The sequence below is a fragment of the Oncorhynchus nerka genome, linkage group LG27 (assembly GCF_034236695.1).
Source record: "Oncorhynchus nerka isolate Pitt River linkage group LG27, Oner_Uvic_2.0, whole genome shotgun sequence".
In the NCBI taxonomy this organism is placed as follows: domain Eukaryota; kingdom Metazoa; phylum Chordata; class Actinopteri; order Salmoniformes; family Salmonidae; genus Oncorhynchus; species Oncorhynchus nerka.
The window spans coordinates 13,930,930-14,058,978 of record NC_088422.1 but is presented as its reverse complement, the minus strand read 5'-3'; the positions used below and the strand labels follow the sequence as shown (position 1 = coordinate 14,058,978).

The 128,049-nt window shown below is 43.9% G+C and overlaps 1 protein-coding gene across 3 annotated transcripts; it reads left to right on the top strand.

Annotated features, from left to right (window-relative positions):
* The first annotated feature begins 6,996 nt into the window (after positions 1-6,996).
* On the top strand, positions 6,997-108,809 carry LOC115111272 (semaphorin-6A). 3 transcript variants are annotated; one of them, XM_029637151.2, is made up of 20 exons: positions 6,997-7,402; positions 52,191-52,334; positions 52,783-52,900; positions 63,812-63,872; positions 64,425-64,487; positions 64,957-65,058; positions 71,648-71,738; positions 72,889-73,008; positions 73,379-73,467; positions 74,436-74,653; positions 75,367-75,498; positions 76,605-76,760; positions 78,155-78,328; positions 79,491-79,631; positions 79,785-79,862; positions 81,372-81,430; positions 83,478-83,498; positions 83,693-83,734; positions 86,114-86,269; positions 105,284-108,809. In XM_029637151.2, exons 2-20 carry the CDS (start codon positions 52,235-52,237, stop codon positions 106,399-106,401), a joined length of 3,039 nt encoding a protein of 1,012 aa, XP_029493011.1. In that variant the 5' UTR covers positions 6,997-7,402; positions 52,191-52,234; the 3' UTR covers positions 106,402-108,809. The 3 variants fall into 3 exon arrangements, with proteins under 3 accessions (XP_029493011.1, XP_029493012.1, XP_029493013.1); XM_029637152.2 differs by lacking the exon at positions 83,693-83,734; XM_029637153.2 differs by lacking the exons at positions 83,693-83,734; positions 86,114-86,269.
* The last annotated feature ends 19,240 nt before the right edge of the window (positions 108,810-128,049 follow it).

Below are 128,049 nucleotides of genomic sequence, written 5' to 3'. Positions count from 1 at the left end.
GTCATTAAAGGAACATGTATTCATATCACGCTGCGCCTTGGTCTCCTCCATTCAACGAACGTGACAGTTACGGAGAGTATGGTGGCCTATGTGTTGATGAGAAAACCGTTTCACTGCAATTTTCTCTGAGACCAATTAAGTAGTGTGAAGCTGTTCCCTGACAGAGAGAGGGTGTTAAAGACTGCATGCCCTCTCCAATGCCACAGAATAAATAAAAATGTTCCTGCCGGAAAGAGGTGACAGCTCTGGTCATCATCATGTGCCATTCTTACGCATCTGTCTGTCTGTCTGACTTTTCAAAGGATCCTCCACTTGAAATGCTTAACAAGCCCATTTCAACTTGTCATGCACGCTCCAATGTTTTTTATTGTACATGTCAACTGGAAGCTGACACATCCCCTTATGAAATAAAACAAGAGTATTATAAACTGTTCAACAGTAGTGGATACTAAAATATATAAAAGTTGTAATTGATGATCAAACATTATTGTGCCGTCTTTAACTTAGACAATAGTATGAATTAATAACTGTCTCTTGGGATGGGTGACCGTTTCTCTTCTCTCTCAAGACTGCATGTGGCAGGGCCCCATACCTTTCCTATAGAACATACAGTAGCTGAGACTGCATGTGGCAGGGCCCCATACCTTTCCTATAGAACATACAGTAGCTGAGATTGCATGTGGCAGGGCCCCATACCTTTCCTATAGAACATACAGTAGCTGAGATTGCATGTGGCAGGGCCCCATACCTTTCCTATAGAACATACAGTAGCTGAGATTGCATGTGGCAGGGCCCCAATCCTTCCATACTAGCTGTCTCATTGCCACAGCAGGTGAACAACAGCAAAGGGTTCCTGTTAACAAAAAGGAATTAACCACCAGACTTAAATCCCAAGCAACCAGTTACCAGTCACCACTTAGAGAAACAATGGACAAATCCAGTATCCTGGGATCTTTCCCCTGACACGTTTTTTATTTGACCTTTATTTTTACCAGGCAAGTTCTTATTTACAATGACAGCCTAGGAACAGTGGTTTAACTGCCTTGTTCAGGGCAGAACGACAGATTTTTACATTGTCAGCTCAGGGAATCAATCTAGCAACCTTTCGGTTACTGGCCCAATGCTCTAACCACTAGGCTACCTGCCGCCCCAGGTCAATGCATCAGTGGCTGTGTCCTCCCAAAATAGGCCATTGAACACACAAGATTAGTGTGTATCTAATCTTATGTGTTCTGTATCTTCACAGCGAGATCAGCTTTGATACATAGCTAATCAAGCTAGCCCAAGTCTATAACCCAGGTGTATTCATACCCACGCAAAACACTTATAGGATATCAAATGTTGTCAAGCTAGTAGGAGCATACATTCAGTGCCTTCAGAAAGTATTCACACCCCTTGAATTTTTTCACATTTTGTTGTGTTACAGCCTGAATTTAAAATGGATTAAATTTACATTTTGTGTCACTGGCCGACACACAATACCCCATAATGTGGAATTAGGCTTTTACAAATGTTTACAAATTAATAAAAAATGAAAAGCTGAAATGTCTTGAGTCAATAAGTATTTAACCCCTTTGTTATGGTGGGCCTAAATAAATTCAGGAGTATAAATGTGCTTAACAAGACACATAATAAGTTGCATGGACTCTGTGTGTAATAACAGGATTTTTGAATGACTACCTCATCTCTGTACCCCACACATACAATTATCTGTAAGGTCCCTCAGTCAAGCGGGGAATTTCAAACACAGATTCAACCACAAAGACCAGGGAGGTTTTCCAATGCCTCGCAAAGAAGGGGACCCTTTGTAGGCTAAAAATAAAGGTGAAGTTATTAATTACACTTTGGATGGTGTATGAATACACCCTGTCACTACAAAGATACAGGCGTCCTTCCTAACTCAGTTGTCGGAGAGTAAGAAAACCGCTCAGGGATTTCACCAGGAGGCCAAAGGTGACTTGGATCAACAGCATTGTACTTACTCCACAATATTAACCTAATTGACAGAGTGAAAAGAAGGAAGCCTGTACAGAATACAAATATTACAAAACATGAATCCTGTTAGCAACAAGGCATTAAAGTAATACTGCAAATAATGTGGCAAAGCAATAGATTTTGGTCCTGAATACAAAGTGTTATGTTTGGGGCAAATCCAATACAACACATTACTGAGTACTACTCTCCATATTTTCAAGCATAATGATGGCTGCATCATGTTTTTTGGCTATGTGTGTAATCATTAACGACTGGGGAGTTTTCAGGATCAGAAATAAACAGAAAGCAAAGCACAGGCAATATCCTAGAGGAGAACCTGGTTCAGTCTACTTTCCACCAGACACTGGGAGATGAATTCACCTTTCCGCAGGACAATAACCTAAATCACAAGTCCTAATCTACAATGGAGTACACCAAGAAGACAGTGAATGTTCTTGAGTGGCCGAGTTACCATTTGGACTTAAATCTACTTGAGAATCTATGGCAAGACCTGAAAATGGTTGTTCAGCAATGATTAACAACCAATTTGACAGAGCTTGAAGAATTCAAATAAAAAAATAACAGGCAAATGTTGCACAATCCAGGTGTGGAAGGCTCTTAGAGACTTACCCAAAAATACTCGCAACTGTAATCGCTGCCAAAGGTGCTTATACAAAGTATTGATATTTCTGTATTTAATTTATAAAACATTTGCAAAAATGTCTAAAAACATGTTTTCACTTTGTCATTATAGAGTATTCATCATTTGTCATTATGGGTGAGACTTTTATTTATTTAATCAATTTAGAATTCAGACTGTAACACAACAAAATGTGGAATAAGTCAAGGGGTGTTAAGACTTTCTGAAGGCACCCGAATGTTTTGTTTTGGTTGGAGGATTATTTGGCATGTTATTTATATTGGATTAATGCCACCGGTATGGCTATGTCACATGGTATGGCTATGTCACATGGTATGGCTATGTCACATGGTTGTCACACGTTATGGCTATGTCACATGGTATGGCTATGTCACATGGTTGTCACACGTTATGGCTATGTCACATGGTATGGCTATGTCACATGGTATGGCTATGTCACATGGTATGGCTATGTCACATGGTATGGCTATGTCACATGGTTGTCACACGTTATGGCTATGTCACACGGTATGGCTATGTCACACGGTATGGCTATGTCACACGGTATGGCTATGTCACATGGAATGAATAATATTACCATACATAATAACAGATTTATCAACTTGCATAATGTAGATTTGTTCCAAATGAATTTGACCATTAGAGCACTTTGTAACATCTGCTGATGTAAAAAGGGTTTTATAAATGCGATTGATTGATTGAATCAGCGTTCTATGATTTTAAGTAACATAGTTGGTTTAACACTGCAAAATGTACTGTATACAGATGAAATATGTTATGATGAACATCACAGGGTGGTGAAAGTGCACGGTAATGAGATTGATGCGCCTTTCCATTGAATATTGAGGGTCTTACTCTGGTGACATGAAGATCGATTCCTGGCAACCATTTGACAAATAAAAATAATCTAGTTTTTATCCATAATAATCTCATCATGTAGGCTTGCCTATCCGAACACTGTACCTGCGAGCGTTTGGCTAGAGCCAAAGATTGAAGGGGTTTGATTAATCTTGCCTGAGCACCAGTGTGGGTGTGGTTTCATACGACGCAACATGGAGTGCTTGCATACAGCCGTGGTATATCGAATCAAATCAAATGTTATTAGTCATATGCGCCGAACACAACAGGTGTAGACCTTACAGCGAAATGCTTACTTTCAAGCCCCTAACCAACAATGCAGTTTAAAAAATATGAATAAAGAATAAGAAATAAAAGTAACAAGCAGTTATAGAGCAGCAGTAAAAAAAACTATAGCGAGACTATATACAGGGGGTACCGGTACAGAGTCAATGTGCGGGGGCAACGGATAGTCGAGGTAATTGAGGCAATATGTACATGTAGGTTATTAAAGCGACTATGCATAGATAATAACAGAGAACAGCAGCGGCGTAAAAAGGGGGGGCAATACAAATAGTCTGGGTAGCCATTTGAGTAGATGTACAGGAGTCTTATGGCTTGGGGGTAGAAGCTGTTTAGAAGCCTCTTGGACCTAGACTTGACGCTCCAGTACTGCTTGCCGTGCGGTAGCAGAGAGAACAGTCTATGAGTAGGGTGGCTGGAGTCTTTGACAATTTTTAGGGCCTTCCTCTGACACCGCCTGGTATAGAGGTCCTGGATGACAGAAAGCTTGGCCCCAGTGATGTACTGGGCCGTATGGACTACCCTCTGTAGTGCCTTGCGATCAGAGGCCGAGCAGTTGCCATACCAGGCAATGATGCAACCAGTCAGGACGCTCTCGATGGTGCAGCTGTAGAACCTTTTGAGGATCTGAGGACCCATGCCAAATCTTTTCTGTCTTCATGACTGTCTTGGTGTGCTTGGACCATGTTAGTTTGTTCGTGATGTGGACACCAAGGAATTTGAAGCTCTCAACCTGCTCCACTACAGCCCCGTCAATGAAAATGGGGGTGTGCTCGATCCTCCTTTTCCTGCAATCAACAATCAACTCCTTTGTCTTGATCACGTTGAGGGAGAGGTTGTTGTCCTGGCACCACACGGCCAGGTCTCTGACCTCCTGCCTATAGGCTGTCTCATCGATCAGGCCTACCACTGTTGTGTAATCGGACAAGCGTCGGAGCCCGTGTAGTACGATCTGACCTTAGTCCTATATTTACACTTTGCCCGTTTGATGGTTCGTCAGAGGGCATAGCGGGATTTCTTATAAGCTTCAAGGGTTAGAGTCCTGCTCCTTGAAAGCGGCAACTCTAGCCTTTAGCTCAGTGCGGATGTTGCCTGTAATCCATGGCTTCTGGTTGGGGTATGTACGTACAGTCACTGTGGGGACGACATCATCGATGCACTTGTTGATGAAGCCAATGACTGACATGGTGTACTCCTCACTGCCATAGGATGAATCCCAGAACATATTCCAGTCTGTGCTTGCAAAACAGCCCTGTAGCTTAGTATCTGCTTCATCTAACCACTTTTTTATTGACCGAGTCACTGGTGCTTCCTGCTTACATTTTTGCTTGTAAGCAGGAATCAGGAGGATAGAATTATGGTCAGATTTGCCAAATGGAGGGTTAGTGAGAGCTTTGTATGCGTCTCTGTGTTTGGAGTAAAGGTGGTCTAGAGTTTTTTTCCCTCTGATTGTACATTTAATAAGCTGATAGAATTTTGGTAAAACATTAAAGTCCCTGGCCACTAGGAGCGCCACCTCTGGATAAGCGTTTTGCTGTTTGCTTATGGCAGTGCACAGCTCATTGAGTGCGGCCTTAGTGCCAGCATCGGTCTGTGGTGGTATGTAGACAGCTACGAAAAATACAGATAAAAACTCTCTAGGTAGATAGTGTGGTCTACAGCTTATCATGAGCTACTCTACCTCAGGTGAGCAAAACCTTGAGACTTCCTTAGATATCATGCACCAGCTGTTGTTTACATATATACATAGTCCGCCACCCCTTGTCTTACCAGACTCTGCTGTTCTATCCTGCCGAGACGGTGTATAACCAGCCAGCTGTATGTTGATAATGTCATAGTTCAGCCACGACTTCATGAAGCATAAGATATTACAGTTTTTAATGTCCTGTTGGTAGTTTAATCTTCCTCATAGGTTGTCGATTTTATTTTCCAATGATTGCACGTTAGCTAGTAGAACTGTGGGGACGAGGGCAGGGGGGGTTTATTTGATCGCCTACGAATTCTCAGAAGGCAGCCCAACCTCCGTCCTCTTTTTCTCCGTTGTCTCTTCGCGCAAATGACAGGGATTTGGCCTGTTCCCGGGAAAGCAGTATGTCATTCACGTCAGGCTCATCGGACTCGTTAAAGGAAGAAAAAAAAAACTTCTGCCAGTTTGTGGTGAGTAATCGCTGTTTTGATGTCAAACAGTTATTTTCCATCATAAGAGACAGTAGCAGCAACATTATGTACAAAATATTGGCCATACCACAAACCCCTCATGTGACTTATTGCTATTATAAACTGGTTACCGACGTAATTAAAACAGTAAAAACTGATGTTTTGTCATACGATATATCACGGTTGTCAGCATTCAGGCTTCAAATTACCCCGTTTATGAATTATAATAGCACGCCTATAATACAATTTGTTACAGTAAGCATCTGGACTAGTGGCTATCTGGGACACAATTAACATTGTCATCACAGGTGGTCTGTTATTAGCCTACATAAAGCAAACAACCAAACAACTCCCATGCTGAGCATGAGCCATTATGAATCCCTGGCCTTCTTAGAGTGTAAGCCTCTGGTTGCAGATGGTCAGCCTGATTTCAATGTGCCTTGCTTCCATCCAGAGTATAACATGTTTTTTTTTAGGTGTAGAAGACTCCAAACAAAAGTAGCTGCAACTTCAGCAGGATTTGCTGTTATTCTGATAAGGGGCCCAAAATTGATCGGCTTCTGTGTTATGTGGAACCGACTGAAGGGCGATTATAAACACTGTGCAGTGGCTGGAGAGGATGGGACCACCGGAGTGGGGTCTCCCATTGATGAAGACAAGAGAGGCTTTGAACCTGGTTGCATTCATTCCCTTTCGCATTGGCTGGGCTCAAAGCAATAGGGGTACCAATGCGTAACTGTGGGCATCATCATTGTCACCCCAATATTGTTTCTGACACTTTGTGTGCGAGCCAGAAAGGGTTCACTTTTCCATATGGAATAAATACAGTTTGTTGTAATGTTGTTGTTTCTCTTTTAAACTAATAATACAGCCTACACAATCATTATATTTGCCATTTAGCCTATAGTGGTTTATTTTTTGAATTGTGTATTTTCGAATTGTGTATTTACATACCAATGTAAATTCTAAAAATACAGTCGTCCATAAAGTGGCACCCATGAAACAAAAGATCCTGTTTCACTAGCACACTCCAGTCTAGGGCGTATAGCTCCTCCCTGTGTGTAGCGGGTGACAGCTGGGATCGCTGTGCACTAGTAAGAAGGCTTCATCTCGAAATAGGATGACCTGCAGCTTTTGTAGCGGGACTGAGTTGGCTTTCCACGAATGGTTCGGAACCCTCAATTGTTAGTTATTGGATTCCAGGTTGTCTTGCTCAGTTTTCTCAAAGGAGTTTTTAAAACCGCTGGGTTTCAAGTGGATTTCCGATGGATATTCCGATTTGAAGAGTTGTGTAGGCTACAAGCGCGGCATGTAACAAAAAAAATCTCAAGAGGTTTAGAAAAGTAGCGTTTCGCATTGTTTTTTCGAAATGATCATTGTCTGAGCTGCTTTAGGAACATTATTTTGAATGGATTAATAAAAGGACGAACGATACATTTACCCCAAGGCATTTCCATTCATGAGCTGAAGGTATTGTATTTTTATTCTCTAACTTTGTATGTGCATAATAGTAATCTATTTATTTGGAACCTATGGCTATAATGTTTTCCCAATCACTACTAGGACAAGTGCACACCTAGGCGCCTGCAACAAGGTAACTAACTATACGTCACTTCAGTAACTTTATAATTATTTATTTCTGTTGCAGTTAATGAATAACAATTCATTGGGGAAATGTACAATTATTTCGTAAAGATAATAGTTATTTTGGCAATTTAAACATGAGATGTTTGTGCGTAAATGCGTATTTACGCGTATTTATCCAAGCTGGATCAGGTCCATTCCATTGCATTTAGAATTACTGCGTGCTTACAAAGCTTCAGAAATTAGCCTATGTGTTATTATAGACAACTCTGCGACAATTTCCCCAGGTGATGAAAGCGTTTATAATTTCAACGTCTGAAATTTATGGAGACAAACTCTCCGTTGCTTTTAGTGTGCTGTGAACTGATAGGCTACAGGACTCAGCATTATAAACTACTTGGATAATTTGCACTGCCCTTCGTTGTTGGCCCCTCCATGGTAGCGTAATGTAGAGATGCAATTCTCATGTGTGAGAAGACAGACAGGCATTTCAATGTTCAGTGTTGGCAAAACGAATATTTCACCTGTGTCTTTCCAGGTGGAAAATACGCTATTTCAATCTATAGGCCTTTATCTGTCTTCAACACGAATCATACATTATTTATGGCTGTGGAGTTAATTGTAGCTATTTCATTAATTTCGTTTAATTTTTATCTACCCACAATTCAGAGACTGAAATGTCTTAACTGGTGTAATATGGTTGTAGTTATATCACTTCTCTCTCACACACTCACTCGCACACACACACACACACATTAGAGAGAGAGAGAGAGAGACAGAGAGAGAGAGAGAGACACACACAGAGAGAGAGAGAGAGACAGAGAGAGAGAGAGAGACACAGAGAGAGAGAGAGAGAGAGAGACACACAGAGAGAGAGAGACACACAGAGAGAGAGAGACACACAGAGAGAGAGAGACACAGAGAGAGAGAGAGACACAGCGAGAGAGAGAGAGAGAGAGAGAGAGAGGAGTGAAGCATTGTCCACACAGGGTTTGTTGAGTGACTCCAGGCTTTAAAGGCCATTTCAGGGCGGGTCACTGCTGTAATTGCTCCATTGGGCACACGTGTTATCAAATATGTTTTACATGTAATGTATTTCCTTTAGAAAGGGATATGGCTGGTGCAACATAATGACTTTTCCCCCTTTGTTCAACCTATTATATAACATAAATTTTACAGAATATTTCATGTTAATATAACACATTTCTTTTCATTTTGCTCCATGTTGAAATTTCTCTTTGACGTTTCCTCAATTCTTAAATTCTGTTACAAGCAAATAAATAAATTCCCTGTAAATCATAAAAGTTTGTTCATTAACATTAAATAATATCTCCAAACACAATCTTTACAAAAAACATTCATATTTGTGACGCATTTCAGGAAACTAGGCATATGTCACAGGTCACTACTTCACATAAATTACAAGCTTAGTCATTTCAAATTTTGCTATATAAGACCAATTTGAGCCAGTCAGTCACATTTATTGACCACAATATTGTAACCAAATGACGATCATTGTATCAATGGAAACCTTGTGTTTAATCTTGTATGATGAATACAACAGAACACATTAACTGGAATGACATTCACTCTCAGGGATGGCCAAAAAGAACAAACTGAAAGCCACACCCCCAATACGCCATGCCTCTAACTCTTCTGATTGCCCCCAATGCTATATTGCCCCAACCGCTATACAATGGGCATGCGCATGAGGTGTCGAAAGCAATTTAGAAGCATTCATTAAATTTAAAAAAATTACCAAAACATAACATTAGATCACACCATTCAATAAAAGCACCTCAGATGAACAACAGTGCCATCTCACTTTTTACAGTGATATACTGAAAGCTGTGTTTAGGTGCAGTACAGAGGCCCCATGCAACACCCAGGGCTGCTAACACCTCGGCTCTCTCAGCCATTTCTCCCTCTCTTCAACCAGTTTGAAGACGTCTGGCTTGCTGTACTTGCAAAAGGACTCTAGTCAAGGGATGTTTCTCAATGTGTATAGATGCTCCATGGCCTGTGTTGATAACATCAAAACCATAAGGAATAGGGCTAAATGCCTGTGAACAAAAATATATATATATTTTTTTTACAGTAATATATGATATTTGAGGGAATTACTTTTAAGATGAGAGTGTCTTGTAAAAACACATTGATAGGAAAAAAGTATACAATACATTATTTAATGAAATCACTCTAAAAAATATTTGATGCGTTTCCATCCTCTTCACTAGCCCATGGAGATAAGGTCTAACAGTTAAGATGAGATGAGATACTGTAGGTGGGCTATCCGTGTGTGGAATACAATCCAGTATTGCTACAGTGGTGCGCAATAATCCTGGAGCCATTTTGAAACACTTGCCATAAATGCTAGACTGTATACAAGATATACACGAAAAGCAGATCATACTGCTATTGATGTATGTGTACATGTGTGCCTGTCACTGTGTGACTAACTACCTTTGGAGAAAGCATAGTTTTTTTTGTCACACAGAAAAAAGGGTGAAACACAAAACATCAACATGCATTGTGGGTAACCACTGTTTGGAGCAATGCTCTGTGGAGCATTTGATCTGCAGCTTCCTAACAATAGCAATGAGGTTGGCATTGTGTGTGACTGATGTGGATTTGTCACACTGGTGTGCTTGTATACACTGTGCAGGGGTGTAAGTTGGTATTTACATTTGTCAGTCAAGGACAGATAGACGTGCTTGGTATTGAATAATTGATAAATGGCGTGCCTATGTGAAATGAATTGCACTCAATTACGCAAAGCGAGGCCATGTTAATCATTGATTGAAATTCAGTGTCAATGCGGTAGGTCGAGTAGAATTGTGTATTTATGCATATTTTATGATTGCATGTTTAATTCATGTTTATCCAGTGTGATTTAGAATTTATTGTAATCAATTAGTGTATGAGAGCATTACAATCCTCACACTCACCAAAATGTGATTTATTTATGATATATATATATATATATATATGTACACACAGTATATTAGAGCATTGGAAATTGTAGTTGTAAATTATGGTTCAATCATTTAAAAAACAGCTTTCATTGCATTTTATTCGTGCTCCATTAGTAGTCCACTGATAGCAGAATCATATACATTTTAATACCATAATCCTGTGGGGAAATTACATCTCATATGTAGGATATAGGCTATGTTTCGATGTGAACATTAACCGGTTTTCGCTCTAGCGCCTTTCACCTTTTTGCCAAATGGAAAATTCTAATTTTGTGCGTCTGTGGGGATATTTTCTTCAAAAACAAATTTTCCATGAGCATCTCTCTGTGTGCCTCCTGCTGATAGAAAATGATAAACACCTAGCATCCTCCAACCACCCCCATAATAGAATGGTGTCATACTCAGATGAAACCAAGAGCGTGCTGGTGTTCAGAAGCTGCATGACATTTAGAGAAGGTTTTCTTCCGCTCATCAGTCCCCTTATTGCAAATATCATGACATCATGTTTTGTGGGAAAGCTCCACTCTTAAGGTGAAATCACATCCCATTATATTAAAAACCTGACCATTGATCTGACAATAATGAATTAAATGAAATGTATTTGGTTGTGGGACATATGGTTCATTCTGTTCTGTACATTACGCCTCATTTCAAGTGTACTGATTTGTTAACATCGTTGCTGTTGTAGCTTAGCCTCTGTTTCTCACCTTGCATTAACTCCCCAGGCTCTCAATACACTATATATTTTTTTTAATTAGTAGGCCTTGTGTAAAATTCCCTTTCCTTAGACTCATTAAATTAACATAATTGAGGGCATTTTTAGCGCCAGAAAAGCCAAAGGCTTACAGTATGAAGCTTTTGGACAGAACCTCTTAAGTCAATGGCTGAATTGGCAGACTGTCTGTTGGCATGTTCACTGCTGCTCTTTGGCAAGACTTTGTTTATGGAAATGTATTAAATGAAATTGTGACGAGAGGAGAGTTGACGTAGCCAAACTGCTTGCATCATAGATGTTATCAGAGATGATCCACCTGTCTCTGCAATGGGGTTTTATTGTCTGCAAACAAACTAGAAACTGTCTTAGATAGACAAGTGTTGATAAGGGTCTAATGTGATGCCAGACATCACATAGCATTTGGTATGTAAATAGTTAAATGTCTTGAATGTGTACTGTACTTATACAGGTAAGTGGCCATGAGTCACAAATGCTGCTCGCTGTGAACACTCATTATGAACAACTGTGGCTTCCAGTTATGGTTAGCTCATTGGCTGCTTCCGGTTGTGGTCAGCTCTCATTGGCTGCCCATGAAGTATGCATTGATGCTCATTTAGGACTACGTGGTTCTACAGCAACATGTTCTGCGGGTGTTCAATGACTCTTTGTTGAGGGGGTGATCCATGATCCTGTGTTAAGGGGGTGTTCCATGATCCTGTGTTGAGGGGGTGTTCCATGACCCTGTGTTGAGGGGGTGTTCCATGACCCTGTGTTGAGGGGGTGTTCCATGACCCTGTGTTGAGAGGGTGTTCCATGACTCTTTGTTGAGGAGGTGTTCCATGACTCTTTGTTGAGGGGGTGTTCCATGACCCTGTGTTGAGGGGGTGTTCCATGACTCTTTGTTGAGGGGGTGTTCCATGACTCTTTGTTGAGGGGGTGTTCCATGACTCTTTGTTGAGGGGGTGTTCCATGATTGTTTGTTGAGGGAGTGTTCCATGACTCTTCTTTGAGGAGGTGTTCCATGATTCTTTGTTGAAGGGGTGTTCCATGACCCTGTGTGGAGGGGATGTTCCATGACCCTGTGTTGAGGGGGTGTTCCATGATTCTTTGTTGAGGGGGTGTTCCATGACCCTGTGTGGAGTGGATGTTCCATGACCCTGTGTTGAGAGGGTGTTCCATGACCCTGTGTGGAGTGGATGTTCCATGACCCTGTGTTGAGGGGGTGTTCCATGATTCTTTGTTGAGGGGGTGTTCCATGACCCTGTGTGGAGTGGATGTTCCATGACCCTGTGTTGAGGGGGTGTTCCATGACCCTGTGTGGAGTGGATGTTCCATGACCCTGTGTTGAAGGGGTGTTCCATGATTCTTTGTTGAGGGGGTGTTCCATGACCCTGTGTGGAGTGGATGTTCCATGACCCTGTGTTGAGGGGGTGTTCCATGACCCTGTGTGGAGTGGATGTTCCATGACCCTGTGTTGAGGGGGTGTTCCATGACCATGTGTTGCAGGGGTGCATGTTGCCTGCGTCGCAAGGGTGTGTGACGGTGAATCACAGAGAGGGGTGTACATCTGTCCCCCTCCCCAGGCCCACCGTGATTGGCACAGCATTTCTCATCTATTAATCATGAAGGCTGCTCTCTTGTTCGGTTGCCATAGTTTCAGGGTCTGAGATGGTGTTGGGGTGCCTGGAGAAGGCCAGGAGAGATTGCAGGGCAGCACTCGGAGCAGCCTCTCTACCTGGGTGTGTGCTTGAAGAGGCAAAATGGTTTGCAATTTCATCTCAAAGCAGTATGCTCCCTCTGTAGAAGGACGAATCAAATGTAAGGAGGGTTTTCCAGTAGAGTTCATACCTGGAATCATGTGTCCTTCACTTAAGAGGCTGAAGCTATGTCTACTGTAAACCAAACAAGCCTTATTGTCCTTTGTTTACAATGGGTGACTCAGAGATAGAATTGGCTTCCACTATTACATAGAATGTGTTTGGAGAGACTGATGTTGTAACCTTTTTTTTTTGTTGGGGATGTTGGGGAATTTTGAGACCACTTTCCATTATAAAATGTATTTTTACTATCAGTATGTTGAGATGATCAGTGTTGAACATTTATTTTTGAATTCCTCTAAGATGGTCTTTCTTGGTCATGTTGTACCTCCCAAAGGAGTCTGTAATCTCTGCTGTCTTGTAATGATTTAATGTGGCCATATTGTTGCTGTGCTTCATCACATTACACCTTGCCAGTGGGTATTTTCAGTGAAACTAGTGTCTAGTGGGAAAATCAGTCTCTAATCATGGGACTTTCTTCACGGCCTTTCATGTGGGCCACATTAAGAAGAAAGAACCTTGTCATTGTCAGTGCCATTGGGCTGAAATCCAAGCTGAGGGTGATTTAGATGCTGCAATTCTCTCATCTGGGTGACCTTTCTGGAGGGAATCATACCATGAGAAATGGGCTGTTTGCTCAACTTACCTATGTAGATGTTTTATGGCTTTGAAGTGATATGTTTGTAGACTCAGTGACATCATCTTGTTATCATTCTCCAGTGCAGGTGACTGGTGTGGGTGCAGGGCTGCTGGACTCTAGAAGGGTTAGCTGACAACATAATGAAAAGGATATTCGTAGAAGTGTGTTATCATTCTGGACGATCACATAGGTACCAACAATGACAAGAAGCTGCCATGTTGGGAATCGCAGGTGGCTCATTTCAGCCCGTTGGATCTTGTTATTGGTATCATGTCTTGTTTTGAGGGGTTTTGACTGATGTCATGTCAATGCTAATATTGCAAAACATTTGATAGCTAGCTAACCAACAACTGCAACGATGTATTTAAGAGTCAACAAGTGCTCATTGTTCAAATGTATTTATGTTTTCAATACAATTTGGAACAGAAATATAGTTTATATGTTGTCATTAATCCTTTGATTCTAAGCCAAACCGCAAGTTCTGCTCCACGGTTCAATAACCCACCCGTCTGTTGTAGGTATTGATATTTGTGTGGAGAAATGCACCTTGTGCAAAGTGATATGTGATTGATGTTACTCCCAAAGGCCAGGTCTATCTCAAAAGCTTAATCAAGCACACCGGTGGTTAGTAAGTGTTATTTAATACATCAGATGTCATTTGTAATGCCCTCCCAAGTCATGTCAACTTTCAGACGATGACAGAGTATTTGCAATAGTGCTCTATGAGGTATTTCCATATTTCTAAGTTTACCCATATGAAAGCAATCTCAGCAATTTACCAGTTGTACAATTGGACTACATGCTTCTACAGCAGCCTGTCCTTATGTGAAGATACATTTGTAAAAGTAATTGACAAATAGATTTTTCAATGCTAATATTGCAAAACATAATTTAGTCTACCAACAATGTTACTAAAGACATACAAGACAAAATATACACCACAAAGAAATGTATTCACCATCACTCGAATCTGGGGGAAAAACAAGTCTTACTATTAGGGCACAGTTGTTGGTAGACTACATTAAGAGAACTGCCTGAACCCCCCTCCAATCAGGACTAAAAAGTGAACAGTAATACCTCTGTGTGTACATTTATGACATATCTAGTGAACAAATTGCAGCCATGTGGCGTGGTCATGTGACTGATAGTAGAAGCGCATGACCACAAGGCCCCCAGTGTTTCAGCACTAGTTCCTGCCTGTCCGTCATCTCATGTGGAGCGGTGGGCTGGGAACACTTATCATCACTCTCACAGAGGCCACACAATGCCCCCTCGCTCACGTTTCACTCATCCAAGAGAGGAACAGCTAGGTTCCTTGGCCAGCCCTGATTAAATGTATGGCAGCGGATGCTGTATTGCTTCATGCATAGTGATGTGTTCATTGTCTCAATTCTAATTTTATTAGTCGCGCTGCATGTTTCATTCATGTCTTTACATCCTGTGTACAACCGACAAATCTGCTCTTTATTGATAATGCTGCTAAGACAATTCAACGCTAGTTGATTTAATTGGGTTTGGAGACAGTATTAAGATGCATGGCCCTGTGGGTAGTCTACTGATGTAGCAGTCAGAGGGAATATGGTTTGACTTCAGAAACAGTCAGATAATCTGGTAGACTGAGCATTCTGTCATTTGTTTTCTTCCCCATGCTGTTTATATAACAGTTGAAACAGGTTCCTCAACGACAGTCCATTTTAAGTAGCTTGTGAATTAGGAAAAATTACCATCAGCAATTCATTAGTCACCCTCTCTTAGGTTACGGTGGGCTCCCCTGTCAGCTGATTATAGCATGTTGAGCTAATTCAAGGTAACCCGAGAGGAAGGGAGGAGATGATCTCCAGGCAGTGCAGCACAGCTCCTGTTCATCATCTGACCTACATAAGAGAAGAATCCTCTTGTATTGTTGCTTCTGGAGAACAGTACCTCTCTCTACCATTCCCTTCAGGGTGCTGTGAGGGTTTATGTCCCTCTGAGGTGCAGCCTGCCTGCGTCCATACTGGGTTTGTGTCCCAGTGCCAGCTAGCTAGCTAGCTAAATTCCCCTGCATGGTTCATATAGGGAGATGTTATCTAAAGCAAACACCATTTCATGCAGCCTCCGCAGATAAGATGGGTCGTTGCTGTTAAATAGTGGCGCCATTGTGCAGTCACTAATTTCTCACACTAACAGGTGAATGGCTTAATGTGGCCTTTTGTTCCACAGGCTGGCTGCTCATGACTGTGGCTGAGACATTGGTAAATGAATGGTCAAAGATAACGGACACTGTATTTAAGGTGACGTGATGTTGAATCAAGGTTTTCACTTCCAAAATATTGTTTTGATCATTGAAGGAATTAGCCAATGATTGGTGTAAGAGTTGGCCATGTTGTCACTCCATGTCATTCCACGAAAGCAGATGAATTGAGTTCCTGATTTCCAATAGTTTGATGCTCCTTCTCATTCTTTTCTGGAAGTCATCTGCTTTACAACTGATATCATCCTAGAAGTCTCACCTAGATGTAGCTACTCTATCTCAGGAAAATCAGCTACAGTATCTCTTAGGAATGGTTGTGTTTGTTGGAGAGTAACAGCCAACCACCAGTCTAATTACAGGACCCCATATGTCTCACCTCCACCATGAGTATAATAAGACGTGACTTTCTATTCAAGTGCTCATTGCTTTCCCCTAAGGCAGTGCAGACAGTTATTACTGCATCACGGTAATTTCCATGGCTGTAATGCTGGACTAATTGCTAGAGTAAATACTACCTCTGCATCGGTCTACAATATTTCCTGAATGGACGTGTGAACGGCGCGTGCCTCTAGTCTTTCCCCACAGTTTTAGTCTCTAATTCTCCTTGCCACCATATTGAATTTGAAGAGAGCTTGTTTAAGTTTCATTTAGTTTTTGTTTAATTACATTTATTTTCACCAAAGAAAGCAAGTGATAAGCAACAATACAGATTGAAAAAAGGTTTGTTAAAACAGAAAACAAAACCTACTAATCATAAATGTATAAATTAATTTAATCAGTAATCACAAACTATTTGTTTTGTTTAAATGTGTGTGTGTGTGTGTGTGTGCAAATGTGTGTGGGAGAGTTAGTCTTCATGGAGGAGATTACTTACAGTCTGATCCTCAGTCTTCGCTTGAAGTTATTTAGGGATGATGATGTTTTGGCAATGTGAAGATATGAATTCCAGAGTATGGTACCTCTTTATCTGATAGAGAATTGACTGTGTGAGGTGTGGCAGTGGGGAGTGGGGGGGGTGAAGGTTATCACAGTGTCTTGTGTTATGTACACTACCGGTCAAAAGTTTTAGAACACCAACTCATTCAAGGGATTTTCTTTATTTTTACTATTTTCTACATTGTAGAATAATAGTGAAGACATTGAAACGATAAAATAACACATATGGAATCATGTAGTAACCAAAAAAAGTGTTAAACAAATCAAAATATATTTTATATTTGAGATTCTTCAAAGTAGACACCCTTTGCCTTGAGGACAGCTTTGCACACTCTTGGCATTCTCTCAACCAGCTTCATGAGGTAGTCACCTGAATTGCATTTCAATTAACAGGTGTGCCTTCTTAAAAGTTAATTTGTGGAATTCCTTTTCTTAATGTGTTTGAGCCAATCAGTTGTGTTGTGACAAGGTAGGGGTGGTATACAGAAGATAGTCATATTTGGTAAAAGACCAAGTCCATATTATGGCAAGAACAGCTCAAATAAGCAAAGAGAAACTATAGTCCATCATTACTTTAAGACATGAAGGTCAGTCAATCGGGGAAATTTCAAGAACTTTTTAAGTTTCTTCAAGTGCAGTCGCAAAACCCATCAAGCACTATGATGAAACTGGCTCTCATGAGGACCGCCACAGGAATGGATGACCCAGAGTTACCTCTGCTGCAGAGGATAAGTTCATTAGAATTACCAGCCTCAAGAATTGCCGCCTAAATAAATGCTTCACAGAGTTCAAGTAACAGACACATCTCAACATCAACTGTTCAGAGGAGACTGCGTGAATCAGGCCTTCATGGTCGAATTGCTGTAAAGAAACCACTAATAAAGGACACCAATAAGAAGAAGAGATCTGCTTGGGCCAAGAAACACGAGCAATTGACATTAGACTGGTGGAAATTTGTTCTTTAGTCTGGAGTCCAAATTTGATTTTTTTTGGTTCCAACCGCCATATCTTTGTGAGACGCCGTGTGGGTGAACAGGTGTCCCCATGTGTATTTCCCACTATAAAGCATGGAGGAGGAGGTGTTATGGTGTGGGGGTGCTTTACTGGTGATACTGTCTGTGAAACCCTTGAATGAGTAGGTGTTCTAAAACTTTTGACCAGTAGTGTAGATGGATTTCAGAATTAAGCTGGAAGAATCCATTGAAGGGTTTAGGTAAACTATCTGGGAGGTAGGGGTATTTGTAGATGAAAGTTCATAATTGCCGTACATTAACATCGTAAATAGACAAGATATTGAGTTTCTTAAACAAAGGTGCAGATGGAGCCAGGTAATTAGAGGAGGTGGCTAGTCTTGTACATTTATTTTGTATGATGTGTAATTTGTGTAGGTAGGAGGCATATGTACTTCGGTTGGAGGAATATTGATTGTTCCCAATAGAATGTTAGTCAAATCCAGGGTGCTTTTTATAGCCATTAGTAATGATTATTTATTCACTTGGATGCATTGTATTACATCTGGGAGGTTATTGAGCTGACACTGAGATACTAATCAATGAAAGCATTAATAGCCCTGTTTGTCCTGTGCCTTCTCACTCCCCCAGAGCCAAAAGCTTTGACCTAGGAACTCATGAGTTGTTCAGATAGACAATTATGTTTTTTCATCGTCATGTGGGTTGTCATGAGAACGGCCTTTCCCTAGAAGACAATAACATTGAAATAGGCCCAAGAGCAGATCATTATACAGAAGACTTGAGTTAGGAAAAGAAAGCCTAACACACAATGGAAAAAGCAACTTCAAGTTTTACTTCAAAATACTCACCAAAAAATAAATATACCTTTGTATTGGATTACATGGATATAGAACTCCATCCTTTAGTTTCTAGAGTTGGGCTCTCAAGTTCAACTAGATGCCAAATAAAGCCAGTGACAACACAAGGCTTTTATGGCATTGTGATGGTTGAAACTTAAGATGACGAACCCAGTTATAAAACAGTTGTTGTTGCTGTTGTGTTTACGTGCCCTCTGGGTGGTAGGGCATGGGCTAGGTTTGTGAGCCAGGGCTCTGGTATCTAATGGGTAGGGCATGGGCTGGGTTTGTGAGCCAGGGCTCTGGTATCTAAGGGGTAGGGCATGGGCTAGGTTTGTGAGCCAGGGCTCTGGTATCTAATGGGTAGGGCATGGGCTGGGTTTGTGAGCCAGGGCTCTGGTATCTAATGGGTAGGGCATGGGCTGGGTTTGTGAGCCAGGGCTCTGGTATCTAATGGGTAGGTCATGGGCTAGGTTTGTGAGCCAGGGCTCTGGTATCTAATGGGTAGGTCATGGGCTAGGTTTGTGAGCCAGGGCTCTGGTATCTAATGGGTAGGGCATGGGCTAGGTTTGTGAGCCAGGGCTCTGGTATCTAACGGGTAGGGCATGGGCTGGGTTTGTGAGCCAGGGCTCTGGTATCTAATGGGTAGGGCATGGGCTGGGTTTGTGAGCCAGGGCTCTGGTATCTAAGGGGTAGGGCATGGGCTGGGTTTGTGAGCCAGGGCTCTGGTATCTAAGGGGTAGGGCATGGGCTGGGTTTGTGAGCCAGGGCTCTGGTATCTAAGGGGGTAGGGCATGGGCTGGGTTTGTGAGCCAGGGCTCTGGTATCTAAGGGGTAGGGCATGGGCTGGGTTTGTGAGCCAGGGCTCTGGTATCTAAGGGGTAGGGCATGGGCTGGGTTTGTGAGCCAGGGCTCTGGTATCTAAGGGGTAGGGCATGGGCTGGGTTTGTGAGCCAGGGCTCTGGTATCTAAGGGGTAGGGCATGGGCTGGGTTTGTGAGCCAGGGCTCTGGTATCTAAGGGGTAGGGCATGGGCTGGGTTTGTGAGCCAGGTCTCTGGTATCTAAGGGGTAGGGCATGGGCTGGGTTTGTGAGCCAGGGCTCTGGTATCTAAGGGGTAGGGCATGGGGTATAAATTATCTGCTGTGACATGTGCTGGGGGCCAGATATCCTAGTGGTCAGAAAAGTGTCTGATCCTGTGGAAGACAGAGCGGTCATGTTTCCTTTGTGTTGTTGGAGTCATATGTCTGCTAGACCTCAGGCCTCATGACGTCCCACTGTATCGGAAATGGTGTATCCATATATGGGACATGATGAACATGTTTTTGTCAATGGGACTAGAACTGATTACAGTTGTCAACAGATTGTGTTTCCACCTGCCCCATAGGGCTAGGATTAGAGTTAGGGTTAGAGTTAGGGTTAGAGTTAGGATTAGAGTTAGGGTTAGAGTTAAGGTTAGGGTTTGGGTTAGAGTTAGGATTAGAGTTAGAGTTAGGGTTAGAGTTAGGATTAGAGTTAGGGTTAGAGTTAGAGTTAGGATTAGAGTTAGGGTTAGAGTTAGGATTAGAGTTAGAGTTAGGATTAGAGTTAGAGTTAGGATTAGAGTTAGAGTTAGGGTTAGAGTTAGGATTAGGGTTAGAGTTAGAGTTAGAGTTAGAGTTAGGATTAGAGTTAGGGTTTGGGTTAGAATTAGAGTTAGAGATAGAGTTAGGGTTAGGGTTTCATAGGCCGGGATGTAAACTAGAAGCTGATCACAATAACCTTCAGCAATCTTCTGCCCAAAACAGATCAAATGAATAGATAAGACAAATAGACATGTGTTATGTATAGGGCCAACCACATGATATTTCCTGTGTTCAGTTTCAGTCAATATGGATGCTGTTTGATGTAATGTGGTGGATCATTGTGTCAGAGAACTGATATGATAGAGAATCTGAACTAGGTCGTGGTATTGCATTCACCCCTATGTCTTCTAGTGAGGAAAAGGAATGGCATTGTTACATAAAGAGACATTTCTCTTTTGCTGTTGCCTGGCCTCTCAGTGTGCTGTATGGTAGGTAGTTCATTCTGTGTGTGTATGAGGCTCCTGGGTGTACGTATGTGCGTGTGCATATCTCGGTGTGTGTGTCTGTGTGTGTGCCCCCTGTGAAGTAATTGTGCTTGAATCCTGCTCATACAGAGGCAGGGCACTCATTGTACACTTCAAATAACAGGGCTTGAGTACTGACAGTTTTGGCCCAGTGGAGATTTGTCAAGGTTATACATTATTCTGCAGTTTTCATATGGTAATCGTTTCCGAACTTGTTTTTCAAACAGAGTTGTTTTAATGAATAAAGTAGTCATTCATTGTCTGCTTCTGGATGGAATGTGACAGCCTGTACTGTTTACAGATGTAGGATCTTAATTTGAGCCAGTTTGCTTCAGCAGGAAAATAATAATTAATGGACATTTTGTAGGGGTTGATACATTTTTCATAAAGGAAAATCAAGTCTGAAAATTTCAAATTGTAAATTACAAACTTCAGAAGCATTTTTTTTTTACCTCAAATACACTACACGTTTGAAATGTTGTCCTGCAACAGGGTGATCAAATTAAGATCCTACATCTGTAGGTGGCTTAATTGACCATAGAGGTGGTACTTCCGGCGCCGACAGAGATGGCCGCCTCGCTTCGCGTTCCTAGGAAACTATGCAGTTTTTTGTTTTTTTACGTGTTATTTCTTACATTAGTACCCCAGGTCATCTTAGGTTTCATTACATACAGTCGAGAAGAACTACTGAATATAAGATCAGCGTCAACTCACCATCAGTACGACCAAGAATATGTTTTCCGCGACGCGGATCCTGTGTTCTGCCTTACAAACAGGACAACGGAATGGATCGCATGCAGCGACCCAAGAAAACGACTCCGAAAAAGAGGGAAACGTAGCGGTCTTCTGGTCAGACTCCGGACAAGGGCACATCGCGCACCACTCCCCAGCATTCTTCTTGCCAATGTCCAGTCTCTCGACAACAAGGTAGATGAAATCCGAGCAAGGGTAGCATTCCAGAGGGACATCAGAGACTGCAATGTTCTCTGCTTCACGGAAACATGGCTTACTGGGAAGACGCTATCCGATGCGGTGCAGCCAACGGGTTTCTCCACACATCGCGCCGACAGAAACAAACATCTTTCTGGTAAGAAGAGCGGCGGGGGCGTATGCCTCATGACTAACGAGACATGGTGTGATGAAGGAAACATACAGGAACTCAAATCCTTCTGTTCACCTGATTTAGAATTCCTCACAATCAAATGTAGACCGCATTATCTTCCAAGAGAATTCTCCTTGATTATAATCACAGCCGTATATATCCCCCCCCAAGTAGACACATCGATGGCTCTGAACGAACTTTATTTAACTCTTTGCAAACTGGAAACCATTTATCCGGAGGCTGCATTCATTGTAGCTGGGGATTTTAACAAAGCTAATCTGAAAACAAGACTCCCTAAATTTTATCAGCATATCGATTGCGCAACCAGGGGTGGTAAAACCTTGGATCATTGTTACTCTAACTTCCGCGACGCATATAAGGCCCTGCCCCGCCCCCCCTTTCGGAAAAGCTGACCACGACTCCATTTTGTTGATCCCTGCCTACAGGCAGAAACTTAAACAAGAGGCTCCCACGCTGAGGTCTGTCCAACGCTGGTCAGACCAAGCTGACTCCACACTCCAAGACTGCTTCCATCACGTGGACTGGGACATGTTTCGTATTGCGTCAGATGAAAATATTGACGAATACGCTGATTCGGTGTGCGAGTTCATTAGAACGTGCGTCGAAGATGTCGTTCCCATAGCAACGATAAAAACATTCCCAAACCAGAAACCGTGGATTGATGGCAGCATTCGCGTGAAACTGAAAGCTCGAACCACTGCTTTTAATCAGGGCAAGGTGTCTGGTAACATGTCCGAATATAAACAATGCAGCTATTCCCTCCGCAAGGCTATTAAACAAGCTAAGCGTCAGTACAGAGACAAAGTGGAATCTCAATTCAATGGCTCAGACACCAGAGGCATGTGGCAGGGTCTACAGTCAATCACGGACTACAAGAAGAAACCCAGCCCAGTCACGGACCAGGATGTCTTGCTCCCAGGCAGACTAAATAACTTTTTTGCCCGCTTTGAGGACAATACAGTGCCACTGACACGGCCTGCAACGAAAACATGCGGTCTCTCCTTCACTGCAGCCGAGGTGAGTAAGACATTTAAACGTGTTAACCCTCGCAAGGCTGCAGGCCCAGACGGCATCCCCAGCCGCGCCCTCAGAGCATGCGCAGACCAGCTGGCCGGTGTGTTTACGGACATATTCAATCAATCCCTATACCAGTCTGCTGTTCCCACATGCTTCAAGAGGGCCACCATTGTTCCTGTTCCCAAGAAAGCTAAGGTAACTGAGCTAAACGACTACCGCCCGTAGCACTCACTTCCGTCATCATGAAGTGCTTTGAGAGACTAGTCAAGGACCATATCACCTCCACCCTACCTGACACCCTAGACCCACTCCAATTTGCTTACCGCCCAAATAGGTCCACAGACGATGCAATCTCAACCACACTGCACACTGCCCTAACCCACCTGGACAAGAGGAATACCTATGTGAGAATGCTGTTCATCGACTACAGCTCGGCATTCAACACCATAGTACCCTCCAAGCTCGTCATCAAGCTCGAGACCCTGGGTCTCGACCCCGCCCTGTGCAACTGGGTACTGGACTTCCTGACGGGCCGCCCCCAGGTGGTGAGGGTAGGCAACAACATCTCCTCCCCGCTGATCCTCAACACGGGGGCCCCACAAGGGTGCGTTCTGAGCCCTCTCCTGTACTCCCTGTTCACCCACGACTGCGTGGCCACGCACGCCTCCAACTCAATCATCAAGTTTGCGGACGACACAACAGTGGTAGGCTTGATTACCAACAACGACGAGACGGCCTACAGGGAGGAGGTGAGGGCCCTCGGAGTGTGGTGTCAGGAAAATAACCTCACACTCAACGTCAACAAAACTAAGGAGATGATTGTGGACTTCAGGAAACAGCAGAGGGAACACCCCCTATCCACATCGATGGAACAGTAGTGGAGAGGGTAGCAAGTTTTAAGTTCCTCGGCATACACATCACAGACAAACTGAATTGGTCCACTCACACTGACAGCGTCGTGAAGAAGGCGCAGCAGCGCCTCTTCAACCTCAGGAGGCTGAAGAAATTCGGCTTGTCACCAAAAGCACTCACAAACTTCTACAGATGCACAATCGAGAGCATCCTGGCGGGCTGTATCACCGCCTGGTACGGCAACTGCTCCGCCCTCAACCGTAAGGCTCTCCAGAGGGTAGTGAGGTCTGCACAACGCATCACCGGGGCAAACTACCTGCCCTCCAGGACACCTACACCACCCGATGTTACAGGAAGGCCATAAAGATCATCAAGGACATCAACCACCCGAGCCACTGCCTGTTCACCCCGCTATCATCCAGAAGGCGAGGTCAGTACAGGTGCATCAAAGCTGGGACTGAGAGACTGAAAAACAGCTTCTATCTCAAGGCTATCAGACTGTTAAACAGCCACCATTGAGTGGCTGCTGCCAACACACTGTCATTGACACTGACCCAACTCCAGCCACTTTAATAATGGGAATTGATGGGAAAATGATGTAAATATATCACTAGCCACTTTAAACAATGCTACCTTATATAATGTTACTTACCCTACATTATTCATCTCATATGCATACGTATATACTGTACTCTACATCATCGACTGCATCCTTATGTAATACATGTATCACTAGCCACTTTAACTATGCCACTTTGTTTACTTTGTCTACATACTCATCTCATATGTATATACTGTACTCGATACCATCTACTGTATGCTGCTCTGTACCATCACTCACTCATATATCCTTATGTACATATTCTTTATCCCCTTACACTGTGTATAAGACAGTAGTTTTAGAATTGTTAGTTAGATTACTTGTTGGTTATCACTGCATTGTCGGAACTAGAAGCACAAGCATTTCGCTACACTCGCATTAACATCTGCTAACCATGTGTATGTGACAAATAAAATTTGATTTGATTTGAGGTTGAAGGGTAGAGAGGAGAAAGGACGAGGATACTTCATTATAGCCCACGCTTCACTGACATTTCTAGTTCATATAAAACCCATTATTTTATTGGTAAACACAGAACAAGAGATGGCTTCCACTGAACTTCCCTCTTTTAATGAGGAACGTGTCAAGAATTATCATCATTATAAGTACATTTCTGTTGAGTTCCTATTTACTGTACACAGTAGCCATTGCAATGACGGGGTTGAGGAACATTTGACAATACGTTTTTTTGTGCCGTTTATAAAAGCCTTGTAAATGAGTGTGTGTTCTTCATCAAGCCAGACATCAGCTGTTTACGTGAGATTTCCTAATCAATGTTATTAAGTCATTTTCCTGAAACCGAGAACACTGAGTGACCCCATTAGGTTTTGTTTATAACACTGAGTCCAAAGTGGATGGTTGTCGTAGTTGTATATGTCTATGGGAGATGTCTATGTCAGATTAAAGCTATTCTGTAATGGCTGCAGAGACCAACTAAAATGCAAGGTGCAAGGCCACAGGAAGACTGGCAGTCCTCCTCCTTCCATCTGTCTCAACCAGGAGGTGGCCTGTAATCAAAGATGGTGACCGGTGATACTAGGTTTTCCATTATTTGGGTTAGCGGCACCCAATCTCTGTAGCTATTTTAAGGCACCCATGAACTTCCTATGCTGTGGGAACATTGAGTCATTGATGTATGGCAGCCAGCTCTGACTGTGGGGACCCACAAAGTAGCGGTTTCACCTTCATATTACATGTGAATCATGGCCAAAACGTTTAAATTACACCCTCAACTTCATGTGGCCTTCTCAACTTTTTTACTCAAGAACTCTTGTTGAGTTTGATCATTTGATAATGTTGAATTGTATGCACTCAATCTACATAACTCTCTCTCTCTTTATATTCAGGATGGTATTTCTCTGGCGTGTTGACTAAAACTAGGATAAAATGCTCACTGACTGACCAATGGTGCATTAAATAGCCTGCCTGAGCACGGTTGATTATGAATAACTAAACCGTATGTGCATCACTTACCGTGAAGAAAACTCTTTCTCACCGACTGTTTTTACTTGTCAGTGATTTGGAAGAGAGAGGAGAATGTTTCTGTAATGACTTTTACAGAGGTTTGTTTCCCTCAGAGTGGTACACAAAGGCCTGGAGTGTGGCATCGTTTTGGGTGATTCCACTGGCAGGAGAGTTAGCCTAGCGACAGTACCAGCGACATTTCCACAGTGGGAAGCCAGCTCTGGTGGAAGAGACCTCATGTCCAGATTTGGCCTGCATTCCAGACACTCCAGTTTAAGCCAATGGTCAGTCTGAACTATCTGGCCAGAGGTTAAAGAAGCGAGGGAATGAATCAAGGTTAGTCCTTGGGTCAGTTAGCATGTGGGTGTGGGTGGCTGTGCATAATGCCTGTATAAAAGTCATCTATATGAGAAAGAAGAATCATATTTCAAGGTCAACCCTGTGGTGTAGATATTGCTATAGTGGATATGCATATTGAGGAAATATGTTTTATGGGGAACAGACTGATGATAAACTGCTCATGAGGCTATTTTGGATATTGTAGTAGGACTGTTCGTGGGAGTATCTGGAGAATCTACAGAGATAGATGAGGCTGCTGCATTGTAGCAAAATGATGTCTGAAATGTACAATACCAATAAGAAGGATGCAACACAACAACAAATATGGTCAAGCTTGAATGTAGAGTAATGTAGAGTAATGTAGAGTAATGTCTAGTAATGTAGAGTAATGTAGAGTAATATAGAGTAATGTAGAGTAATGTAGAGTAATGTCTAGTAATGTAGAGTAATGTAGAGTAATGTAGAGTAATGTCTAGTAATGTAGAGTAATGTAGAGTAATGTAGAGCAATGTAGAGCAATGTAGAGCAATGTAGAGTAATGTCTAGTAATGTCTAGTAATGTAGAGTAATGTAGAGTAATGTAGAGCAATGTAGAGCAATGTAGAGCAATGTAGAGTAATGTAGAGTAATGTAGAGTAATGTCTAGTAATGTCTAGTAATGTAGAGTAATGTCGAGTAATGTAGAGTAATGTCTAGTAATGTCTAGTAATGTCTAGTAATGTCTAGTAATGTAGAGTAATGTAGAGTAATGTCTAGTAATGTAGAGTAATGTAGAGTAATGTCGAGTAATGTAGAGTAATGTAGAGTAATGTAGAGTAATGTAGGGTAATGTAGGGTAATGTAGAGTAATGTCTAGTAATGTCTAGTAATGTAGAGTAATGTAGAGAAATGTAGAGTAATGTAGAGTAATGTAGAGCAAGACATTCAGTGAATCCCAAACCATCCCCTTGCCCCGAACCAACTCGCTCGGAGGGCCCTCCGTTGTCACGTGTTGCTGATGGAAAATCTGAGGGTGACTTCCAGTGTCGAGGGGATCAATAAACCGTCTGGAAACACTCGTGACTTGAATGAGGCAATTCATGTTCCACATTTAAATAATAAAATAAGCATGACACTGAAAATAACAAATTCCCCCCGTCCTTTTACAAGATAGAAGCCTCAGTAACAGTTAAACATTTAATTTGGGAGGTATTCCATCTGTTACGTGTGTCAAACTTCAAAATCAGTGCACGTGTCATATAATTAGGCACACCTCCCCATTCTTTTTCTATTAAATTGCGCAAACTCTAAACATATCACAGTGCGTGTTGTGATACCACTTCTCTCTGGAGCCTGCAGCCTTGATGGCTTGGTCGAAGTGGCTATCAGAGGGTCTAGGTTTGACGTCAAATGGCCATAAAAGCTGTAGATGAAAGACCACATCAGTTTTACTCACTCTACACATCACATTATTTGTCTCGTCCATGTTGTCCATCTGCAGGTTACGTCCACCAACACGTGTGGCTTTGCTTATTCAGATCATGATTTTAAGACAGTGTTGTTGTTGTTAGTGTGACTTGGTGATTGGTGGGGAAATCCTCTTTAACGGACCTGGAAAGCCAACGTGCTGTGAGACATGGCAACACAAACAAGGTATAGCATTTCATAACCAAGTGTAACTATGGTAACCAGACATATGCTGACCATGTCGTAGACTAGAAGACCTCAGGATGCACTGTTTGATATCACTAGCGGATGACAGTTAGGCTCCATAGGCATAACGGAGGTTATATGCGTGGACTGTTTGGGGGTCCCTCTATTCATTGGCCATGTCACCCCATGGGGGTTGGCTAATTGGTCGCCCCGGCTAGCTCCTTTTTGTTCACAAAGGCGTCGGACCCCATCCGTGGCGGTGGAGGGATTTAGAGAAGGGCCACATGGGGGAAGAGGGAAGCAGGTTTCCCATACAAAGCTCTGCTGGGAATAGCCCGAGCCGAAGGGGGTCTTGCCGGTTTGGGGGAACAGATCCTGACAGTTGTTGGCCTCCACAAGTTATCCCTGACCCACATAGCCACCCATGTGTGAGCCGTTTCTTTACAGAGCTCCTCTCTCTTGAAACATTGAATTATGGGTGTTCCTGAATCTCCCTCCTTGTTTCTCCACTGGGAGCCAGAGGAGGCCCCATGTAGGCTGACATTGTTCCCCCCGACCCATGGACAATGAACTAGTTGGCTCCGCCAAGCAGAAGAGTGCTTCACTCAGGGAGAGAGTATTGATTATTCCTTACACTGAATGTCTTCAGCTGCGCTAGGATACAGGGAGAAGTCGTTATTGCTCCTGAATCATGGAATCATTGACGTTAGTGGGTCTTTAACATACTCTATATTGATTACGCTGGGAGAAGAATAGCATGTTTTCTGAGGATAATGTGTTAATTAGCACCTGGTGTCTGAAAGCACAGTTAGAGACATTGCACTGCTGGGTATTGCAACTCTAGCAGCTCCAAGAAGGGAAACATTGAATGAGAAAAAGGTTGATGTTACTACTGCTGATTTTATGCCTTATGCTTTTTCATCCGTTTAGGAGCCATTGCTTTGTGTGTGAAGAAGCTGAAGACGTAGAGTCTTGATACTTCATCTTAAAGGCATAAAGACTATGAATGAATGAAATGTGAGCAATGAGTAGGTCATGGATCATTTAGAATTTCCCTCTTCTCCATTTGGCCATGATTAGTGTTCAATCTGAACGGTCTGAAAACATATAATTTGTGAACGACTCTAGTAAATCAAGTGTCAACACATACCCCCTAAACCGCCTCACCACACACACACACACACACAAACACACACACGCACACGCACACACAAACACAAACACGCACACACAAACACAAACACGCACACGCACACACAAACACGCACACGCACTGGACAACACTGCAAGAAAATGTGCGGGTTCCACTCTGGCTGTACATCTGTGGGCTGACTCCTTGAAGAAGTCAGTCACTCTTTTGATGTTGCAAAACATTGACAGACAGATAAAAGTGTAAATTGAATGATAAAGGCTGTTTGATTTCTATAATAGTCAAAATGTTTTTTTGGGGGTTATGTTTTTTAAGTGTTATGTTTTTGGGGGTTATGTTTTTTAAGGGTTATGTTTTTAAGGGTTATGTTTTTAAGGGTTATGTTTTTGGGGGTTATGTTTTTAAGGGTTATGTTTTTGGGGGTTATATTTTTTAAGGGTTATGTTTTTGGGGGTTATGTTTTTGGGGGTTATGTTTTTTAAGTGTTGTGTTTTTTGGGGTTATGTTTTTTAAGGGTTATGTTTTTAAGGGTTATGTTTTTAAGGGTTATGTTTTTGGGGGTTATGTTTTTTAAGTGTTATGTTTTGGGGGTTATGTTTTTGGGGGTTATGTTTTTAAGGGTTATGTTTTTGGGGGTTATGGGAAGATCAAATCATTTATATAGTAAATAGATGCTATCATTCTTATCGCAAAGAAGCATAGCAGGGCCTTTTTGCTTTTTAAAAGACATTTGTTTTCAGTGAAAATAGGAGGTATAAAAAAAAACTGTCTATCATCACAAACACTTTTTCACCTAGGAGGATCTTGCCCTACTGTTCCTTTCCCAGAACACACTCACATAGAGCGCACACATATTCAAACATTCGCCTGTGCATGCACGCACGCAAATGTGCACGCACGCACGCAAACACACACACACACACACACACACACACACACACACACACACACACACACACACATACACACACACATACACACACACACACACACACACACACACATACACACACAGTAGCATGTCATCAAAGGCTTAGAATTAAGCTGTGTGTATGCTGCTTCCCCTTCACTGGAGCCCATTTTTGGGGAGGAACCCACATGAAACAGCCTGAGCCGTCCCACTCCTACTCGGCAGCCATTATAAGATTAGAGAACTTTACTGGATCTTATAATCAGGGATGTCAGGCCCAGATGAAATGCCCAACAAAATGCTTTTTGATATCGCACAAGAAGCCAGAGCCATATGCAGGTCATTACAGACCCTCAAAACCAGCTGCCGATTCCAGACCTGACTGAAACTCAAGCATAAATTACCATATCATTACCATATCAGAGATCAAGACTGGTCTGACATCACTTTTTCAAATTACTCAGAAAGGTTGTTAAAATGCTAATTCAACAAAAATGGCTAAACCCTCCGAGAGGGATCCGGTTTCAAACATTTGCTAACAATTCCTTACCTCGTCTTCAGGGCGAGCGATGTAAACTAGAGGAATTGACTGTGCTATTCCTCTTTACCCTGTACAAAAAGCTGGCTAAGCTTCATAATCGTGTAATTACAAGGTTGCTAGTGGAAATAAGCCATTGAAGGTTCATGTCCTTCCTAACACAATTAAGTGAATATTCTGAAGTCTGTCCTTTTTGTGGAGAAGGAGCTTATAGATGAATGTTGTGTTTTTATCATCAATGACCTTTTTCATGGCGAGCTAACTGAGCTGTTTGTTGACGCAAAAGTTTGTTTCCGTGTTCTAATGTTTGATTTATTCTGATGACGTTTTGTAATGTTGATGAATTATGCAACATTCTCTATATCTCTTGGCAAATTCATATTATGTCATTTTGTTTTTGCCTTGAGCACTTGCTATACAAGTTAGTCAGTTCTATACTGAACAGTGTAAGGGAAAAAAACATAGTATTTCTCAAGCTCTGACACTCAGACGTTGCCGCCAAAGTGGCACCACAGCGGAAAGCGTTAGAATGACATCATCAGTAGTGGACAGATCCTGGGAAGGTTCACTGGCAGGGCTGTTCAGAGCTACTGTATATCGTGGCAGGATAAAGGCAAATGGGAATCCAGCAGGGAGGCCGGGGAGGGAGTTGGCGCTAACTGGAGCAGGGAGTGCTCTGAGGTCATGCCATAGGGGCCATCCCGTGGGGCCCACCCTGAATGCACTGGCAGCCATCCTCACCACTGTGGGGGGAATGCCAGATAGCTGGGTCCTGGAGACGCCGCAAGCCTTGTCCAATGAATGGCTGCATGTTAACTATTTCCTCTCTCCCTCTCCTCGGCCTGATTATGAACAGGGTGACGGGGTAGTGGAGCTCTCAGGGAGTTCCTGTGTAGTGTGGTAGAGGGTAGCAGGATGTAAGGAATGTGTCCTCTCAATCAGGTGTTTAGAAAGGTTGTTTTTACAGGTTAGGGAATCACTTTCTATGAGCCTCCTGTGTGAGATGCATTGTGAATGCGTTTATAATGTATTCTATTACAGACATTAAACCAAGATATTGAACCAAATCTGGATTGGAATATGATTCTCCTTTCCTCTGAGTAAATGACAGTAACATGCACAACATGCACAACGGTACTTGTGTTAATTCAACTCAGACTTTTCTGGTATTTATTTTATTTGCACTTCCACGCTTCCATGTTTCAGTGTGTCTCATTGTTTGGCGTTAAGTAAACATGAGTGTATAGACAGTATGTCCCATGTGTCCCGTCCCCCTCCTCCTCCCAGTGATAGAAGCACATTCCCAGTGATCTCGTTCGTTCATGCCATCGGAGCAGTGTAATGAGTTGTAAACAGCAGCAGCCCCACTGGCTGTATTTCATTACACTTTTGGCATGGTTGTGCGGGCGTTTTGATTGGAGCTGCTCTCAATGAGCTTATGTCAGACCTTGATTAGATGGAGAGCTTGCCGGGCAGCTAAAATAGTTAATCTGTTTCCCGCCCACCCTTTCCGCAGTAGTTTACTGCTGAGGCCCGCCCGCTAGATTCTTTTCTGTTGTCCACTCCTTGCTGCCTCTCATCACAGTGGCTACTGTTTCCATTTCCTTTGATATAGCCATCTAATAGGGCCATAAGACATAACCATATGTTGCAAATCCACTCCTAGACTGGAGGACTTCTCCACCGTAGTTATTTTCTCTCAGTCGCTACAACATGCCAATAGAATGCATCACGTCAATGTGCCACGACAGACTTTACATTATTTCGAAAGCCTGTCTTCATGAAAGTATGAAATGTTTGAGAATGCCGCTCTGAATGAGTTTTTATAAAACTGACAATTATCACCTAGAGAGTGGCAGAGGGTTAGTTCTAAATATGAAATGTTAATTAATTCTGACTTTTACGGAGGTGACCTAATCTTGTACAGTTGAATGAAGAGCAGCTGCTTTGATTTTCAGTGCTGGCTAGAGGGCGATTCTGTTCCCACCAGATAGAGACACATCTAGAGTAAAGCTTTCACTAATCCCCTCAATGAGCCACTCCAAGGAGGATTCACCTGAAATGCTCAATACTGAACTGTGGTCCTGCATTGCTTAACATTTTCATGCAGTGACTACTCCCCCCCCCCCCCCCCCCAAAAAAAAACATTGGAAATAGTTTTCACTGTCTCCCAAATTGTTGTCTGCCTCTCTTTCTTTCAACATCACCCTCTTTAATAGGAAAGTAATTCACGTCAATCAAAGTGGAGTAGGATATCTCCTACATTAAATCAAATTAAGTGTATTTAGTTTGGCCTTAAAGCAGTCATAATATAAGAATAATGTGTTTCTAAAGCTGACAAGTAAAATATGTAATGTTAACAAAAGATATGCATTGCTATGCAAATACCCCTTCACTATTGCTCAGTATGTTCAAAGCCCCAGAAAGAAAATAACTGATAACCCCAGAGAGAGTACTCAAAGCCAGCGTGAGTAAAAGACTTGGGCAGGGTATTAGGCCGTAGTATTGTCTGCCATGGGGGCTGATGGTCTCCAGTATTAAATGCAGAAACAGTTAAATGGTTTAAGGCAGAGGATGAGCAGGCTTATGGTCTTAAGTCTTAGTGCCTGACACCGCCAGTAAAGCAGACAGATTTCATTGTTACTGCAAGTAATTGCTATCTGAACTCCTGGATACGAGACTTGTCCTTGGGTTAAGCATGATGATGGTATGATGGGGGTGGTGGTTGTATAGGTAGCGGTTGTGTAAGTACTGGTTGTATACTGTAGGTAGTGGTTATATAGGTGGTGGTTGTATACTGTAGTGGTTGTATAGGTAGATGATGTATACTGTAGTGGTTGTATAGTGTAGATGGTGGTTGTGTTGGTAGTGATTGTATGGGTGGTGTAAACTGTAGGTGGTGGTTGTATAGGTGGTTGTGTAGGTGGTAGTTGTTGTATAGATGATGGTTGTATAGGTGGTTATGTACTGTAGGTTGTGGTTGTATATGTTGTGGTTGTATACTGTAGGTGATGGTTGTATAGGTGGTGCCTGTATAAGTGGTGGTTGTATAGGTTGTGGTTGTATACTGTAGGTGATGGTTGTATAAGGAGTGGTTGTAAAGTTGGTGTCTGTATAGGTGGTGTATGTATAGGTGGTGTATGTATAGGTGGTGTCTGTATAGGTGGTTGTATAGGTGTGGTTGTATAGGTGGTGTCTGTATAGGTGCTTGTATAGGTGCTTGTATAGGTGGTGGTTATATAGGTGGTTGTATAGGTGGTGTCTGTATAGGTGGTTGTATAGGTGGTTGTATAGGTGGTGTCTGTATAGGTGCTTGTATAGGTGCTTGTATAGGTGGTGGTTGTATAGGTGGTTGTATAGGTGGTTGTATAGGTGGTGTCTGTATAGGTGGTTGTTGTATACTGTAGGTTGTGGTTGTGTAGGTGGTGGTTGTATACTGTAGGTTGTGGTTGTATATGTGGTGGTTATATTGGTGGTTGTTGTATACTGTAGGTTGTGGTTGTGTAGGTGGTAGTTGTTGTATAGATGATGGTTGTGTAGGTTGTGGTTGTATAGGTAGTGATTGTATATGTGGTGGTTATATTGGTGGTTGTATACTGTAGGTTGTGGTTGTGTAGGTGGTGGTTGTATACTGTAGGTTGTGGTTGTGTAGGTAGTGATTGTATATGTGGTGGTTATATTGGTGGTTGTAAACTGTAGGTTGTGGTTGTGTAAGTGGTGGTTGTATACTGTAGGTTGTGGTTGTGTAGGTTGTGGTTGTATACTGTAGGTTGTGGTTGTGTAGGTTGTGGTTGTATACTGTAGGTTGTGGTTGTGTGGTGGTGGTTGTATACTGTAGGTTGTGGTTGTGTGGTGGTGGTTGTATACTGTAGGTTGTGGTTGTATACTGTAGGTTGTGGTTGTGTGGTGGTGGTTGTATACTGTAGGTGGTGGTTGTGTAGGTGGTGGCCATGTTCTGTTATAATCTCCACCCGGCACAGCCAGAAGAGGACTGGCCACCCCTCATAGCCTGGTTCCTCTCTAGGTTTCTTCCTCGGTTCCTGCCTTTCTAGGAAGTTTTTCCTTGCCACCGTGCTTCTACACCTGCAATTTCTTGCTGTTTGTGGTTTTAGGCTCGGTTTCTGTACAGCACTTTGTGACATCGGCTGATGTAAGAAGGTCTTTATAAATACATTTGATTGATTGACTGATTGATTGATTGGTTATATAGGTGGTGGATGGATACTGTAGGTGGTTGTTGTATAGGTGATGGTTGTATATGTGGTGGTTGTGTAGGTGGTGGCTGTTTTACCCACAGACTCATTGTGGGAAAGAAAGGATGTCATCTTTCCGAAGCCAGCATTGCAGCAGATAGCAGCAGATAGCAATGACAGCAATGATAGCAGCAGATATCAATGATAGCAGCAGATATCAATGATAGCAGCAGATATCAATGATAGCAGGGGCATGGTTGGTGTTGCCATTAGTTGAGTGGATATTTGAACCTAATCAGTCTCAAAGGGATATGCACTGTGTCTTCAATTCCATTAAGTTGATTTACATTATTCAGCTAACTCATTAATCAACATTTTCTCTGCATTTAAGCTGCCCGTCAACCTGAAACATGCAAAAAGAAAGGGAGAGAGAGAGAGACAAATGGAAACTCTTCTGTCAGAGAGCCTTAGACAAAAAAGCCGGGGCCAGGTGCAGTTCACTCAGATTGTGCTCATCTTTGTGGATATTTTATCTGCATGAACAAACCCAGGGCCCAAGCCAGTGTGTTTATCTCAAGGCCCAGATAGGTTAGCCAGCAGTCAGACAGTGATGATGAATCACATTGACAGAGGGAATCAGGATTAAATGTTAATGGAAGTCTGCTAGTGGATTTAGCTCCCTATGGAAAAAGATGATGCATTCCACAGGGAAAACAATTTATACAGAAATTTGAATTTGCATTTTGTTTGTTGGCTGTCGGTTCATGGTGGAGATTTATCGATTAATGATATGCACTGAGTATCCACTGAGTATACACTGAGGATACACTGAGGATACACTGAGGATACACTGAGTATACACTGAGGATACACTGAGGATACACTGAGGATACACTGAGGATACACTGAGTATACACTGAGTATACACTGAGTATATACAATGCATCCCACAGTTGTGTCAAGATGGCTGGATATCCTTTGGGTGGTGGACGGTTCTTGATACACACAGGAAACTGTTGAGCATGAAAAACCCAGCAGCGTTGCAGTTCTTGACACCTGGCACAGACTATCATACCCCGTTCAAAGGCACTTCAATATTTTGTCTTGACAATTCACCGTCTGAATGGCACACATACGCAATCCATGTCTCAATTGTCTCAAGGCTTTAAAATACGTCTTTAACCTGTCTCCTTCCCTTCATCTCCACTGATTGAAGTGGATTTAACAAGTCACATATATAAGGGATCATACTGTAGCTTTCACCTGGATTCACCTGTCAGTCTATGTCATGGAAAGAGCAGGTGTTCTTAATGTTTTATATACTCAGTGTACACCAGTGGGATGTGAAGTGTAATATACTGTACCTGTTACCAAGGAAACAGCTATCTGTTAACACATATTTACAACAGTATTGACATGATACTACACAGTAGTTCCATTGTGTGTATCCTTGAGCTGAATGAGCTGAATGCTGGTATGATTACCTACACAGGGCAACATCATATTCATTCACCACGGTTCTCCTGACATCAACTGAGGTAATTTAATCACTGAGCTTTCCCCTATGCGTCTAATGATTGAACAAACTGTTGAGAAAATTGCTGGACCACAGTATCTGTCTATATCTACTAAGGAAGCACGTTTGATGTCCAGTATGTGTCTGGTTTCCATAGGGGACTACTTTTGAAGAGTCTCTCCCTCTTTCTCTGTTTGCGATATCAGAGTACAGTTTACAGAAGTTGGTTTAAGCTGCTCCAGGCCTGGTGTTTATTTGCTAGCAGGCTGGGTTTCCGTCTGAAAGGAGCGGTAATCCTGGTATTAGACAAACATCATAGAGTGGGGCTGACAGGTTCAGAGTCTCCTCTGCGTCTTCAGACTCAAGGCTGGAAGCTGCAGGTAGAACGCTGACAATCCCCACCTGCAGGAATAGTCTCTTTATCCAAGGAGGATCTCCATCTTTCATCCTCACTCACATAGACTGGTGTGAACCCACATAATCTCTCTCTCTCTCTCTGTCTCTCTGTCTCTCTCTCTCTCTCTCTCTCTCTCTCTCTCTCTCTCTCTCTCTCTCATACAGTGTGAGCAGGCAGGAACTCGTAAAAGGGATGTTTAGATCTAGCGGGAGAGGGTGGGAATGGTAAAGGTTAAAAGGTCAAGAACAGGAAGCTGTTGTATTCAGAGTGGGAGCCTGTACGTTTAATCATGCAGGATATCGGCAGTTAAAAAGCGTTTTTTAAATTAAAAATAAATAAATAATCAGGTTGTTAATGAATGTAACTGTAAAAAGTGATGCTGTTTCTGTAAAACTTCTCACATGAAGGCAATATGTTAAATTATACGACGAGTGCAAAAAGTGTTGCGTATGTGAAGATGTTGTGATTGCCAATTATACAGAGTGATTGAAAAATACAACCAATAGTTTTTCTGTCAGTTTAGCGATCTTCCCCCCTGCACATTATTTCTGTATGGTTCCAGGCATTTACATATTACTTGTTCCCTTGTGTGTTCCTTGTAAAGCTATCAGACACACCCTTTTCAGCCCCTGTAGGGGGAGACTGTATATAGCCATGATCTATTGTTGTGGTGACTGAATTCATGAAACATTTCCATTGGAAAAATTGCATGACACAGCTGATATAGGAAGTTAGCAATCAAAAATGTCCTGTGACACAGCAAGGAAAATTACTTATTGAAGAAACGTCATCCGTCCTTTGGTTGAATCTGTGATGGGGAGGGAGATATCGTTTATCGGTTCATCACACTAAACCATCCGTGTGATTGAGATGATGTGAGGGGAGCTCGTATGCCTTGCAGTATTCACTGGTCCAAACCACTGCTCTCTCTGGTTGTTCGGTGCTGTTTAGTTCATGTGATGAAACTGTTCACATCTTAACAATTGAGATTCAAGCCAGAGGCTGAGGTCCGATATGGGCTGCTGAAGTGTCATGCCAGTCAACAACATGTGTTATTAGTGTCACACACTGTTAAGTTTACAACTAGCTGGTGTAGTTAGTCATGGGCAAGGCAACCCAGCATGCAATTAGGCTATGTGCCTCAGGACTTGCACTTGCATTGCATCAGTTTGTCTACAATCCTGTAGAATGTCTGAAGGATTTTCTGTTTTTGAAATCTTTACTGTCTGCTTTTCTCCTCTGGCTGTTTTGCAGTGTAGCATATACTTTGCCAGCAGCATACCACCCTGGGGCGGCAGGTAGCCTAGTGGTTAGAGCGTCGGGTCTGTAACTGAAAGGTTGCTAGATTGAATCCCTGAGCTGACAAGGTACAAATCTGTTGATCTGCCCTGAACAAGGCACTGTTCCTAGGCCGTCATTGTAAATAAGAATTTGTTCTTAACTGACTGGGCTAGTTAAATACTTTTTTAATTGTTTTATTCCACTGCTGTCTTGCCTCTGAACCTAAGCAGGGTTGGTCCCTGGATGGGAAACCAGATGGTGTTGGAAGGCCAGTAGGTGGCACTCTTTCCCTCTGGTCTAAAAAAATATCCAAATTCCCCATGGCAGTGATTGGGGACATTGCCCTGTGTAAGTGTGCTGTCTTTCGGATGGAATATTAAATGGGTGTTTTATGTTTTTCTGCCAATGCGTAATATGCGGTAGGCTATGTATTGTATAACGGCACAATCATAATTTGGGGGGGGTTTCGGGCTTTGGCTCATAAACTCTATGGGTGTTTTGAATGAATCATCACCCTGCCGATTTTGTTGTGTTAGGCTTTGAAACAACATTAACAACAACCATGTTTTACTTTGTTTCAAACTACTGTTGAACTTCTTTCTTCAAGTTGATCAAAACAGTGAGGTGAGTTTTAAAAGTATGATGTTGTTTTGATAAGCGTTTAATGTGATTTTTGATTGCATTTGCATTGATGTTAGAGTGGTTAGAGTGACAATGGAGACCTGAGTACCAGGCCATTAGGACCTCTATGGGGGTGCCACAGGGTTCAATTCTTGGACCGACTCTCTTCTCTGTATACATCAATGAGGTCGCTCTTGCTGCTGGTGAGTCTCTGATCCACCTCTACGCAGACGACACCATTCTGTATACTTCCGGCCCTTCTTTGGACACTGTGTTAACAACCCTCCAGGCAAGCTTCAATGCCATACAACTCTCCTTCCGTGGCCTCCAATTGCTCTTAAATACAAGTAAAACTAAATGCATGCTCTTCAACCGATCGCTACCTGCACCTACCCGCCTGTCCAACATCACTACTCTGGACGGCTCTGACGTAGAATACGTGGACAACTACAAATACTTAGGTGTCTGGTTAGACTGTAAACTCTCCTTCCAGACCCATATCAAACATCTCCAATCCAAAGTTAAATCTAGAATTGGCTTCCTATTTCGCAACAAAGCATCCTTCACTCATGCTGCCAAACATACCCTTGTAAAATTGACCATCCTACCAATCCTCGACTTTGGCGATGTCATTTACAAAATAGCCTCCAATACCCTACTCAACAAATTGGATGCAGTCTATCACAGTGCAATCCGTTTTGTCACCAAAGCCCCATATACTACCCACCATTGCGACCTGTACGCTCTCGTTGGCTGGCCCTCGCTTCATACTCGTCGCCAATCCCACTGGCTCCATGTCATCTACAAGACCCTGCTAGGTAAAGTCCCCCCTTATCTCAGCTCGCTGGTCACCATAGCATCTCCCACCTGTAGCACACGCTCCAGCAGGTATATCTCTCTAGTCACCCCCAAAACCAATTCTTTCTTTGGCCGCCTCTCCTTCCAGTTCTCTGCTGCCAATGACTGGAACGAACTACAAAAATCTCTTAAATTGGAAACACTTATCTCCCTCACTAGCTTTAAGCACCAACTGTCAGAGCATCTTACAGATTACTGCACCTGTACATAGCCCACCTATAATTTAGCCCAAACAACTACCTCTTTCCCAACTGTATTTAATTAATTTATTTATTTTGCTCCTTTGCACCCCATTATTTTTATTTCTACTTTGCACATTCTTCCATTGCAAAACTACCATTCCAGTGTTTTACTTGCTATATTGTATTTACTTTGCCACCATGGCCTTTTTTGCCTTTACCTCCCTTCTCACCTAATTTGCTCACATTGTATATAGACTTGTTTTTTTTTACTGTATTATTGACTGTATGTTTGTTTTACTCCATGTGTAACTCTGTGTCGTTGTATGTGTCGAACTGCTTTGCTTTATCTTGGCCAGGTCGCAATTGTAAATGAGAACTTGTTCTCAACTTGCTTACCTGGTTAAATAAAGGTGAAATAATTTTTTTTTTTTTAAAAGGACCTGATGGAGGGACAATAGAGCCCTGAATACCAGGCCATTAGGACCTGATGGAGGGACAATAGAGCCCTGAGTACCAGGCCATTAGGACCTGATGGTAGTTAGTGAGTTGGGTACTAACAAAGTAGGTCCAGAGTGCATAAAAGGACATTAACTTGACTCAAGGGTCACATGGAATTTTACTGCGATCATGACTCATGACTGTGGGTGTAGCGGTAATATGGTTGCTGCAACAGCCCTAACTGTAACCATCAAATGGTCTTAACCAATAGGAACCAATAAGTTCAGCCCCATATACGGAATCTTAAATGGCTTTTCGCTGTATTGCTAATGGCAATACACTACGGTTGCGTCTGCGGATGTTGACATGACCAGTGAGCTCTGTGCTGTGATTGGCTTGGCTTGGGTCTAATCAGTTCTAAAGGTGTCTAAAGCATGATATCCAATTAGGTGGAGCATGGCTAAGTCACAGAGCAGGTGAGGGTCAGGGCAACCTGTACCAGTACAACAGGCTAGGCTGCTCCATTCCCTCTGTACTGTACGGTTTCCTCAGATATAGACACACCAATATTTAACTTTGCACAAGGGTCGGGCAACCCTGATTATCTATGAAACCATTTTGGTGGTGATGACTCGACAGGGAATGTTGGCATTCAACATGTTACCTGTTGCCTTGTGTAGTAAATGATGATTCATAATGGAATTGGATAAAGGCACGTAGCTAACAGACAACAGAATTCCATTATGTTCTGTTGTTTTTATTGTGAGGATTGGATGTCCAGTAGTCCAGAGTGGCTTTTAGCCGCCATGCTATCTAATTTCCCCTGGCCAGCCTGTTAGCTCGAGGAGATAAGCATCATGCTTGTTCAGATCAGATTGGCTCTGCGTGAGCAAGCCAGTCATTTACCCTGGTCTGTGGGAGTGGGAGTGTAGAAAGGGAATAATCCAAGGTTGAGAATCACAGACTAAAGCCAATATAACACCTATTATAAACAAGAGGGAGTGTGCTAAATGTGTGGTCTCCAGTTTCTCCTCACACACAGATGGATGGAACAACTGCTCACTCACACATCCATACTGAGTACTGTAGCAACCAGTCTGTTAGCAAGACAAGTGAATGGGTTAAGGACACGTGGAAGGGTTATTAAGGTCATTTGCTTGAATCACTCTGAAGATTTTTTTGTCATCAAGGGTTTTTCTTGCAGGAGTTGTACATGTAGATGAAGAGGTATTTCCTCTCAAACTGTATTACTTTGTGGTTGAGGGCTGAAGGGGATGGCATAAAATCCCTCCTTTCCACTCTACAAATCCTTCATGCATTTATACCAGTCAAATGGATACATGTGATCCTGCAACTTTATTGATGTGAAGACTTTTCTCGCTTAGACTTTTGCCTTTGAGGAAAAAGACCTGTGAATATCTCATTCCCACTGAAAATGCCATTGTTTTATTGATTACTCATTACAATGTATCTACTGCGAGAGCTCCCTACAGCACTATCCCATCCCTCAGATACTCTCCATACTTAAACTCGTTTTGAATTCCATACTTCGTAGACCCAACACTTTCAATGAGACCCACAGCAGTGCTTATTTATTTTGCACTCAACCACACCTTGTCTAAAACACACAGCTTGTCTGAACCACACAGCTTGTCTCAACCACACAGCTTGTCTGAACCACACAGCTTGTCTGAACCACACAGCTTGTCTCAACCACACAGCTTGTCACAACCACACAGCTTGTCTCAACCACACAGATTGTCTCAACCACGCAGCTTGTCTGAACCACGCAGCTTGTCTGAACCACACAGCCTGTCTCAACCACACAGCTTGTCTGAACCACCCAGCTTGTCTCAACCACACAGCTTGTCTGAACCACACAGCTTGTCTGAACCACACAGCTTGTCTCAGTTGCTCTATTGATTCCTGTTGCATGTTTAATCTGATGAAAGCTTTCAAAAGCAGCCGTTCAAATGATGTGCTGTGCTTGATATTGTTGAGTGATGTCGTAACCTAGTTTGATATTGTTGAGTGATGTCGTAACCTAGTTTGATATTGTTGAGTGACGTCGTAACCTAGTTTGATATTGTTGAGTGATGTCGTAACCTAGTTTGATATTGTTGAGTGATGTCGTAACCTAGTTTGATATTGTTGAGTGATGTCGTAACCTAGTTTGATATTTTTGAGTGACGTCGTAGCCTAGTTTGATATTGTTGAGTGATGTCGTAACCTAGTTTGATATTGTTGAGTGACGTCGTAGCCTAGATTGATATTGTTGAGTGATGTCGTAACCTAGTTTGATATTGTTGAGTGATGTCGTAACCTAGTTTGATATTGTTGAGTGACGTCGTAGCCTAGTTTGATATTGTTGAGTGATGTCGTAACCTAGTTTGATATTGTTGAGTGATGTCGTAACCTAGTTTGATATTGTCGTAGCCTAGTTTGATATTGTTGAGTGATGTCGTAACCTAGTTTGATATTGTTGAGTGATGTCGTAACCTAGTTTGATATTGTTAGTAGCCTAGTTTGATATTGTTGAGTGATGTCGTAGCCTAGTTTGATATTGTTGAGTGACGTCGTAGCCTAGTTTGATATTGTTGAGTGATGTCGTAGCCTAGTTTGATATTGTTGAGTGATGTCGTAACCTAGTTTGATATTGTTGAGTGATGTCGTAACCTAGTTTGATATTGTTGAGTGATGTCGTAACCTAGTTTGATATTGTTGAGTGACGTCGTAGCCTAGTTTGTTCACAGCCCATTGTATTGTTTTTGGACGTACGTTTGAGTGTGATGGGAAAAACTCACAAAGTGCTCAGGTTTAGCCACAGGCACACAGCAGTAACTGTTAGCAGCAAATAGTTTAGCAGCAAATCGTCATTATACAATGTGACAATTCAGAGCCCTATCGCATTTACACACTCTGTGCTATCCTGTCACGGTGGCATCATGTTTTCCTCAGGTAATTTGACATTTAGCGTTTGTGACATTTTGCCATTGTGTTGCGGCTCAGTAGGGGGCTATATTTTCACCCTGCCCTTCTGACTGGTGCATTCGCTCAGATCCTACGGTTAAACGAAATATCAGAGAGGGCTGATGATCCTGGTTGTGCCAACACACTCACTGTCCAGTGCCGTAAAAAGACGGATTGGAAATAAATGGGTAAACCAGCACGGTTACAAGAATGGAATGCAGAAGAAGACAGAGCTCCATCAGAGGAGGGTAGAGTAGATAATACTGGCTCAAAAGGGACAAGGCATCTAAAGCCAAGCCTGCCTTATCTGTAATAATTTCCCCTTCTGCCAGCCGTCTCAGCCTGCTCCAGATTGATTAAGTTGCATGGTCTGTATCATCTTGCATGATTGGCAGCACTGGGAAAGGTTCTGATATTTAAATGTGTAACCTCATTCTTTTTGGGGTCAAACTGTTAAGCACCAGTCGGGGGCCTTCATAAATGGTTTTCCAGACAGAACGAAGCAGCAGCTTGCACCACAGAATGCTTTCTTCCGCTCAACATGGGGAGATGAAGAGAGCAGGAGACACAAGTGTAGTGGGTTATACAGTGGGGAAAAAAAGTATTTAGTCAGCCACCAATTGTGCAAGTTCTCCCACTTCAAAAGATGAGAGAATCCTGTAATTTTCATCATATATACACTTCAACTATGACAGACAAAATGAGAAAACAAAGTCCTGAAAATCACATTGTAGGATTTTTAATGAATTTATTTGCAAATGATGGTGGAAAATAAGTATTTGGTCAAAAACAAAAGTTTATTGTTGGCAATGACAGAGGTCAAACGTTTTCTGTAAGTCTTCACAAGGTTTTAACACACTGTTGCTGGTATTTTGGCCCATTCCTCCATGCAGATCTCCTCTAGAGCAGTGATGTTTTGGGGCTGTTGCTGGGCAACACAGACTTTCAACTCCCTCCAAAGATTTTCTATGGGGTTGAGATGGTAGGCTTTGTTACTTTGGTCCCAGCTCTCTGCAGGTCATTCACTAGGTCCCACCGTGTGGTACTGGGATTTTTGCTCACCGTTCTTGTGATAATTTTGACCCCTCGGGGTGAGATCTTGCGTGGAGTCCCAGATCGAGGGAGATTATCAGTAGTCTTGTATGTCTTCCATTTCCTAATAATTGCTCCCACAGTTGATTTCTTCAAACTAAGCTGCTTACCTATTGCAGATTTAGTCTTCCCAGCCTGGTGCAGGTCTACAATTTTGTTTCTGGTGTCCTTTGACAGCTCTTTGGTCTTGGCCATAGTGGAGTTTGGAGTGTGACTGTTTGAGGTTGTGGACAGGTGTCTTTTATACTGATAACAAGTTCAAACAGGTGCCATTAATACAGGTAACGAGTGGAGGACAGAGGAGCCTCTTAAAGAAGTTACAGGTCTGTGAGAGCCAGAAATCTTGCTTGTTTGTAGGTGACCAAATACTTATTTTCCACCATAATTTGCAAATAAATTCATTAAAAATACAATGTGATTTTCTGGAATTTTTTTTCTCATTTTGTCTGTCATAGTTGAAGTGTACCTATGATGACAATTACAGGCATCTCTCATCTTTTTAAGTGGGAGAAATTGGTGGCTGACTAAATACTTTTTTGCCACACTGAATGGCACATGGAATTGAATGATGTTTGCTGTGCTGCTGTGGATGGCAGTGCTGAAGCTCCCTGGACTCTAGCGGTCCCTGTGTTGTCAGTGGTCGTCTTTACTTTGGTGATGCTCCTGTGGAAGACGCCCAGCCTGCTTTGTTCAGTTCAAGACATCCACACCAGGATGTGTTGAAAGGCCTCATTGGTACAACTGTCAGGAAAATTACATTTTGTTTCAGTTTGCACACAGTAGGCTGTCTCTAAATTCTCCTCATCTGTAAATATTCAGATAAGTGCTATTGGACATGAAAGAGAGCCTACAAAGTGTTTACTCAGCAAAGGATCGCATAATTGTTGTTTTTGATCATCTTCAGAGTTAATTTACCCTATGTGGGCAACAGTAAGCAGCTGTCGAGGCGAACCACGCTCTGCTACTTACTCAGGTTTGTTTCACCAGTTTTTCCTTTCATCTGTGGCGCTTCATTCCTGTGGTATTTGTCTACAAGTGCTGTGCTATATATGGGCTGCTTAATTAGCCATATATACTGTAAACCAAACATCTGTACAGATTTCCTATCTTTTCATTCAAAATCTCAGTTCTGATTAGACCGCGCATACACGAACCCATAGAGATGGATAGAGTGAACACTTGCCACTAGATGGAAGTGCAAACCCTCTATGGGCTTTGCTATCACAGAAGCGAAAGGAAAGAGAAAAGATCAGAAGTACGCCCTCTATACATTTTTATGGACAGCAGCTGTCATAACTTTTCTCCAAACAGCCTTTCTCCTCTTGATCAAGAACTAAATGAGGAAACAAGTCAAGATTGGATCATGGAAACATGCGCCCAGCAGAGATTCCGAAAATAACGCTTGCCTTCCTTGACAAAGTAACTAAATAACCACCGTGTTACATTACTAGTTACTCATAAAAAGTAATCCGATTACGTAATGCGTTTCTCCTGGTCTGATCTTCTTCAGAAACAGGCGTCTCCTTCTCCTATCAGGCTCCGTGGGTTCAACAAAACATCTAATTTATTCTTCACTGATCTATCTGTGTGCTTTGATATGTGAAAACAAGTGATGTGGCAGCCATCCTGTGAAGTTTTCTTGCATGGGAAATCAGAACACAGACCTATTATTTCAAATCAATGGGTTCTCACCCGGAGTGTAGTGGAGCTGTTCAGTCCAAAAGTCTTTGTCTGTCTGTCTGTCTGTCTGTCTGTCTGTCTGTCTGTCTGTCTGTCTGTCTGTCTGTCTGTCTGTCTGTCTGTCTGTCTGTCTGTCTGTCTGTCTGTCTGTCTGTCTGTCTGTCTGTCTGTCTGTCTGTCTGTCTGTCTGTCTGTCTGTCTGTCTGTCTGTCTGTCTGTCTGTCTGTCTGTCTGTCTGTCTGTCTGTCTGTCTGTCTGTCTGTCTGTCTGTCTGTCTGTCTGTCTGTCTGTCTGTCTGTCTGTCTGTCTGTCTGTCTGTCTCGTTCTACTTACTGCTGGGTGTTGTTAGTGTGGTTTGTTCCTGTGTTCACACCCCTGTGAAAGGGGTCCATGTCTGATCCTGCCAGGCTGATGCCAGAGTTATTCCCACACTGCAGGGGCTGCAGAGGCTGGTGTAAATGAACTAACTGTCAGTCAGTCAGTCACCGCTGAGCTGTTTATCTGTTGGACTCTCACGGGAGCTTCAAATACCCCCATAAAGACTACTGCACATATGGACCTATTTCATTAAATCCCAGCCCATTACACAACTTAATGGGTAAAATAGGGTATGTTGATCGGTAGCGTAGGGTATGTTGATGGGTAGAGTAGGATATGCTGATGGGTAGCGTAGTGTATGCTGATGGCTAGCGTAGGGTATGCTGATGGGTAGAGTAGGATATGCTGATGGGTAGCGTAGTGTATGCTGATGGCTAGCGTAGGGTATGCTGATGGCTAGCGTAGGGTATGCTGATGGGTAGCGTAGTGTATGCTGATGGCTAGCGTAGGGTATGCTGATGGGTAGAGTAGGATATGCTGATGGGTAGAGTAGGATATGCTGATGGCTAGCGTAGGGTATGCTGATGGGTAGAGTAGGATATGCTGATGGGTAGAGTAGGGTGTGCTGATGGGTAGAGTAGGGAATGCTAATGGGTAGAGTAGGGTATGCTGATGGGTAGCGTAGGGTATGCTGATGGGTAGAATAGGGTATGCTGATGGGTGGAGTAGGGTATGCTGATGGGTAGAGTAGGGTATGCTGATGGGTAAAGTTGGGTATGCTGATGGCTAGCGTAGTGTCTAATGATAGACACACCAAACCCCAGGACTCTGATCAAGATGAACATTGACGCAGGAGTTGTGTTGTATTTTCATGGCATTCCTTCTGAACTAGTCCACTGGGCTTCACCTTGTGAATGAAATATGTTTTATAGTGTGTGGTGGCCACATGCCCCTAGATTACAGAATGAAATATGTTTTATAGTGTGTGGTGGCCACATGCCCTCAGATTAAAGAATGAAATATGTTTTATAGTGTGTGGTGGCCACATGCCCTCAGATTACAGAATTAAATATGTACATTACTGTGTGTGGTGGCCACATGCCCCTAGATTACAGAATGAAATATGTTTTATAGAAACATGCCCCTAGATTACAGAATGAAATATGTTTTATAGTGTGTGGTGGCCACATGCCCTCAGATTACAGAATGAAATATGTTTTATAGTGTGTGGTGGCCACATGCCCTCAGATTACAGAATTAAATATGTACATTACTGTGTGTGGTGGCCACATGCCCTCAGATTACAGAATGAAATATGTTTTATAGTGTGTGGTGGCCACATGCCCCTAGATTACAGAATGAAATATGTTTTATAGTGTGTGGTGGCCACATGCCCCTAGATTACAGAATGAAATATGTTTTATAGTGTGTGGTGGCCACATGCCCTCAGATTACAGAATGAAATATGTTTTATAGTGTGTGGTGGCCACATGCCCCTAGATTACAGAATGAAATATGTTTTATAGTGTGTGGTGGCCACATGCCCCTAGATTACAGAATGAAATATGTTTTATAGTGTGTGGTGGCCACATGCCCTCAGATTACAGAATGAAATATGTACATTACTGTGTGTGGTGGCCACATGCCCTCAGATTACAGAATGAAATATGTACATTACTGTGTGTGGTGGCCACATGCCCTCAGATTACAGAATGAAATATGTTTTATAGTGTGTGGTGGCCACATGCCCTCAGATTACAGAATGAAATATGTACATTACTGTGTGTGGTGGCCACATGCCCCTAGATTACAGAATGAAATATGTTTTATAGTGTGTGGTGGCCACATGCCCCTAGATTACAGAATGAAATATGTTTTATAGTGTGTGGTGGCCACATGCCCTCAGATTACAGAATGAAATATGTTTTATAGTGTGTGGTGGCCACATGCCCCTAGATTACAGAATGAAATATGTTTTATAGTGTGTGGTGGCCACATGCCCTCAGATTACAGAATGAAATATGTTTTATAGTGTGTGGTGGCCACATGCCCTCAGATTACAGAATGAAATATGTACATTACTGTGTGTGGTGGCCACATGCCCCTAGATTACAGAATGAAATATGTTTTATAGTGTGTGGTGGCCACATGCCCTCAGATTACAATATTAAATATGTTTTATAGTGTGTGGTGGCCACATGCCCTCAGATTACAGAATTAAATATGTACATTACTGTGTGTGGTGGCCACATGCCCCTAGATTACAGAATGACATATGTTTTATAGTGTGTGGTGGCCACATGCCCCTAGATTACAGAATGAAATATGTTTTATAGTGTGTGGTGGCCACATGCCCTCAGATTACAGAATGAAATATGTTTTATAGTGTGTGGTGGCCACATGCCCCTAGATTACAGAATGAAATATGTTTTATAGTGTGTGGTGGCCACATGCCCTCAGATTACAGAATGAAATATGTTTTATAGTGTGTGGTGGCCACATGCCCCTAGATTACAGAATGAAATATGTTTTATAGTGTGTGGTGGCCACATGCCCCTAGATTACAGAATGAAATATGTTTTATAGTGTGTGGTGGCCACATGCCCCTAGATTACAGAATGAAATATGTTTTATAGTGTGTGGTGGCCACATGCCCCTAGATTACAGAATGAAATATGTTTTATAGTGTGTGGTGGCCACATGCCCCTAGATTACAGAATGAAATATGTTTTATAGTGTGTGGTGGCCACATGCCCCTAGATTACAGAATGAAATATGTTTTATAGTGTGTGGTGGCCACATGCCCTCAGATTACAGAATGAAATATGTTTTATAGTGTGTGGTGGCCACATGCCCTCAGATTACAGAATGAAATATGTTTTATAGTGTGTGGTGGCCACATGCCCTCAGATTACAGAATGAAATATGTTTTATAGTGTGTGGTGGCCACATGGCCCTAGATTACAGAATGAAATATGTTTTATAGTGTGTGGTGGCCACATGCCCCTAGATTACAGAATGAAATATGTTTTATAGTGTGTGGTGGCCACATGGCCCTAGATTACAGAATGAAATATGTTTTATAGTGTGTGGTGGCCACATGCCCCTAGATTACAGAATTAAATATGTTTTATAGTGTGTTTATTTTTTTATATATTTTTTTATTTCACCTTTATTTAACCAGGTAGGCTAGTTGAGAACAAGTTCTCATTTGCAACTGCGACCTGGCCAAGATAAAGCATAGCAGTGTGAACAGACAACACAGAGTTACACATGGAGTAAGCAATTAACAAGTCAATAACACAGTAGAAAAAAAAAAAAAAATGGGCAGTCTATATACAATGTGTGCAAAAGGCATGAGGAGGTAGGCGAATAATACAATTTTGCAGATTAACACTGGGGTGATAAATGATCAGATGGTCATGTACAGGTAGAGATATTGGTGTGCGAAAGAGCAGAAAAGTAAATAAATAAATAAAAAAAACAGTATAAAAACAGTATGGGGATGAGGTAGGTGAAAATGGGTGGGCTATTTACCAATAGACTATGTACAGCTGCAGCGATCGGTTAGCTGCTCGGATAGCTGATGTTTGAAGTTGGTGAGGGAGATAAAAGTCTCCAACTTCAGCGATTTTTGCAGTTCATTCCAGTCACAGGCAGCAGAGTACTGGAACGAAAGGCGGCCAAATGAGGTGTTGGCTTTAGGGATGATCAGTGAGATACACCTGCTGGAGCGTGTGCTACGGATGGGTGTTGCCATCGTGACCAGTGAACTGAGATAAGGCGGAGCTTTACCTAGCATGGACTTGTAGATGACCTGGAGCCAGTGGGTCTGGCGACGAATATGTAGCGAGGGCCAGCCGACTAGAGCATACAAGTCGCAGTGGTGGGTGGTATAAGGTGCTTTGGTGACAAAACGGATGGCACTATGATAGACTGCATCCAGTTTGCTGAGTAGAGTGTTGGAAGCCATTTTGTAGATGACATCGCCGAAATCGAGGATCGGTAGGATAGTCAGTTTTACTAGGGTAAGCTTGGCGGCGTGAGTGAAGGAGGCTTTGTTGCGGAATAGAAAGCCGACTCTTGATTTGATTTTCGATTGGAGATGTTTGATGTGAGTCTGGAAGGAGAGTTTGCAGTCTAGCCAGACACCTAGGTACTTATAGATGTCCACATATTCATGTGGTGGCCACATGCCCCTAGATTACAGAATGAAATATGTTTTATAGTGTGTGGTGGCCACATGTCCTCAGATTACAGAATGATGCAACAGCAAAGATAATATTGTTAGGCTGGTAATGTGTTTATGAATAAAGTTAATGGAGTTTAGGACTGTGGGAGTTGCAGTTATTCCCACTGGGCAAAAACTGGTTGAATCAACGTTGTATCCTCTCCATTTCAACCCAAAAATTAAAGGTGATGACATTGAATCAATGTAGAAAACTGATTCGATTTGCAAAAAGTCATCAGCGTAAAGGAATTTATTTTTTTCACCCAACTTTTAACCTAAATCCAATATGACATGGTGACATTTTCTGTTGATTTCGCGTTGATTTGGAATTGATGAAGAGATTGTGAATTGAGTTCCTCTGTAATGTTGCATGAGTTTTGAAAACTGGAGGTTAACTATTACACATACATTTGTCTGCAGTTAGAAGGTACAATAATGCTGCATTGTGGCCTGTAGTGTCTAAATGAGAAATTATAAAGCTATATTTTGGAACATCATTATCGATTCTGCTCCCATGGATAAATTTTGTGATACAGTATTGAGTTAGCAATTCTGTGTTACTTTTCTGTGTTTGTTGCCTCTCTCCCTAGCTCCATCTGTCATTCACAATAGACAGTCCCACATGAACACTGCTATGTCTCCGCCCCATCCTGCTCATCAATCCATCAATTACTGCACAACTTTCTGGTCAAGGTTCATGAAACAAAACAGCCCCCATAGTGGTGTATGTGCAGAATCTTATTTTGCCTTGGAAAATGAAAATGCACGGGGCTAACAGAGATTCAGAGGGCCTATACCCAGGTCTCATGTCTGTTATTGTGCCAGTATGTGTATAAAACAGGTGAAGTGAGGGAGGAAATTACCCCCGCAAGGAGGAAACTCAACGACCAAGGTCGTTCCCCAGGTTTTATTTCTATTCTCCTCACTGTTAAAGTGAATCTCCCAGTGAATAGTGTTTTCATTCTCTTTCTGAATGAGATTCACGGGAGCATGGAGAGAGACCCCCTTCTATCTCCCCCTCTCGCATTCCACTCTCTCTCTCTCTCTCTCTCTCTCTCTCTCTCTCTCTCTCTCTCTCTCTCTCTCTCTCTCTCTCTTTCTTTCTCTCTTCTCTCTCTCTCTCCTCCGAGACACAATCCAGAGTCAGTGAACAAATGTGCTGGGTTTAAACGACTGTTAACATAACATAGAAATTTAATTCACCCCCCCCCAAAAAAACTGTCTACCCATTGGGCACACATTGGTTGAATCAAATGAAACTGTATTTGTCACATGCACCGAATACAAGTGTAGACCTTACCATGAAATGCTTACTTACAACGCCCTTAAACAACAATGCAGAGTAAAAAAAAATGTAAACAACAAAAGAGCGACAGTAAAATAATAACGAGGCTATGTACATCAATGTTGTTTCCACGTCATTTCAATGAAATGACTCTGTACCAACATGGAATAGATGTTGAATTGACGCCTGTGCCCAGTGGTTATCATTTGGCCCAGGATAAAAGGTCTGTGAATTAAATGCTTATACTTGATTAGATTATGGCTGCAATAATTGTCTGGATGATTTATAGAAGTAATTTGTTTCCACAACGCACAAGAAGGAGAATAGAAACATCAGCATGGTCACGGGCTGCCGTAAATCCAGTCAGCAATCAGGCGCCAACTCTTAGATGTTGATTATCATGTACTGAGAAAAGTGCTGGCCTATTAACTCTGCCCAGACACCAGGATCATATCATGGAAGCTCTCCTATTAATTCAACTTATTGGCCAGGATGCAGTCCAGTAGAACTCCCACTCCTGATGCTGCTCGGTTAATCACAACATGCCTACTTCAACAAGACCTGGCCTGCCATCGATCTATGACTCATATTACCTCGCTAACCCAATTCATTTGTTTGGCTTGCAATACAGCTATTGAGTCATCACAATATATATATATATATATATATATATACACACATACAGATTGCATCGGCTATGAAAAACAGAAACAGCTAATTCAGATGGACTTTATTTGTTTAACATATTTTTTTCTTCTTGGTCTACTCCTCACAGGCTAAAGTAAATAAGTCATCGAGGAAGGAACCAGTAGAGCTACAATGAGGTCTGAGGCCTTGTTGCTGTATTTCACGCTACTGCAGATTGCCGGGGCTGGCTTCCCAGAAGACTCGGAGCCAATCAGTATTTCACATGGCAACTGTGAGTACACCAAGCCATTTCCTACTCCCCCAACACCCTGTTTTCCAACCACCGCCTCCCACTACCTTCTCCTCGTCTCTCCCCTCTCTCCTCTCCCCTCTGAGTGCTTTTGGAAGGTAGAATGTAATTTGGTGCCCAGGGAAACATAAAAAATGGAGGAGTTAAAGCTGCATTTGAAATGGAGCCCACCCTACATCAAAGGGTAATCCTGTATTTTCCTGTTGGGGCTTTAATGCAGTGTGTGATAGTATAAATAGCACGTGAGGCTCATTGTTCTTTCTCTCTGTATTGGTAGACCCTATATTCCTCCCAGCCATACAGTGTTGGAGCATCCTCCAGCAACCTCAGAGAGACCTTTCTCTCTGTCAGGCTTTTAAAAAAACACATTGCCTTGCTAGAGGGGGGATTGCTTCCTATATTTATTGTTTTTGTTCCTCCCTCTCCACAGATACAAGGCAGTATCCGGCTTTTGTTGGACACAAACCTGGAAGAAACAATACACAACGGCACAAACTGGACATCCAGCTGGTCATTATTATGAACCGAACGTTGTATATCGCTGCCAGGTCAGTTCCCGCCCCTTTTCTCTCAAGTCACTAGCTCTCATATTTGTTCCAGTTTTGGATAGTCCACAGAGTCATGTCAGATGATACCCCACAGAGTCATGTCAGATGATACCCCACAGAGTCATGTCAGATGATACCCAACAGAGTCATGTCAGATGATACCCCACAGAGTCATGTCAGATGATACCCCACAGAGTCATGTCAGATGATACCCCACAGAGTCATGTCAGATGATACCCCACAGAGTCATGTCAGATGATACCCCACAGAGTCATGTCAGATGATACCCCACAGATCCCTGTCAGATGATACCCCACAGATCCCTGTCAGTTGATACCCCATAGAGTCATGTCAGATGATACCCCACATATCCCTGTCAGATGATACCCCACAGAGTCATGTCAGATGATACCCCACAGAGTCATGTCAGATGATACCCCACAGAGTCATGTCAGATGATACCCAACAGAGTCATGTCAGATGATACCCCACAGAGTCATGTCAGATGATACCCCACAGAGTCATGTCAGATGATACCCCACAGAGTCATGTCAGATGATACCCCATAGAGTCATGTTAGATGATACCCCATAAAGTCATGTCAGATGATACCCCATAGAGTCATGTCAGATGATACCCCATAGAGTCATGTCAGATGATACCCAACAGAGTCATGTCAGATGATACCCAACAGAGTCATGTCAGATGATACCCAACAGAGTCATGTCAGATGATACCCAACAGAGTCATGTCAGATGATACCCAACAGAGTCATGCCAGATGATACCCCATAGAGTCATGTCAGATGATACCCCACAGAGTCCTGTTAGATACTTATAACTTATTGTATATCTCACGTTTCAGTTCAAAGTTCATATACACAAACACACACAAATAATAAAAACAGGACAACATCAACATTTACAATAGACACTAGAGAAGCAGACAGTAAAAAGATTAAACCAAACCAGGTAATCAATCAGTTCAGTTAAATTAAAATCAATTCAGAAAATAAATATGTTTAACCATTTATTAAATAATGAATCATGTAAGTCTTGGCAATATAGGCTCTTCTCCTTCAGGGTAGCTCACTGCCCAAGCAAAGCATCAATATCGATATATAAAATGACCTACAAGCAGTGAGCCCATCAGTAACACAGAACCTAACAGGTGGGGTGGTGGTGGTGGGAGCAATAGAAGAAACACAGACTAGCGACAGCAGCAAGCGGCAGCAGGATATGTGAGCAGAACGGTCAGTTTAAATGGACCATCAAATAATGTAGGCTTGATTGTTGCTAGCATCTAATTGGTGCAATCTCACCTGATGCAGGCACTCGGGTTCCCTTTCTGAACTGGCTTTACTTTATCTAGATTCAAATCCTCTGAATACATTTATAAATCAAATACAATCAATAAATTATAACCAATTACAAAAAAACATATTAAGAGACTTAAAGACATTGGATGTGTCTGAATATCCATACTAGTGTTTTAAATAATATGCGAAAATTTTTTAGTTTTATAGTATGTGAAATTTCGAAAATAGTACTCGGAATGCATCATCGAATGCGCTGTTGTTGACGCCCACCGTTCACCGTTCGTTCATTTTGGTACAGCGCATCAATTTATCTGATTATCAGCCGTTGTCAAACACATTAGTTGGAAAAGAGAGTGAATTCTACTAGATCAAAGGACCGTAATGAGTATGGGGTTTAAGTATGTAGAAGGCTAGTGCGGGTATTCGGACACAGACGATGCCTTGGGCAGACTAATAGTTCGGGGCAGACACTGGATAAACTAGATGCTTGGTTCTGGACTGGAACTGAGGTTGTGTGACGGAAACGGGGGAGTCTGCATCAATAGTTTTCTCCATGGGGAAGCATATTGATTTCATTTCATTTTGCATCATCGTTTTTTAAAAACTTACCTAGCTTGCTTGAAAAAATTGACTATAGAGGTTACAAATTTAACAAAGCCACAGCATGGGGAATTCAGATCAAATTGCTCTGTATCTGTGTCGGCTTCTGTATTGGCCTAATTACATAGTAAGTTGATTGGATGCTGTTGAAAGCAACAATGAGTCATTTTGTTTTTTGAGAGCGCTACTAAATAAGTGGCCATTGAAGCCTGGTTCCTAAGTAGCAGGCCTGTTGAACACATCTGTGGTCATTAAGGAGGTGTTGGGAGCTTTGGAGTCCCAGCCTTTGGTCTGACTGCTACCTGCTCCTGGTCGGGCCTGGGGGAAATGGGAAAGTCAGGGATTTATTAGTGGGGTGTGGTGTAAAGACAACACAGTGTGTTTCACTCCAGCATATTTAAAGCAGACGCGAATGCCAACGGACAGATGGTGAGGAGGGAATGTGACGCAGGAATTGTTGGAATTGCTGTCGTTGTGAAGAGTAGATTGATTTTAACTGGGAGAAATGTTTGAAACGATGGAATGCTGCCACCAAAGCCAAGCGGATACCGAGATTTCTGAATACAAATATATATATATACATACAACTAGATGACTAACAGTATAACTAACAGTTAGATGTTCTTTCAAAGTCAAATCATAATCAAATCAAATCACATGTTATTTGTCACATGCACCGAATACTGGTGTCGACTTTACCGTGAAAGGCTTGCATGCGGCCCTTCCCAACAGTTGAATAATAGTGTAACGACCCTGGGTTTATAAGCGCGGAAATCGTCCCTGCTGCACGAGCATGCTTTTGCTGCACAGTCGATAGGTTCGAGACCTGCTCCCTGCTGTTTCATTACAATAATAAAATAGTAACATAAGAGGAATAAAATAAACAAGAATGGAGCTATATACAGGTCAATGTGCAGAGGTACCAGGTATTTGAGGTAGATATGTACATGAAGGCAGGGTAAAGTGACTAGGCATCAGGATAGGTAATAATACGAGTAAAAACAGTCCATTGGCAAACAGCTCAATACACACAATATAATTAAATATTGGGCTGAATATTGTCCAATCAGACCTCCGTAGAGGCTCTTAAAGTCAAAACCCAATGAAATGTGTTTTGTCAGTCTGTTGTCAGTGTTGTGGTGCCAGTGTTGTGGGGCCAGTGTTGAGGGCCCAATGTTTTGGGGCCAGTTGTAGGTAGGGTCATGATTCCATGCCTGATGACCAATCATCTCCATGTGTGCTGCCTGCAGATGGTCAGTGGAAATTGTTTCCAAAATCAAACGCCATTTTGTGAATGGTATAAATCCTTTTGGCTCCTGTTTTACACTGGCAGTAACACCACACAATCTTTTAGCAGCAGGACAAAAACATATTCACTGACAAAATTGTAAATAAGTGGCTTAATAAAAATGTTAAAACGTCATCTTTGGCAATGGTGGCGCTCCAGCAGATGTTGTACATGCCGTTATTTGTGGGAGTAAAACAGTTACCTTGATTAAGTCATTATCTTCTGTTATTTGCGGCTTCTAACATGTTAATTCTTCCACAAAGATTTAATATTTAATTTTAATTATGCACTCAGTTCATTACTGTTGTGGATTGTTTTAATATTCTGTAAAAAAAATCTGCCCTTTTTCTTTTATTAAGGACATTATTCATATGCCAGGATATTACACTTTCATCTCCTAAGAGTCAGTGATTTTCTTTGACTAGCTGTTGAGCAATTCTTAATCTCACATGAAAAAAATACTACAGGTTTACTATAGAACAGTGGTGTATAAGTACTTCAAAGTACTACTTAAGTATCTGTATAATGTACTTTTTACTCCATACATATTCCCTGACACCGAAAAGTACTCATTACATTTTGAATGCTTAGCAGGACAGGAAAATGGTCCAATTCATGCACTTACCAAGAGAATGTCCGTGGCAGACTCACTAAATGCAAATGCTTCATTTGTAAATTGTGTTGGCGTGTGTGTCACGGTTGTGTGGAGAGACGGACCAGGGCGCAGTGTGATTAAAGTTCCACATATTTATTTAAGCGAAACAAACAATGAACCGTAACATCAGAGGTGCTACATGCACTAACTCAAAACAATATCCCACTCAGCAGGTGGAGACAGGGAACCCTTCAGTATGATCCCCAATTAGAGACAACAAACCTCAGCTGCCTCTAATTGGGAACCATACCAAGAGCACCAACATAGAAATAATAAACCTAGAACACCCCCTAGTCGCGCCATGACCTACTATACCATAGAGAACCAAGGGCTCTCTATAGTCAGGGCATGACAGGACCCCCCCTCAAAAAAAAGGTGCGGACTCCAGCCGCAAAATCTGAAACCAACTGGGGAAGGTAGGGGGGTGATTAGTGTCGGTGGCAGCTCCGGTGCAAGTCATAGCCCCCACCCAGATCCCGGATCCGGCCATGGAGTCGGGCTGAACACCGTGCCTGGACTGGGCATCGGCGCCAAGGAGGACTCCGGCCATGGAGTTGGGTTGGACGCCGTGCCTGGACTGGGCACCGGCGCAGAGGAAGGCTCCGGCCTTGGAGCGGGACTGGACGCCGTGCCTGGACTGGGCACCGGTGCAGATGAGAAGGCTCCTGCCATGGAGCGGGACTGGACGCCGTGCATGGACTGGGCATCGGCGCAGAGGAAGGCTCCTGCCATGGACTGGACTGGGCACTGTGCCTGGACTGGGCACCGGTGCAGATGAGAAGGCTCCTGCCATGGAGCGGGACTGGACGCCGTCGCAGGAGGTTCCGGACTGTGGACCGTCACAGGAGGTTCCGGACTGTGGACCATCGCAGGAGGTCCCGGACTGTGGACCGTCGCCGGAGGTCCCGGACTGTGGACCGTCGCCGGAGGTTCCGGACTGGGAACCGTCGCCGGAAGCTCCGGACTGGGAACCGTCGCCGGAAGCTCTGGCCTGGGAAGGCTCACTGGAGGCCTGGTGCGTGGAGCCTACACAAGTGGCACCGGACTGGTGACACGCACTTCAGGGCGAGTGCAGGGAGCAGGCCCAGGACGTACCGGGCTGGGGGGCGCACTGGTGGCCTGGTGTGTGTAGCTGGCACAGATGGTACCGGTCTGAGAAGGCGCTCTTCAGCAGGCCTGCGCTGCAGCATACTCCTTGCCAAAACCTCACTCCGGTATCTCTCATTAGATTCCTCTATCGACTCCCACACAGGCTCTGGCACTCTCCGCTGCTCGACCTCTAGCTCCGCCGACCACCCCTCGTGCTCCCCCCACAAACATTATTGGGGTTGTCCTTGGGCTTTCTGTGGGCACAAACCCTGGCGTTGTCGCTGTCCTCCATTTTTTCCTTCCGTCTGGGGTTTCTCAAGTCCAAAACTTCCTCACCTCATGTTCACGCTGCTTGGTCTTTTGTTGGTGGGATCTTCTGTCACGGTTGTGTGGAGAGACGGACCAGGGCGCAGCGTGATTAAAGTTCCACATATTTATTTAAGCGAAACTTCCAAACAAAAAGAAACAAACAATGAACCGTAACATCAGAGGTGCTACATGCACAAACTCAAAACAATATCGCACTCAGCAGGTGGAGACAGGGAACCCTTCAGTATGATCCCCAATTAGAGACAACAAACCTCAGCTGCCTCTAATTGGGAACCATACCAAGAGCACCAACATAGAAATAATAAACCTAGAACACCCCCATGACCTACTATACCATAGAGAACCAAGGGCTCTCTATAGTCAGGGCGTGACAGTGTGCCCCTGGCTATCTGTACATGTAAAAATAAATTGGGCTTAATTTTGCCTAATAAGACCATTTTGAAATGATTTATGCTTTTACTTTTGATACTTATGTATATTTTTGTAATTACATTTACTTTTGATATTTAAGTATATTTAAAATCAAACAGTTTTAGACTTGTACTCAAGTAGTATTTTACTGGGTTACTTTAACTTGAGTCATTTTCTGTTCAGGTATCTTTACTTTTACTCAAGTATGACAATTGGGTACTTTTTCCACCACTGCTATAGAATACTACAGTACTTACTATAGAATTCTGTAGTAAACTGTAGTATATTCTAGAATTCTATACTACACAGTATAGTATCCCGCTAACATAGTACTTAGTATAGAATGGTTTAGTGTACTGTATAATATAATAGTAAGTACTACAGTATCCCACTAACATAGTCCTTAGTATAGAATGGTGTAGTGTACTGTATAATATAATAGTAAGTACTACATTATTATCTACACAAAAAAATACTGTAATAAATACTACAGTAATGTCCGCAAAAACACTACAGTCCACAAAAATACGAAACATTTTAAACTATAGTATATACTGCAGTATTGAATTTGCATATACTCTGCCCATTCCCCTCCCCCATATCCCAATTCGTGCCACCCATAAGTGAGGAACCTACATGCCAAGTATACACCATATATTGTCTTCCCTTCAGGTGATAGAAAAGATCAGAAGCTCTGAACTGTCTGTTCAGACCCCAGTCCTACCTACCAGATCATAGAAGGAGAAAGACCATAGTACAGTAATGTCTGCGTAAATAGTACAGTATACAACAATCCACAAAAACACTACATGAATTACTATATACTACCATTTTCTTTTACAATGGTATTTATACTATAGTTAACTGTACATACTACAGTATACTACAGTAAACACGACAGTATTCACTGTGTTGTTTTTTTGCGGAATATAGTATATATATGCTTTTGTATTTTTTCATGTGGGATAAGAAAATCAAATTGTTTTCTATTAAGTAATATATGGTCTATGGTTATGAACAATGAGATTATGAGACGGCTGTAATATTCTGTAGGTTTGTATGCTGTACTTTACCATATTTCTGAGTTAATGTCGGAATTACAACAATAATGTCATGAATTCTAATGGGAATTAATGTCAACACCCAGTGAGCACAATCCAAACGTCTTTTCAACTTATTTTCAACGTATTTGCAACATCTTGTGCTCATAGGGCAGTCTGGCCCTTTCTGTGCACTGCCCATACTCAGCCTAGCAGGGGTTGTCAGAGGCCTACTCCCTGCTGTATGTTGAGTGTGTTCTTGCAGTGCTGCTGTGTGTGGGTGTGTGTTTGCTCGGCCTGTCCAGGGCCGACTCTGTGATCAGATGTAGAGCAGACACTGAGGCTTAGCCTGTACTTAAGCTCTGTCCTGGTGTCTGCCCGCTGGGATAATCAGCCGACCACTGCCAGCCTGCCAATAGGTAGCAGCCATCGGGTAGTGGATACCCCCAGGTCACTCCGCATGCAGGGCATTGTCGCCATTCCCTGTCCTCAACTCCGGCTAACCATGGCAACGGCACCCACCCACTGCTTACACCCCTCAATAAGGGTGGGAATGGGAAAGTCTGCCATTAGGAGAGTAGCCCACGTGCACGTGAACACGCCTCCCCTGTCCTCCTGAAAACCCTGTGTCTCTTTGGGCCGCCCCATTGGAGGTCACGTTGGTCTAAATTATTCTAGTCGCCATTAAATCCTGTTAAAGACATCTAATGACGCGGATTACACTTCCTCTGCCTCTCAAAACCAGCTGGTCATTTTTGTCCACTGCAGTGTTTCGCCTGTACAAAAAAGTCAATGAGACTCGGCCAAAAGGACAGTCAGAGAACAGTCAGCGAGGCTCCTCTTTGATCCACTCCTCAGTGTAATGGTGGCCATTTTGCCTCTCTTCCCTCCCATTCACTTGTGTGGAGATGTGAGTGAAACAATATACAATGCCCCCCTACCACTGATGATCTAGTTATGAAGAGGGTGGAATATGGGGATCGTGGTGTCCCATTTCTGAGACGATAGGTGTGGGATGCATACTAATCATGGCCCCTTTCTGCCATCCGAGCGCGAGATTGTTTGACAAAGGGCCACCAGATGGCCCCCACTGGCCCGCAGTTCCCCCAGAAGAAATGGGGTGTTATGAAAACGACATTCCCCAGCACAAAGGCCCACTGTTCTCATGGTTGGATGTCCAAGGGCTCTATTCAGTGTGTATCGCTGAAGCGTTACAGATTGTGTGATGGAAATGTGAAGGTAATTTCTGATTGAACCGACATATGCATCGTTTACCGTGAATGTAGTCTCCGCTAGCACTTTCTATGTTTAGAGCCGTACCTTCCATCCCACTCACATTCTTAACCCGTTGTTTTCAACGTGGATAGAGGTTGAATTGACGTCTGTAGCCCAGTGGGTCAGGCCCACAGTACTGAACCCCTGGGCACAAGCTGGTTGAATCAGCATTGTTTCAAAGTAATTGTGATGTGCAATCTACATGTAAAATACATTTAAAAAAGTAATCAATGTAAACTGTTGTTTTGGGGTGAAATTTCAACCACAGGATTATGCCATCATGGTAACCACATTTCAACCACAGGATTATGCCATCATGGTAACCACATTTCAACCACAGGATTATGCCATCATGGTAACCACATTTCAACATAGACAAACCTTGTATAAAATATGTTGAATTTGTACCTTTAAAACAACGTCAGATTTTCAATGTTATATCCACTATCAGAAAATAAAAACTTTTGGCTGGTTAGCACCTCCTACTGGTAAATTGATGTATCTACAGCTACCCTTTGTTTTAATTAACCAAGCCCAGCCCTGCTTTGCTATGATATTTGTAATTGACTATTAGTGTGCTATCTCGTGAGAATGATTGGTGAGAGATTTCCACTTAAAAACGAAATAGATTCACTGTTGTTATCAAAAACATTCCAAGGGTAGGTTTAACAGAGCAAATGAAATGTGACCGTACTTAATCAATCATCAATAACGCTATTTAGGCCTATATAGCATTTGCAAAGTCATCAAAAGAAATAGTTTGAATTCAATCCAGATATCATCTATAAATAGACAAAACAATAGGCTTAGGGGTTCAAGCTCTGGTTGATTTCAAATGGAATGATATTTAGTGATATTGAATTAGGGTTGGTTGTCAACGCAACCAAATATCAACATTTGAAGGATATTTATCTTCTGCTTAGATAGGTCCATCTGTGTCTACCAATAAAAACATACTATGTTGGATTCACTTCTCCATCTCAACCAAAAATCAAAGTTAAAGAATAAGACTAAATGAAATCAAACTTTATTTGTACCATTCATATTCAATATAATCTTATCCAGGTCATGTGGTTCTGCTATTAGACGAAGCACAGCGATATCACATTAATCTGTTGTTTAAATAAATAAAATATCTGACATTGTATTCCCATTTCAACTTTGCTGTTTTAAATGGTTGAAAGCGCAGTGATAGACATTTGGGTGACAACTAAACCGAAATTCAGACATTGTTTTTCCATTGGAATTTGGTTGTGCTTTGGGATGGTTGAAAGCATAGTGATAACACGTTGGAAATGTAACTAACTTTTTGAGTGGGTGAATATAGGATGTAATCTCATTGATCAACATCTCAACCAAATATTACCAAATTATCCACGTTGAAATGACATGGTGTGCCCAGTGGGGAGTGTGTTTGCTCTCATCTTGGACTCCATGTTTGTTCATGGCAGTGTGAGGGTTCTCTCTGTGGGGAGTTTCAATATGTTTTTTAGAAGTTGCAGTGCCACATAGAGTGCAGTGAAGATGAGAGTCGGCCTGCTGTATATTTAAGAGCTCTCCCACATCTGATGGGACTAGTGTGGCTCTCTTTTAGTGGGGGAAATGGAGGTAGGCCAGCAGGAAACTAATGGGGACTTGCTCTGACATGAGCCCAGGTGCAGACAGTGTTTGACTGCTGGTGTTGACACAGAGACAGCTCCAGCATTGTCCTGCCAGGATGTCTGCATGACGCATGGCTTGGCTCTGTCTTATCTCAGCTGGAGCTCTTCTGGCTCTGCTGGCACTCTGCTGGAATCACTTCCCAGCTAGCACATCATGTTCTGAGAACCATGTTTCTTCGAGCTTGGTGAGAGCATGGTTGTCCTATGGTTATGTCTTGCGTACAACCTCCCCACAACATTCTGGGAATGGTGCTTTGGAATGTTCTCACCACATTTAAGGAACTTGACAAAAAAATGTTGTTTTATCTGTATTTCATTACTTTAACAGATTGTTTCCTGAAAGTTCAAACATGGTTACATTATATTTCAATTTTGGTAATGTTCTAGGAAAGTTCAACTGGTTTTGACATTGGGAATGTTCTCTGAGAAAAGGAGATTAGCACCGAGAGAGGGTGGAACTTCTCCAAATGTTACGCTCTCTAGATGAATTATTCAATTTAGGCTGCAGCACTGATAACATAACTTAGGTTTTCTCCTCTAGGAGATGTGTGGAGCCCCAGGAAACCTATATAAATAAGTGGATTCATTTCTGAAATGCTGTTCCTTCAGACTTTATTCAATTTCGTTAATGAGAGATGAAGCTACTGTGCTGGGTTGGTAGTTATAATTAAAGCCAGACAGCGGCTGTTGTTTCACACTTTGATTTAAACCACATTTACACAGTCATCTCTAACAAATGAATGCCAAAAGTGGTTACAGTGTTGAGCATGGTCACCTTTCCCTTCTCAAACGAGCGTGCCAGTCTCTCAGAGCCACGGTCAGTCAAACACAGTCTGGCTGAAAGGCAGTTAAACCCTTGAGTTTATGGGTTCCATATGTGAGAAGGAAAGCCTCTTTTCCCACATAGGTCTTGTCTGTGCTTTAATGAGTGTTAGTATAGATTTCCTGTGGCTGAACACTATGCTTAATTGACCTGAACAGCAGAGTAACTTTGCACTCCCTTTCCCAGGAACAAAAAGGTTTTTGTCTGGGCGGCAGAAGCAGCACTCTCAACCATTGTTGACTGTTTCTGTCTGACAGAGCAAATAGTCCCTTTGTATATTGTTATATTCTTCCAGTTTGAACAAAGTTTAGACAAAGACGCCTTCGGTTTCAGATTCGCTGGGGGGGTGTACGGGTGGGAGTGAGGGGGTGGGGTGGTTGAATGGTTGTTGATGAGAGCCTGTCTATCTCCTCTGTTTCAGGGATCACATATACACGGTGGATACAGACACCGCCAACTCCGAGGAGATCTTTTTCAGCAAGGTGAGTGTTCTTTTTGAGGAATGTGTTGCTCTGCACCGTCCTGCGGGTGGCTGTCCCGTACGCTGGCATAATCACCTGGCAGGTCATCCTGTCCAGCCCTGCTCCAGCGGCCGTCTGGCGTGAGACACTGCAGCGCCATGACCCCACTAAGCACATTATCCCATCAGGCATCAAACCGCATGCGTCATCTCCGCTCAGAGGGATGGGGCAAGGGAGAAACCGGAGATTTATGTACATATGTAACCACCCCCAACCCCGCCTCCACCTCCTCCACAGTATCTGTTTGTTCCACCTAGTATAATCAGAGTGAGCTGGATCAAAGAGACTGAGACAGAGAGATTGATCACTGAGACCCTGTTTAGTCTTTAATCACTGGCCAGGCGCCAAACATGCTGTAGTGTAGTATAGAGGCTGACCTATAGGACAGAGGCAGAGTTGAGCCAATCAAGCGAGCTAACTGGTGCTCCAGGCTCTCTCTCTCTCTCTTGAGGAATGATCGCCAGGGTAACTAAACAGATCTCCATTGATTCCCCATCAATTTCCTCTCCACAGAAACTGACATGGAAGTCCAGACAGGCAGACGTGGACACCTGCCGAATGAAGGGGAAGCACAAGGTAGAGACTACTCTTTCCTCCTCCTCACCGTACCGCAGGTCATACCATACATAATAATAAACTAAAGCTAGGAGGTTTTCCTGACCACGGGGACCTCACCAGTAAAATGTATGTGCATATTCATATTCATTGAAATATTGTCAACTCTGAATGCCTTGCTGTCTCACATTCTTCTGAATGAATATGTGAAATTAATATTTAAATGTATTTTATTTTATTTTATAATGGGATGGGAAAAAATCCACCAGTTGTCTTTATTGTATAATTAATGTTATTGTGCGTGTTTTGGTTTTCTGTGCATTCGACATTTTGTTCAAAGAATACACTGTACAGGTAGTAGCATTCCAGGAACATGGACTAGTCAGTCGCCATCATTCATTCCTCTGAACGTGGCTGCCCATGTGGTTTTTCTCTAGTTCCAGCACAACAATGAATCATTCACAATATGCACCCCCCTTCTCTCCCTAAGGACGAATGTCACAATTTCATCAAGGTCCTCCTACAGCAAAACGATGACTCCTTGTTTGTGTGTGGAACAAATGCTTTCAACCCCTCCTGTCGAACTTACAAGGTACAGCTCACATTGCTCTCTATCCATGCCCTCTATCCATGCTCTCTATCCATGCTCTCTATCCATGCTCTCTATCCATGCTCTCTATCCATGCTCTCTATCCATGCTCTCTATCCATGCTCTCTATCCATGCTCTCTATCCATGCCCTCTATCCATTCCCTCTATCCATGCTCTCTATCCATGCTCTCTATCCATGCTCTCTATCCATGCTCTCTATCCATGCCCTCTATCCATGCTCTCTATCCATGCCCTCTATCCATGCTCTCTATCCATGCCCTCTATCCATGCTCTCTATCCATGCTCTCTATCCATGCTCTCTATCCATGCTCTCTATCCATGCTCTCTATCCATGCCCTCTATCCATGCCCTCTATCCATGCCTCTATCCATGCTCTCTATCCATGCCCTCTATCCATGCCCTCTATCCATGCCCTCTATCCATGCCCTCTATCCATGCTCTCTATCCATGCCCTCTATCCATGCTCTCTATCCATGCCCTCTATCCATGCTCTCTATCCATGCTCTCTATCCATGCTCTCTATCCATGCCCTCTATCCATGCCCTCTATCCATGCCGTCTATCCATTCCCTCTACCCATGCTCTCTACCCATGCTCTCTATCCATGCTCTCTATCCATGCCCTCTATCCATGCCCTCTATCCATGCCCTCTATCCATGCCCTCTATCCATTCCCTCTACCCATGCTCTCTACCCATGCTCTCTATCCATGCTCTCTATCCATGCCCTCTATCCATATCCATGCCCTCTATCCATGCCCTCTATCCATGCTCTCTATCCATGCTCTCTATCCATGCTCTCTATCCATGCCCTCTATCCATGCTCTCTATCCATGCTCTCTATCCATGCTCTCGATCCATGCTCTCTATCCATGCTCTCTATCCATGCCCTCTATCCATGCTCTCTATCCATGCCCTCTATCCATGCTCTCTATCCATGCTCTCTATCCATGCTCTCTATCCATGCCCTCTATCCATGCCCTCTATCCATGCCCTCTATCCATGCCGTCTATCCATGCCCTCTATCCATGCCCTCTATCCATGCTCTATATCCATGCTCTCTATCCATGCCCTCTATCCATGCCCTCTATCCATGCTCTCTATCCATGCTCTCTATCCATGCTCTCTATCCATGCTGTCTATCCATGCTCTCTATCCATGCTCTCTATCCATGCTCTCTATCCATGCTCTCTATCCATGCTCTGACATCACCTGCTAAGAATTCGCTGCACACACAGTGCTGTATTTCAACCATCTGTGGACGACATAAGGAAGAAGAGGTGTGGAGAGATGGACATTGATGGATTACTTTCAAAAGCGCATGGTCAGATGTGTCCTTTTTTCCAGGTGTAGTTTGACACATTTCATTTAAAATCAGGGAAATCTACACTGACAGATAGTGTAGGCACAGCAGTTCTGTTGAAACATGATCAAGGCCGACGGCCGCCTCGGTTGTCAAGGCATTTTTGGAATAGATTCAAGATATCCAGGCTTTGGCAGAGTTATTAAGCGTCTTTAAACATGAACACCATCTTATTAAGATATCTACTGTCATCCTTAGGAAAGAAAACTCTAGAAGGCTGGCTTTGTTGACATGTTAGGAAATGAATTGACGCCACAGTGAACTTGATTTGAAGGTGCTGTTGTGAGACATCAGGGGGTTGTTGTTTATCGCAAGGTATGTTTACTGCCGAACAAGACTCTTTGCTTCATTGACGTTTTGGTTCAGCGAAGCACAGAAAAGGGCTTGTGTTCTCACTCACATATTCTTTAGAGAATACAGAATTTATGCCTACATTTTGTAGGCATGGTTATTTTTGAAGTTTCTCTGCTCCCATTTCAGGTGCTTCTCACTGTTATTAGTGTTATATTGTCTGCGGAAAGCTGACATCCTCACTGACACACCGTAACACGTAACGAGAGGTGCTGTAAAATGTGTAAATGTTATGGAGAAGAGGTGAAATAAACAGGCTGTTGGCCATTGGCAGGCTCTCCCAAACAACCGATTTCAGGCTTTTGAAGTGCCCGCTGGGTGCATCCAGTCAGCCTGGTTCTGGTCGAGGGGGAGGGAGTATGTGTGCGCATGCATCCACCTTGGCCACAGTTTGCCTTTCCATCTCACCGGCCTGACAGGCCTGAAAAGAGCTTCTGTTTTTGGGCCAAACTCATCCCACATTAATCAGAGCCATGAGGAGGGGGGAAGATATACAAATGTTACTGTCGACAGCAGCTACACAACCCCCCACACCCCTCCTCACTCCCTCGCTTCTCTCCTCCCCCCTCCCGAGGGTCCATCTGAAAGCCAGCTCCTCTGTCGGCGCCGACACTTGTGTACCAGGGCCGTTCAGACAGACACCTTGGCAGCCGTGGGCCACTCCCCAGAGCCAAAGCATAGCTCGCTTTGTGTAATAAAGCCTCCCTCCCCAGCTGCCTGATGTACGACTTGTGTCCGTTAACATCACCTGTTGCCGGGCGGAGCAGGGGAGGGCTGCTGAGAGGCCCAGTTGATATTGATCAGCCATGGTGTATAGCCCCCCACCTCCTGTATAGCCCCAGCCCCTTCCCCAGCCCCTGCCTCAGCCCCTGCCTCAGCCCCTGCCTCGTCCTGACCCCCGCCTCAGCTCCTGCCTCTGCATCAGATTCGCCTCAGCCTCACCCCCTTCCTCAGCTCCTGCCTCAGCCCTCAGCCCCTACCTCAGCCCCTGCCTCAGCTCCTGCCTCAGCCCTCAGCCCCTACCTCAGCCCCTGCCTCATTCTCACCCCCTGGCTCACCCCTTACCTCACTCTCACCCCCTGCCTCAGCCCCTGCCTCAGCCCCAACCCCTACCCCAGCCTAAGCCTGACAGGTAGCTGAGAGATGGAGCATGGCTGTCTCAGCGGGAGAGTCAGTGCACTGAATATGTGCACACTCTGATTTACCATAGCATTAATAAACCCTGCACGATAACAACATAGACATGCAATGACAAAGCCCCTTTCCAGTGTGGAAGCAACCAATTAAAATGCATTTGAGGGCCATGCTAGAGATGTGTTTATTTTCTATTTGTATTATTAATTTGCAGACATGGCCTTAATCCTTGAGTTAATTCATGAATTTACATCCTCAAGGATAGGTCTAGCTTCCCATGTGTTCAATTGTTTATGGAAAAATACAATCATGTTTTCAGGAGCGACAACATAACTGTGTATCCCTTTCCTCTTTGCTGTTGATAGTGGATTGACCTCATAAATATCTCACGATTGCCTGGGAGTCTCTTCCTTCTGTTCAAATGGCAGGAATAGATCACTGACAGAGAGCCAAGCACACAGCAGACAGAGGTCATTGCCATGGTGAAATTAAACAGACAAGTGTGGGGCCTCCCTCCCTCAACCCCCTACAGTGATAGCATAATGCCTCAACGACCACAGTGATAGCATACTGTTTCAACAACCACAGTGATAGCATAATGCCTCAACAACCACAGTGATAGCATTCTGCCTCAACAACCACAGTGATAGCATAGTGCCTCAACCCCCACAGTGATAGCATAGTGCCTCAACCTCCACAGGGATAGCATAGTGCCTCAACCCCCACATTGATAGCATAGTTCCTCAACAACCACTGTGATAGCATAGTGCCTCAACAACCACAGAGATAGCATAGTGCCTCAACCCCCACATTGATAGCATAGTGCCTCAACAACCACTGTGATAGCATAGTTCCTCAACAACCACAGGGATAGCATAGTGCCTCAACCCCCACATTGATAGCATAGTTCCTCAACAACCACTGTGATAGCATAGTGCCTCAACCCCCACATTGATAGCATAGTGCCTCAACAACCACAGGGATAGCATAGTGCCTCAACCCCCACATTGATAGCATAGTTCCTCAACAACCACTGTGATAGCATAGTGCCTCAACAACCACTGTGATAGCATAGTTCCTCAACAACCACAGGGATAGCATAGTGCCTCAACCCCCACATTGATAGCATAGTTCCTCAACAACCACTGTGATAGCATAGTGCCTCAACAACCACAGGGATAGCATAGTGCCTCAACCCCCACATTGATAGCATAGTGCCTCAACCCCCACATTGATAGCATAGTGCCTCAACAACCACTGTGATAGCATAGTGCCTCAACAACCACTGTGATAGCATAGTGCCTCAACAACCACTGTGATAGCATAGTGCCTCAACAACCACTGTGATAGCATAGTGCCTCAACAACCACTGTGATAGCATAGTGCCTCAACCCCCACATTGATAGCATAGTGCCTCAACCCCCACATTGATAGCATAGTGCCTCAACAACCACTGTGATAGCATAGTGCCTCAACAACCACTGTGATAGCATAGTGCCTCAACCCCCACATTGATAGCATAGTGCCTCAACCCCCACATTGATAGCATAGTGCCTCAACAACCACTGTGATAGCATAGTGCCTCCACAACCACAGGGATAGCATAGTGCCTCAACCCCCACATTGATAGCATAGTGCCTCAACAACCACTGTGATAGCATAGTGCCTCAACAACCACTGTGATAGCATAGTGCCTCAACCCCCACATTGATAGCATAGTGCCTCAACCCCCACATTGATAGCATAGTGCCTCAACAACCACTGTGATAGCATAGTGCCTCCACAACCACAGGGATAGCATAGTGCCTCAACCCCCACATTGATAGCATAGTGCCTCAACAACCACTGTGATAGCATAGTGCCTCAACAACCACAGGGATAGCATAGTGCCTCAACCCCCACATTGATAGCATAGTGCCTCAACAACCACTGTGATAGCATAGTGCCTCAACAACCACTGTGATAGCATAGTGCCTCCACAACCACAGGGATAGCATAGTGCCTCAACCCCCACATTGATAGCATAGTGCCTCAACAACCACTGTGATAGCATAGTGCCTCCACAACCACAGGGATAGCATAGTGCCTCAACCCCCACATTGATAGCATAGTGCCTCAACAACCACTGTGATAGCATAGTGCCTCCACAACCACAGGGATAGCATAGTGCCTCAACCCCCACATTGATAGCATAGTGCCTCAACAACCACTGTGATAGCATAGTGCCTCCACAACCACAGGGATAGCATAGTGCCTCAACCCCCACATTGATAGCATAGTGCCTCAACAACCACTGTGATAGCATAGTGCCTCAACAACCACAGGGATAGCATAGTCCCTCAACCCCCACATTGATAGCATAGTGCCTCAACAACCACAGGGATGGGGTGGGGTTAGGATGGGGTTGGGATGGGGTGGGGTTAGGATGGGGTTGGGATGGGGTGGGGTTAGGATGGGGTTGGGGTGGGGTTGGATGGGGTGGGGTTGGGATGGGGTGGGGTGGGGTTAGGATGGGGTTGGGATGGGGTGGGGTTAGGATGGGGTTGGGATGGTGTGGGGTTGGGATGGGGTGGGGTTAGGATGGGGTTGGGATGGGGTGGGGTTAGGATGGGGTTGGGATGGGGTGGGGTTAGGATGGGGTTGGGATGGTGGGTTGGGATGGGGTGGGGTTAGGATGGGGTTGGGATGGGGTGGGGTTAGGATGGGGTTGGGATGGTGTGGGGTTGGGATGGGGTGGGGTTAGGATGGGGTTGGGATGGGGTGGGGTTAGGATGGGGTTGGGATGGGGTGGGGTTAGGATGGGGTTGGGGTGGGGTTGGGATGGGGTGGGGTTGGGATGGGGTGGGGGTGGGGTTAGGATGGGGTTGGGATGGGGTGGGGTTAGGATGGGGTTGGGATGGTGTGGGGTTGGGATGGGGTGGGGTTAGGATGGGGTTGGGATGGGGTGGGGTTAGGATGGGGTTGGGATGGGGTGGGGTTAGGATGGGGTTGGGATGGTGTGGGGTTGGGATGGGGTGGGGTTAGGATGGGGTTGGGATGGGGTGGGGTTAGGATGGGGTTGGGATGGTGTGGGGTTGGGATGGGGTGGGGTTAGGATGGGGTTGGGATGGGGTGGGGTTAGGATGGGGTTGGGATGGGGTGGGATGGGGTTGGGGTGGGGTTGGGATGGGGTGGGGTTGGGATGGGGTGGGGTGGGGTTAGGATGGGGTTGGGATGGGGTGGGGTTAGGATGGGGTTGGGATGGGGTGGGGTTAGGATGGGGTTGGGATGGGGTGGGGTTAGGATGGGGTTGGGATGGTGTGGGGTTGGGATGGGGTGGGGTTAGGATGGGGTTGGGATGGGGTTGGGGTGGGGTTGGGATGGGGTGGGGTTAGGATGGGGTTGGGATGGGGTGGGGTTAGGATGGGGTTGGGATGGGGTGGGGTTAGGATGGGGTTGGGATGGGGGATGGGGTTGGGATGGGGTGGGGGATGGGGTTGGGATGGGGGGGTTAGGATGGGGTTAGGATGGGGTGGGGTTAGGATGGGGTTGGGATGGGGTGGGGTTAGGATGGGGTTAGGATGGGGTTAGGATGGGGTTAGGATGGGGTGGGGTTAGGATGGGGTTGGGATGGGGTGGGGTTAGGATGGGGTTGGGATGGGGTTGGGATGGGGTGGGGTTAGGATGGGGTGACTGCTATCTTTTAGGTGGATTTTCCTCTGACCCTTTTTCTCTCTCCACTGTAGATGGACACCATGGATGCTGTAGGGGAGGACATCAGTGGGATGGCACGGTGCCCATATGATGCCAAGCACTCCAACGTTGCCCTGTTTGCTGGTGAGAGACCTTAACTAATGTGTTACTGGAATGTGGATGTGGTCTGGGAAAATATAGGTTACCCTTTTTAGTCTAAAGAAGTAACCTAAAGAATCTTGCATTACCACATCAACACGAGTGAAAGGTATGCACTTTAAGTGTTTAATGTACAGTGTCTATTTTATGTACAGTAGTACTGTGTGTCTAAGACAATATCCCCATCTGGGAAATTACAGTTAACCTTATTAACCATTATTCAACCAAGGACATTAAACTAGTTGTATGAATGATATGTCAAGATCATTTTAAATTCTACTGTATCTCTCAGTAATCATGTCATTATACAAGGCATATCACTTCAAAGATTAGCCTTTTCCTTTAGTCATAGTCATTAAACATTAGCTGGATAGGACAGTCTTTCTCTTTTTCAGCGTAAGGTTGCATTAGGAACACTAGGGTGCATTTAATACTCTGTGGCCTATTTTAATAGCAATACACTAGCAGTAGGTCAGGAATAAGGAGCAGTCTGTTACATGCTGTTGAACAAATTGTTGAACTCTGGGCCAATTTGTTCTGTGTCTCTGGGAGGAATCTGCTGCTTGGCAGATGTACGTTTGTGGGCAGCTTGGAAACACATGAAGCTATTGTGGTTTTACACCACCCCCCAAAAAATGGAATATTCTCCCGAATCTGTGGATTAAAAATCAATAGAAAAGACTAAACCTCGAATGAGTCAGCTTTCCGTTCGTGGGTTACAGCTCCTCCAGCCGAGGAGCTGTTATAGCGATTCACTCTTACTGATATTCAGTGTGAACTGATTTATGGGATGTGAGTTTCTCTGTGTAAAGCCAACGCAGAGTAAATGCCTTTAGATGACTAGTTAATTTGTAGCAGCGGAATTGGAATGGGAATCTCTGAGTAATCAAGAGGATTCTTTGCTGTCCTTTCAATGATGTAGTTAAAGTTTCCAATGCAGCAATCTAATTGAAGCTGAGGGGCTGAGGTCATTCTCATTGCGCATACTGTTTGCATTGCGCAGCGTGTGTGTGTGTGTTAAATGAGGATAGTTTTTGTGCGTAGCCATTCCTCTTGTCGTGTTTATGTTTGTTCTGCCCATGACTGGTACAGTGGCTGACTTCTTATCCCTTATCCCTCTCTCTTCTCTCTCCAGATGGAAAGCTCTACTCCGCAACAGTAACAGATTTCCTAGCGATCGATGCAGTCATTTATCGTAGCCTTGGTGACAGCCCAACGTTGCGCACTGTCAAGCACGACTCCAAGTGTCTCAAAGGTGAGGAGAGTCATTGGATACAAAGGCCTGATGGTTGAAAGACGTAGAGACACAGACTCATCACAATGAGTGACGGGCTGGAAAACAAATCAGAGTTGATGCTGTCACTCTCATAACCAGTCCCATAGCAGTTATGTACTAAGTGGCTTCCTCTAAGAATGACAACATGACCAGGTTGTCAAAGCTGAATGAATAGATCCCTCATCCCCCACATGTAAAATAGCCCCTTAATAGAGATGATGGATTGAGCTACTCCCAGTGCCGTGCTTGGGCTGGGCCTCACTGTATACTGTGATTGATTCTTCAGGTATTGGATGTAAAATGGGTGTTGATCTGTTTTGTGATGATATGTCTGCTTTTTGTTTTTCAGAGCCGTATTTCGTACAGGCAGTTAACTACGGTGAATTCATCTACTTCTTCTATCGCGAAATTGGCATGGAGTACAACACAATGGGAAAGGTAAGCTGACTGAGGCTGAGGGCTACATCCTCCTGAACAGGAGAGACAGGATGTGCTTTGTGAAGTAAACAGGAAGTGGGTGTATCAAGTATCTGTAAAGGCGGTCAGAATGGCCAAAATGGTGAAACCTTTTTCGATATAGAAAAACATTTGCAGGATGTAGGCCTAAAAATAGTTGAAAATGCATGTCAGTGATGCCTGGAAAGCCATTTGGAAGTCTAAATATATTATCTGACTCGCACTGCGTGCTACTGGTTAACTACTGCTACTGTTGCTTACTCTGGCTGTTTCCTCAAATGATTTTGACGTTTTTCTCCAAAATGAGACAGACAGGAATGGGACGAAAGGAAAAATGAGCTGATTCTTCATTCAAGGTTTTAGACCAAAGGGATATGAGACGTTTTTGATTCATCCTTTCATTTCAGTTTGCATGGAGGTTTAATTGTCTCCTATAAGGAAAATACGACATGGAAATGAATTACATAAACATTCTATTATTTTTGAATAATCGTTGAGCCGGGGAAAAAATATTTACACCCAATTCCGTCTGACGTGTAACACTGCACATGAATACAAAGTGAAATTGTCTGGTTATTTTGAAAGGAATATCACTATATAAGAAAGAATGCAGAGTGGTGTGACGTATGGTTTGGTGGGTGATGTGGGGTAGAGGAATGGTGCTCCCTGATTGATTGATTTGACAATCTGAAACATAATAAGTTCCACAGTCATTAATAATGTGGGCTGTTGTATATTTATGCATGGTGAATATTTTTAAGACCATGGCTCTGGTCTGCGAGACCTGCTTAGTTACAGAGACCTAATAATAATAAGCTTTACCTTCTGTGAGTGTGCTGGTTGGCGCATAAGGAAACCAGCCAGACAACGTGTGTGTGTGTGTGTGTGTGTGTGTGTGTGTGTGTGTGTATGTGTGTGTGTGTGTGTGTGTGTGTGTACGTGTTGTCCAGGTGGTGTTCCCCCGGGTGGCCAGGGTGTGTAAGAACGACAAGGGCGGCTCCCAGAGAGTTCTGGAGAAACAGTGGACTTCCTTCCTGAAGACCCGTCTCAACTGCTCCATCCCGGGAGACTCCCACTTCTATTTCAACATCCTGCAGGCCGTCACCGACGTCATCCACATCAATGGTCGCGATATCGTCATGGCAACCTTCTCCACACCTCACAACAGGTATGATTGTCCGGCGGCCACACAGAAGGAAATCAATTTCCCAGGGAACCGCAGCGCGTAATTCACTGTCACAATAGTTTTGGCACTTTTGTCAGGTGCATAATGTTATTCCTGCATAATGCATATTGAGAATTGAGAATCATTTAAGCAGGGAGTTTTTATCTAAATATAAATTATAAAGGAGCTGTAGTACTGCTACATATTGTAAATCCCATTTTATGGCGTTTCTTAGGCAATAAGACAATTGCTTGTGACAATGCAATTGAGCATGGTTAATGGCCATTAAAAGTCAATGAAGCGGCTTGGGATTCCTATAAGCGAATTTGATCCGGGCATGAATTGCAGTTAGTGAGTGAAATGAGAGGGAACACATTTTGACTGGAGGTAGTATTCTGAATTTATTAGCTATTAATTTAACCAAGTGCTTTGGCAGCATGGCGTGCCTCTCGCTCTGAACATAGCCAACGCTGGCTGATTACTGAGATTTACAGTCTGGGCCACAAGGTTAGCAGAATAAAAGCTCTGTAACCGCCACAATCCTGCCCTTGTACATGATGTCTCCCAATGCCAAGGCAGCTGAAATGCCCCTTTCGAAACATCCAGGAAATAGACTAGTGATTCAGAGCTATGCTATGCGCAGTTTGCACACAGTGGAATCATATCAATTGGACTGAGAAAAGTTCTTTTTTTGTGGGGGGTTGATGTTTCTACAGCATCCCTGGGTCGGCCGTCTGCGCCTATGACATGGCTGATGTGGCCAATGCGTTCACAGGACGTTTTAAAGAGCAGAAGTCCCCTGATTCCACCTGGACACCTGTTCCTGAGGAGAAGGTTCCAAAACCAAGGTATGCCTCCCCACTCACACACACACACACACACACACACACACACACACACACACACACACACACACACACACACACACACACACACACACACACACACCCCAACAACAACAAACACACATTCAAAAACACACACACACCGGCAGCATGAAAGAAGTTCGATATCAGCAAATGAAGCATGAGATCATTTTCCAGATGGCTGCCTACTTCTACAAATGCACCGGCCTGATCAATCTCCATCTCCGTTCCTAATTACCCGGCAAAGAGCAGCTCCTTTTCTCTTGTGAAACGTACGTTTATAAACCGAGATCTGTGGAGGGGGATGGTACTGTAATTGGTGTCTCTCCCCATATGGCTGGCGATAATGTGGAGCGCAACAGGATACCACCCCTGGTGATTAGCATAACATTATGTGTTTGTGTGAAACAAGGTCAGGTGTTAATGTGATCTGAAATCTACGTCTCGTTTATTCAATTTATTTTCTGTTGACGTTATCAGCAGACAAACAGAAGGTTTCACAACGTTTCCCAGGTTTCTATCCCCCACCCTCTTCTGCAGCAGTAGACATGCAATGTTTTTTATTTGATTTATTTCACCTTTATTTAACCAGGTAGGCAAGTTGAGAACAAGTTCTCATTTACAATTGCGACCTGGCCAAGATAATGCAAAGCAGTTCGACAGATACAACGACACAGAGTTACACATGGAGTAAAAACAAACATACAGTCAATAATACAGTAGAAACAAGTCTATATGTGTCTTCGTCTCTGATCTGTCTCTGTTGCTTTTCATGTACTGTAGACCTTATTACATTGTGCAGTGTCTATCATGGAAAAGAATTGAATCAGGGCTGGTTTCCATGCCAGGCCACAGAATCCACCCAAGTTATCCATCAAGAAAAGAAAGGTACCACTCCACCGCAATAGGGCAGCAAAACCTTTTCAATAAAGCTATCAAGAGGTGAGATGTCTTCGAACGGATCTCCTATCAAAGGCAGCTTCACTTTTACACGGCCTTCTCCTCTGCTACTCTGTCCTTGTAAAGAGATCAAATGGCTGCTCTCTGACTCCCACTGTTTGATTCCCTGATACTTTCATCCACTTTAGGCCCGGGTGTTGCGCTGGCACGCCATCCTTAGAGAAGTACAAGGTGTCCAACGAGTTCCCTGACGACACCCTGAACTTCATCAAGCAGCACCCTCTCATGGATGAAGCTGTGCCCTCTATCACTAACAGGCCCTGGTTTCTCAAGACCATGGTGCGGTGAGTATAGCCTCAATAGCTACGATGCTACTCTAGTTAGCGCGCTAGCTAGGTCTGGGTTATAGGTGGTGTTAATCAAGGTTATACGTGCATTATGCATTACTAAATTTGTAATTACCAGTGGTATCATTATATACATAAATCTTAGTTACAATTTCTATACAAATGTCATGGCACATAGCAAAGTGTTACGTTACATGTTGTTAAAATGATTATGTACATCAAAAGCAGGTACTTTTATAAGGCCATATGATGGAAGGTGGTTTTATTATCTATGTCACAGCCTCTGTGTGTAGTACGACTCTAACACAGGAAGTCAGCCGCAAACTGAATCTGTAATAGGACCCTATCTCATATATTCCCCAAAGGGACATTATAGAATTTGAGCTTTTGTTACAAATTGGACTATCAAAATCCTATCAACTATGAAAACCTATTCCATTATATGTTCTAGTGGCTAGCCAGGCAACATCTGTATGGAGGTAGACTGGATTCAAGGATATCCCTCTTGAGATTTCCTATTATTCTGGATACTGTCCTTGTGGTTGTTATTATTCTTAACGGGACAGAATCATCGACATACTGTAATACTTGAGATTACTGTTATTGTTGATGGCGCAAAACCATGGGCTTAGTGAATACAGACGTTCAATGTCATTTCAAAGCAGACAGTCTGAGTGGGAGAGAAGAAGGCCTTATCTGACTGATTTGATTGTGATGTGAGCATTTACTCAGATAATGTAAAGGATTAAGTCGGTGCTTTCATTCCAGCGAAGGCATACACATGTTTTATATCTCATGACCTTGTGTGAAGAGATCTAGTCTTTCAATGGCAGAATGGAAAAGGATGTGTGGTCCACTAAATTGCTGAAAAATATATTTGTAATATATTTGTCTTTAATCCTTTCCATCTCACTGAATTAATAGCCATGCAAATGTATGTGCATATGGATCTGCAGATTATACACGGTTTTGATAACAGTAGGAGCTCCATGGTACAAATCTAATTGGAGATACTTAAGCAATAAGGCCCGAGGGGGTGTGGTATATGGTCAACATACCACGGCTAATGGCTGTTCTTAAGCACGGCGCAACGCGGAGTGGCTGGATACAGTCCTTAGCCATGGTATATTGGCCATATACCACACACCCCCGAGGAGCCTTATTGCTATTATAAACTGGCTACCAACGTCATTAGAGCAGTACAAATAATTGTGTTGTCATACCCGTAGTATACGGTATGATATACCATGGCTGTCAGCCAATCAGCATTCAGGGCTCGAACCGCCCAGGTTATAATACTAGATAACACACAGTGGAGTTCCGTCTTAAAATGAAGAAATGAGGTATAAATCCATAAACGTGTTCTTCCCGGTGTTCCATGTCTGTTCTAGATACCGGCTGACCCGGATCGCTGTAGACAGTGCAGCTGGACCCTATCGGAATCACACCGTCGTTTTTCTGGGATCAGAGAAGGGGATCATTCTTAAATTCCTGGCCAAGATGAACAGTGGTTTCCTGAATGACAGTCTCTTCCTTGAGGAGCTCAACGTGTATAACCCAGAGAAGTATGTATTCCATAAGCTAGACACCACTACACCAGCACCAGCACCCCAGCACCACTACACAAGCACCGCTATCCCATCACCACTACACCAGCGCCACTAACCCATCACCACTACACCAGCACCACTACACCAGCACCACTACACCAGCACCGCTAACCCAGCACCACTACACCAACACCACTAACCCATCACCACTACACCAGCACCGCTATCCTATCACCACTACACCAGCACCACTAACCCATCACCACTACACCAGCCCCACCCTACCAGCACCACTAACCCATCACCACTACACCAGCCCAACCCTACCAGCACCACTAACCCATCACCACTACACCAGCCCCACTACACCAGCAGCACTATGCCAGCACCACTACACCAGCCTACCAGATGGCTACTCTATCATTTAAAGAGTTTCATCAAGTTACACTCTGCACTGACCACAGCTACTAAATTAAAGAGACCGGTCCCGGATCTTCAGTAACAGGGGCTCAGACCACACAACTCTACTCTTACAAATGCAGGACGATTAAAGGAAACTGAGAGGGACTGCTAGTCATTCAATCCAGCCTGAGATCTCTTCCTAATACATTATAAAGGGGCCTTTGGAATATTTGGAGTAAATGGGAAAATGTGCCTGGGCCTTGCCAAAGCAAATAGATGAGAGGCTTGATGATAGGGTAGAGTCAATGAGAAGGGGATGAGAGGCAGGGCTTTCAAGGTGACAGGCGTTTGTGTTTGTTATCCAACGACGTAGCGTCATGTGACATGGGTGTGTGTGGGGTGAACGACAAAGCCCCCCCTTTTCTTCCTGGCATGGGCAGAGCAGTCTCTGGCCCTCAGCGGATAGCGTAGGTGACTTTGCTGGGTGGGATCAGGATCTGGGTTTGGCCACCGCGCATTACATAGTGTAGATGGACTGTAAGCCCTAATTGAGGGCTGTAATGCCCGGGCTGAAGATAAATCCCTCCTCTAGGGTAGATGGATGCTCTGCACGGTGGGATTAGCATGGACTCTCTCTTATGCCCTGCAGACAAAGATGCTATGGTGGGGCTTTGAGCGCCTATCAACAGAGAGAGACTGGGGCTTTTTTGAAATGTTCTGTTCGTGCTGACAACTTCTGCTGTCTGTCTGTCTCTCTGCCCTGCCACCAATCCAGGTGCAGCATCGACGGTGTGGACGACAAGCGGATCGTCAGCATGCAGATGGACAGCCAGGGACACTCTCTGTTTGTGGCCTTTTCCTCCTGTGTGGTCAAGGTGCCGCTTTCTCGCTGCGAGAAACATGACAAATGCAAAAAGTAGGTTTATAAATGAAACCCTCCATCCATCCATTCTCTTAGAGCGAGGACTTTATTTGTGTGTTTGTAATGTCCTAACCAATCAGTCTTCAGGAAAATAAAAGGCTATGAAGATACACTTTGTGATGAGAGTGCTGTGTGCGTTTCCTCCAGATCATGTATTGCCTCCAGGGATCCCTACTGCGGCTGGGTGTCCGAGGGAGCGTGCAGGCAGGTGGTGCTCGACCCAAAGTAAGTTACTGCTCACTCCACTATCATACTATCTATTTCACGTACGGTAATCATAACGTCATTTGTGCCGTATGATGACTTGGTGTCCTCAGTGACGTCAATCTAGCTACTGTTTACATTTTTAGTTTCTATGATTAGTCACATTTTTGTGGTGCTCTGTATTTTCTTCCAACTGAAAGAGCCATTGAAAAGTCTGATGGAAGGAAAGGGATATTTGCCCTGGGGCTGGGGCTTGGGAGGAGGGGGACTTGGCAGTCGCCGTCATTTGTGGCTATATTTATGAAGCAGAACTAGATGTGTTTCGAAATAAAAAAAAACAGCATATGGAGTTTCGGTGGGTGAATCCCATTTAAGAGATGAAGTCATAATAAAAGGAACAGCTTTTGATGTTAAATTAATTTGATCCCAGCCAAATGATTGGTCTCGCATGCTACAGTACTATATCCTATTATAATTTCTAAAGCCCTGGCCTCTCGGCTGTTCTGATTGAGTTTCCACTTTGGAAATTGAGTAGACAGAGGCATTAGGAGGTTAGATGACCTCAGTTTTACTGTACAATATTTCTAAGTGAGTGAGGATAAGAGCGCTATGATCTGTAGGTTCTGTGGCGAGCGATTGAAAGCATTTGGCCGGACGTGTCTCAGTGTTTAAAGGCCCAATGCAGCCATTTGTATCTCAATATCAAATCATTTTTTAACAATTAAGTACCTGTTTAAAATAAACTAATACTGCTTCCTAGCAAAGATCAATTTCTCAAGCAAGAATTCAGCTAGGATTGTCTGGGAGTGGTCTGATTGGGGAAGGGAAAACAGGCCCTATAGAGTCACTCTCTCTCTGTCTCTCTCTCTCTGTCTCTCTCTCTCTGACTCTCTCTCTCTCTGTCTCTCTCTCTGACTCTCTCTCTCTCTCTGTCTCTCTGTCTCTTTCTCTCTCTCTCTCTCTCTGTCTCTCTCTCTCCTCTGACCAATATGCTGTGGGTCTGCTGTATATTACCAGGTGACATCTTGCACCACCCTCAAAGGCTAGATAAGTCAACATCATATTAAAAACTACATAGCATGTGTGTTTCCTCTTACTGCATTTCAGCAAAAATGGTTTCATCAATACTCTACTTTTGATTTGAAGCCTGGTAAACCAGGCTGTGTAGAGCATGATCCATGCTCTGATTGTAAGCAGTGGTCCAGGCAGCAGAGGCTGTCATCCTTGACTGTAATCTCCCAGACAGTTGGCCGCTCTGTTTCACTGCATGGTTGGTGGTCCTTCAGGAAAGTTGGGTGTGGGCTGCTGGGAGAAAACAGTGTCCACCTTCCTTCCGCTTCATTGGCCTGGTCCCTGGCCCTGATGCGTGTGATTGGACCGTGGACCCATATCGATAGTGAAGGCAGACAGTAGGGTTGTCCTCCTGGCTGGTCCTGTGATGCCTGATCTGTCCAGGCCTATGTGAGTTCTGATCTGTCCAGGCCTGTGTGAGTCCAGTCATTCACTATGATGTCTCTGTTCATTATGCAGATCGGCCTTCGAGCAGGACGTGGAGCATGGCAACACAGATGGACTGGGAGACTGCCAAAGTAAGCAGGCCTCTTCCCTCTGTTGATCTGGGCTCAATGTGCCTCTGTCCTGCAGGACAGGGACGTGTATCTCACCCCACCATACACAACAGCACACACAAACATTGTACACACACACGCACATACTCACGCACACACACACAGCCCATACTCCCCTAAAGAGTCCACAACCACTCTGTATAGACTAGAGTACATAGCTCTGTGTTGCTTTGTGGTTAATACCGATTAGGGGAATACCAATGAATCAGAAGAAAACAAGAATGGAAAGCCTATTCACATCCCTTTAGAGAAACACAAGACCAGAATAGACAGTTCACATTCCTTTAGAGAAACACAATAGACCAGAATAGACTGTTCACATTCCTTTAGAGAAGCACCGTAGACCAGAATAGATGAGAATGTCCTTTAAAGAAGAACCATAGAATAGATGAGAATGTCGATAAATATTGAACAGGCAGTCGATTCTCAATTACTTTAGGCCTTTTCACATTGCATTGTTCTTAGCCCTGGACGATCTTGCTTATAGCCTAGCATTTGATTTCCAACAGTGATGGTTTGTATAAACCTTGCTGTCTGCCTGTCTAACCTCAGAAACAAAGTTACACTTTTGAAATTCGATCTCGCCCCAGTACAGAGAATGCTGCGTATGAACGAGACATCAACTTTTCTGATCCAGGCGAAATCATGCAACAGTATTATTATCATGGATATATCCAATTAATAATCAATAGAAAAGCTATGAAAACACAGCCGTGCTAAAAAAGTTTTGTAATTAACTTGAGTGTACAGTTGATTTTCTACAACGGGTTAGCTAGCCAACTAAGGCTAACACAGTCACAACAAACCGCGCAACTAGAATAACAGAAAAGTAGCGGCATTTGCGTTGGTTTGACCTGTTTTTCTATTTACCTTACTTTGTAAAAATTAGGGATTTTGACTGGCTGAGAAAAGATGTCCTGACATGTTAATTGTTAATAGGACAGTGGAGATGTTGAGACAGACAGAAACGTATGTACAAACCCCCGTTGTTGCAAACCAAATGTTAGGCTAGAAGCAAGGGGAAACAATGTCTACATGCTTTTTACAGTGGAGATCAAGTTAATGAATTGGCTGTCTGGGGCCTCCAGAGTGGAACAGCAGTCTAAGGCATTGCATCGCAGTGCTCGAGGCTTCACTACAGCCCCGGGTTTGACCCCAAGCTGTGCCACAGCCAGCCGTGACCAGGAGACCCATGATTTCCTTGTCCCATCGCGCTCTAGAGACTCCTTGTGGCGGGCTGTGCACCTGCAAGCTGACTTCGGTTGCCAACTGGACGGTGTTTCCGTTGACACATTGGTGTGGCTGGTTTAAGCGAGCAATGTGTCAAGAAGCAATGCGACTTGGCAGGGCCGTGTTTCGGAGGACGCATGGCTCTCGACCTTCGCCTCTCCCGAGTCCGTAGGAGAGTTCCAGCGATGGAACAAGACTGTAACTTCCAATTGGATATCACGAAAAGGGGTAAAAATTGTCTGGCTGGTCTGATGGGACACTGGATGAGCAGGGATTTCTCAGATGGAACAGAAAACAAGATGCTCATTTTTGCTTCAAAGGCTTATCTGTGCAAAACATTGTTTTTTTTGTATTGCTTAGAACACGTCTCAACCAATCATAATGGTTGTTTTAACCAACCCATGGTAGAATATTAATTTACTGCATTATAGGCATCACAAGCATTTGTAAATTAAGGGACAGTGCAGCTTTTGTGATTGGACAGTGAGCATTCTAGGCGTTGTTCTTGACCCTGATTCACACGGGCTATTTTGGCACAGTGTTTCTGGGGCTAACCCTGAAAAGTTGATGCTAACCCTGCTCCTGAGCAGAGCCAACTAGCCCTGAGCTAAGGTGAACATTCACTTAGCCCCTGGCAAAAATGTCCTTCAGCCCTTAGTTAAGGTGCATTGTGAATGCGCCTTTTGAAGAGATGGTTTAGATCATGCCAATTGTATTTTTGATTTATTTTGCTCTTTAAAAAAAACGAATTAACACATTTTTCCTTTGATTTTTTTAGATGCGTTCGTGGCCCTCAACGGTAAGTACCAAACCCGAGGTAACGACATAATACCTCCCCTCACACGTATTTATTTTCAGCTCTTCCGTTCAATCAATTCTTTGCTCTCACCATAATGAAACCACGCCCACTATTTCACGAGGAGCTAAACGAGCTGAGCTTTAACTGACATGTTTCATTTTCTTTATTTTTTTCCGTTCCTTTTCTTTCTGTAGACGTTCAGTCCAGTCCTCACAGTCATGAAAGGCCTCGCCATGGTCAGTTTACTTTTGTTTCCCCCCGGTTTGTCATATACAGTGTAATTCTCTAGCATCTAGAACCTTTCCTAATCCACTCCTCAGTGTTCCGAGTCCAGATCTTCCCTCCCCTCCACCCCTCCTCCTCCTGCCCTGTTCTGCTCTACTGTGAAGGACCTCTAGACTGCGATGCAATAGCATTGATTTGTCCTAACCTTTGTTTCCCTAATTGGATGGATCTTGTTGTTAATAGAAAAGGCCTCCATGATTCATTGTGGTTCACCAGACTCATCAAGGTGCATGAAAACGATGGAGGTTGTTGACAGAGGCTAAACACAAGCTCACTGCTCTAGAAGCTCCAACATTTCCCATACAAACCCACAGCACTGCTGCACGGTACCACTAGCTTACAGCAAGCATACTCACGCATACACACGCAGACAGACAGCACAATTCAATTCCACACTTACATCTATTGAATGTGTTTATGCTCGATTCTTGGTGCTGGTTGATTAAACTATTTTCCGTCCAGGCTTATGAAGAAGAATGATAAACAGTCTTGATTAGCCTGCAACGATGTCACAGTCCTCCATAGCACCTCACACTTCATCTATACAAGACCAAGCATTCACACTCCCATATGGAATGACAAGAATAGCAATTTTGGGGGGTGATATCATTCCAGATATAATCCCTTTTCTCCCCTACTGTGTTCCCCCATTTCTTCCTGTCAGATTTCAGGTGAAATACAAAGCGTTTGTATTTAAATGTAGCCCTGCAGTTGTGAGTGTTTGTTTCTCCCTGTAGGTATGGCTGTGTATTTGAGGCAGTCAAACCCAAAGCGTTTCAGACACAGACTGTAGATATAGTGCTGAAGACGAATGCCCTTTCTTTCCCCCCAGACAAGCCCTCTCCTCCTCTGTTAAACTTTTAAAAAAAGGAATCTGCACAAGTTGGCAGTTTAGGATTTTCTTTTCCAAGGAGCTGGTGCTTTGCCTCTGTATATGTGTCATCTGACTGAATTGCACTTCCCTTGGCCGAAGAAAATGAATTATAAAATAGTCCTGTCACACTAATCTCTCAGCCCACGGTGCATTGTTAAATAAATCATTTTAATGATTGCCACGCGGAGGCTTGGGGGCTGTTGTTCATGGTAGACAAACGGCAACAATCCCAGCCCCCTACCGCCTCCCTTCCTCTCCCTACCCCCACCACCAGCCTCTCAGCAACCATCACCCCCTCATGGGAAAGCGTGTTAAAATGGTTTACTGGGAGCTGGCCTGATTAACATACGAGCTGTTGATTACAGTATGGCTGCTGGTCGCCTGAAAGGAGACTCAAGTTATTGCTCTAAACAGGAGAGACGTGAGGATGGACACTGATAATGGGATTTATTTGGACATTCTTGATAGAGGAGCCACAAAAAGATACAGGCAGGAACCAAGTGAAGGAGAATGAATATGGATATTGATACAACATAGAAAAACAACAGAGTATGGTATGGACTAGTTTTGTCTTAGTCCCGCTGTAACTGTGGCCAGCAGTGCAGTGTCATTGATGAGTGTAATCAGTAGGGCAATTTAGGTTAAATGACATTAATATCTTAATTACCCCTCATGATTAATTTGGTCATGTTGTTGGGCTTTTTCAAAGCACTCTGCTAAATATAGCTGATGGATTGACATTGAAACGTAGTGGGTAGAGGAGAGCAGAGAACGAAAACAGAAGACAGGTTTGTTAGGGAGGGAGGACTTTTTCTTGCTCTTCATATCAAAGGTAAGCCTCCCTGAGGTGATTTTGTGAGAGGCTTTTTAGTCTGAGCCAGCGGTAGCGTGACATGTAAGTGAGAACAGGAACAGGAGCTCTCTCTCCCTCTCTCTCTCTCTCTGTCTCTCTCGCTCTGTCTCTCTGACTCTCTGTCTCTCCCTCTCCCCCTCTCCCTCTCCCTCTCTCTCTCTCTCTCTCTCCCTCTCCCTCTCCCTCTGTCTCCCTCTCTCTCTCTCTGTCTCTCTGTCTCTCTCTCTCTCTCTCTCTGTCTCTCTCTCCCTCTCCCTCTCCCTCTCTCTTTCCCTCTCCCTCTCTCACTTTCTCTCTCTCTCTCGCTCTCTCGCTCTCTGTCTCTCTCACTTTCTCTCTCTCTCTCTCTCTCTCTCTCGCTCTGTCTCTCTCTGTCTCTCTGTCTCTCTCTCTCGCTCTCTCTCTCTCCCTCTCTCTCTCTCTCTCTCTCTCTCTCTCTCTCTCGCTCTGTCTCTCTCTGTCTCTCTCTGTCTCTCTCTCTGTCTGTCTCTCTCTCTCTCTCTCTTGTAACTTCGCACAGCCCATCTGCCCCCTGAAAGAGTGTGTTTGTGTGCATGCGTATATGTGTGTGTGAGGAGAGTTAACCTGTGTTGTGTCCGGCAGGCCATCCCACCCTCCCATTCCCCACCACGGCCCACCCCCAAGCAGGAGGACCCCTGGGTCGGGGCGGCATGGTGGAGCAGGCGGACCCCCCCATGCCCTCAGATAAGAGGGACCCCTATATGGCGGTGCCCTCTCAGACCCAGCAGGACGCCACTGGTAAGCCTTGGAATAGAAGAGTCCATTTCTCCTGTGGCAGGGATGAAGTTTACCGTGTCTACTTCCAGCTGACCAGCCCAGAACTGTAACAGCGTCAGGAGAGAACAAATTGCCTCACCCCGTAGAGAGATTTATTAAACAAAGAGTTTAATGTTCCCGAGGAGATGTAATATACACACCATTACACTTCAGGAAGAAAAAAAAAAGTATTTATTTTCACAAGAAGATGGCCCCAGCTTTATCTTGTGCAGGAGCATGATATGGACGGCCCTATTTGCCGTGTTAACATCCCAGCTGGCTCAAGGTCACTTTAAGCCCAGACACATAAAGACAAACAGAGAATACACAGCTGTGATTGCACTGATCAATGCCCTGTCCTGTAAGAACAGACAAACCATTAGAAGTTCCATTACATCAAATGTAATGTGAAGTCATCTTATTAGATGACTGGCTGCCATGAGAAGATATTGATAATCAATAAGGATGATTAGAGGTGACCGTAGACATCCACAGAACACACGCTCGCACACACGTACGCACACACTCACACACACACCAATGAGGAGTGCAGCTCTGTGTGTGTGTTAGGGTGAGGTCATCATATCTCTCTCTGGGGTGTGGCAGTGTGTGAAGTCTCCTGGGTGGTACTCTATGGCTGCGTCCCAATTCTCTGCCATTCCCTTCTCCAGAAGTGAGCACTTCCCGTTGTGGATTTTAAACGCATTGGATTGGTGAAAACATTGACTGGAAGGAGTTTCTAGTTTTGTTAAATCTATGATAGGAAGTTTAATGTGGGAGAAAGGTGGAGAATGGGGATGCAGTCTAGATGAATCTCAGTGAGCTATCTGTTGCTCTCCTCTCGCTCTTTCCTCTCTGGGAGCTGGAACCAGACAACTGTAGCCAGACTAGACAGACACAATGGTGGCAGAGACTACAGCATGCTTAGACAGCATCACTGTGGTGTTGCTACCCTCGTTGCTGTTACCTGGGACCTGACTGGCCCCGTCCATCATGGCAACCGTCATGGCAACCCAGTTCACAGCAACAAGGGCTCACATTCAAACCAAGCTTCCAGTGTTTTTCTTTTCAACAACAGTTTTGCAGCTTGTCTCAGTATTATCAGTTCAATTTCAGCTCAAGTTGCTTTTTTTGTGTTTAAAGTGAGCTCTGATATTGCCTGTTTTGGTTCTGTGAGTGACTGTATTTGCATGGCTTGTTTTTCAACTCTTACTTGACTATTTATTTCCCTGCTTTGATTGTATTTAAGCACCATTTTGCCTCCATGCAGCTTAAAGCGTCCCTGCATGGCAAACTGTCTGCAGTACTCATCTCCTTATGTCCTTATCCTAGAGGTCTTCAGGGGTCCAAAGAGTTGGATCCATTCCAAAATGGATCCGTGGCTTTTCCACCCGACTCGCGATATGCATAAATATATATATTTTAAAACGGAGAACCGTTCCGAATGGACCCGAGGAGAGTCAGGCTGTGGAAAACAGACCAATACAGACCCGTGTTGGATCGGATCCGAAAGACCCGTTCAGACCCGAGAGAAAGAGGTAGAGAAAGGAACCTCCAACTAGGCACTGCTAGCGCCATCAATAAACAAGCCATTTTGGCCAAATGATCCACAGTTACGTGTCCTTAAAAACTGACTAGAACAAATTACAAGAAACCTATTCATTGTGTTTCGATGTATAGCATATTCCAAACATCATAGTATATTGGTTTTTACTTGTCCACTTCACTGTTCAGTTGTCGGAGATCTGAGCAATAAATGCATCAGGGCATTGCATGCATACAGGTCTAGTCATCCTCTGTATGAATATTAAAACATATTAAAGGAGACAAGCTAGCCATGTTCCCGACATCAACATGTACTTCTTAGAGGCTACTACTGCAATACAGATATAGGCATACAGAAGGAGGCTCATTCGTACATTTTCTATCAGAATATATTTGATAAAGATAAGGATTATGTTGTTAGATTAAAGGAGTAACTCTGGTAGGGCTGAAACATTCTTTCCCACCTCAAGCTCAACTGTCGGAGTCAGTTGGAGTGCTGGTGTACTGCCTTCATAGGCCTGCAGTAGCTAAATCTAATAATAGCCAGCTGGTGTGTACTGCCTTCATGGGCCTGCAGTAGCTAAGTCTAATAATAGCCAGCTGGTGTGTACTGCCTTCATGGGCCTGCAGTAGCTAAGTCTAATAATAGCCAGCTGGTGTGTACTGCCTTCATAGGCCTGCAGTAGCTAAACCTAATAATAGCCAGCTGGTGTGTACTGCCTTCATAGGCCTGCAGAGGCTAAGTCTAATAATAGCCAACTGGTGTGTACTGCCTTCATAGGCCTGCAGTAGCTAAGTCTAATAATAGCCAGCTGGTGTGTACTGCCTTCATAGGCCTGCAGTAGCTAAACCTAATAATAGCCAGCTGGTGTGTACTGCCTTCATGGGCCTGCAGTAGCTAAGTCTAATAATAGCCAGCTGGTGTGTACTGCCTTCATGGGCCTGCAGTAGCTAAACCTAATAATAGCCAGCTGGTGTGTACTGCCTTCATAGGCCTGCAGTAGCTAAGTCTAATAATAGCCAGCTGGTGTGTACTGCCTTCATAGGCCTGCAGTAGCTACACCTAATAATAGCCAGCTGGTGTGTACTGCCTTCATAGGCCTACAGTAGCTACACCTAATAATAGCCAGCTGGTGTGTACTGCCTTCATAGGCCTGCAGTAGCTAAGTCTAATAATAGCCAGCTGGTGTGTACTGCCTTCATAGGCCTGCAGTAGCTACACCTAATAATAGCCAGCTGGTGTGTACTGCCTTCATAGGCCTGCAGTAGCTGCACCTAATAATAGCCATGCTACACCAAACCTTCACAAAAGTTGCTTAACTTTAAAAATTAATTAAAGTAATTGTTTGTATGGAAAATATGAACAGGTAATTATATTGCGTCATTAAATTAATTACAAACAAAGGTGATTGCCTACCGTAGGGCCTACCCAACAAATGACAGCAATAGGCTAATGCTATTTATTTTACGACAGGCCTAATTTTAACCTTAAAATACACCGAACAAAAATATAAACGTAACATGTAAAGTGTTGGTCCCATGTTTCATAAGATGAAATCAAATATCTCAGAAATGTTCCATATACACAAAAAGCATATTTATGTTGTGCACAAATTTGTTTACATCAATTTTAGTGAACATTTCTCCTTTGCCAAGATAATCCTGACAGGTGTGGCATATCAAGAAGATGATTAAACAGCATGATCAATACACATGTGCACCTTGTGCTGGGAACAATAAAAGGCCACTCTAAAATGTGCAGTTTTGTCAGACAACATAATGCCACAGATGTCTCAAGTTTTGAGGGAGCATGTAAGTGGCATGCTGACTGCAGGAATGCCCACCAGAGCTGATGCCAGAGAATTGAATGTTCATCTCTACCATAAGCCTCCTCCAACGTAATTTTAGAGAATTTGGCAGTATGTCCAACCGGCCTCACAAGCTGTTCTTGTCTATTAATGTTCTGTATTATGTTATGTTTCATGTTTTGTGTTGGACCACAGGAAGAATAGCTGCTGCTTTTGCAACAGCTAATTGGGATCCTAATAAAATACCAAATACCAATCGCAGACCACGTGTATGGCGTTGTGTGGGCGAGTGGTTTGCTGATGTCAACGCTGTGAACAGAGTGACCCATAGTGGCGATGGGCTTATGGTATGGGCAGACATAAGCTATGAACACAATTGCATTTTTTCGATGGCAATTTGAATGCACAAAAATACCATGATGAGATCCTGAGGGCCATTTTTGTAAGGTATCTGTGACCGATTAGGGCCTAATGAATGGATTTCAATTGACTGATTTCCTCATATGAACTGTAACTCAGTAAAATCTTTGAAATTGTAGCATGTTGTGTTTATATTTTTGTTCAATATAAATATGGAGCCCAACATTAAAGACAAAACTTAATTTAGCCAACAAAAATATCTCAACAAAATGAAACAAAACACTTTTTTGCATAGGCTATTTAAATAACTTGTTTAGATGATTAAATTGGCCTACAATAATAATAATAATAATTTACAATAATAATAATAATGACTAAACAATTGATAATAAATACAAAAATAAATCAAAGGTAGAAAATTGCATCAAACCTCAACAGCGAGTTGCACACAGTCCATTTGACTGCACCAATGTTCTTTACATTTACATTTAAGTCATTTAGCAGACGCTCTTCTTCTCATCTTTGTCCACTACAATATTACAACTTGTCCCCGAGGACATTCCCCTCGTTGGCTCCTATTCACGATAGTCTTTCTTCTCTAACTTTCATTTTACTTTAATGAAAAAGGACTCCGACTTCACAATCAACAGTAGCCTAGGCCAAGGCTCCAGTTTCAGACGGATATTAGCTATACGTTTTATTGAGTTGCAATTGGCTGACCCAGATAACAAGCTCAAACAGATCTCATTACACAAACACTAAATTAACAGAGGACAGGTCCAATCGAGTCCAGTCGGTAGATACATTTTAATTGCACATACCCGAGACCCGTGGCAATTATATCAGACCCGTCCCAGATCCGAGACTAAAGTCCGAATTTAGGACCACGATTTGCTCGTGTCCCGGGTCGGATCTCTGAATTTTGTGTCTGTTGAAACCCTGAAGACCTCTACTTTATCCCTCTTTCACCTGTGCAGGTGCACTTCTCTTCTCATTCCTAGCTCCAGGTGCCGAATGTACTGTGAAAACACAACAGGAGAGCCAATCTAATACATCAAGGCTGTATGTAGGTCCTGACAGCCTCTATCTCTTAGCATAACCACAGACATCAAACCTCCCTCTTAGCCAAATCAATATGAATACTGTACATAGAGTACAGGGAAATCTGAATTCATCATCACCAGAAGATGTTTTGAAATAAATTAAGCTTTAAATATCGAAGACTTATAACTTCCCAAATTCTTAGCCCCCAGATTCATCCCTGCTAGCAATTAAAATTACATGACATTCCAACTTCCTCTTTGCAACTCACTCATTTTGGGATCCTTATCTGTTAATGAAAATGACAGTATCAATATGTATTAGGGCAACACATTGGAATAATTAGAATGGTGAAACAGTGGATATCTAGTAACTCCCCATCTACCAGATGAGAGCACCACTGTTGCTTGGTGACCAGTTCTGGCTTTCACAGTACATTTGAGCACCGTTGTGTCTGGGCTCATCTATCTGTGTGATATCCCACCTCTCCCCCACGACACTCCCTCCCTCCCTGCACACCACCGTCTGTTACCATTGTGAACAGTCTCCCTTCCACAGGACCTTTCATCTGTCCAGATGGAATGTTCCAAGGCTGTACCTTATTGTAGTGCAAATGAATTACTAACCGTATTTATGGAGCATCCTACCCCCTACCAACTGGAGTTATACCTATCTATCTGTCCCCTGCCCTGTCTGAGGGAATGAATCCTGTGCTCCCCTTCTCTCCCTCCTCCACCCCCCCGACCTGTGGCCATCTCTGTGTGTCTCTTCAATTTATGGGTTCATTACAAAAGCTATCCAGATGGAGGGAGGGGAGGAAGGAAGGAAAGGGAGGTTTTCTCTCCCGTTGCTCTGTGGCCTATGTCGTGTGTTCCACGTAGAGTCACTTTTCTAATGCCTGAATGGTATTTCCACAACTAACTCTCACTTTACTCCCTGGCTCAGGTTTGAATGGCATCTGTGTTTATGAAAATAAATCATCTGGTTGTGTACCATGAAGGGTAGATGTGTATAGGACATGGGAACATATTTTGTTATGCTGGAAACAATTCTCAGTGTGTTTCTTCTAATGGTTCACTATTAATGAAATGGACGTAAATCAACAAACGTGTCTGTTTTCCGCGGACAGTTTTGCTTTTTCAATATTGCATGTTTACATGTATTCTATATGTATATTTCATTTCATCATTGTTTTAGACATAGGCCTTTTTTATTCAATTAACAATATTATTCACATGGTGGTGATTTGCACCCTGGTTGTCATAGCATACACTCTACCTTCTGGTTGTCATAGCAAACACTACCTTCTGGTTATTTGAGGCGGCAGGTAGCCTAGTGGTTAGAGTGTTGGACTAGTAAGCTCAAGGTTGTCGTTCTGCCTCTGAAAAAGGCAGTTAACTCACTGTTCCTAGGCCGTCATTGAAAATAAGAATTTGTTCTTGGCTGACTTGCCTAGTTAAATAAAGGTTAAAAAAATAAAAAATAAAACCTTCTGGTTGTCATAGCAAATACTCTACCTTCTGGTTGTCATAGCAAACACTCTACCTTCTGGTTGTCATAGCAAACACTCTACATTCTGGTTGTCATAGCAAACACTATACCTTCTGGTTGTCATAGCAAACACTCTACCTTCTGGTTGTCAAAGCAAACACTCTACCTTCTGGTTGTCATAGCAAACACTCTACCTTCTGGTTGTCATAGCAAACACTCTACCTTCTGGTTGTCAAAGCAAACACTCTACCTTCTGGTTGTCAAAGCAAACACTATACCTTCTGGTTGTCATAGCAAACACTCTACCTTCTGGTTGTCATAGCAAACACTCTACCTTCTGGTTGTCATAGCAAACACTACCTTCAGTGCTGGTATTTTACACCAGACAGTTTGCCAGTTGCACCTAGAGGGTTATTTTCAGCTTCAGTTCCCTGTAATGTGTGGCATGATAGAAGCACAACCTCAGAGTGGAGACAATTACTGTACCAATATGCCATTTAAGTTTGAACACACCACTATCAGGCTGGAAAGTCTGTAGGGGAGTCTGAATAAAGGGAATAACAGAAATGAGGACAACGATCTGGTTACTCAGGAAGCCTCTGATTACATACCCTGTAATGTTAAGGTGAACCGAGAGAGACGATGATATGTCATCTCCTATTGATTCTAAGTATGTCTAATCTATTTAGACTGTTTAGTAATAATGTTTGCAGAGGTCAGAAAAATAATCAGACCTGTTATTTTTACTATTGTGTACTTCCGCCATTTATATCGAGCTTCAAGCAACAGGCTTCCTTCCTCCCCATTAGCTTGCATTGTGTTGCCCTGCTAGGTTCTCTTACCTCTGCCTCAGAGAACACATACAGTGCAGCACGTCTGCATTTCACAGGATCCACATGGGTCTTTCCTCTTTGTGTCTTTCAGATGTGTTCTTACATTTTAAACCCAAGGTGCTCTATTTAATCCATTCACCGTAAAATGCGTAGCAATTAAAACAAGTGATTTTAATTTCCACAGTTCATGATCTGAGTAGATCTCCACATGCTTAGCTTGAGCACAGTGTTCTCCATCTTAAATAGGTGGGGCTTTAAGCGATAATTGTAAATAATAAAAAATACAAATAGAGTCCTAAAAGGTTCTTATGTACCCATGGCTCAAACAGAGTACAACAAACTGAGTGGACAAAACATTAAGAACACCTTCCTATCATTGAGTTGCACCCCTTCATGTCCTCAGAACAGCCTCAATTTGTCAAGGCATGGACTACAAGGTGTCCAAAGCGTTCTACAGGGATCCTGGCCCATCCCTAAGCAGTTTCCTTCCTGTCCTACATCTTAGTTCAGAAGGACGACTGCATCGTTGATGTGTCTGGGTGGTTTAATACATCATCCACAGCATCCTTATTAACTTGACCATACTTAAAGACATATTCAATGTCTGATTTGTTATTGTTACCCGTCTGCCAATCACTGCCCTTCTTTATGAGGCTTTTGAAAAGCTCCCTGGTCTTTGTAGTTGAATCTGTGCTTGAAATTCAATACTTGACTGAGGGACCTGAGTCAAGTATTGAATGTAAGTATTGACTGTATGGGGGACAGAGGAAGGGGTAGTCAATAAGAAATCATGTCAACCCCTATTATTTCACACAGAGTCCATGTAACTTATTATGTGATTTGTTAAGCCAGATGTTAGTCCTGAACTAATTTAGGCTTGCCTAAACAAAGGGGGTGATATTATGCAACAACTATATTATAGTTATTACATTTGTCAAAACATTTTCACGTTTACATTATGTAGTATTTTGTCTAGATCAATGACAAACAATCACAGTTAAATCTATTTCAATCCTATTTTGTAATGCAACAAAATGTGATCAAATCCAAGGTGGGTAAATACTTCTGATACCCACTGTAGCTATAGCTACAGTTAATGATGGTCTGCCTTGAGAAGACGACCATGACCACAACCATGATCTTTGAACACAGAGATTGCTTTTCTCTGAGGCACATAGCTTCCTCTGAGTGATGGTCTACCTCGTCCTCCAAGTTGAAAAGACGACCACAATCTTTGAACACAAAAATGGGGTTCTCTCCAAGGCTGGTTCTCTCCAAGATGTAACCTCAAGGCATTTCCATTCATCCTCCCTTCCAGTCAGCTGGGTCCATATTGTGTTTTGTGTTAGCACCATTTAGGGCTTTATTCAAACTGTATCGTGGAAATTCGGCGCAAAAAGCCCAATTGAAATTTAAGGCAATGTTCCCACGTTGGCAGAGGCGGCATTAACTGTGAACGCTGCATATGGCAACTCAATTCAAAATGACCAAAACATTTCTATCGCAAAATCTGTAGCACTTTTGACAATACAGACTGAATAGAGCCGTTAGTTTTTCAGCATGTGGTAGGGACACATCACTGAACGCATTTCAATGTGATTGAGATTTTATCCTTTTCAGACAATGCCTGTGTATGCTATAGCCCCACTCAGAGGTTATCACCCCAATCAGAGGTTAAAGCCCCAGTCAGAGGTTAAAGCCCCAGTCAGAGGTTATAGCCCCAGTCAGAGGTTATAGCCCCAGTCAGAGGTTATAGCCCCAGTCAGAGGTTATAGCCCTAGTCAGAGGTTATAGCCCCACTCAGAGGCTAAAGCCCCCAGTCAGAGGTTAAAGCCCCACTCAGAGGTTATAGCCCTAGTCAGAGGTTATAGCCCCACTCAGAGGTTAAAGCCCCAGTCAGAGGCTATAGCCCCAGTCAGAGGTTATAGCTCCACTCAGAGGCTAAAGCCCCAGTCAGAGGTTAAAGCCCCAGTCAGAGGTTAAAGCCCCAGTCAGAGGTTATAGCCCCAGTCAGAGGTTAAAGCCCCAGTCAGAGGTTAAAGCCCCAGTCAGAGGTTATAGCCCTAGTCAGAGGTTATAGCCCCAGTCAGAGGTTAAAGCCCCAGTCAGAGGTTATAGCCCCAGTCAGAGGTTATAGCCCCAGTCAGAGGTTATAGCCCCAGTCAGAGGTTATAGCCCCAGTCAGAGGTTATAGCCCCAGTCAGAGGTTATAGCCCCACTCAGAGGCTAAAGCCCCCAGTCAGAGGTTAAAGCCCCAGTCAGAGGTTATAGCTCCACTCAGAGGCTAAAGCCCCAGTCAGAGGTTAAAGCCCCAGTCAGAGGTTATAGCCCCAGTCAGAGGTTAAAGCCCCAGTCAGAGGTTAAAGCCCCAGTCAGAGGTTATAGCCCTAGTCAGAGGTTATAGCCCTAGTCAGAGGTTATAGCCCTGGTCAGAGGTTATAGCTCGACTCAGAGGCTAAAGCCCCAGTAAGAGGTTATAGCCCTAGCCAGAGGTTATAGCTCCACTCAGAGATTATCACCCCAATCAGAGGTTAAAGCCCCAGTCAGAGGCTAAAGCCCCAGTCAGAGGTTATAGCCCTAGTCAGAGGTTATAGCTCTAGTCAGAGGTTATAGCTCCACTCAGAGGCTAAAGCCCCAGTCAAAGGTTAAAGCTCCAGTCAGAGGTTATAGCCCCACTCAGAGGTTAAAGCCCCACTCAGAGGTTAAAGCCCCAGTCAGAGGTTATAGCCCCAGTTAGAGGTTAAAGCCCCAGTCAGAGGTTAAAGCCCCAGTCAGAGGTTAAAGCCCCAGTCAGAGGTTAAAGCCCCAGTCAGAGGTTAAAGCCCCAGTCAGAGGTTATAGCCCTAGTCAGAGGTTATAGCTCCAGTCAGAGGTTATAGCTCCACTCAGAGGTTATAGCCCCAGTCAGAGGTTAAAGCCCCAGTCAGAGGTTATAGCCCCAGTCAGAGGTTATAGCCCCAGTCAGAGGTTATAGCCCCAGTCAGAGGTTATCACCCCACTCAGAGGTTATCACCCCACTCAGAGGTTATCGCCCCACTCAGAGGTTATCGCCCCACGCAGAGGTTATAGCCCCAGTCAGAGGTTAAAGCTCCACTCAGAGGTTATAGCCCCAGTCAGAGGTTATAGCCCCACTCAGACGTTATAGCCCCAGTCAGAGGTTATAGCCCCAGTCAGAGGTTATAGCCCCACTCAGAGGCTAAAGCCCCAGTCAGAGGTTATAGCCCTAGTCAGAGGTTATAGCTCCAGTCAGAGGTTATAGCCCTAGTCAGAGGTTATAGCCCCACTCAGAGGCTAAAGCCCCCAGTCAGAGGTTAAAGCCCTAGTCAGAGATTATAGCCCTAGTCAGAGGTTATAGCCCTAGTCAGAGGTTATAGCCCTAGTCAGAGGTTATAGCCCCAGTTAGAGGTTATAGCCCCAGTTAGAGGTTATAGCCCCAGTTAGAGGTTAAAGCCCCAGTCAGAGGTTAAAGCCCCAGTCAGAGGTTAAAGCCCCAGTCAGAGGTTATAGCCCTAGTCAGAGGTTATAGCTCCAGTCAGAGGTTATAGCTCCACTCAGAGGTTAAAGCCCCAGTCAGAGGTTAAAGCCCCAGTCAGAGGTTATAGCCCCAGTCAGAGGTTATAGCCCCAGTCAGAGGTTATCACCCCACTCAGAGGTTATCACCCCACTCAGAGGTTATCGCCCCACTCAGAGGTTAAAGCCCCAGGCAGAGGTTATAGCCCCAGTCAGAGGTTAAAGCTCCACTCAGAGGCTAAAGCCCCAGTCAGAGGTTATAGCCCTAGTCAGAGGTTATAGCTCCAGTCAGAGGTTATAGCCCTAGTCAGAGGTTATAGCCCTAGTCAGAGGCTAAAGCCCCCAGTCAGAGGTTAAAGCCCTAGTCAGAGGTTATAGCCCTAGTCAGAGGTTATAACCCTAGTCAGAGGTTATAGCCCCAGTCAGAGGTTATAGCCCTGGTCAGAGGTTATAGCCCCACTCAGAGGCTAAAGCCCCAGTCAGAGGTTAAAGCCCTAGTCAGAGGTTAAAGCCCTAGTCAGAGGTTATAGCCCCACTCAGAGGTTAAAGCCCCAGTCAGAGGTTAAAGCCCCAGTCAGAGGTTAAAGCCCCAGTCAGAGGTTATAGCCCTAGTCAGAGGTTATAGCCCTAGTCAGAGGTTATAGCCCTAGTCAGAGGTTATAGTTAGTTTAAAGCCCCAGTCAGAGGTTATCCCACGTCCCTAGTCAGAGGTTATCAGAGGTTATAGCCCTAGTCAGAGGTTATAGCACTAGTCAGAGGTTATAGCCCTGGTCAGAGGTTATAGCCCTAGTCAGAGGTTATAGCTCCAGTCAGAGGTTATAGCCCCAGTCAGAGGTTATAGCCCCAGTCAGAGGTTATAGCCCCACTCAGAGGTTATAGCTCCACTCAGAGGTTATAGCTCCACTCAGAGGTTAAAGCCCCAGTCAGAGGTTATAGCCCTAGTCAGAGGTTATAGCCCTAGTCAGAGGTTATAGCCCTAGTCAGAGGTTAAAGCCCCAGTCAGAGGTTATAGCCCTAGTCAGAGGTTATAGCCCTAGTCAGAGGTTATAGCCCTAGTCAGAGGTTATAGCCCTAGTCAGAGGTTATAGCTCCAGTCAGAGGTTATAGCCCCAGTCAGAGGTTATAGCTCCACTCAGAGGTTATAGCCCTAGTCAGAGGTTATAGCCCTAGTCAGAGGTTAAAGCCCCAGTCAGAGGTTATAGCCCTAGTCAGAGGTTATAGCCCTAGTCAGAGGTTATAGCTCCAGTCAGAGGTTATAGCCCCACTCAGAGGCTAAAGCCCCCAGTCAGAGGTTAAAGCCCTAGTCAGAGATTATAGCCCTAGTCAGAGGTTATAGCCCTAGTCAGAGGTTATAGCCCTAGTCAGAGGTTATAGCCCCAGTTAGAGGTTATAGCCCCAGTTAGAGGTTATAGCCCTAGTCAGAGGTTAAAGCCCCAGTCAGAGGTTAAAGCCCCAGTCAGAGGTTAAAGCCCCAGTCAGAGGTTAAAGCCCCAGTCAGAGGTTAAAGCCCCAGTCAGAGGTTAAAGCCCCAGTCAGAGGTTAAAGCCCCAGTCAGAGGTTATAGCCCTAGTCAGAGGTTATAGCTCCAGTCAGAGGTTATAGCTCCACTCAGAGGTTATAGCCCCAGTCAGAGGTTAAAGCCCCAGTCAGAGGTTATAGCCCCAGTCAGAGGTTATAGCCCCAGTCAGAGGTTATCACCCCACTCAGAGGTTATCACCCCACTCAGAGGTTATCGCCCCACTCAGAGGTTATAGCCCCAGTCAGAGGTTAAAGCCCCAGTCAGAGGTTATAGCCCTAGTCAGAGGTTATAGCTCCAGTCAGAGGTTATAGCTCCACTCAGAGGTTATAGCCCCAGTCAGAGGTTAAAGCCCCACTCAGAGGTTAAAGCCCCAGGCAGAGGTTATAGCCCCAGTCAGAGGTTAAAGCTCCACTCAGAGGTTAAAGCTCCACTCAGAGGTTAAAGCTCCACTCAGAGGTTATAGCCCCACTCAGACGTTATAGCCCCAGTCAGAGGTTATAGCCCCAGTCAGAGGTTATAGCCCCACTCAGAGGCTAAAGCCCCAGTCAGAGGTTATAGCCCCAGTCAGAGGTTATAGCCCAGTCAGAGGTTATAGCCCTAGTCAGAGGTTATAGCCCTAGTCAGAGGTTATAGCCCTAGTCAGAGGTTATAGCCCTAGTCAGAGGCTAAAGCCCCCAGTCAGAGGTTAAAGCCCTAGTCAGAGGTTAAAGCCCTAGTCAGAGGTTATAGCCCTAGTCAGAGGTTATAACCCTAGTCAGAGGTTATAGCCCTGGTCAGAGGTTATAGCCCTGGTCAGAGGTTATAGCCCTGGTCAGAGGTTATAGCCCTGGTCAGAGGTTATAGCCCCACTCAGAGGCTAAAGCCCCAGTCAGAGGTTATAGCCCTAGTCAGAGGTTATAGCCCTGGTCAGAGTTTAAAGCCCCAGTCAGAGGTTATCACCCCACTCAGAGGTTATCACCCCACTCAGAGGTTAAAGCCCCAGTCAGAGGTTATAGCCCTAGTCAGAGGTTATAGCCCTAGTCAGAGGTTATAGCCCTAGTCAGAGGTTATAGCCCTGGTCAGAGGTTATAGCCCTAGTCAGAGGTTATAGCTCCAGTCAGAGGTTATAGCCCCAGTCAGAGGTTATAGCCCCAGTCAGAGGTTATAGCCCCACTCAGAGGTTATAGCTCCACTCAGAGGTTAAAGCCCCAGTCAGAGGTTATAGCCCTAGTCAGAGGTTATAGCCCTAGTCAGAGGTTATAGCCCTAGTCAGAGGTTAAAGCCCCAGTCAGAGGTTATAGCCCTAGTCAGAGGTTATAGCCCTAGTCAGAGGTTATAGCCCTAGTCAGAGGTTATAGCCCTGGTCAGAGGTTATAGCCCTAGTCAGAGGTTATAGCTCCAGTCAGAGGTTATAGCCCCAGTCAGAGGTTATAGCCCCACTCAGAGGTTAAAGCCCCAGTCAGAGGTTATAGCCCTAGTCAGAGGTTATAGCCCTAGTCAGAGGTTATAGCCCTAGTCAGAGGTTAAAGCCCCAGTCAGAGGTTATAGCCCTAGTCAGAGGTTATAGCCCTAGTCAGAGGTTATAGCCCTAGTCAGAGGTTATAGCCCTGGTCAGAGGTTATAGCCCTAGTCAGAGGTTATAGCTCCAGTCAGAGGTTATAGCCCCAGTCAGAGGTTATAGCCCCACTCAGAGGTTAAAGCCCCAGTCAGAGGTTATAGCCCTAGTCAGAGGTTATAGCCCTAGTCAGAGGTTATAGCCCTAGTCAGAGGTTATAGCCCCAGTCAGAGGTTATAGCCCCAGTCAGAGGTTATCGCCCCACTCAGAGGTTATAGCCCCGGTCAGAGGTTATAGCCCTGGTCAGAGGTTATAGCTCCACTCAGAGGTTATAGCTCCACTCAGAGGTTATAGCCCCAGTCAGAGGTTATAGCCCCAGTCAGAGGTTATAGCCCCAGTCAGAGGTTATAGCTCCACTCAGAGGTTATAGCCCTAGTCAGAGGTTATAGCTCCACTCAGAGGTTATAGCCCCAGTCAGACATTATAGCCCTAGTCAGAGGTTATAGCTCCACTCAGAGGTTATAGCCCCAGTCAGAGGTTATAGCCCCAGTCAGAGGTTATAGCCCTAGAAAAACTCACTGTGATGCAAACGGGGCTTTAAAGTCTTCCCAGACCAAGCAGGCAGTATAAGCAACAACTAGGATCCACTAATTTCACGGATTAAAGACTGTCTGTGAGAATGTTCACACATCTCTGTCACTCTTGATGACAGTGTTTCTCATTTACAAGGAAGTGCTAGGTTCTTTTGACACGAAGGAAGAATATCTGAAATCTGGATTAAATATCGGTGTCACAAGCATTTGGAGGTATGAAATTCAAATTAGATTGTTGGCTATTAAATGTATTCTGGTGGCCTTTCACTCTGCAGTCTGAGAAGAGTCAAAGCTGGAAGATATAAATCACTGTTTATTACCTCACACAAGATAACATCGTTACGAGGCAACAAATAATTAAAATTGCTTTCTTTAAATGTTAAGCCTCAACACGCTGTCCTAGATACTCTGGGATTCTCAATGTCAACCAAGAACATCCAAGTATTAAAAAGTTGAACATCTGTTTACTTGATGAAAGAGCCCTTCAAATGAGGGAAGCCACCTTGATTTAAAAGCCTGCTGTCTTTGGATTTGTCTGAGGCCTGTTGTCCTTTTGTTGCACCCTCTTTGAAGTTCATTTGAGAAACAATTGACTTCATACATGAAAGGTCTGTGGAGCCCCCCCCCCAGTTGCTAGAGGCAGGGGAGCTATGTTTGAGGGAGACCCAGTCACTGTTGGTTCAGAGAGGCATTAACCTTCCTCTTCCCCTGGGAGAAGACAGTCGGCCAGCTCCATAGCTCTCTTTTCTCCACAGTGGACGCTTAGCTCTGACATGCTCAACCCCTCTGACTTGTTGTTCTCAACTCAAATCCACCTGCCAGTATTTGAACTGCACCATTGTGGATGATTAATGTGTTTAAATTCAATGTCACAAAGATTTTGTACCAAAGTTGTCCATGATCTCCCATAATAAAACAAGCGAGACAGAGACTGATGTATTTATGTTCTAGAAGGTTTGAAATGGAAGGGACCAGTACTGCCAGAAAACAACTCGCGTACGGCACACATTTCTTTCCACAAAATATTTTAGAGCTGCTAACCTCAAGTGCTGTTTGGTTATACATTCAATCCTTTTTTATTTATGTATAAAGTCAAACGTTTCAGTCCAACACTTTTTAAATAAAACCTATAGCTGGATGTAATTTCAGTCACAAGACAATAACTGACAGAAAACACAGGAGTAAATTACAGTGTGCCGTGCTGGCATAGAAGGGAAAGCTGAAAGCTTACAAATGGCAGCTGAGGCGTGTGAAACAAGAAGAAAGTGGAAGAAATGAAAGACTCTCTGATGTTACCAACTTCAGATGAGAAACAGATGTTTCACATGGAGGCAGGTCATTTAGTCATCAGAGGCCTCCGCATAACACACGTCATCAATTAATACCACACACTAGATAAAACTTGTTACTCCTCACAGAAATCATTCAGTAAGACAACTCCACTGATAAGCACTTCATTTGGGCGGAATGAGGAAAAATGCTGTTTCTTTTATATTCCAGTTTTAGGACGAATGAAGCAGGATTATAGATGTTCGTTTTACAGACACTCAACAGGCTCACCTTTTCATTCCACGAAAGATCAGTGTCTATCTGTGTTATGGGAACCGTGATTCTCCATCCAGCACCACAGTGACGTGGCCAAGCTGGAAACATAAACTGGGACTGTAATCCTGAATGGCACCCTATTACCTACAGAGTGCCCCAAGGGCCATAGATAAATGTAGCACACTAAATAGGGAATAGGGTGGCATTTGGGATACAGGTATTACATTATTCAGATCTTTATAGTACTCCTAATGACATATGACATACTGTGTACAGTATGTATAGTAGTATACTGTAGTACGGCACACCCGATGGAAACCAACTGCCTAATCCTCCCCTTTAAAATAGCTCATCACCACCTCTGCATAGGTCTGATGGAAACCAACTGCCTAATCCTCCCCTTTAAAGTATCTCATCACCACCTCTGCATAGGTCTGATGGAAACCAACTGCCTAATCCTCCCCTTTAAAGTAGCTCATCACCACCTCTGCATAGGTCTGATGGAAACCAACTGCCTAATCCTCCCCTTTAAAGTAGCTCATCACCACCTCTGCATAGGTCTGATGGAAACCAACTGCCTAATCCTCCCCTTTAAAGTAGCTCATCACCATCTCTGCATAGGTCTGATGGAAACCAACTGCCTAATCCTCCCCTTTAAAGTATCTCATCACCATCTCTGCATAGGTCTGATGGAAACCAACTGCCTAATCCTCCCCTTTAAAGTATCTCAATACCATCTCTGCATAGGTCTGATGGAAACCAACTGCCTAATCCTCCCCTTTAAAGTAGCTCATCACCATCTCTGCATAGGTCTGATGGAAACCAACTGCCTAATCCTCCCCTTTAAAGTATCTCATCACCATCTCTGCATAGGTCTGATGGAAACCAACTGCCTAATCCTCCCCTTTAAAGTATCTCATCACCATCTCTGCATAGGTCTGATGGAAACCAACTGCCTAATCCTCCCCTTTAAAGTAGCTCATCACCATCTCTGCATAGGTCTGATGGAAACCAACTGCCTAATCCTCCCCTTTAAAGTAGCTCATCACCATCTCTGCATAGGTCTGATGGAAACCAACTGCCTAATCCTCCCCTTTAAAGTAGCTCATCACCATCTCTGCATAGGTCTGATGGAAACCAACTGCCTAATCGTCCCCTTTAAAGTATCTCATCACCATCTCTGCATAGGTCTGATGGAAACCAACTGCCTAATCCTCCCCTTTAAAGTAGCTCATCACCACCTCTGCATAGGTCTGATGGAAACCAACTGCCTAATCCTCCCCTTTAAAGTAGCTCATCACCATCTCTGCATAGGTCTGATGGAAACCAACTGCCTAATCCTCCCCTTTAAAGTAGCTCATCACCATCTCTGCATAGGTCTGATGGAAACCAACTGCCTAATCCTCCCCTTTAAAGTAGCTCATCACCATCTCTGCATAGGTCTGATGGAAACCAACTGCCTAATCCTCCCCTTTAAAGTATCTCATCACCATCTCTGCATAGGTCTGATGGAAACCAACTGCCTAATCCTCCCCTTTAAAGTAGCTCATCACCATCTCTGCATAGGTCTGATGGAAACCAACTGCCTAATCGTCCCCTTTAAAGTAGCTCATCACCATCTCTGCATAGGTCTGATGGAAACCAACTGCCTAATCCTCCCCTTTAAAGTAGCTCATCACCATCTCTGCATAGGTCTGATGGAAACCAACTGCCTAATCGTCCCCTTTAAAGTAGCTCATCACCATCTCTGCATAGGTCTGATGGAAACCAACTGCCTAATCCTCCCCTTTAAAGTAGCTCATCACCATCTCTGCATAGGTCTGATGGAAACCAACTGCCTAATCGTCCCCTTTAAAGTAGCTCATCACCATCTCTGCATAGGTCTGATGGAAACCAACTGCCTAATCCTCCCCTTTAAAGTAGCTCATCACCATCTCTGCATAGGTCTGATGGAAACCAACTGCCTAATCCTCCCCTTTAAAGTAGCTCATCACCATCTCTGCATAGGTCTGATGGAAACCAACTGCCTAATCCTCCCCTTTAAAGTATCTCATCACCACCTCTGCATAGGTCTGATGGAAACCAACTGCCTAATCCTCCCCTTTAAAGTAGCTCATCACCATCTCTGCATAGGTCTGATGGAAACCAACTGCCTAATCGTCCCCTTTAAAGTAGCTCATCACCATCTCTGCATAGGTCTGATGGAAACCAACTGCCTAATCCTCCCCTTTAAAGTAGCTCATCACCATCTCTGCATAGGTCTGATGGAAACCAACTGCCTAATCCTCCCCTTTAAAGTAGCTCATCACCACCTCTGCATAGGTCTTGTGTGATACATGCATAATACATCTGTACTTGGTGAGGACTGTATATTTCTATGTAACTCTAGTAACTCTGGATGGGCATTAGATAACACATTTCTCAAGGAGCTGGAGGTTATCACTTCTGTCTGTGTTTATAGTGATGAGGCCTCCTAAACGCCGGAGCTGTGCCCATTTAATTAAAAACAACCTACTGTTGTTTCATTCCATCCAATATCTTCTCTCTCTCCCTTCCTTTGCCAAGATGCTCGTCATCATTTTTTGCTGCATTTTTATTGAATCATCACTTTAGTTGCCCGGAAACCAACCGCCTGTCTTTTAGTTGCCCAGAAACCAACCGCCTGTCTTTTAGTTGCCCGGAAACCAACCGCCTGTCTTTTAGTTGCCCAGAAACCAACCGCCTGTCTTTTAGTTGCCCGGAAACCAACCACCTGTCTTTTTTCTTCTTCTTTACAGCTGGCCCTGGAAAGTGGCCTATAAGAAATGTATGACACGACTCCTTTGATTTGGAGGTTTAATCAGAGATTTTTACTGTTATTCTCTGATATGAGATTGTATCGTAGCCATATGAAACGAGTCCTATTTGCATCGAGGGAAAAAAAGCTTTCCTTTTGAGCGTTCATTTATCTAATATATCTTTTTCATTTCAACTGCCAAGGTTTAATCTTTGAATTCATTGTAGGAACCATGAGCTCATTTTTGCCAAGTGTAAGGCTGGATTTAAAATGATAACATGTCCTGACAGTAGGCTACAGTATTGCTGCAAATAGTACAAATTGGATATGACAAATGTTTCCTGATTATTTGTGCTTCATTCATCAGTTAATTTAAACCATTAGATTTTCAAGTCATTGATCACTCATATATTTGAAATAAATGAATCCTTGTCTTTGCAGGGGTTATTCGTGAGAGTTACCAGAAGGGGCGTGACCAGCTGGTCCCTGTCACACTGCTGGCCATCGCTGTCATCTTGGCCTTCGCCATGGGCGCCATCTTATCTGGTATCCTCGTGTACTGTGTGTGTGACCACCGGCGGCGAGATGTTGAGCTGACCAGGCGTAAAGACAAGGACCACGTTCACGATAGGAGGGGATCCATGAACAGCGTGACCAAGCTGACGGGTCTGTTTGAGACCGGGGTCAAGGACGGTCACCCAGAGGCCATCCTCACCCCGCTCATGCACAACGGCCGCCTCACCAATGGCAAGATGCTGATCAAAGCCGACCAGCACCACCTGGACCTTGCCGGCATGCCCACTCCAGAGTCCACCCCCATGCAGCCTAGGCGCAAGCCCAGCTGGGGAAGCCGCGAGTGGGAGAGGAACCAGAACCTGATCAACGCCTGCACCAAGGACCTGCCGCCCATGGGCTCCCCAGTCATCTCCCCTGACCTGGCTCTGAGGGCCTCCCCGGGCCACATCCCCAGTGTGGTGGTGCTGCCTCAGCACCAGCACCAGAAGGCCTACCAGCATGAGTACGTGGAGCAGCCCCACCGCAGTGACCTCAGTCAGATGAGCATGGATGACCAGGGGGCCACGCTGGAGTACAAGGCCCTGAAGAGCCCCTGCCACGGCCTTAACCTGGTGGAGAGCGACGGGCTGCCGCCTCGCGTGCCCCAGAGGGAGGCCTCCCTCACCATCCCCCCCGCCGTGCCGCAGATGGGCAAGCGGCTGGAGGTCCACTCCTCTGTCTATGGCCACGAGTTCAAGCGAGGCTACCCGATGAGTGCCCAGAAAGGATCTGCCCTCAAAAAGCACAACACCAACTCATCCAACTCCTCCCACATGTCCAGAAACCCCAGTTTTAACCGTGTGGAGATGCCGCCCCCCGCCCCACAGAGAGTGGACTCCATGCACATGACTTCCCAGGGGATGTCCCTCTCCCGACAACCCAGCATAAGCTCTTACGGTTCGTTGCCCCGGACCGGGGTCAAACACCTCAAGCCCGACGTCCCGCCTAAACCCTCTTTAGTGTCCCTCTCGACGAGCGTCAAGTCCAATGACTCCTGCACATAATCATCATGCTCAGAAAACAAAACAGGGAACACGATTGCATCTCCTTTAGTCTTTGGTCTATGTACAGCAAATGCAACACACTTTTAAAAGATCTTTCTTTTATATATATATGTAAATATTCTACAAATGGTGGTTGTTGTTGTTGTTGAGCTCAGGCTGTTGACTCCCAGTTCCTCAGAAACACAGAACACTTGCTACTGAGAAGAAAATTACTTTCATGAACATTTCATTGACAAGCAACATGTCACCGTTGTAGCATTCAAGACGTGGTTGTGTTGGACATTTGAACACCATGACTTGACTGATGTTTTGTTTTCTTAACCGACTGCCAAAAGCAGACAGCGGGAGAAAAGTGGATCAATTGTATAGTGAGGACTGGAGGGTTCTCCCAGCAAGCACTTGGGCACAGTGAGCTCCGACTGGAGCGACAGCTTAAGTTTACGTGGAAAACTGTGAAACGCCTCTCAGTGTTACAGCAACTGGACACAGCAATCAAGTTCTGGTTAAAAAAGCCTTGGTCTGAGAATCTCCTGCACTGGTTACTGAATAACACATGACTGTTAATACTAATAGCTTGTTGTATTTATTTTTAATAAGTGCTTTTGAAAATACTGACTTTTTAGGCTCAGAGAGAAAATCTTTTAATATGAATTAATCAAGTGTGAAATTATTTTAAGTCATTCAACTGGAGCCGGTACCACTTTCTTGACACAAAAGGTCCACTAGGTCCTTTGGTTTTTGAAGCTTGAGTTGTATGTGACCTCTGTCTGAGGAGGATATATTTATTTAACTGTGCTAGATGGAACCTACATGTTGGAGCAGAACCTCCCATGTTAAAGCAGTCAGAAAAAGACAAAACACACAACTCCTGGAACTCACTCCCTAAATCACTCCTACATGGGCATCTATCTACGTACGTTCGGCACTGTGGCTTTGCAGTCAGTAACTTCTCTCTCTCCCGGGTTGGCTGCTGGCTCACTGCGTGCCAACAAGCCTCATTCTTGCATGTAAAGTGCAAAGGGGGAAAAAAACATGGAAGTCCACACATGAAAAAGAGAAGTGTGTGGATGTTGGGCCCTCTGCCAGGTGTGGAGAGCGGCCATTTTGGCAGGTTCTGAAACGTCCCATTTTCTCTAGGCGCGTCATGCAGGTCTCTGACTGGATTACATCTGTTGATAGCCTGCTTCTCTTCCACATGTACATTTGTGCCTTACACCCTGAGTAGTGACAATTTCTTTAGCTGTTAACTATGTTTCTTTGTGGTATTTTTCTGATGTCATCTTTCCCTGGTTTGATAAAGGCAAATATAGAATGTAGGTGTCCTTGTTGTAATTCTGGTCCCTATAAATATACCGGGGGTGGAGACCCCCACATTCTTATTTGTGGTTCATTTCTGATTGTGCCAATGATGCGCTTAAAGCAACCCGTTTGTTGTGCTGCCAGTGTCAACGATGTTGTGTGTGTGTGATGGGTTTTTTCTTCTTCATACAATAAGTCCTGGTATTGTCTTTTATTTTGCTGTTTGATTGGAGTGAATCATGTTTGTTCTTGAGAGAGCCACTTTGGGTCTTGCTGGTGCACAGCAATAATCTAACACTAACGAACGAGAAACACAGCAACATACTGTGCTGATATGACACCTGGTTCCTAGTGTACACTCTAGACAGTGAAAAGCAGGCTGGTTCCTGTGATAGAGAAGAGTTTCATGTATTTAACCTTTTTAAAAACACATGTTCCAGGAGGATTCAAGTCATTTAATTTGTACTAACTCCCTTTATCAAGGTGAATGAGAGTTTAACTGAACAATCTGATGTTTGACACTTCTTTTATTTGTTTTGATATTCATTTTTATTGATCACGTCTCTCCAAATGAACAGAGCACTCTCTTGGTATATTATGTAGATAGGGGAGTTTCTTGATCTCGAGCAGATTTTGATTTACAATGGAGAAAAGCCAACTATTTATCATCCACAGCCAATGCAAGAAGAACGTGTAGAACATCCCCACGTCTGAGGCATATATAGTATGTGTTAATTTGAACTGACATGTACACAGATGCACGTAGGGTTCGATTGCAATGAGTGCATCATCATGAGACTAGGCTTAGTAAAGGGGAGGTCATTTGAACCCCGATAGTGCAGACTGTATCTCTGGCTGCGGTATCCATGGTTACTGTGGACAGTAAGTCTCTGTGGTGTGTGCCTTTGTCTTCCACCCTTGCTCTATATATATATATACACACTGACAGATGCATCAGAGACACTCTCTCAACTCCTTTTGAACTGTAAGATATTGTGATGTCACACTGCTTCCTTCCTTAACATCTGATTCACAGCTTAAATGTATGTTGTCGAGAAAATTTCTCTTTAATAAATGCAAAATGTAATAAAAAAAATACATTCATGTCATGAAGATGGTTGCGTTTCCTTGATTTAAAGATAAATAATAATAAAGATGCTCGCTCTGATATTAGTACACCTGAACAGATAAAAATTATTTTAACTTACGGGCAAACGCTGCTAACATCCTCAATATGGTTAGAAGATTAAGAGTTTTGTGGCTTTATATCATATTTAGGCTAAGAGTAGGCCTTTAAGAGGAAGCACTTTAAAACAACCTTTCTGTTCCAAGATCTTTGGTGAATTGTTGGCGGTAATTTCAACGTGAATAAACAACAGGCTGATAAGCATCAGTCTGGAACCGTTCTCTGGTTTACAGGTTGGAGTCGTTAATCATCCCCTTTATGATAGGTGTGGAGATTAGGTTACAAGGATATGATTCTAACATTAATGGTCATTGTCCTCTCACAATCAATCATGTATTGTTTGTTCACCTTTGTGGTACTTCTGAGTCCCATTTTCACAGCTCCTAACGTAACACAGGCAGTGTTAGAAGGCAGAATAAGTCCTCAATCATGATATAGCTAGTTTTACATTGACCACTGACTAAGCTCATTTCTGTAGTAGGCTAAAAAAGAGACAGGGAAAGCTCCATGTCGCCTCAGCAAACAGTATCTTGTGCATGTACTAAATGTCTTTGTTAAACCAGTTAAGCAGATACATGTTGGTTGAGGGACAACAAAGCTTTCTGGGTAACAGACATGGTGAGAGAGAGAGAGAGAGCGAGGGCTGTCAGTATTAGTGGGACCTCGTAAACAATACAAAGTGCTCACAGCCCATTGCTGGATACAAAATGACAATGTATCCAAATATAATGTAAGATAATGTATATTTCTCTGATAATGGACAACCAAAAATAGGCACAGTAATGACATTCGCCGTATGTTCTAAAAAAAAATCGATGGGAATTCTGTTTGGGTAGTGATCTACTGTAACATAGCAATGGGACTTCTGTTTGGGTAGTGATCTACTGTAACATAGCAATGGGACTTCTCGATAGCTCTGGTGTTTGCCAGTAAACGTACCAGCACAGCTAGACCAGCACCCTCCCCACCACATCTCTCTCTAATCCCTACTGGCAAGGCTCTGTGCTCATTTTGATTGCTGCTGCCCCACAATCTGTGGTCACAACAAGCTTAGTGGACTAATCCTTGACTCCTCATCCAGCTATCAGTTCTCACTACTGATACATGTTGTATAATGACCCACATCCTCTTACTATGTGTGACACTCCCTGCCACTGGTCCACGGTTTCAGCCAAAAGACTGTACACTACAATAATGTCTCTCTGACTGTCCTTCCAAATTAGCACAGTTCATCAAGTCATTAACAACCAATGGCCCCTTTGATGGTCATGACCATTGGTTTGTTGTCATTTATGTATCATATTGGTATTGTGTGTTGAGAGAATGACAAGAATGTGCAAAGCTGTCATCAAAGATAAGGGTGGCTACTTTGAAGAATCTCAAATATTATATATATCTTGATTTGTTTAACACTTTTTTGGTTACTACATGATTTCATGTGTTATTTCATAGTTTTGATGTCTTCACTATTATTCTACAATGTAGAACTGAAATGAGTAGGTGAGCCCTAACATTTGACTGGTACTGTATATACAAATAACTCTATTACTCCTGTATGAGCAGAGAAACACCCCCCCCTTTTACACGACAGCACCCCCACCCAAAGACATCGTTCCGCGGTCATGGTAGTGGGAAGAGCGGAATGTGCTGTGTGAATGAGGAGAGGAAAGATCTTGAGGACACAGAGGGCTTAAGAGGTGACTGAGCATAATGGATGTCAGTGGGATCAAAACAAAGCCCATGGGTGACGTGAGGGAGCAGAGTGGAGTGGAGCAGGGGGACTTGGACATGGTCCTCCCCCTCACTCAAAAGCCAGTGCCTGGGACTGGGAGTAACTGACTGACTGAATTTTAGAGAGCAGGGGTAATCCTCTGGGAATGGAAACCCTAACAGGGAGCTGAACAATGTCCTCGCAACACTGTCATGATTAAATGAAGATCATTTTTCTGTAGTATACAGTGCATTCGGAAAGTATTCAGACCCCATGACATTTTCTACATTTTGTTATGTTGCAGCCTTATTCTAAAATGGATGAAATAGTTTTTTCCCCTCATCAATCTACATACAATACCCAGTAATGACAAAGTACTTTTTTTTGTTTTGCAAATGTATTAACTATTCAGACCCTTTACTCAGTACTTTGTTGAAGCACCGTTGGCAGCGACTACAGCCTCCAGTCTTCTTGGGTATGACGCTACAAGCTTGGTACACCTGTATCTGAGGAGTTTCTCCCATTGGGACTGTATGTTTTTCAGCGTCAGGGACTGGGAGACTAGTCAGGATCGAGGGAAAGATGAACAAAGCAAAGTTCAAAGAGATCCTTGATGAAAACCTGCTCCATAGCGCTCAGGACCTCAGAGTGGGGCCAAGGTTCACCTTCCAACAAGACAACGCCCCGCAGCCAAGACAACGCTGCGGGGCGGTCCAGCCAGAGTGGTCCAGCCAGAGCCCAGACTTGAACCCAATCAAACATCTCTGGAGAGACCTGAAAATAGCTGTGCAGCGATGCTCCCCATCCAACCTGACAGAGCTTGAGAGGATCTGCAGAGAAGAACGGGAGAAACTCGAGAAAATTTCTCAAAACCCAGTCATTTGCGTGAAGAGAAGCCGGAGAAAAAGGGGGCGGAGGTCGGGCTGCCTTCTGAGAATTCGTAGGTCAGCGAGTAAACCCCCACTGCCATCTGTTCTATTGGCCAACGTGTAATCATTGGAAAATACAATCCATGACCTACGAGCAAGATTAAACTACCAACGGGAATATCTTATGTTTCACCGAGTCGTGGCTGAACAATGACATTATCAACACACATCCGCCATGCTGATCCTCAACACGGGAGTCCCTCAGGGGTGCGTGCTCAGTCCCCTCCTGTACTCCCTGTTCACTCATGACTGCACTGCCAGGCACAACTCTAACACCATCATTAAGTTTGCCAATGACACAACAGTAGTAGGCCTGATCACCGAGAATGACGAGACAGCCTATAGGGGGGAGGTCAGAGACCTGTCCGTGTGGTGCCAGGACAACAACCTCTCCCTCAACGTGATCAAGACAAAGGAGATAATTGTGGACCACAGGAAAAGGAGGACCAAGCACGCCCCCATTCTCATTGACGGGGCTATAGTGGTGCAGGTTGAGAGCTTCAAGTTCCTTGGTGTCCACATCACCAACAAACTATCATGGTCCAAGCACACCAAGACAGTCATGAAAAGGGCACGACAACACCTATTCCCCCTCAGGAGACTGAAAAGATTTGGCATAGGTCCTCAAATCCTCAAAAGGTTCTACAGCTGCACCATCGAGAGCATCCTGACTGGTTGCATCACCCCCTTTGGCAGAAGGTGTGTACAGTCCAGTACATCACTGGAGCCAAGCTTCCTGCCATCCAGGACCTCTATGCCAGGCGGTGTCAGAGGAAGGCCCTAAAAATTGTCAAAGACTCCAGCCACCCTAGTCATAGACTGTTCTCTGCTACTCTCTGTTGTTATCTATGCATAGTCACTTTAATAACTCTACCTACTGTACATGTACATATTACCTCGACTAACTGGTGCCCCCACACATTGACTCTGTACCAGTACCCCTTGTATATAGCCCCGCTATTGTTTTACTGCTGATCTTTAATTAGTTGTTACTTTTATTTCCTATTCCAATTAGTTTTAGGTATATTTTATAAACTGCATTGCTGGTTAAGGGCTTTGTACGTAAGCATTTCACTGTAAGATTCGGAGCATGTAACAAAGACAATTTGATTGGATTTGATTCACCTGGTCAGTGTATGTCATGGAAAGAGCAGGTGTTCTTCATGTTTTGTGCACAGTGTATTTGAACATATCTGTAGTCAGATATAACTATAATTTCTGTTGTCATCTGGCATGACTGGGACTATTGTCAGTCATCCCAATGTCAGTTGGCATTATGATGACTACTCAGATAAAGTGTGATGGAATGTTGTTAGGTGTTGTTAGGGGTTTGTATAGTATGGCTAGAAGAAGCCGTTTGGCCACTGACTCCTTTCCTGTTGTATAGAAGAGGGAGAGTGAGAGATCAAATAAGCGATGCGGAGAAACTCTCACCTCACTGTTACTCCACGGAACAACACAAGACTAAAGTGACACATTTAAGTGTGAAAGTTAACACATAACTGCAAATTGGTTGCCAAAGTTCCATTTCCTACAGACACATTTCTCTGATTTCCAGATATATTTTTGTCTTCATTGTTCTATGGTTTATTTTTTATTATATGAAGTATCATTACATATTCATTTGGTACAATGTCTTGCCCTGCTCTTGCACTTTCATAGAGTTGCATCAGATAGAAGGGTAAGGAACACTGACAAACACCCATGGAAATGATTAATGAATGTGTCACAAGCATGGTACCTTCAAGGCTAAGGTAACACAAGGTGACATGGAAGGTGTGACAAAGGACTATTAAAATCAGCTGGCATGCTATTAAAGTCAAGGAGAACCGGTCATTCATCCACCTGTCTTGTCAGAAAGCCTACCAACAAGGCCGGTCATTGATGCCATTTGAGATTCATACACGTAGTTGGAGCTGGTCTGATTGATTTGGCACAAACACAGATAAACATCTTGCCTTGAATCAGACGGAGCCATAAAAATATTCACAACTGCCTACTGCAAACCTTAGATTGTTAGATAGAAAATTGTTGTCTGCAAACAAATTTGGCACAAACAAACTCCCCATTTTACACAAGACCCAATAGGGAACATGGCCAATGGTCAGACACTTGTGGTTTGCACTTAAATAACGTGTAATTATGTCAAACTGACAGACATTTCAAGTCATAAATAACTAGTTTTAAAACTGAATCTGTCCAGGTCTCTCAGTCGCAGAGCCTTGAATAAACAGATCCACATGAATGGGAATCACTCGTTGCATCTTTACACATGACATCCCCTCTGCTATCAGGCCTTGTCTGATGTCTCTGTCCCCAGACTTTCTGTGGGTGTGTGGTGTTTGACTCCTGGCTGTCAGATGGGCCGGTGTGGGCTGTCCCCAGTCCTGCTCCAGCGCCTTCTAACTGGGCTCCAGATATTATCACTGAGCTGGGCCGGAGAGTCTCCTTGTTCAAGGTCATCATACACCTTCTCTGGGGAAACGATGAAGAAAGCTTGTTTTTAGCCAGAATCCGCATGTTTTCATAGGCTAGAGTGATTCACCATCTTAGCAGCTGTGTGCTCTGACATAACACAATGTTGTAAATTGATTCCGCAGTCTCTTCATGGCCAAGGGTTTCCATGTTTACTGCGTTTATCTCATAGGCATATTGTGAAAAAAATACTGTATCCTTGACCTTGGATTCAATCACCTTGTGATTGAAGAAAGAACATTTACATTTAAGTCATTTAGCAGACGCTCTTATCCAGAGCGACTTACAAATTGGTGCATTCACCTTATGACATCCAGTGGAACAGCCACTTTACAATAGTGCATCTATTGAAAGAAGAAAGTGAAATGAAACATTGGTATGAAGAGTTTCATCAACATCAAGTTGCAAAAACCTTATTTGTCAAGACGTATTGTTTTTCAATGTTGGGAAATGATTTTGAACTTGGCATCAATTCCAAGGCTGATATTTTCCTGGCTAGCTATACTGGATACCTGCCTTACTTTGCCTGGTGCTGTTGTGCAATATTTACTACACATTACAACTCATTATTAATCATCATTCCAACTTCCAGGCATTACCTGGAGGTAATCACATATTGTGTGTGACGAGCAAAAACTAAAGCCAAGCCATCTGGCCCCTGTCCTCTGTTGGAATACAGCCCCTCTGGACACCCAGAGAGACAAGGCTCCGTGCTCATCACCCCGCCTCCTTCCCTGCCTACCACCACCCCTGTCACCTGATCCTGACGGTATGGGTCACAACTGTCATATCTGTCCCCTCCCCGCACACCCACACAGATACAAGCACGCTCTCTCGCTCTTTCTCTGGGCTATACTCAGGGGGGCCCAGCTGTGGCGAGGCTCACCTAGGGCTGAAGAGAGGATCACAGAGCATTGAGGAGCTGTGGCCAAGCACACCCAGGGCTGAAGAGAGGATCACAGAGCACTGAGGAGCTGTGGTGAGGCTCACCCAGGGCTGAAGAGAGGATCACAGAGCACTGAGGAGCTGTGGTGAGGCTCACCCAGGGCTGAAGAGAGGATCACAGAGCACTGAGGAGCTGTGGTGAGGCTCACCTAGGGCTGAAGAGAGGATCACAGAGCACTGAGGAGCTGTGGTGAGGCTCACCCAGGGCTGAAGAGAGGATCACAGAGCACTGAGGAGCTGTGGCGAGGCTCACCTAGGGCTGAAGAGAGGATCACAGAGCACTGAGGAGCTGTGGTGAGGCTCACCTAGGGCTGAAGAGAGGATCACAGAGCACTGAGGAGCTGTGGTGAGGCTCACCCAGGGCTGAAGAGAGGATCACAGAGCACTGAGGAGCTGTGGCGAGGCTCACCTAGGGCTGAAGAGAGGATCACAGAGCATTGAGGAGCTGTGGTGAGGCTCACCCAGGGCTGAAGAGAGGATCACAGAGCACTGAGGAGCTGTGGTGAGGCTCACCCAGGGCTGAAGAGAGGATCACAGAGCATTGAGGAGCTGTGGCGAGGCTCACCCAGGGCTGAAGAGAGGATCACAGAGCACTGAGGAGCTGTGGTGAGGCTCACCCAGGGCAGAATAGATCACTCGTGGAGGATGACAGCGCTCTGAGGAGCTGAAGGTCACCAGTGTCGTGATTATGTGCCAGAGGTGGCCAAGCATGGAGCATTCCCAGTGATTTTTATTTCACACAGGATAGCAATTCATGGATGAAATGTGTTTGTTTCCAAAACGATGAAAGACTTCTCAGTCACCTGTTAGAAGATTAGGGATCATCATTATGATTTTGGAAGGATTTTGATTACTGAATATGGAGACATGACAATGTCAAATCATCACATGGCAGAAATTCAAGAGCTCAAGGAAAACGACAATGTGGAAAAATCTGCTGTAGCACATGCAAGAATAAAGGGTTTCATTAATCAAATCAACCTCTTAAGCCTAACTTGGGATTCTCGGACCGTTTATATATTAAGGAGTGTTTACTTACCGTACCCGGCCTTTAACGTAATTTCTGTGCCGAATCTATTTCATGTCATTACAGGCGAGGTCAAGGGGCCAGACAGCGCATCAGTCACTCTTTTTACATTTAATATTGACCCCTTTAAAGAGACCTGTAACCTATTGACCCCTTTAAATAGACCTGTAAACTATTGACCCCTTTAAAGAGACCTGATCTGCATCCCAAATGGAACCCTATCCAATATGTAGTGCCCTACTTTTGACCAGAGCCCTATAGGCCCTATGTAGTGCACTACTTTTGACAAGAGTCTATAGGCCCTATGTAGTGCACTACTTTTGACCAGAGTCTATGGGCCTTGATCAAAAGTAGTGCCCTACATAGAGAAAAGGGTGACATTTGGGACACAGGCCTGGTCTGAGGCACATTACAGAGAAGAGAGTGGGTGCCTGTGAGATATCATCCTCATGATAATATGATGGCAACCAAACCCATTGGAGATACTTATCTATGAAGGGAAACAACCCCCTTGGAGACGTTTATCTATGAAGGGAACCAAACCCATTGGAGATACTTATCTATGAAGGGAACCAAACCCATTGGAGATACTTATCTATGAAGGGAAACAACCCCCTTGGAGACGTTTATCTATGAAGGGAAACAACCCCCTTTGAGATGTTTATCTATGAAGGGAACCAACCCCCTTGGAGACGTTTATCTATGAAGGGAACCAACCCCCTTGGAGACGTTTATCTATGAAGGGAACCAACCCCCTTGGAGACGTTTATCTATGAAGGGAACCAACCCCCTTGGAGACGTTTATCTATGAAGGGAACCAACCCCCTTGGAGACGTTTATCTATGAAGGGAACCAACCCCCTTGGAGACGTTTATCTATGAAGGGAACCAAACCCATTGGAGATACTTATCTATGAAGGGAACCAAACCCATTGGAGACGTTTATCTATGAAGGGAACCAACCGCATTGGAGACGTATATCTATGAAGGGAACCAAACCCATTGGAGACGTTTATCTATGAAGGGAACCAACCCCCTTGGAGATACTTATCTATGAAGGGAACCAAACCCATTGGAGATACTTATCTATGAAGGGAACCAACCCCATTGGAGATGCTGGTCTATGAAGGGAACCAACCCCCTTGGAGACGTTTATCTATGAAGGGAACCAACCCCCTTGGAGACGTTTATCTATGAAGGGAACCAACCCCATTGGAGATGTTTATCTATGAAGGGAACCAACCCCCTTGGAGACGTTTATCTATGAAGGGAACCAACCCCCTTGGAGACGTTTATCTATGAAGGGAACCAACCCCATTGGAGATACTTATCTATGAAGGGAACCAAACCCATTGGAGATACTTATCTATGAAGGGAACCAACCCCCTTGGAGACGTTTATCTATGAAGGGAACCAACCCCCTTGGAGACGTTTATCTATGAAGGGAACCAACCACATTGGAGATGTTTATCTATGAAGGGAACCAACCACATTGGAGACGTTTATCTATGAAGGGAACCAAACCCATTGGAGATGTTTATCTATGAAGGGAACCAACCCCATTGGAGACGTTTATCTATGAAGGGAACCAACCTCATTGGAGACGTTTATCTATGAAGGGAACCAACCCCATTGGAGACGTTTATCTATGAAGGGAACCAACCCCCTTGGGGACTTTATCTATGAAGGGAACCAACCCCCTTGGAGACGTTTATCTATGAAGGGAACCAACCCCCTTGGAGACGTTTATCTATGAAGGGAACCAACCACATTGGAGATGTTTATCTATGAAGGGAACCAAACCCATTGGATAAGAGGACTGGCCAGCCTTCATAACCTGGTTCCTCTCTAGGTTTCTTCCTAGGTTTTGGCCTTTCTAGGGAGTTTTTCCTAGATACCGTACACCTGCATTGCTTGCTGTTTGTGGTTTTAGGCTGGGTTTCTGTACAGCACTTTGAGATATCAGCTGATGTAAGAAGGGCTATATAAATACATTTGATTTGATACATTTATCTATGAAGGGAACCAAACCCATTGGAGACGTTTACCTATGAAGGGAACCAACCCCATTGGAGATGTTTATCTATGAAGGGAACCAAACCCATTGGAGACGTTTACCTATGAAGGGAACCAACCCCATTGGAGATGTTTATCTATGAAGGGAACCAAACCCATTGGAGATGTTTATCTATGAAGGGAACCAACCCCATTGGAGACGTTTATCTATGAAGGGAACCAACCCCATTGGAGACGTTTATCTATGAAGGGAACCAAACCCATTGGAGATACTTATCTATGAAGGGAACCAAACCCATTGGAGATACTTATCTATGAAGGGAACCAACCCCATTGGAGATACTTATCTATGAAGGGAACCAACCCCATTGGAGATACTTATCTATGAAGGGAACCAACCCCCTTGGAGACGTTTATCTATGAAGGGAACCAACCCCCTTGGAGACGTTTATCTATGAAGGGAACCAACCCCATTGGAGATGTTTATCTATGAAGGGAACCAACCCCCTTGGAGACGTTTATCTATGAAGGGAACCAACCCCCTTGGAGACGTTTATCTATGAAGGGAACCAACCCCATTGGAGATACTTATCTATGAAGGGAACCAAACCCATTGGAGATACTTATCTATGAAGGGAACCAACCCCCTTGGAGACGTTTATCTATGAAGGGAACCAACCCCCTTGGAGACGTTTATCTATGAAGGGAACCAACCACATTGGAGATGTTTATCTATGAAGGGAACCAACCACATTGGAGACGTTTATCTATGAAGGGAACCAAACCCATTGGAGATGTTTATCTATGAAGGGAACCAACCCCATTGGAGACGTTTATCTATGAAGGGAACCAACCTCATTGGAGACGTTTATCTATGAAGGGAACCAACCCCATTGGAGACGTTTATCTATGAAGGGAACCAACCCCCTTGGGGACTTTATCTATGAAGGGAACCAACCCCCTTGGAGACGTTTATCTATGAAGGGAACCAACCCCCTTGGAGACGTTTATCTATGAAGGGAACCAACCACATTGGAGATGTTTATCTATGAAGGGAACCAAACCCATTGGATAAGAGGACTGGCCAGCCTTCATAACCTGGTTCCTCTCTAGGTTTCTTCCTAGGTTTTGGCCTTTCTAGGGAGTTTTTCCTAGATACCGTACACCTGCATTGCTTGCTGTTTGTGGTTTTAGGCTGGGTTTCTGTACAGCACTTTGAGATATCAGCTGATGTAAGAAGGGCTATATAAATACATTTGATTTGATACATTTATCTATGAAGGGAACCAAACCCATTGGAGACGTTTACCTATGAAGGGAACCAACCCCATTGGAGATGTTTATCTATGAAGGGAACCAAACCCATTGGAGACGTTTACCTATGAAGGGAACCAACCCCATTGGAGATGTTTATCTATGAAGGGAACCAAACCCATTGGAGATGTTTATCTATGAAGGGAACCAACCCCATTGGAGACGTTTATCTATGAAGGGAACCAACCCCATTGGAGACGTTTATCTATGAAGGGAACCAAACCCATTGGAGATACTTATCTATGAAGGGAACCAAACCCATTGGAGATACTTATCTATGAAGGGAACCAACCCCATTGGAGATACTTATCTATGAAGGGAACCAACCCCATTGGAGATACTTATCTATGAAGGGAACCAACCCCATTGGAGATACTTATCTATGAAGGGAACCAAACCCATTGGATATACTTATCTATGAAGGGAACCAACCCCATTGGTGATACTTATCTATGAAGGGAACCAACCCCATTGGAGATACTTATCTATGAAGGGAACCAACCCCATTGGAGATACTTATCTATGAAGGGAACCAACCCCATTGGAGATACTTATCTATGAAGGGAACCAAACCCATTGGAGATACTTATCTATGAAGGGAACCAACCCCATTGGAGATACTTATCTATGAAGGGAACCAACCCCATTGGAGATACTTATCTATGAAGGGAACCAACCCCCTTGGAGACGTTTATCTATGAAGGGAAACAACCCCATTGGAGATGTTTATCTATGAAGGGAACCAACCCCATTGGAGATGTTTATCTATGAAGGGAACCAAACCCATTGGAGACGTTTACCTATGAAGGGAACCAACCCCATTGGAGATGTTTATCTATGAAGGGAACCAACCCCCTTGGAGACGTTTATCTATGAAGGGAAACAACCCCCTTGGAGACGTTTATCTATGAAGGGAACCAACCCCATTGGAGATGTTTATCTATGAAGGGAACCAACCCCCTTGGAGACGTTTATCTATGAAGGGAACCAACCCCCTTGGAGACGTTTATCTATGAAGGGAACCAACCCCATTGGAGATACTTATCTATGAAGGGAACCAAACCCCTTGGAGATACTTATCTATGAAGGGAACCAACCCCCTTGGAGACGTTTATCTATGAAGGGAACCAACCCCCTTGGAGACGTTTATCTATGACGGGAACCAACCACATTGGAGATGTTTATCTATGAAGGTAACCAACCACATTGGAGACGTTTATCTATGAAGGGAACCAAACCCATTGGAGATGTTTATCTATGAAGGGAACCAACCCCATTGGAGACGTTTATCTATGAAGGGAACCAACCTCATTGGAGACGTTTATCTATGAAGGGAACCAACCCCATTGAAGACGTTTATCTATGAAGGGAACCAACCCCCTTGGAGACTTTATCTATGAAGGGAACCAACCCCTTGGAGACGTTTATCTATGAAGGGAACCAACCCCTTGGAGACGTTTATCTATGAAGGAACCAACCACATTGGAGATGTTTATCTATGAAGGGAACCAAACCCATTGGATAAGAGGACTGGCCACCCTTCATAACCTGGTTCCTCTCTAGGTTTCTTCCTAGGTTTTGGCCTTTCTAGGGAGTTTTTCCTAGATACCGTACACCTGCATTGCTTGCTGTTTGTGGTTTTAGGATGGGTTTCTGTACAGCACTTTGAGATATCAGCTGATGTAAGAAGGGCTATATAAATACATTTGATTTGATACATTTATCTATGAAGGGAACCAAACCCATTGGAGACGTTTACCTATGAAGGGAACCAACCCCATTGGAGATGTTTATCTATGAAGGGAACCAAACCCATTGGAGATGTTTATCTATGAAGGGAACCAACCCCATTGGAGACGTTTATCTATGAAGGGAACCAACCACATTGGAGACGTTTATCTATGAAGGGAACCAAACCCATTGGAGATACTTATCTATGAAGGGAACCAAACCCATTGGAGATACTTATCTATGAAGGGAACCAACCCCATTGGAGATACTTATCTATGAAGGGAACCAACCCCATTGGAGATACTTATCTATGAAGGGAACCAACCCCATTGGAGATACTTATCTATGAAGGGAACCAACCCCATTGGAGATACTTATCTATGAAGGGAACCAACCCCATTGGAGATACTTATCTATGAAGGGAACCAACCCCATTGGAGATACTTATCTATGAAGGGAACCAACCCCATTGGAGATACTTATCTATGAAGGGAACCAAACCCATTGGAGATACTTATCTATGAAGGGAACCAACCCCATTGGAGATACTTATCTATGAAGGGAACCAACCCCATTGGAGATGTTTATCTATGAAGGGAACCAACCCCATTGGAGATGTTTATCTATGAAGGGAACCAAACCCATTGGAGACGTTTACCTATGAAGGGAACCAACCCCCTTGGAGACATTTATCTATGAAGGGAACCAACCCCCTTGGAGACGTTTATCTATGAAGGGAACCAACCCCATTGGAGATGTTTATCTATGAAGGGAACCAACCCCCTTGGAGACGTTTATCTATGAAGGGAACCAACCCCCTTGGAGACGTTTATCTATGAAGGGAACCAACCCCATTGGAGATACTTATCTATGAAGGGAACCAAACCCATTGGAGATACTTATCTATGAAGGGAACCAACCCCCTTGGAGACGTTTATCTATGAAGGGAACCAACCCCCTTGGAGACGTTTATCTATGACGGGAACCAACCAAATTGGAGATGTTTATCTATGAAGGTAACCAACCACATTGGAGACGTTTATCTATGAAGGGAACCAAACCCATTGGAGATGTTAATCTATGAAGGGAACCAACCCCATTGGAGACGTTTATCTATGAAGGGAACCAACCTCATTGGAGACGTTTATCTATGAAGGGAACCAACCCCATTGAAGACGTTTATCTATGAAGGGAACCAACCCCCTTGGAGACTTTATCTATGAAGGGAACCAACCCCCTTGGAGACGTTTATCTATGAAGGGAACCAACCCCCTTGGAGACGTTTATCTATGAAGGGAACCAACCACATTGGAGATGTTTATCTATGAAGGGAACCAAACCCATTGGATAAGAGGACTGGCCACCCTTCATAACCTGGTTCCTCTCTAGGTTTCTTCCTAGGTTTTGGCCTTTCTAGGGAGTTTTTCCTAGATACCGTACACCTGCATTGCTTGCTGTTTGTGGTTTTAGGCTGGGTTTCTGTACAGCACTTTGAGATATCAGCTGATGTAAGAAGGGCTATATAAATACATTTGATTTGATACATTTATCTATGAAGGGAACCAAACCCATTGGAGACGTTTACCTATGAAGGGAACCAACCCCATTGGAGATGTTTATCTATGAAGGGAACCAACCCCATTGGAGACGTTTATCTATGAAGGGAATCAACCACATTGGAGACGTTTATCTATGAAGGGAACCAAACCCATTGGAGATACTTATCTATGAAGGGAACCAAACCCATTGGAGATACTTATCTATGAAGGGAACCAACCCCATTGGAGATACTTATCTATGAAGGGAACCAACCCCATTGGAGATACTTATCTATGAAGGGAACCAACCCCATTGGAGATACTTATCTATGAAGGGAACCAACCCCATTGGAGATACTTATCTATGAAGGGAACCAAACCCATTGGAGATACTTATCTATGAAGGGAACCAACCCCATTGGCGATACTTATCTATGAAGGGAACCAACCCCATTGGAGATACTTATCTATGAAGGGAACCAACCCCATTGGAGATACTTATCTATGAAGGGAACCAACCCCATTGGAGATACTTATCTATGAAGGGAACCAAACCCATTGGAGATGTTTATCTATGAAGGGAACCAACCCCATTGGAGACGTTTATCTATGAAGGGAACCAACCTCATTGGAGACGTTTATCTATGAAGGGAACCAACCCCATTGAAGACGTTTATCTATGAAGGGAACCAACCCCTTGGAGACTTTATCTATGAAGGGAACCAACCCCTTGGAGACGTTTATCTATGAAGGGAACCAACCCCATTGGAGATGTTTATCTATGAAGGGAACCAAACCCATTTGGAGACCCTTCATAACCTGGTTCCTTAGGTTTCTTCTAGGTTTTGAAGGGAACCAACCCCATTGCTTGCTGTTTGTGGTTTTAGGCTGGGTTTCTGTACAGCACTTTGAGATATCTATAAGAAGGGCTATATAAATACATTATACATTTATCTATGAAGGGAACCAAACCCATTGGAGACGTTTATCTATGAAGGGAACCAACCCCATTGGAGATGTTTATCTATGAAGGGAACCAACCCCATTGGAGACGTTTATCTATGAAGGGAATCAACCACATTGGAGACGTTTATCTATGAAGGGAACCAAACCCATTGGAGATACTTATCTATGAAGGGAACCAAACCCATTGGAGATACTTATCTATGAAGGGAACCAACCTCATTGGAGACGTTTATCTATGAAGGGAACCAACCCCATTGAAGACGTTTATCTATGAAGGGAACCAACCCCATTGGAGATACTTATCTATGAAGGGAACCAACCCCATTGGAGATACTTATCTATGAAGGGAACCAACCCCATTGGAGATACTTATCTATGAAGGGAACCAAACCCATTGGAGATGTTTATCTATGAAGGGAACCAACCCCATTGGAGATACTTATCTATGAAGGGAACCAACCCCATTGGAGATGTTTATCTATGAAGGGAACCAACATTGGAGATACATTGGAACCCCGTTTATCTTATCTATGAAGGGAACCAAACCCATTGAGATGTTTATCTATGAAGGGAACCAACCCCATTGGAGACGTTTATCTATGAAGGGAACCAACCTCATTGGAGACGTTTATCTATGAAGGAACCAACCCCATTGAAGACGTTTATCTATGAAGGGAACCAACCCCTTGGAGACTTTATCTATGAAGGGAACCAACCCCCTTGGAGACGTTTATCTATGAAGGGAACCAACCCCCTTGGAGACGTTTATCTATGAAGGGAACCAACCACATTGGAGATGTTTATCTATGAAGGGAACCAAACCCATTGGATAAGAGGACTGGCCACCCTTCATAACCTGGTTCCTCTCTAGGTTTCTTCCTAGGTTTTGGCCTTTCTAGGGAGTTTTTCCTAGATACCGTACACCTGCATTGCTTGCTGTTTGTGGTTTTAGGCTGGGTTTCTGTACAGCACTTTGAGATATCAGCTGATGTAAGAAGGGCTATATAAATACATTTGATTTGATACATTTATCTATGAAGGGAACCAAACCCATTGGAGACGTTTACCTATGAAGGGAACCAACCCCATTGGAGATGTTTATCTATGAAGGGAACCAAACCCATTGGAGATGTTTATCTATGAAGGGAACCAACCCCATTGGAGATGTTTATCTATGAAGGGAACCAACCACATTGGAGACGTTTATCTATGAAGGGAACCAAACCCATTGGAGATACTTATCTATGAAGGGAACCAACCCCATTGGAGATACTTATCTATGAAGGGAACCAACCCCATTGGAGATACTTATCTATGAAGGGAACCAACCCCATTGGAGATACTTATCTATGAAGGGAACCAACCCCATTGGCGATACTTATCTATGAAGGGAACCAACCCCATTGGAGATACTTATCTATGAAGGGAACCAACCCCATTGGAGATACTTATCTATGAAGGGAACCAACCCCATTGGAGATGTTTATCTATGAAGGGAACCAACCCCATTGGAGATGTTTATCTATGAAGGGAACCAAACCCATTGGAGACGTTTACCTATGAAGGGAACCAACCCCATTGGAGACATTTATCTATGAAGGGAACCAACCCCCTTGGAGACGTTTATCTATGAAGGGAACCAACCCCATTGGAGATGTTTATCTATGAAGGGAACCAACCCCCTTGGAGACGTTTATCTATGAAGGGAACCAACCCCATTGGAGATACTTATCTATGAAGGGAACCAAACCCATTGGAGATACTTATCTATGAAGGGAACCAACCCCCTTGGAGACGTTTATCTATGAAGGGAACCAACCCCCTTGGAGACGTTTATCTATGACGGGAACCAACCAAATTGGAGATGTTTATCTATGAAGGTAACCAACCACATTGGAGACGTTTATCTATGAAGGGAACCAAACCCATTGGAGATGTTTATCTATGAAGGGAACCAACCCCATTGGAGACGTTTATCTATGAAGGGAACCAACCTCATTGGAGACGTTTATCTATGAAGGGAACCAACCCCATTGAAGACGTTTATCTATGAAGGGAACCAACCCCCTTGGAGACTTTATCTATGAAGGGAACCAACCCCCTTGGAGACGTTTATCTATGAAGGGAACCAACCCCCTTGGAGACGTTTATCTATGAAGGGAACCAACCACATTGGAGATGTTTATCTATGAAGGGAACCAAACCCATTTGATAAGAGGACTGGCCACCCTTCATAACCTGGTTCCTCTCTAGGTTTCTTCCTAGGTTTTGGCCTTTCTAGGGAGTTTTTCCTAGATACCGTACACCTGCATTGCTTGCTGTTTGTGGTTTTAGGCTGGGTTTCTGAACAGCACTTTGAGATATCAGCTGATGTAAGAAGGGCTATATAAATACATTTGATTTGATACATTTATCTATGAAGGGAACCAAACCCATTGGAGACGTTTACCTATGAAGGGAACCAACCCCATTGGAGATGTTTATCTATGAAGGGAACCAAACCCATTGGAGACGTTTACCTATGAAGGGAACCAACCCCATTGGAGATGTTTATCTATAAAGGGAACCAAACCCATTGGAGATGTTTGTCTATGAAGGGAACCAACCCCATTGGAGACGTTTATCTATGAAGGGAACCAACCCCATTGGAGACGTTTATCTATGAAGGGAACCAAACCCATTGGAGATACTTATCTATGAAGGGAACCAAACCCATTGGAGATACTTATCTATGAAGGGAACCAACCCCATTGGAGATACTTATCTATGAAGGGAACCAACCCCATTGGAGATACTTATCTATGAAGGGAACCAACCCCATTGGAGATACTTATCTATGAAGGGAACCAACCCCATTGGAGATACTTATCTATGAAGGGAACCAACCCCCTTGGAGACGTTTATCTATGAAGGGAACCAACCCCTTGGAGACGTTTATCTATGAAGGGACCAACCACATTGGAGATGTTTATCTATGAAGGGAACCAAACCCATTGGATAAGAGGACTGGCCACCCTTCATAACCTGGTTCCTCTGGAGAGGTTTCTTCCTAGGTTTTGGCCTTTCTAGGGAGTTTTTCCTAGATACCGAACAACCTGCATTGCTTGCTGTTTGTGGTTTTAGGCTGGGTTTCTGTACAGCACTTTGAGATATCAGCTGATGTAAGAAGGGCTATATAAATACATTTGATTTGATACATTTATCTATGAAGGGAACCAAACCCATTGGAGACGTTTACCTATGAAGGGAACCAACCCCATTGGAGATGTTTATCTATGAAGGGAACCAAACCCATTGGAGACGTTTACCTATGAAGGGAACCAACCCCATTGGAGATGTTTATCTATAAAGGGAACCAAACCCATTGGAGATGTTTGTCTATGAAGGGAACCAACCCCATTGGAGACGTTTATCTATGAAGGGAACCAACCCCATTGGAGACGTTTATCTATGAAGGGAACCAAACCCATTGGAGATACTTATCTATGAAGGGAACCAAACCCATTGGAGATACTTATCTATGAAGGGAACCAACCCCATTGAGATACTTATCTATGAAGGGAACCAACCCCATTGGAGATACTTATCTATGAAGGAACCAACCCCATTGGAGATACTTATCTATGAAGGGAACCAACCCCATTGGAGATACTTATCTATGAAGGGAACCAACCCCCTTGGAGACGTTTATCTATGAAGGGAACCAACCCCCTTGGAGACGTTTATCTATGAAGGGACCAACCACATTGGAGATGTTTATCTATGAAGGGAACCAAACCCATTGGATAAGAGGACTGGCCACCCTTCATAACCTGGTTCCTCTCTAGGTTTCTTCCTAGGTTTTGGCCTTTCTAGGGAGTTTTTCCTAGATACCACACCTGCATTGCTTGCTGTTTGTGGTTTTAGGCTGGGTTTCTGTACAGCACTTTGAGATATCAGCTGATGTAAGAAGGGCTATATAAATACATTTGATTTGATACATTTATCTATGAAGGGAACCAAACCCATTGGAGACTTACTTTGAAGGGAACCAACCCCATTGGAGATGTTTATCTATGAAGGGAACCAAACCCATTGGAGATGTTTATCTATGAAGGGAACCAACCCCATTGGAGACGTTTATCTATGAAGGGAACCAACCCCATTGGAGATACTTATCTATGAAGGGAACCAAACCCATTGGAGATACTTATCTATGAAGGGAACCAAACCCATTGGAGATACTTATCTATGAAGGGAACCAACCCCATTGGAGATACTTATCTATGAAGGGAACCAACCCCATTGGAGATACTTATCTATGAAGGGAACCAACCCCATTGGAGATACTTATCTATGAAGGGAACCAACCCCATTGGAGATACTTATCTATGAAGGGAACCAACCCCATTGGCGATACTTATCTATGAAGGGAACCAACCCCATTGAGATACTTATCTATGAAGGGAACCAACCCATTTGAGATACTTATCTATGAAGGGAACCAAACCCATTGGAGATACTTATCTATGA

Bases quoted from the DNA above. Each gene is read 5' to 3' on its own strand.
- LOC115111272 (XM_029637151.2), top strand. From the start codon at position 52,235: ATGAGGTCTGAGGCCTTGTTGCTGTATTTCACGCTACTGCAGATTGCC. The intron at 75,499-76,604 runs GTATGCCTCCCC...CATCCACTTTAG, and splicing joins GAGAAGGTTCCAAAACCAAG to GCCCGGGTGTTGCGCTGGCA. The intron at 79,863-81,371 runs GTAAGTTACTGC...TTCATTATGCAG, and splicing joins CAGGTGGTGCTCGACCCAAA to ATCGGCCTTCGAGCAGGACG.